The sequence below is a fragment of the Balearica regulorum genome, chromosome 9, assembly GCF_011004875.1.
Source record: "Balearica regulorum gibbericeps isolate bBalReg1 chromosome 9, bBalReg1.pri, whole genome shotgun sequence".
Lineage (NCBI taxonomy): Eukaryota > Metazoa > Chordata > Aves > Gruiformes > Gruidae > Balearica > Balearica regulorum.
In genome coordinates, this window is record NC_046192.1 from 26224886 (window position 1) to 26369064 (window position 144179).

Below are 144179 nucleotides of genomic sequence, written 5' to 3' on the forward strand. Positions count from 1 at the left end.
AATCATACAGATCAGCTGAGTTCTTTTTAATAATGAATTAAAGTTGAAAATGTTAGATCAAAGGTAATCCCTGGAAATCCATTTCAAGGTTTTCTTTTCTTCACACAGCACTTCAAATTTCCCTATTACATTGTCTTTGTATTGAGACAATCAATATCGAGGAATAGTTGGGAGGAAAGCTTAGCAGCATTTATGACAAAGACCAGATAATATTTTTCCCCTTAAGCATTTCCATATGGCTCAGAAGGACATGCTATTTAGACACAGTTGGACAAATCCTGATCTGTTACCCTGTGGAAACATTCACTGATGTGCTTGAACTCCATCCCACCTGCTCCCGGACGCTGCCACCTCCATCAAGTCAGTCCCCGGTGATGTGCTATTTCAAGTGCAAAGAGAGGAACATATTTTGCTTTTCCAGGACTTAGTTCTCTTCATCTGAAAATGGGGGGAGCTGGGTTTTGTCTTCAGCAAAGTTCCTTTGGGGTTTTTTCCAGTATATTTAGAGGCAATCTACAAACACTGTCATGTTCACAGGCTGATCCCGTGGTGCTGCCTGCCGTCTGCAATCACTATTCCCAGCTCAAACCAGCACCCCTGTTAGACTCAACAGGTCAGATCTACCCATAATACACTGTTGCTCTCCTAAGTAACGGTATTGCCAGCTTTATTGCTACTGTCCTGCAATACGGTGTTTTGATCAAACGTCTTCTGGAGGAGTCATGTCACAGTGGAAGAGTCTCAGTTCGTATTTAAACAAAGTCTTTAGACTTCAGATTTTGAGCCTTTAGGGTATGGATTTTCAGTCTTTTCCCCGTCACCCTGCAGATCCAAACCCAAAAAGCTGAAAACCTGAAGCTATTTTAAAGTCCAATAATTAAAAACTAATTCTCATGTTTTTTAAGTAACTCGATACAAGAAGGATTTTCCATGTGTGTGAACATTTAAAATCATAGAACAGCCCAGGTTGGACGGGACCTCAAGAGAGCATCTGGTCCAACCTTTCATGGGAAAAAGCCTAGGTAAGATTTTCTAGCACCGTGTGCAACCCCATCTGGAAAATCTCCAGTGACAGGGACTCTCCAGCGTTTAGGATTAGCAAAACAAAATGATTACCAAAGTGGAGAGGTATGCTTTTGATTAGGTCTTTGAGGATGGTATCACATTAAAGCAATGTAATACTGTAAGGTCTTGGCAAAAGTGGATCTCATACCAAAGTGAATTTGGTTCGACACCGAAAAAGAGAAAATGGGATTGAACTGAGAACTTAGCGGATATATGAATCATTGTTCTCTACCTAGGCTTATAGCATAGAGAGGAAAGTTTAGAATGGGATGCTAGTAGAAAACAGGAGATTAAAATAAGTCAAAATTATGCTGACTACACATTACATACATGTCTAACCATGGCACTAGGAGCACTTAGCCTATTCCACAGTGTGATCCATGCTGTTGGCTATGTAAGTACTCAGTTGCTGTATTTGTGCGTGTAAGTATCTAGTAGACCAAATACGTTAACTTCCATATAAAAGAAAGTCTCGTTCTTATCATTAGTGGCATTGGGTATGTATGAAAAGATACATTAATTATTTTTCCTTGCAGTAGGAATAAGGTGCAACCCTCACTCTAGTATAGAAAGAACTAATTTTACAATAAAGTACACACACCTTCTAATTGGTTTTTAACTGTTGAATATGGTATTGAATTTCTTGATAGGACACTTTACAAAGTAGAAAACTTGCTAACATTTAAGAGTAGAAACCTCTTTCTCTATTCATTTGCATTGTTTGGTTTAGACTGAGTTTAGATTTGAGTTTAAAAAAAAAATAATGATTTCAAATGGATAATTTGAAATCTAACCACTTTTTCACTGGAAGCATTGTATATCCTGCATTTCAGGATCATTAGGGGCTCAAGAAATGATGTATCAGAAGCTAAGACTTGGACTGTATTCAGTCACAGATCCATGAATAAGCATTGTTAGTTTTTGTAAAAAACTCAGTCGTCATTTCCTTTGAACAGATCTCGACAGTCTTTTCTCTACTTCATCCCATTCTCCAATGTAGCTTCTAATGGTTTATGTCAGTCAGTCCGTGCTAAGGTCTAGAAAGCGAGTTTCTGTAGCTAAAGCAAAAGAACGCAAAAACATTCACATGCTGAGCTGAATACAAGAAAAATACAGCCCAAGGAATTTTAATAAAGAACTGCACTCCAAAATCATTATTTTTATATTTAACTAGGGCTTCATAATATCATTAAAGATTTAGGTCAAGCACATGATGTCCAAAGATTCTCAAGCAATACAAAGACAAAATTATCTGCCAGTAATTTATGTCCACCAGTGGGTAGCAGCAGGTAGCAGTTAATTGAAAAGTGGCTTATCTCTAATTATTCTTCTATATCCTCCTTACCAGCCATATTAGAACAAATACACAAAACCCATGCTTAAATACTGTTGATTCCGACGTAAAAAGAATATTTGGAAATGGTGATACTCTTATTTTAAGCCATGTTTTGCACAAGAAGCTCTGCAAAATGCTTTTCTATGCTATACACATGATGTTTTCTGAGTTATACACAGGACTACATGTTTCATTATGTTCCTCCCTCAAATACAGAATTTAATTCAACTCTTTTTTTTTTTTTTGTTTCTACTATTCTACTTTCTGTGTTAGATTCTTTCTGCTTTTTCAAAAAAGAAAAAAAAGAAAAAAAAAGTGGGTTTATGGCTTGAGGTATTGCAGCTAGTTGTGAGTAACTCAGAGATGCTCCACAGCCTCTAAAACTACAAAACTATTCTTGGCCTTTCTGTGAATTTCTTTGGAGACGGAGGACATTTTGATCCATCAGCAGCAGATGGCCCTTAGCTACAGAAGTGATACCAACACGGAGTTTCACATTTCATTATTGCAAAGTTCAAGTCTAAGAAATTGCTTTTTTCCTTGTTAGGAAGAACTATAGCTTCTCCTTAACCACTCTAGCCCCAAGACCAACAGTACATCACTTCATTACAGCTGCTCCTTTGTTCACAAGGTTCGGTTTCCAAAACATACTGCCCGCAATGACAACAGCATTTTAATGTTGTCTTGGTGTCCCCACATTGGGGAAAGGTGGTGGCAGCCGCCCACGACCAGAGAGCAGCTCTTGGATGGCCTGTCTCTGCCAAAAGAACACTACAAGGTGATGTGAGACCTTCTCAATTAGCAAAATGACTTACGAGTGGCACATAGAGCCCTTCATCTAGCTAATACTTAGAAAGAAAATAGGGAAATTTTCAGTCTGTTGAAGTAAGCTGCACAGTTTTTTTCTTGAAAAGAGCAAAGAATCAGCAAAATCACCAGTAAAGCAAAAGGTCAGTGAAGAAAATCACCACCGAGGCAGCTCTGCTTTTCCCTGCACCAGTTATATGAACATTATGTCTCATCCTATGAGCTGGAGGGAGGAAACTGCCTTAATTATACCGAGCATATCTCCTCTTGTTTTCAGCATCTCTGGAACGTGTCCTCCAGCCAGGGTGACCCCAGGAAGCCCCTCTGAAGTCCTCCTGCAGCTCTGGTGTGGCTGCGGCTCAGCCCTGCTGCCCTCTTTGGTGTCAGCAACGAGACCCCCCGCCTGACGCGACGTTCACTGCCTAATGCTGGAGCAAAACGCTACTCTGCAAAGGCAGAGAGATTTCCCCTCCCGTGCTGAGGGAGATTTCCCAGGAGAAAAGACTCCCAATTAAATGTGGCTTTTCTTTAGTGGATCTCTTTGAATGTTACCTTCCAAGGCTAAGGACCGCTACCGGAGCCAAGTAAAACTGTTTATTCTCAGCCTGCAAAACAAGAGCAACGTTTTGCAATGGCAAACTTTGATGCTTGCTGAGCAAACACTAAGAGAGGGTCTGAAAACCTCTGTGAGTTTCGGACTAATCATTGCATCCAGAACTCCATTTTATGGTGGTCAAACGCTCTTGCATTTTTCCTGTACCTGTTGATGACATTTGGTAGCATAAACAAACAGATTTTTCCCATAGAAACATACGTATATATAAAAGTGTTAATCTCTGATCAGTATCTCTCTCAATTCATACCATGACAGGGATTCAAAACCGTGACCCACGTGGAAGTATAAAACAGCCCCGGCAGTTTAAAGCGCCATTATTCTGAGCTAGCAAGGGATTAACTGAGGGTCAGAATAGCAATCTTCTGCTGAGATACTGCCCACCTTTATTTATTGAATAAAAGTAGCTATGTACATACAATTAATATATATCCCAAAAGGAAACATTGATATGAGACAAAGGACTGTGCAGACGTACCAGACATAAAGCATCCTGGTTGAGGTTCAACAGCAACAGGCGACGCAGCCCAGGGACATCGCGCCCCTTACACCTGAGGGCTCACCACAGAAATAATTTTGTTGTAGTTCATAAATAGTGGGAGTGCAAGGGAGGGTGGACCTGTGAACAGAGGAAAAGTGGAATTAAAAACCACTTTAATGCCAGGATAATTTTTTCAGCTCTGCTCTAACAAAACTTTGTGGCAATGACGAAGAGGGAAAACTTTGAGACTGGAAAACAAGATCACATAATGATGCTGAGTTAGCAAGAGCATAAAGCAAAACAAGATAACTGATTTTCCAATTGCATTTCATTTGGAGAGTTTAAGGCTTAAATAAAGAGAAAATTGTGGAAACTTATTGGAGCCAGAAACCATTAGTAGACTCTAACACTATATTATTTTAAAGGGATTCTGTAAAGTGCAATTTTAGCATTTTAAATTTTTTTCCATGTAATTAATGTCCCTGCAACATTAGTTACACTGTCTTTAAAGCTGGAAAACAGTGTTTACTTACTTATCTTCACTGGCATTGAACTTTCCTTCACGTCTTCTACGGAGATATTACGCAGTGGTCTCATTAGAGTTATAGTTTGGTTTATTTGTTTATTTGGCACCAGGACCCCCAAGGACAGCTGAATACATCGAGCCTGTTGGCTCACTGTTCACAGAGCAGCTGTGTAAGAGACAGGACTGGCTTTAAAACCCCTTCCCTTCAGCAGCACCGTCACACAGTAGAGGACAGTCCAATCTCCTGGTCTTCCTTTCAGGACATTAAATTCAGGTAAGTTCATCCAACAGTAGGTAGAGCGATGCAGCTCAAGAGATGACTGGTGTCACTCAAAAAGTGTGTTGAAATCCTCCTGTCTTGTGCCATTGGTGTATATTTTTAGGTGTTAAATGATTAAGGCTTACCTCCTTCAATGTCTTGGACAGACAATAAAGATCTCTACGCATAGATTTGTGTCCGCATAGGCATATACACACACAGGCATATACACCTATGTATAAGCCAATCGCTTCATATTACTGAACTCTTAGAAAGGAGCATCATTGTCATAGTGGTCCCATGGCACGCGACCCACCGCTGCCCTGGGTTTGGGTGCTGGGGCAGACATGCGCCTGTCCCCATCAACTCTGGCTGCAGGAGCTAAGTTCTATCACTCATAACCTATAGGGCTGAAATAATACAATAATCAACATCAGTTTTACTTTATCCTATTGACTGATCCTAATTTTCCTTCTATTACGTTAACTTGAAGTTCAAGTTCATTACTTCAGTCCCTGGTGAGATATAGAGAATTAAGAAGCAGCTTAAGATGCCCGATTTCAACAAGTTTCCATGCAAAGTTGCTTCATCTGGGGAAATTCTGACTTATTTAATATGTGCCACACTGACAGGAAAGGTGCTAACTCTACAACTGATGGACTCAAATGCATCCGAGCAGCAGCCCATGGGAGGTGCCAGCCAGTTATCCAGAGTCAGGGACCAAGTCTTGTAGTTAAACATGGATATAAGTTTTGCAGTAATTAGCATTCCAAATGCACGTGGCATTTCTGCCTTTAACATTGTGTTATCACTCTTCTGGCTTTAATGTTGCTTTGGGGAAAAATAAAGACCTTGTTATAAAAGACTGCAATGTGGGAGACTAAGTTTAATTTCCTTATTTTTGCCATGGACTTGGAGTTCCCCTCAGTGTATGATTTAGCTGCCTTCATGAGATGAGTACTTGTAAAATTGTGTAAACAGAAGTTTTCCTTTCCTTACCGTATTCCCAATTAGGGATGTTTCATTTCTTGTTGTACGGTTCTCACATTGGGAGTCTCTGAAATCAGAGAAGATTTCTGCTACCATGACACATAATAATAACCTGTGTTTACATCACCAGATTTAATTATTCAGACAGCAAAACAATCTGAAAAATCCATGGCCACTGTTAGATGCAGAAGAAATGCCATTGGTGCTCTGTGGGCTTGTGCCTGTCGCACTTCAGAAATAGCTGGGCCCCACTAAAACCGATTATTCAAACATCAAGAATGATCCAGGAAAATTATAAGCCTAGCTGTACTTATGATGCTTTTACGGTACTTAAAGAATCAAAAAATGTTACGCCATAAGTTACTACAATTTATCTGCAATAGATTTTTATATCACTTATTTTATAACATCAATTCATAGAGACATCTCTCTCAAACAGAGTTGCTTTGAAAAATTTCAAACATCTTTATTCTTCTGGTAATCATTTATTATACGTACCATATTTTTAGAAAGCACTCTCAATTAGAGCTTATTTTATGCTCTATGTGCAATATGTTAAATGCTGTTTGTGCCAAAAAGATCTGAGAAGTATCTACGAGCAACATATTACTGTACCAGTCCCGACTGCAGCCAGTTTATCGTCTGTCTAAACCGCAATTCTTCCTGCGCAGAAACCATCGAAGTCAATTGGGCTCCATATGGGCTCTCTGCACTGACCTAAATCTATTCCCACTGATGATAATGGTAAAACTCCCAGGGCTAATCCTAAGTACTTTTGAAAGTCAGTTTGTAAACACTAACATTTTAAGGAGCATTTTCCACAGGGTCATACATGGCCTTAGCATTTGCTTTAAGCTAGAACTTGGCGTACAGGATTTCTTCACTAGAGAATATTTTCCTAGCAAAACTCAAACTTACTCCGTCCTCTGTTCTTCAAAATTGATGTTGTCAGTTTTGTGCTTTAAGTAAGAAGCAGAGTTTATTAGTTTAAGCAACTTCAAAAAGAGCCAATGAGCATCTTTAATCACGCACAAAAATTACAAGTCTTCATAGAAATGACAGGCTCAAATTTTCAGCCGCACAGAGGAAATTCTCAACCGTTTCTATCTCATCTGGTCTTATTCCTACCCGAGCCTGTGGGCTCAGAGACCTTTACCTAAATTCACATTCAACCAAAGATCAACACTTATCCTCAAATCTTGAGACCACAAATATACCCTCTGGAACAAACGAGAAGCTTGGAGACAATTTTAGCCTGTAGATAGTGAATATGCAAGTGGGGAAAAGATGTCGGCCCGTCTTTTCAAAGATTTCTTTTGTTCTACTTTAGAATTCAGGCATTACAAGAAATTTAAAGATAGCTCTACCTATACAGTTATTGTCATTGCAACATATCATAAACAGAGAGCTTTTTTTATCCCATCGGTAGCTTGCAAGTCCTTAGTGAGCTCACACGTCTTCCTAGAGATGGTGACATGCAGGCTGGGTTACGCTCTTTAACTACCACACCTTTATTACCTGGAAGCCACTAGGTGAGGTAACAGCATTCGCTATTTGCATGTGACTTGACTTTACCATATTTTGAAGACATTTTATCCAATGGCTTGCTAGTGGAAGACCTACTTCTGTAGAATTAAATGCCTACCTCCCACCGAAAGGTGACAGCAATAGGATGTTCAGCTCCCATTTAGATCTCTGAAAATTTCCCAATTTTCTTCTTTTTTGAGCGGGGACCTTTGCAAGACGCCACTTGCAGGTGTCACCACCACATTAACAGTGTTCGAAATACAACTACTATCACGCTGCTTGAACACACGGACGGTAACGTTACCCCAGCCCCGTTACCTGTTCTTGCTCCAGGAAAACCTGCCAACGCAGCAGGATCGCTCAACTCGCCAGACTCGCAGGCTTGTTGAAAAGCCTGACCGATGAAAACATTTTATTTATTAGTTTTGCAAACCCCAGGGGCACTCAACTCAACTTCAGAGTGGAAACCACCCTTCCTCTTTTTAATCTAGCCCCAAACGACGACAAAAAGAAAAAAAAAAAAATACTGACATGTTTATGTCTGCAATTGTAATCCATCGGCGCAAGCTCCCGAGTGCAGCACGCTGCCAAGACATGCTCCCGTGCAAGGGGATCGCGTCCTCGCTGGAGGCTGAAGGAAAGCAGACCAAGAGCTGACAAAAAGTTGGAGGAAAGCGACAGTGATACACACCCCTAAAATATAATTAGGACCCTTTGCAGGAGAGCCTTTCTAAAATATTATTTTGAGAGACGGGGGAAAGAGGAGGGAGGCTGAGAGGAGTTGGTCAGCTCCCGCCTGCAGCTGCACGTGCAAAGGGAAGGAAGGACAGCGCAAAGCACGTTGCACCTCCAGCCCTAAGACTAGTAAGGTTAGAAAGTTTGTTTAATCGGTGAAGTCCACCACAGAATGAAATAGTAACGTTATGGTATCCAAATATAGACATATGTTTTTTGCATAAATCCAGCATTTTCATAGAAAAGTTAAATGATTTCAGCATCTTTACAGGAGAATAAATTTTCAGGAAGATTCAAGTCAGAAGGGTAGCAATCCGGCAGGGACTGAGAGACACAGAAGAGGAAAAAAGCGTGAAGGAGTTTGTCTGTTCAGTAACCCCCGACGCTGCTGGACTCCAGCCTTGCTACTGCTGCTGGCAGCAGCTCTGCCTCACGCGGAGAGGAATGAGGTGGCCAGGAGGGAGAGAAAACGTTCCTGAATCACAGAGCTGGGCTAAAGTGTTTTTCAAATATCATTTCACAGAAAAAATGCCATTTGGGAGAGGATGAAGCTCTTGAAAGGCTTGGCTAGAATTGGAAATGGGATATGCTGAACTAAAGAAATGGAAAAATGCGGAACTATTTAAATTTTTTTTTCCAAATGTTTCTATTTTTCATTCCCAAATGACATTGTACAGTGCTTCCCAGCAGCCCATCTTCTCAAGCACCACCAAAGCAACCACGCTTTCTGCTTATAGCAGCAAACAGGGAGTTCGCAGGAGCTGTTTGACCGCTGCGGGACATGTTGGGGTCGTGAGCCGTATTGGACACCCCGAGCTGCTCCAGGCGGCTCAGTCAAGTAAAAGGATTAAACCAAAAGCAATTATAGATTGCCTAGGGGAATGGGAGAGGCACTTTTCTGCAGCACTTTCAAACAATTGCAATAGTCAAAACATTCATATTTGTCTCAACACAACCGCCAAGGGACATACTCATTAGTGAGTCCCAGGAGACTCGAGGAGGTGGGCACTGGCCGTAGCTAACAGCAAATCCTCCACAAGCTTCTTGGAACGGGAGAAGTCGGTCAGAGCAGGAAAGGTGCGGGGTGGCCATCCACAGGCTCTCTGGAAATCCTTCACTAGCACAAGGACTAGAAGAGATCCTAAATATTAAATTTGGGGTTTGTGCAGTGCCCAGTACAGATATGCGATCGTCTTTATTGTTTGCCTTTAATAATAACAATAATTTTATTTAGAAACAACTTATTCTGTATTTCCCAAACTTTAAGCCCTTGCATAGAGTTAGGATTGCGTCTCTCGATATGTCAAGCAATGGGCAGTCTGATCTCTGGCAGCGCTTAACGTTCGAGCTACAGCTTCCACTGCTCGCTATCCCCAGATGAGAGGTGACGATAGAGATGACCATGATGACCTTTAATTTCTAGCCCCAAAACAGCCTTTGCCTGTCAGCCTGCTGCAGCAAATGAAGAGATCAGCTCCGCCATCAGCAGGCACAAACATCAGAGCGGGGAACGCTCCCGACTGCACTAAGGCACGCAGTAGCAATTTTCTTTCAACAAAACCAGAAGAGAAGCGCTACAGGGCCTGGGTCAAAATACAACAAAGTCAGTGAAAGGCACTAAAAAGGCCAGAAAATTAAAAGGTTAAAGTTCAGCCTACCCCAAAAAGTCAATTCTCCTGAATCTGTTACTCAGATCATAGCTTAGATTAATAAAAAAAGCAGTGCAGGCACCTCACTTTTATGAGATGCTCAAGGCTTGGTAAGTACAATTCTGTTGTTAACAATGTTATTCAAATACAAACTCCAGGACATTGTGAGGTGCTTTATTTTTCATACTTTTGGGCTAATATCTTAATGGCAATAGGAGGTCTACATACGTGCTTGGTGTGAATATCCTATTGGATGAAAAAAATATTGTCATTCAACTGGTATTTAAAATCCACTATTTTCTCACCGGCTTATGAAAATAATTTTCATTAAGGGGAGTTATACCAGTAGAAGCATTTGGCTTCCAGAAAGAACTATAATTTAAAGCTGATTCTGCAAGCAATCTCATTGCAAGAGCACATCTGGAGCATTTTTAAATGTGCTGAGTGCTGACATAATTAAATAGCCTCTGAAGCCGTTGATTCAGTCTCTACAGCTGGGATGCTCGAGATGGGCATGTAGCTTGTTCTATCACTCATAAAACAGGATTTTTTGATCTCAAGTCAGCTAAGCAGACAAGGAAGAGAGGGAAGAAATGAAAGAACTCTGCTTTTCCCTTGATTTTTAAAACTAAAGGGACAACTTACATCTTTGATGCACCATGTATTTTGTTTTGTCAGATGGGTGCTGCTGTAAAATAGAAAATCTTTTTCTGAGAAAAGAGAGGAAAAAGGAAAAGAAAAAGAAAAAAAGAGACAAGAAAAATTAAATGCAAAGCATGTAAAATAAAATTTGAACCATCAGGAAAAAGAAATAAGAAGCTTCCTGCAAAGGATCACGTCCTGCTAAACCACCACCATCAATGTACAGCCATCATCTCTGCAGTGCCCCCAAATAAAATTTAAAATAATACACACCTGAGGAGAGCAAAGAATGGGGAAAATTCATTTGCTTATTTCATGCTTTCTCTGCAACAGTTCTCTGCATTTATTGTACAGTAATACACAGGTATAATTCCATAACTTCAAAACTATTTCTGAAGCAACTATTTCGATATTACACTGTGAATTATAGAAATGTCTGGAGGGGAACTGAGCGCGGGCTCCACTTCTCAAACAGGAGTGATTCCTGCCACACAGAGCTTTTCGATACAGTTTGTTACAAACCATCCTATAAACAAGCCCACTCTCATCAACTTACCTCATTAATCCTAGCTTGTTAATTAATTCTCCTGCTCCTCAGAGCATACTTACCCAACCTAACGTCTTTGGGAGATGGTTTTCCTTGCAGCACGAGCCCTCGCTCCTGGTTTGTGTCCCTCCTGGCTCCGGTGGTGCACGAGGGAGCAGGCAGCCCCCAGCCCCGTAGGACCAGCAGCCCCCCACCGCAGCCAGGGCTCCCTGGCCTCGTTTCCCCCCTCGCAAAAAAGAAAACTGTATTTATTAGTAAGGAAAAGCACCTAAACACCTCAACTCTGCCAACATGCACGTGCTTACCTCTGTGAGGAATCAACGCAGCATCAAGACTTACGCTTCTATTTAAATATACATAATTGCCTTTGTGGAATCAGAGTCTAAACTGAATAACAAATGCGTGCACAAACTTGAGATCCTCACATGAAATCCAAACCCACAGGAGAATCCTCTGAGTCAGGATTTTCATCGTATATTCAAAACTTAATGCAACCTCAGGCTTTAGCAAAATGATCAACTATACCGTTACTGTTTTAAAACCGTCGCTTTCTACTAGCGAAGCATTAGCGTGAACAAAAATCATTGATATGTTTTGGGTGCTGTAGTGAAAACTAAACCAAAGCCCAGTAAAAGGCATGGGAGGAACGACTAAAAAGTAAAGCAAAAATTAAATTTTCTATTTGTGCGTTTGGCAAAAGGCAGCAAAATACAACTATGGGGTATCTCTGAGCATCCCGTACAAAATAAAACACCCTAAGGAAAATGCTTCTGCGCTGTGGTTTCACTGGAAAAATCTTCAGCAAACTTTGCTAACGCCAGCTCAGCTGCCGGCTGCTGCCCTCCCGGCATGCCAATGCTGGCGAAGCAGGCAGGAGACTCCCACACCTTGGGGCGACCCAATCCCCCCAAAAAACCCTCACCCAGGAAAACAAACAGCCCAGGACAGGTGTTAATCACAGTCCCTACAGCACATTTCAGGTACTGTGGTGATTACCACGGTATAAACTGTAGAAACAGCCGACGCGGCAGCTGAGAGGCAAGCCTCGGAGGGGAGCCGAATTCAGCGTCAGCGGGAAGCCAGCAAATAGCGGTGCCCAGGAGTGATGAGGTAGGTTTAAAACTCAAGCAGCAAAGATAAAGCAGTGGTGAAAGTCCGCAGAGGATGAAAAATCAAGGTTTATATCACCTTTGGCAAATAGAAGACAGTGGGTCCCACCTACCTCTAAGAAGAAGGTCTGTTTCCAAGCATTTAAATTACTTTAATGATAATCCCAACGCATATTCACCTGCTGCTGAGCTGTTGTAGGGCAGGCATTGAAGAAACATTTGTTTGAAACTAATCTGCAATTTAGTTCTTAGAGTTACAGAAATTTACTAACTCATTGGTCTGGTATATCTTAAAATAAAAATTAAAAAGCAGATTGCAATTCATCGGTAAAGTTGCAGTAAAATTCAGATAGCGTATCAGACCAGAGGGGCTGTTAACAGACTCCCATCTGCAGGGCATATCGAGCCTGATTGGACATTAAAAGAAGTGACTGGGAAAGTTCGAAGAAGGTAAACAATTTTTACAAAAACCGCTGCTTTGTCATTTCTATCAGTCTTTGGTAAACACAGAAGAGCTGAATCACTAGGTGCCAAACGCCAGTGCTGAGCAGGCTGCGAGCGCGCAGCAGATTGCAAATACCCGACGATTTGCTTTTTCTGCACCATTGCCACCTAAGCTGATCATGAAAAAGAATTAATAATTAAGGGTAATTATCTGACTGAACACTTTTTAATACGCTGAACTCAGGCCCGTGTTGTTTATGAATAGCTTACGGCTCTTCCTCTCCGGAGCGTGCTGCTTCCCCGTGCGGGAAGGCGAGGGGAGGGGGACAGCAGGCGGTGGGGGGGAAGGAATGGCATATGCTAACCTTATCATTTTGACTTGTTTTGACTGGACACTTAATCTTACCTCTCATGAATGCCACATTCTTCTTCTCCGTATGCCACTTTCCCTTGGCTGCTCACCAGCCCTGAATGCCAGAGGTTGCAGGAACAGAAAAAACACTTACTTCCTAATTAAAGAGTCATTTGGCAATGTGTGCTGTAATTTTACTGCCTTGGTTCTTTCCTTCCTATATACAGCTAGACTGGCAATGCCTTTTGCTAAATAAAATCTTAACAAAGGAATGACAAACCTGTTAAAATAAAACTTTGATTTGTGACCTTTATACTAAAAAGATCCCCTCTCTTTCCAGCTTTTTTATTAAAAAAACATGTGCTGTGAAAGGTTAAGAGATTGGAAATAGACACCTTGAATAGACCTACTCAGAGAAATACCTTAGGACATACCAGCGAGGATCAAGCAGTATTGACCGGCGTCCAGGTGGAGAGTTTCTCACAAAGCCTCAGCATCCTGGTAAATAGGTTTGTCTAAAGAACAACTCTGACTGTTCCAGCCTGGGGCTCCAGGCATCGCTGCAGAAGTATGAGGAAGCCAAAAAAACTCAAGAAAACAAGTCTAAGCGAGGTTAGTTCAGTTGGCGTGCCAGCTGATGGATCCTGGTGTGGACGCGGAGAGACGCGCAGCACCTGACTGCACTCGTACCCTTGCTTGTAGAGCGACGATGCTTCCAGAAAGCGCGTTGGGAAGAGTCTGCCAGCTGAGTATCTGACTAAGGCTGCTGACTTTGTGCGGTATTGACCAAACGTTACCGCATTCACCAATGCGGTAACCACCAAAAAATAGCGATCCTATGCGTAAACTGATACAGAAGCCAGGTAGGGATGTAAGGGGTTTATGAGACCCAAGGATTACACAAGGTGAACTTGCACGGCCAGCCCTGCGGTACTCGCAGGCTAACGCGTCTCTGCAGCCCAGGAAACACACGCAGATCCCTAATTTCCAACATTACTTCTCAGACTAAGTGTCCGCAGAGGACTCCCGGGTATTTCAGCTACGAGCTGCTATAATTTTGTGTGCATCATTGTCAAAATTTCAAGCTTCCATTTTGCACGAGTTTTTACAGGGCTTTGGCAGCCTAAGTGACTTTTCCACTGCCTTTTCCGACGGCCTCCCTTTTCTCATCATAAACCACAAAAGCCACATGAAATACATGAGCACACGGTTTCTGTGAGCCAGCTCTAATACAAATTATTTGTCACAGAAACAACTAGCTGCAGCTGCACATTTGTAGGCAAATCTTTCCGTACGTTAAGTGAGATAACGGGCTGGGATGGATGTATGTTTTATATCTGAGTTCTTATAAAACATTTACCATTGATCTGTGTGCAGGCTAGATCTCTTCTGCTCTCTTCCCTTGCCTTTCTGCTAATTTTTCTATCCATCTCTGTATCCTGTAGGTAGGTGTAATCAAGTTCAATACTTATTTCTCTTGCCTAGCAGTCTGGATTTTGCTCTCCGTTATTGTGAAGCGTACAAGTCCTTTAAAGTCAATTATTATTTCAAATGTATCTTTTAACACGTAACATATAATAAAAGCTATTATATGGCTATGCCAAGTCACAAAACACTATAACCCAGCTTTACTTTCTCTTAACTTACACATATATCACGTATGCTCTCTATTAAATGAAAAATACTTTCAGGGGAAAAAAACCAAGAACTGAACGAAAAACAAGTAACTTCTGCTACTTATGCCATTGTACATTGCTTCTTTGTACAGAGAATTTCCAATATTGGAGCAATAACTTCAGACAAAATTGGACTGGTGGGGTCACCAATCCTCTTGAAGAGGCACCGTTTCCCAGGAGGGGGGCAGCAGGTTTTATTATGCTCTGTCTCTGGTTAAGTGTTGTGTAAATTATGTGATAAAAGCAGATGGTAGCACTCTTTCTAGATATGGCTGAAAAAATTGGACTTGCTTAGAATAGTCTCTGGGGCCTTTTCTTGGAGCATTCCTCTACAAGGAGAAACAATTATTTTACTTTTGGCTGCTATTGTCTCCTGCTGAGGGAATACATGTACAGTAATGATGAACTCTGTGAAGGGTGAAATGAATGTTGCTGCTGTTTCAGTATATTCAGCGCTGAAGAGTTTTGGCTCCCACGGACCTGGCAGGACTCTGCTAGCTGTAATCACACACCGGCTTGAGTTTGCTTAAAAATGATGCTTTATGCTGTCACCTGGCTGGAAGAAACCGGGGCAAAGAGCTGCTCGGAAATGAAACCCTTCGCAACAGGGCATGCCCAACATATTATCTTACACCGCCTCAGGGGACACTAACAATTTATTTTCTAACCTTTGTTAGTAAATTGTTCTTACGGGTGCTGAGCTCAGTTACGTGCCATCAGGCCCTACTAGCTCAGCTTAGCACCACTCTGCATTTGCACATATGGTTTCCAAGCTGAGCACATAGCAATCTTGCAGCTGTCCAGAAGATGCATTGGATGCTTTAATAACCCAAAAGCATCCTCTGCATGGCTTGACCCAGCCCCACTAAAACAAGTAGGATCCTTTCTAATGGCTCTGGTGGGAGGTAGGTCTGCCCCCAAATTAGTGTATCCGTCAAGGAGAGAGCTACAGAGAGGTGCTCCTTGGTTTTGTGTGAGATCACGGACTAAAGCCCCAGACTTTAACCAAATGAAGCCAAACAATAGCAAAAGAAGTTAATGATGGAAGAAACCCCCTACCCACAACATAGTGGAGCAACTGCCAGCAGCTGTACTTGCAGTAATAACCATGGCTCCGAGTCCAAAAGAAAGACAACTCACATTTAACTTAGACTCACCAAACCTTCAGTTTAATCAAGCAAGATTAAGAGGCTGGCTGTGGCCACCAATCTGTCAGCGGCTAAAGGCCAGGACTTTTCCATGGATTTGCTTTTGGAACCGGGCCATTGTGTCACTAACCTTACTATTTCAATGTTTTTCCTGATATCAGACATTTCTGAGTAACTGCAGTCCATGCCGTACTTCCCAGCAGTGAGCAGCTTGTCTATTCCTGTTACGTAAAACCCAGCCTTCTTCATATAATTGAAGATTCTTATAATGTTCTACTTCAGGCTTCAAGATTGTTAATATATTCTGTTTCAGACGACTTTTCCACCAGCCTCAAGTCACTTTAACTTTTAGTCATAGGTCATGTTTTCCAGGGCTTGATTATTCTTGTGCCTCTCTTCTGGACTCTCCAGTTCATTCAGTTCTTTATTAAAATGAGATGCTCAAACTTGATGTAAGGTGTCTAACACTGCTCCAGCTCTCACCTCCCCAGCAGCAAGCCAAGCAGAAGGACTGCTTAGCCGCGCCAGTAGCCGAGCTCCTCATTAATGCATCCAGGATGTCAGTCACTTCCTCAAGCCGCTGACGCTGCTGATTCCACAGTAAGCCCTACGCCTTTTTTTCTGTAAAACTGCTGTCTGGCAAGTTGCTCCTTTTTCCTGAATTTGAAGGTATTTGGAAGGCCAGCAGCCTACAGCTTGCAAACAAGGAGTGGTTTTGCAAGAGTGACTCGTCCTAATAAAGTAAGTCACTGATTTGAGGCAACGAGAATATTTAAGGGTTTTGGGTTGGGGTTTTGGTGGGTTTGGATTTTTTGTTTGTTTGGGTTGGGTTTTTTTTTTTTGTGGATTTGATGTTAAAACAGCACAGGAAGAAAACTGGCTGGAAACGCAAGAGAGCATCTCCCACACAGCAGCTATCCTCCACTGTCAGCAGCCTCCCACTGAGACAGTACATGAGATGTCTACCATGGAAGCAAGTAAGGGTCCAGGTCCTGTGCACCCAGAAATCACAAGTGATGGTGGTGGGTGGGAGACACCCAGTTAGCCAGCCCGGGCACCTCCAGAGATGTGAAGATCCAGAAGGGGGATCATGCTGGTGGGTCCCAAACCTACCCACCAAACCAACTACTCTGCTCAGTTATCAAGAACATTTCTGCCAAAGACACTCAAATGTGACTGACTTGAGGAGCTCCAGTGAAGAAGCCCAGACACAGGTGGTGTTACCTTAATCATATGAGAGCCTGGCCTCCTGTGGGAACACAAGTGTCTTAAAGGTGTAAATTAACCCTAGACTGCGTACCAGAGTCCCTACAGCTTTTCCAGAAGTAGATGGTGAAGACACAGTGGAAAACGGCACATGAAGAAGTTGCCTAAGTACGCAATAATCTCATCTGTGCTACCAGCCCCTCTTCTTCCACGAGCCCCATCACTCCAGATCATACGCCAGGAGTGAGCTAGTACCTATCTAGTGGGACAGATGGTGATATTTAGTAAATATACATTTGATGTCCCTGGAGATTCATAGTAAAAGTCATACTTTTGGTCCTGTAAAACGGCTCTCTGGGTGTTCTTTGGCAGGAGGGGGAGAAATCGCATGGTAGTTGGTTTTGTTGGATTTCTTTCTGTTCATGATATTCCCCAAAGAGAGCATGTCTAAAGTACCTTTTCCAAGTAAATTATAGCACCATAGTGAATGGTATGGAAAACACACATACTGCAAACATTAGCTCACTATGTTCATTAGGTACAGAGTTTATAGAACAATGCAAGACTCAGCTATATACTTTGTAGAATTTCCAGAAAGCTGCCATTTGGCCAGAAGCCCTCTTCAAACTTCATTTATACCGACACACAATGATCTGCTCATCTCAATCAAGCCTATCCTTAAATTTGTACTCAAATGACTCACGATAACCCAGAATTTCTATTTGCACATGGTTAAATCAAATCTCTTCTTTAGCTGTACAAACACTGACATTCTACCAGTTCTCATTATTTGCCTGGCTCTCTTGGTTTGCAATCGACACCCTTGTGCATTGATGCTGTTCACGTCCTTTTCTTTTACAGGCGCGCTGAATCCCATTAAAATTCTCCATGTAGTAGTTCATCCCTCTTTATCTGTTTTTCATGAAGCTGGGCTAGCATTCTTTCATGGAGAATAAGAAAGGAAAGAAAGAGAGCACTATATACCATTTACAACATTCTTTTAAAGACATTTCTAAAATAGATGTAAAATAAATATCGACAGTAACATTTTTCTACTCAGCTTATAGGTGATCATACTATTTGGTGATCTGCATGGATAGTCTTAACACTTCTTTCTTAATGTATGCACCTCATCAAAAGAGTTTCTTTCAATATGTTTGACTAATACAAGAGTATAGGCACAAGGCTGGCCACTTACCCAGTGTAAGCATACAGCTTCTTGACCCCAAATCACACAATAATTTCTGCTGAAGATCTGGAGATGATCTAGTCCTACCCCATGCTCAGAGTAGATCCACTACACTGAAACTAGGTTTCTCAAATCAGGTCGCTTGGTCTTAGTATGAACAAGGGCCTGCCTAAGCAGAGATTGACAGCGCCAAGGGCTTCTGTAGATGACTTGTACCTTGTTCCATAGGTGAAACTGCCTTCTTTATCTCATAAACTGGACACGCTGTTATCCTCAAATAGGTATAGCCAATACTGTATTTTTCATTTGCTGCAGCAGCACCAAGGACTGAGGTATGACCCTGGAGCGTTTATAGGATTTTTAGCTCTGTGTTCTGGAATGGTGTGTTATCAGCTTGTCATTTTTTACTGAATTATAAATAAATATGTATTCACTAGCTTAATAAAATTAACGTTGGAAAAAACAGTAAAACTTACCTGGAAACCTGTTGTTTATTTTTCTGTTATTGCTTATCATGCTTCACTCATAATAGAGAAGCTTCTGTAGAGCACATACATTTCCATTCAAATGCAATTAATTCTGATCAGGTATGCACCAATTTATGTGCTCCTGGGTGCTGATTAGATAGAAGAGTAATCTGTTTTGAATTAAATGTTCAGATTACATTACACTATTTCATGCCATTCATCACATTAGGAAATGAAAAAGGCTTTACATGAAACAGAATCATTGAATGAAATATGCACTGCTATGAAATGCTTCCAGTCTACCTGAGATACTGCTAGGACAATCTACCATCTAAATGATTATTCAGTTTATTTTCTTGCCTATATTCCTTTCACTGAGAGAGAAGTCATGGCAATTAATAAGGATAAAGTTAAACTAACTTGGAAAAGAGAGAGTCAGTTACCCAAAGCCATTGAAATTAAAGATATGATGCTGTTACACTTGAAAATATCTTTGATTTCTTCATTATTACCCTTGAAAACTGCTGCTAGCCTCAGGGCATTTCTTCATTATTACCCTTGAAAACTGCTGCTAGCCTTGTGCTACCTACATTAAGCAGAGGGGATGCTGCAGCTCTGCAGTTGGGTGCTGAGCTGACTCCCAGGCATCGGGGACAGGACAGCAGCAAACCTCAGCTAAAGTCTCATTCCAGTCCCACTACCCCAAACAAAACTGGAAATCGCTATTACATCGCACCACCAGGCACGGTAAGCGTTCACCTCCCAAAGAATAACTCCGCTCAGCTTTCTGGGAATGAAAAAGAATAAGGCTTGAATCTCTAATAACTCGCTTAAGCTTTTGTCATACTTGCCATGATCTAGACTCGCAGGAAAACAAATTCTTTCTGATCTCATAGCCCTCAGTTACGATCACAATGATTTAATTAGAAAGGAAAAGTTTCCTTCTACAGCCAGAAGGCAGCTGAAAGTCTTGGACAGTTAGCAAGAAGAGGAAAACAGCTCAAGGATATTGTTCACAACATCTGGGTACGAAAAAATGCAAATAACTTAACAAGTTGTGCTAGAAGGAGACCAGACAAAATACTGAATTTTAAACTAGGTCCAAACCAGAAGCTACTTTCCTTGAGTTTAACCTGTGTTATGGATGCTCTTTTTGCCATACAGTTTGAGCTACAGCTGGAAGCACCACCTCTAACTGCACTTTCAACATCCACGTCTGCAAAAGGTACGTTTCTTAGGAAAAAGAGCACATCCTTCTGGGATCCGAACCCAGGTTTTTGGGCTTGCACATCTAAAACTTCACATACTTATCAGGAGCAAACAGAACCACCTGAAGCTTGTTTGCCTCTGGCAAGGAGGTAAACAAAATTCAACCATTATATTCCAGAGCCTAGCTTCTGCTTTTGTCCTACTCGCTACATGAGGGGAAAAAATATTAAAAAAAAAATAAAAAATCAAGTTCGCAGCTCTTATGGAGAATGCCACAGCAAAAGAGAGGTGTCCTGAGCCAAATTCTGAAACACCTCTCTGAGCTGCTCGCACGTTTCTTTGTCGAGCAAGGACCTCTTCTCCTCTTCTACAAATGGAGGAGAAAATGAAGGGCATAACTCCAGCTTTGATTCAGCTGAAGGATAAATACCATGTTCTCTCTGGAGCTGAGTGAAGCTGGTTGTCTTTGTGTTAGTCTGAACTCGTAACACCAGTTATGACTGGAGTATACTCATTGCTCTTCCTGAATCCTGGAAACCAGAGAAGAAAATCTGGGTTTTGCCCTTTAGTACACAATTGATAGCAACAGCCTAATTTCACCAGTGATATCACCCAAAGCCTAAAGGACTGAGATGTTAATGGATTCAGGGGAGAGACCAGCCACTGGACTGATGCTCTTGCCCACTTTTTTTTCTTTTTTTTTTTTTTAATAAGCCTTTAAAACCCTTGTGTGTGCAGGCAGGTTACAGTAGTCCAAGTACAGCAATTAGTTACTCAGCTTCTTTAAAAATTAATAAATAAGAAGGTATATTATTTTTCCACGGGTAAAGGCTATATGCTTTGTCTTCTCATGTTTCTAAGGCTGAAGCAAGAGAAGGTTGCCTTTGCTTAACCCATACACAGAGATAATTAAGCAGAGACATTTAGTCATTCTTTGTCATTCAGGATAATTAACTAGGCTGGCACAGAAACAGTGTTTGCACACGGTGTCTTTTCTTGAGTTGCTCACTTGGAGTTTTATTTGTGAGTGTGTGTTTTTGTGGGTGTTGGCTTTTTGGTTTTGGTTTTTTTTAAAAAGAGATAATCAGTTTTATCCAGCTTTAAAAAATAAGAATCTCATCTGCTTACCAGAAACTATCAGAAATTATTGTTAGCAGCTCTGCCACACTCTGAATCAACTCCCTTCACATCTGAGGGTCATACTTTCCAGGCAGGGTGATTTATATGCTACTATCCCTTACTGCCTTTCACCTCTCCATTAATCATCTCAGTCTCAACCATCTTGATAACCTCTCTTCATTCTTATTAAAGACAGAAAATATATTAGCCGAGTACATCAGCCCCCTTGACTTACGTAATTACTCTCCTTTCCTATTTGTAGTGAAAACCTACTAACTCTCCAGGGTTTTCTTCCCAGCTGCTTTTTCTAGACCTCTTTAACTTTGCTTCCTCCTAAGACACTAGTGCATTGCATTCGGTTTCTACTCAAGTTTACTTGCATGCTTCACTTCAATATCTTCCTTTCAGTCTCCTCTGAGACATTGTAGTCAACCTTATGATAAACTCAGTTTCAAAAAATATTTTATGATATTTTCAGCATTCAGAGCCATCCAGTGGGACAAAAGCACACAAAATGCTGTGACATATACGGTCTGTGGGAGCCAAACACTGACAACTGGAAGAAATGTCTACAGCTGCTGTGCAGCCAGGACAAAATAGAGAATGAGACCATCTCCAGAAGCACTGGAGATAACCCAGTCCTAGGTGGAGTCTGGTTTTTCTCCTCATTCACAGCTATTGCTATTTGCCCCATATTCTGTGCAGCCGCTAGACACCTATACCACACTTACCTTCACAGGCCAACATACGATCCTTGTACAAGACATTCACCAAAATGTGTTTCTGCTGTAAATCACGACTTCGCGAGGATCAGCCTCCATGGAGATGCCTGAAACAGATTATTTTCTCCCAGTGACACTTCAAACTTGTTATCATGCATGAGCATTGCAGAACAGATGAGGACATGGCCACAACTGAATGAGGTTTCATAATTACCTTTGGAGGATTAATTCCTCTGGCAGGAATTCCTCATCCCTAAACACACACACACAGCTTCATCTCCCATCAGAGAAGGCTGACGAGCTAGATGTGTGGCTGACCAGTAACTCTGATGCTTGAAAATTGGTACATTCCTGAATTCACTCATTTCTTTTTAACCTCACATGCTATAAATGCTAGCAACATAAACCATCTTTAATTTGACTTGTGGGAAGTATCATCCAGAAAGCAGTGGAAGCCCTCTAGCTCCAGAGCATGTTCAATAAGGATAATGGAAATAAAAAATATTTCCTTCAAACAGAGCTTTTACAAGGACCTTTTTTTGGTAAATCACCATTCTCCCAAGCACCATTATACTGACACAGAGACTGTACTGCAGGTCTTGCTCACACTCAGTTTACACGTTTATAACTTACAACGTTTCTAGTGTATTCACTCCTCTTCCTGGATGCACCAAGAAGCCTCTTGTTTGCTGGTGTGAATCCTGCCTTCTATGTCCCAAGAAAAAATACCCAAAGTTAGATTATTTTTTTAATGTCATTTTTATTCTGTACTTGACAATGGTAACAAAAACAGAACACTGAAGAATTATACTTTTAAAGAGGAGTTTCTATCAGGCAGCTATTCTTGTCCTAGTGTAATATCTCATTTTCTCAGCAGTTGATTAAAATCCATTCTGTTCCACTGGGATACACCCAATGACACTCCCCTGATACAGAGATATACAGAAGAGATAAAAGAAAATAATATATCACTGGCAATGCTCAGAACATTGTTAAAAGCATATATTCAGTACCTACTTATCTTTTATGTATACAGATATCTGTGGTGACAAATAGCCTATTATTGTACGTGATTGACTGAAAATAGCAGAAACTGAAAAAGAATACTGAATAACCTGATGACCATTTATTGGTCATATTTTACACTATTACTCTAATTTTATGCACTTTCAGATTACCCATAGGAGAAAGAAGGCAAGGAAAGGAAACAACATAGTTTTAATATGACTCCAGCTAAGAACTGGAGCTAGTTATGGATTCCTCCAGTAATTAAGCGAATAGACGATTGGACTTGGGATTACCACTGTATGAGGTGGATGCCATCAGTATCTCTAGGTACTTTTCCAGCAGTACCAGGAGGCCTTGACACTTCAGGGCTCATCAGAAGAGCGAATGAGGACTGCACGGAAACAGAACCCACAGCCCCCTTGCTATTGACTTGGCTCACACCGATTATGACACCAGGCATGTCCTATCATATGAAATTTTGCTTGTCACAGGTTTACAAGGTTAAACTCAACTTCCTCCTTAACTGTATAGAAGTGTTGTGCCTTCTCCTAAAGAGTACAGGATGGACACTTAGCTAGGTGGGTTAGTCGGCGTACAACAAACCCATGCAGAGCAGCAGATGTGAGACTAGGAAGAAACAAATTCGTAAAAGAAGCTGATCTTAGCAGTCAAGTGCAGAACTAAAACAAAGCACAGAGAGAGAACAACTGTAATCTTGAAGCAAAACTTCATTTGACTCCAATACCTTTGCTTCTATGGCTAAAAAAAAATAAAAACAAAGAATTTCAAGATCCTAAGCAGTTGTATATCGCCATCCAAATAATCAGTGATGACCTTGCTTGTGCATCAACACTGACGAGCTGAAACAGGACGGCAGTTGTCAGGACACTGCACGGCCTGACGGCTGCGTTAATATGTCAGGGCTTATCTCTGCTCTTCTGAGCTCAAGGACACTTGTGCACAACACCTTCAATAAAATGCTCACAGCTGAGAGTGAAAAATCCTTGAGCTTCCTTCTTGGATTTCTATTCTCTTTTCACATGGGCAAATTCTCATTCATTTTAAGTGAAATGCAATCCTCAGTGAAATCACTGGGAGTTTTGACATGGGTTTCCAAGGATCCAAATGTCAGAATTTAGCAACAGCCTGCAAAGAAACTGAAAGTCTGGCATCTGAAATCCGTTCTGGTGCCAATCTCAAACAACGCTGGGCTAAGGTTGCAGTTCTTGGAATAATATGGTGTGTCTGCTGAACAGCAAATCTTCAGTAGTTGCTATCCCAAATATGTTATAGCTGTATACACAGAGTTGTAACACGGAAAACTGGAAAAAAACCTGTTAGACCTGTATTCCACACTCCTGGTGAATTAACTAAGGATTCAGTGGCCATACAGGTAATCAGGTCTTTTATAGTTTCATTTGACAGTGTAATACAAAAAAACCACACGGGCTTTAAGAACAGTACTTTCAGAGCACCTCAGTTCATTAACCCTTTAAGCTCTCAGTAAAAGTTAACCAGAGTTACTTTTGACCTAAGTACTTTTCACCTTCCCATCCATTTTCTTCATAGACTTAAGACAACCATACAAACTTTTCTCCTTAGACAGATGAATCTATAATTACCCAACTGAGATTTCTTTGCAATTTTTTTTGTGAGCGTCAGCTACCCCCACTGCCAAAGACGAGATACTGGTCACATACTGCTGATCTAATCCAAAATCACTGTTCCTGCTACCCAGCAGGTAATAATTCTTTTCATCCACTTCATTCATTTCACCTAATCAATCATCAATTCAAGAAAGCTCCTTGAATTTTTTGTACCTATCATTTACATAGACAAGCAATACATATTTGGCTCCCTTAAATATTTCTTCACACATCAAGTCATCAATCTCTCTAGTCCCTTAATCATTTTTCTTGCTCTTCTGTGAATACCTTCTGGCTTTCCCAAGTCCTTCCAGCATTTCAACAGCACTTTCACAAGATTCAATGGATAAAAACTTTTTTACTAGGCATCCAAAATCATAGTTATTTTATTTGTCAGTTAAAACAACTTTTTTATTCCAAATATTAAATCTGCAGTGGTAGTACATGAAGAAGTTTGAAATTCACTGAATTAGTTTTGCAAGATTTTTAGTGACTATTTTCTGTCATTTTTTTCTCAGTTCATTTCTAATTTTTTATTGGCGAGTTCTGGTTTGAAAATAACTGAAAACACCAAAACTCAGCACTGTTGAGTTTGCTCCATTTCACCTCAAAAAGATGACAAAAGTAATTTGATTTCCATGCAAGCACCATAAATCATCCTTTGCTTTCCAATTCTTCTTGCGTACTTTTGCTCAACCCATTGGGCATTGCTTTCTTGAACATAGACTGAGTTACTACTTCCCAATGATGTTGGAAGCTGGCATTCTGTTAACATATTACATATGTAGTTTGCGTATGGCATGCACTGTAAAACAATGCAATATTTCCTCTTCTGCTACCTTGGAAAACTTTATTAAACCTTTGATGGACCTGATTTAGATATGAAGTAAATTACTAACATCAATTAGGCAACAGACTACTGGGACTAACAAAAAACTCATGGCTACAGTCTTGTTTGATACTCTTCTGTATTGCAGGAGGTCTGCTCAGCACAAAGGGGAGCATCAGCTTCTCCAGAGTCAGCTGTGGGAGACTAGTTAAGCATCTTTCCCTGAGCTCAGTAAGAAGCATCATCTTAGGACATAAACCATCTTACACTTAGAATTTGATTTTCCTGGTGCTCATCTCCAAAGCCTTTGGCAGTGCCTTCTTCCCAGTCAACAGCAAAAACTTCTTTAGGTCCTTCCTTGTAGCTCTCATTTCACCAAAATGAATGGTGCAAGGATCCTCAACAGAAATGTTGCAGACTTCAGGCTAAGACTAGATCCACAGCCTGAACGAAGCAGTCTTCTCATGGCACACTGGACACAAGTTGCCAGGCTTATCTGAAGCTTTGAAGAATATGTTTAGAGAGAAATTCTATAGCTCCCCTCTCTCTTCTTTATGCTCCTGATCCTTTCTTATTTTCAATATGGAGTTTTACACAGAGACACAGAGTTTTGAGGGGAAAAGTCATCCCTAAATGGGTGGCAAGGGAGGTCACATGCTTGCCTGCGGGTTAGCTGCTTTTCAAGCTGAATAAATATCAGCAACCTATGTAAGCCCAACTTCAGCTAGCATAAAGTGAGGTTCGTGAACCAATACTTTGAACCCTATGTTCATTTAAAGCTTTTAAAAGTTACTTCATCCCTTCCGCTCAATAAGCTTTCTGATTTATTACGAAAAGGTGAAAGGTTCTCCTTCCCATTACCAATTACCTGAGTCATTCAGTCCTCTTTGATGTACCCTTGCATGAAAAAGTTTGTTTCCAGACTTCCTGGTCCTTACTTCTTTAACTTAAAATATTTGTCAAACAAGAGCAATTTTCTCCTTATGCAGAAGCCAGCTAATTAGTATGGTAGCCTGTCATTCTGTCACACCGCCTTGACAAACAATATAGGAGATTAAAAGAGTTGCTAATTGGCTGATACTGTTAGCAGCAATTTCATAGTGCTAATGTACCAAGAAAACATTAAAAAGTTGCTTTGATCAGACTATGGAAAAATTTAACAAAATGAGCTTTTGCAAGATTAAAAGTGTTGTCCCACAGAAGAAATCCCACATGCAGGCAGCACTTTCAATATGGGATTAAGGAACGCTACTATTATATGTATTGTAGAGATGATCTGCCAACAGAGGAAAGTTTCTCACAAGTCATTCTTGGATTTAGGCACCGTTAATGAGAAATAGTGGAAAAAAACACAGAAGAGATCATTAGAATACATAATTAAGGATATTGATACAAGACCTTCTTGTAGTAGTAGCAAGATACTCTAAACTAGTCCTTCATGAAAGCCTGTGACCAAAAAAATTGCCAATGGTTGCCCCAAATCAACTTGAAATATGACCACTCTGTCCTCGGCCACTGAAGATGAGTTAAGAAAAGACTACAGACAGGATATAGCATGCCTTTCAGTTACAATCAATTAAGCAGGAAAAGACAAGATAATAAGGATAATTAACAACATTTGGACTAAGCTGGAATTATAAAAATTAACAGCATTAATTTTGTTACTTTCAGTTAATGTAGCCTTGGACAGATTTTAAACGGATGGGTAGCAGTAAGGTCAGCGATCAGCGTTACATTCCCATACTTGTCAAACCAATGAGAAAGAAATAATGCATAAGTAGCAGGAAACACATTAGTGAATTGTTCTGAAAAATACTGCAATACTCACTTTTTCTCAGGAGAAAAATGAAACAGAAAGACACAAACATTTAGAAACATACCAACAATACTCACAGCATGGTAACTATTGGGATACAAAAGCCTAGATGAGCTTAAATTCTCTTTTTCATTGCCAAGGCCTTGCTAAATCTTCATTTTTTTAAAAAAGCCTGTAACAAGAGCTGGTAAATAACCACACTTGGGAAGATGTTGTCTCCTACCGTATCTTGATCAGTTCAGTGAATGAGTCAGAGCTGTTCTTTCACTTCAGCTGCTTTCACTTGGACTTTTCTGGTTCCTGCAAGGAAAGCAAGAAAATAAAACAATCTCCATGCACTCTTCTTGATAACCATAGCACAGATCCTGAGACAGTGTACATAGCCTCCCGGAAACTGAAAAATTGAGAACGAGATTTTTCAGCTATCCTAAAGTGCTCAGATATGGATCTTCCATCCTGTGCAAGAGTACTTCTACTTATGAAAACACGTCAAGGTTAAAAAAGGGCAAATGAGCATGGAATTTGGCAAGTCAATGTGGTTGTCAAATCTAACAGGAAATCCGCCCAGTATCAGTTATTGTGGGGGAAGACATGCGGGAGCCAATATTTGTCAACTAAAAGCATCGAAAGTCAAATAAAAGGCAAAGACAAAAGGGCAGAAGTTTCTTTTCTGGCTTTCTGCTGAAAGTTCTCCCCTTTAGGAGCCGACCACACCTCCCACGTCAAAAGAAAAGATGGCAGGTGGCTGGAAGCATGGTAGACCCAGAGCCCCACCTGCCTGGCACAATGGTAATCACTCTCCATTTTTGGATAGTCAGCAGCAGATAGGACTCTTTGGCAAGACAAAAGAAGAAATTAGTGAGGTGACTGCTATCAAGGCATTGCTCTTTAGCACCTTCAACTTGAGTCCAAGCCACCGCTTTTTTTTTTTCCTGAATCTTCTCCTGAGGGGCTCTACGAAGAAATTAATATTTATGTGTTTAGAGGGATCCAAACGTTACCATCTGCTGTTCTACAATTTTTTCTGTATTTTCCTGATTTAGTTTAACACATTAATCATTGCTACACTATTGTTACTCATTAGAGTAACTGATGTTGTCTAAAATTATGAGCAAGGAAAAGAATGGTATTAATATCAGCTACAAGGAAAGCTACTGACTTCTCTTCAGTTACTTCCCAATTTAAAACACTAATTGAAATCAGTCTACTCCTTGCACCAACAAATGAAGGATAATTATGTTGTTCTTTCAACCTTGTGTTCAGAGATTGCATTGATCTTCATTATATTAATAAGTCAAATTATTCCTTCATTTCTGCTAGCTTTATAAGTAGGGAATTATACAGGAGAGACTGAAACGGGTTGCTGTGCTTTGAATATATCCACTTTTTTCTCTTGCTTGTTTACCATTAACGGTTATACTTCATCTGTTGCTAAATGACATTAGTGCTTAAATGATCTGATATTGGTTCACAGAATTATTACAGACTTGGACGTAACTCTTCAAGACAAAAATACAGGAATGGCTGCAGAATTTTTTCCAAGTTCCCAGAGGATAAACAATTAATTCCTGTAGTCTGTGAGGTACAGGTTCGTCTAATTGAACCGTAGGCAGCTGCGCTTATCTAGGCCCATACAAAAGTCAATATAGAAGAAGCCTCAGTGTTCAATGAATTTGCAGTAAAGGGGTTAATTGAAAAGGGAGCAATTGACACAAAAGGGCTGGGAAGCAGGGTGGAAAAAAGAAATAACCCATAGAAATGCAATGAACATTCATAATTCTCCTGTTGAGTAAAGCATCTGAGAATTTCTCAAACACCACTATTTCTTTGCTACATCATCCTGTGTACTTGAGCTCACTACATAAACCATGTGTTTTTAAAATAACAGAATATTTCAGGAAGCATTTGCTGCATGTATTTAACTCAGCATGGTGGGCTGACCTTGGCTGGATGCCAGGTGCCCACCGTGACACTCCATCACTCCCCTCCTCAGCAGGACAATGCACTCAGTATCCTCTTGACCATTAATCAGGTCCTGGGATTCATTACTTTTTTTACACCCTCCTTCATGTCCCACTAATTGAATTAGACTGTTACAGTCACCCTCAGGGCAAGTTTGGCAGCTGCAGACCCAGATGGAGGAGTCCAGCAACAGCATGTTGGGGTTTGTATCATCTCCTGGCCAGCCTAGGTTGGCTCATCTGATGGATACGGATTTGTCTGTTGGGCTGGTAGGAGATCTCTTTACTGCTGAGCTTCTTTGTAGCTTCGTATATCAAACCCAAAAAGTAGAGTAAGTGATCTTTCTAAAATACCTGTGTGCAAATCTTCACAAACTGTGAGTTAAACTAATAAGATTATTTCCCTTTATACTTTATACTTCCTGGGCAGAAGTCCATGATGAAATTACAGCCATATAACATGTCTTAAATCTTGTCTCATGCGTTGTAACTTTTGACCATGAGTTAGAAATAAGATCCGTAACTTCAGCATCGGACATTGTTTTAAAAATATAATAATTAAAACATGAAATCACTTTCAGACACCACAGCTCAATGATCATTAAAGACGAAATCATCATAATAGCTATGAAGGATTTAACATTTCCATTAATGACACATATGACATTTGTTCACACTGAGAAGGCTTGCACAGATTTTTGGAGAATACACTCAGACTTCGAAGTGAATTGGAAAAAAACCCCATAACAAAAAAGTGGTTACCTGCAAACTTCTACATACTAGAAGGAAAAAAAGTCATCTGCTGAAATATAGCATAGGAGCGACTTGTTAGGGAAACTAGAAAAGAACCTGAGGAATGATTGGATCGCAAGCTGAATTTCAATCACAGATGTCTGTCTGCTGCAGGAAAGGTAAGAGGGATTACAGGACACAGTCAGCATGGAGACCTCTGTCCTTCCCAGTGGTGGTGAGACCTCATCCAGAGTGCTGTAGCTGATAACTTGGTGCGGCAGGTCAAGGTAGCTGTGGATCAGCGGGAGATACATCAGAGGAGAGCAACAAGAGAGACCAAAGTGCTCAAAAATATGGCCCATGCAGGGTGGGGCCTGGGGTCACTGGAGCAGTGCGAGTGGGGGAGAAGTGAAACCCCTCTTTACCTAAGCAGGCATCTCAGGAGCTTTCATAGTAGAGAGGGTCCTTCCAGAGTGTTCAAAAGGCACTTTCTGAACTGCCAACAAAGTTTTGTTGGCAAAAAGTTTTGGGCTTGATGCCCATGTTAAACCCAAGTCAATCCTTTAATCCGTGCAGAAGATCTACAGGAAGAAGCATTCAAACTTTGGTACATCCTCATGCAGTACATTTTGGATGCTGCATGTGAGGAAGATTCTTGAGGAAATTGGCTATTTTTTTTGTATTAAAATTCAATCACCAGGAAAATCAAAAAGTGTCTGATAAAATCCTTGTTCTTTAAAGCAAATGAAAAAGTTACCTGTAAACCTCCAATATTTTAGAATTATGAGCTCTAACAAAAGAGCAATCAGTCCCACAGTATACGACTCCTTTATGAAAAAAACCTTTTGCTTTATACATAATTTCATTTCCACTGTGTTCAATTCTAGTTCCTATGATAGCTAAATAACGAGAGAAAAGAGAGGGAAAAACACATATGGAGAACAAAACAGTTTTCTTAAGTAGGCTATCCATGTATAATAAAGTAATATGCAGACTGCGGTAAATTTAACCTCTTATTAATATGAAGGAAAAAAATTAGAACAGTCTAAGAGTGCCGTTAATGGGCATTCATTTAGCACAGATTGCAATTACAATCTACACAGCAGTTCCGAGCTGTTGTACTGAGCTATGAGCAGAGTTTATATCACAGTTCACAATTTGAAGAGTATAGAACAAGAATGAAAATTATGTTCCTCCTTGTTAAATGACTAACGATACAATTTCAAGACATATTTTACATTAAATAACTAATCTTGCAAAATGCTAAATTCTTCAAGTCCCATTTGAACTCTTAAGGGCTTAGCAAAGGGCACCATGGATGTCTCCGATCAGGCCAAGGGCTGACCAGCTGATGAGACCTCAACCAAGTTGAGGTCACACTTCTCTGCCATTAGTTGTTTATTAATGTCATTTTCCCCCCCAGTCAATTAACATATAATAATGAAGATTATTTTTTTCAGTCAGTCACACCAAATACTTCTCAAAAGTTTCACTAGGATGGAACCACACCTTTTACATTTCGCCTTTGTTTTCAGGAGGAGTAAATGATAACTCCTTATTTTACTAGGTGCCAACATTAGGCAGGGTCGGTCACATCACATTGAGCGATGCACGTAGCCAAACCCATTGCTGCTTAATCTGCTTCCCTATTTACTGTTTAGAGACACTCAAACTTTCGGTTAATCAAAGCTAACACAGACCTTTCTGTTTGGTTTCACACATAATTTGTAGAAATTGCTGAGAGTATGGGTTGAGCCACCAGCTCCGCGGTCACAGACCACTAGGATAATTTGCTTTATATTGAATAAGTCAGTCTCAGAGAAGGCTGCCTTTGCATCTCTACCTGAAAAAGCAGGAAGACAGACAGCAAACTCTGAGTCAAAAAAAGTTTACTCTCACTAATTCAAAGGAAAAAGGAGGGTGCTGCATCACAGCTTGGCTCCCACCAGCATAGTTGACCTTGTAGGCTACAAAATAAAAAATCTTGTAACTGTGTTGGTAAATAAACTGATTCAGGCTGACACAGTGGTGATGGAAGAAGTGATATACATAGAACATCAAGCTGTCATTTCTATAAAATGATTTTTTTTTTTAAACTAACAGCACTTTAGAAAGTGCCTTAAAACACAGCAATCTTTCAGACAATTTTCTTATGTTATAACATCAAAAACGAAAAGGGATGAAGGCTGTATTCAAGTACCAAAGGACAAAAAAAGGGCATTTTGAAAATCTTCAGTACTGTAATTACAAATGTGACAGTTGTTATTCATATAAGATTGGAAACAAAGAAATATGAAAATTATTATAAGCTTCATGAATGTTTACTAAATTTAAACATCTCCTATTTAACTTTCAGCACCTGCAGCTTCAGTTCAGTTGCATTCAAGCTGTATTCATTTTAAACAACCTTTAAACCAAAATCTGATATAAAAAGCTTGTTAAGTGCTGGTAATACTTGAGCCTTGCAAGCAAGTAAGCATTCTTCTTCAAATCTAAGCCTTTATTACTGCCGTGAGAAACTCTGAAAAGTACAGTTTTCTCGTGCAAATAACGTTGCAGTTGCTACCTACCCATCATTAATCTCAGTGGAGCACAAATAATTCTGAATACCTCAGGCAACCGCATACCGCATCGCCTAGGTAAGGGATCAGGTGCCTGTTTAGCTTTAAAAATCTGACATGTATTCCCCTAATCTGCATCTGTTTTATGGGATTAGAGTACCTAGCTCACAGGTAAATCTCAATACCTATTTGCAAATGTTTCATTAGAGCCCTATGAAAAGTTAGAAAGAAAAGTGAAGTATTGCTATTATTTCAACTCCAGTACAGAATTTATTTCTTTACTAGTGATTGAAAGTATCAATTATACTAATGCTCACAGTTAATTATTGTTAATATAACTGGGATTTATTGTCCATGAGTAGGACTTCAGCACCACTTTTAAAATTTATGCTTATGGCTGTCTGCTGTGCTTTGAAAATCATCATCATTTTATAATTAACATGCAGGGTATTAAACAAATTCAATCTTTTAAAGCTAATATTTTATGAAAGAGCAAGAGGAAAGACTTTCCCACAAAACAGCAGTCAGGATCATTTAAATCCAAAGCCCAAGCAATCACAGAGTTCATTTTAACTAAAATAAATCAGTAAGAAACAAGCGGAAGCTCTAGACTGAAGGGAGGGAAGACGAAGGAGAGCACTCAGGGCAGGTGGGTCGTTCAGAAGGAGCTGGGGTATCGATGGTGTGGCCATATAGTGCATATGTCACTCCTCGTGTCTGAAAGGGGACATACAGTCAGCCACAGCAATTGAGAGAAAGGTGTAGTGGCAGTAACTTTTCTTAAACTTTCTATGTGACGGAGGAGGGAGTAACGATGTTTTATTACAAAGTTCAAAGTTGCATTCACATGAGGTTAACGGAAATGAGTTGCTGGTGGGTGTTCCCTACATGAAAACAAAAATGTCATGGTGGCAAAAGGAACCCTCAGTGTTAGAAGAGAGAACAAAGCAGTTAAAGTATTGTTAAATCTAACCTTCAGACTAGAAGAAACTATTATTTTAATTGACTCAATGGCATTTATGAGGCATCACAGGCAAAAGCAAGAAAAACACAGACATACTTAATTTTTCTCTTCTCTCTCCCATTACTGACACCAGACCAAAGGCTGAGAAACTCTTGGAGCAACGTAAAGCAGCAGAGGAGCTTGTGTACAAGACAATTGGGAAACGGATTTGGAGCTGATTATCAGCAGGAGCAATTTTCTCCTGGAAGCTGTGACAACTCAGATCTAAACTTTTGGTTTTCAGCAAAGTACTAGCTCACAGAATATAAATCAGTAGTTACATAAACCATAAGAGCAATGAAAGCAGCTGCAGCATTACTGAGCAAAAACATAGCAATGGCATGTATTTTATGGAGGCGACTACCTTACCCCCCTCGTGTTACATGCCATTGAGATCTTCCTCCCAGAGCACACGCTGCTATAAAACTCTTACTGCATTGCCTTTCTTCTTTTGCAGCGTAATATCCACTACTATAAAGCGTGAGAGCTTTATCCAGAGGAAAATAAGATGGAGCTGGTCCAAACATTATATTGCCCTTTTGAAAGGCAGAATACAGCAGTAGACAAGTCACTGTCTGCTGCTTCTCTCACCCACCACTGAATAACAATGGTAGTGAAGGACCTTCAACAGGAGCCAGTCTCAAAGGAGCATTGAAAGACCCAAGGTGAACGGGTCCAGCTACAAAGGACAAGAAATGTCATAGAATCATAAAATATGACTTGATAAAGTAAAGCTTTTCATATATCTATCTTAGAGCCACTTGCAGACATCATGTGTAGCTGCTATGTAAACCATAAAATAGTTTCATCAAAAACAATTAACTCAACTTGAAAGAGGTTTTTCCAGCTTTGGTACGTAAGTGAGCCTTGGTAGACTGTAAGCACTCTAGGAGACAGTCTGTGCAACCTCTTCTGTTTTAAAACTGCAGTAGTTAAAGTATACATTCACGTTGCAAAGAAAAGAAAGCCATGTATTGATGTGAATCTCCTATTAAAATATCTTTTCTCACTAGTAATCAGACTGCAACCAGCAGTGAAAAGTTCATACTCATTAGGACTCCAGCAAACATTTATCATCATTTATTCTCAAATCAGTTCAGTCTGGAAATGATTCCACGAGAGTGCCCATGGTAAATAGTTATGCTGGGAAGAGTGAAAGAATATACTAGAATACATTAATTCACTCTGTACTGCAGTTGTTGTAAAGTAACCAACTCCTGTGTTAAATTCACTTTATTTTACCTTGTGGAGCAAGTACTGCTTTAAGCACTGCAAATTAAAAATTAATCTCTAGAACAACCCAAGTTCCTTTCACTGGATCCATAAAACAGCTGTCAGGGGAAATGCATTGAGCTCAGGAGAAAGAGACCCACCGTCCTTCACAGCAAGTATTAAAATCCCCAAAGAAATTAGGAGCAGTGTCCTCCGGTACATCCAGGGAAATATCCAGAAGGATAAAGGAGAAAACAACGAACGAGAATGACAAAATCTGAGCAATGGGTGCTCGGACTCAGATTTCTTAGTAGATAAAAGTTATTCCAGAATTTGTCAGGAATATATTCATCTTGCTTGGAGAAAAAGCCACACACTTATAAGAGTCCTGACTATAGAGTTAACAACTACCCCACTCACCAGGTTAACGTGGCTCCAGGAACCTCAAAACTGAATTTTCTCTTTCAGATATCAGAATCATTTAACCCAGTCACTCAGTAAAAAGAGAAAGTTTTCGTTTACAAAAATTGATCACCCCAATGATCCAGAAAACAGGCAAAGGGCAAGAAGTATGCTCCGCGACCCCCCTCTGCGAGGAGAGAAATACAAATGCTATGCTGATTTTATTCTTTAAGTAGATTTCTGCTTAGCTGAACGTTGCCTACCAAGATGGATTTATCAGATCTGCACAAAAGGCCGAAACTGCTGAGGAGGAGGACTTTCCTATCCGCTTAACATCACCAGACTGCACAAACACTGGCAGAGAGCATTGGGGAAATTGTGTCTGTTTGGGGAATAAAATTCTGGTCTTTGAAATTGTTGGCTGTGCTTTAGTAAAATCACTTCAAAGTATTCATAAAGCCACAAATTCTTTTTTGTGAAAGAATCAACATGGTCTTCTCTTTCTTGCTGTCTTCTGAAGAGACAGCAAATGCTAACGTGTCTTTGAAATGCTTTCAGGGCTGGAGCCAGAGGCAGAGGTCCGTATTTAGCAGAGTGTTTGGTTACAAACACATTGCACCAATACCAGATTTCACCTTACTTGCAGGTACATGCAGACCCAAACGTGTTGCTTTGTGGTCCGAGTCCTCCATGTCTTGAAGAGTTGACACCACAGGCACCAGAGAGATGCATCCCTCCCATATGGGACAATTGAGAAGAATGAGAACGTGTAGCTGTGGCTGCTCTTCAGGTTTGTAGGACAACGGACACCTGGAGACCGCAGCAGCACCAAAATGAGAAAGAAGTCACCACGAAGGTGTTTTCAGCAATGAGTAGCCCGTGTTCATGATTGAGTGGGGCTTGGAGAAAGCACCCAGCCTGCAGGAATGGCAGCCACCCACTGAAATGAAACCACGAGATCATTTTGCAACCAGCCAGTCTGCAGGTAGCTGGTTGGAGGGGCCTCCTTCCAAAGAAACTGGTTTCTTTGGACCAGTAATGAGGGTTTGTTCACATTCATCACTCCTGATGGAATATGTTAAGACTGAATTCATCTTGGAACGCATGAAATGTGACTGCTGAGTTGACTACCAACCTGACCACACACGATCCACTCTCAGACCCACCAGAGCCAAAAGATCACTATCAGCAGCTCTGAGCAACAAACTAGGGACCGCAAGCAACATTTTATATTCTCTACTAGGAACCGCTGATGATAGCTGAGCGTGCATCTGTACATTTTATATGTGCTAATAAGACCCTAATATTAATAGTATAATAATAATTCAAAAATTACAGAACTGCTCTAACACACAAGGTGAGGGAATTCAAGAACTCCAGCGTAAAGCAGGACTAAGCGTATCCAGTGCTCGGTTCCCAAGGACTGCCAGCATCATGGACATTAATTTAGCGCCCTTGTTCAGAAACCCACTGCCACACAAGTATCTACGAATTGCCACATTTTCAAACGTGCAATTTTAAAGCCAAATTACAAATAGTTTTGACCAGGAGGAAGAGAACAAAGGTACTTCTGATACAGATTCTTACAAAACATCTCTGGTTTCATTCCTTGTTCTGTTTTCCAAATGTTTTTATTAAACGGCGGTTCCTGTTGGTTGTATAATAACAAGCTGGCTGAAAAAAATTTATTCAAGTTTTATTAGAAAGCAATCAGCGAGCAAATATCCTGGAAAAATCATTTTAATAGAAGATGAACGCAATTAAAACCCATCCTTTAGCGTTAATATTTTATGCCAATTTACTTGTAGCTAGTACTAGTTACTCCAGTCACAGCTTCTAGTAATGTAGGAAGCACTAATATGAGCAAAGGTAGTATATATGTTCTCACTTTTTAAAAAAAAAAAGAAAAAGTTTTATCAACCCATTTTGCCTCTTCCCTGTTTCTCCTACCAATGATTTTTCTATTTCTTAATTTAAGATATTTTAAAATGCTATTAGTCCATAATGAAAAAAGAACAAAAAAACCCCAAACCCTAATGGTAAACCAAATAGATTTCAAGAGACATGAAAAAAGGCCGTAAAATGTCCAGGGGGGATGTCTGGTCAGTGTTTCTGTTCCTCTTTATCACAAGCTAGCAAGGAACAAAACCCTGTCACTGCAATTTTTCACACATTTTACGTGTGTGTGTACTTTGCAGCTGAAGTCTCATCCACTGGCCCAGAGCAATCCTGGGTGTTACTGATACAGAGCAAGTAATAATATACAGAATAGAAGACAAACTCATGGAAAACAGCAAACTACTCCCACAGACAGGCATCCCACAGGTTTTGCTTGCTCTACAAAACTCCCCAAAGATGTGCTGGAGCGGGGCGCTTCCTCCCGCCGTGGCTGTGAAAGATGCTCTGCTGCATCCGCAGCCGCTCCCTGCCAGCACTCACCTGGAGCGCCGCACCTCGCCCTTCTCCCTTTCCTGCCAGAACAAAGGCCAAAGCTGTTGTGAAAAATATGTAAATACTACCTGAAGCATTGACCAGTCTATTCCAAATAAACTCAGGTGAACTCCCCCACTTCGCTAGGCTGTGTAATTACACTAAATGCTCGAGCAGAAGCCACCGTGCATTTGAGGTATATATTCTGCTGCTAAATAAAAGAGGGAAAAAAGATGGAAAAGACAGACCTTATTACTTCTTAGCAGGCATAGAGCTTCACAGACAGGACAGGGAGGAGGGCAGGGAGCCAACAGGTAACATGTGCCCCCAGGAACCCAGCAAATGCTCCCTGCATAAAGGCAGCGCGCTGCATCTGGATTCTCCCTACTTGCGGTTTTCTGCTTCTCCAGATTAGAGCGAGTACAGACATAGTTCAAGCACATAAATGTGCTACTGACAAACAGAGCCACTGAGTACAGAAACTGACTCCATCGGGGCTTTTTCTTAATTTTGGAGGCAGGGAAGGATGGAGAGGTGGGGAGAGAGGCGAACACAGGCATTTGGTTCTTGCAGTTTAGCACGTGTTGGAAACCGGTGCCTCCTGTCAGAGAGGATAGCTGGGGCCTGGAAAATGTTTAGTAATCTCTAATGGTTAGTAAATGTTCGCCTCAGGAGTAAACTAGAATAACATCAATAAGGAATGACAAGGTAAAGCCTCAAGCTCAGCATAGGAACAAGGAGCCTTTGGTGAACTAGAAAGTGTATATTTTGCACTAGACTATATGCTGTGTGATGTCTAAATCAATTATTTTTAAACAGCACATAATCGAGTGTTCTTAAGTTAAAAGCAGCTAAATTATTAAGAAACTGATTCCTAGCTTGCACTGTTGACTCAACTCCTCTGAGCAGGACCCAGCTTTCAGGGAAGGCAGACTCCCGACTCATGTTCACCGCTGCTGAAAAACTCAACCTAATGAGTCATATTTTAATATCTTCAGGTTGCAGCATATTAAAAAAGAAATCAGAAACCATCTTTAAAACTGCTTGCCTGGACTTTCAAAGAACACTTTAGAACAATTTCCTAAATAAGAGTTTCAAAATTTGCCAAGGATTATTCTGCATTAATTCAGCAGCAGCAGTTGTGCTTCCCATCTCTTTCCCTAGCAGTACATTGCACCAATACCCCTGCTTAGAAACCATTTTCCTCTCTTCCAGAGGTAAGTCATTTACATAAATCCATAATGCATCCACCAAGCGCTTAGTTCTCAAGGGTATTATAATGCTAATAGAGAAATGACAAAGCAGTAGTTCTATCTTCCTAGACCCAACACCTCTATACTTGACATCTATAGCCCTGAACGATAGATACAGCTGCAGGCTTTCTATTGTAGTATTTTCATAATCCTTGCTTCTGGGCATTTATGGGCTAAAGCTGTCTGCTAAGGACTGTAAAAATATTTTACTAAAGCAAGTTAGTCTTAAAATGTTGAAGATGGCCCTATTTTATGAATGGATGTTTAAGCTGATACTTAGTAAGCCACAGACAGCACTCGCAGAGCAGCTCGTGGTTGCGTTCATAAACACTGCAGGGTCAAAACCGTTGGGTAGAGCACCCCAGATTTCATCCTATAAACCATAAATTGCAGGAATAACACACTGCATGTGCCAGTCCTGCAGGGTCTATCACCCTGCTCCATTAAGTCAGTGATAGATAAACAATTGTTAAGGCTCAAAAGACCTGGACCTATACATGCAATCTCTCTTTCTTGATAAAAAAAATATTTGGTTTTTTGTTTTGGTTTGGTTTTGTCCTCTCCACCAGAGTTCACAGGGGCAACGTATAAGCCTGACCCACTGGCAGGTCACTGTGCAGAGGAACAGCCCTCTGTGCTTTCTTGTGTCCTGACCCTCTTTGGCCAAAAAAACTATAGTTCTCCCAATACTCTTCTCCATATCATTTTTTCTAGGATAAAGGCTGGTTGAGGCCATTTCTTCTTCTTCGTAATTTGGGTCTCTTTAAAGTACAGAAAGTCAAAATAAAGCCAGTGGGCTTTCTCCTAGGAAGGAATGCGATAGGGGTCTGGATCTCTATCATTTCAAAACCTCCTCAAAAGGTTTCTTCCAGGCAGTAACAGGCAAAGAGGTAAATTCCTTACTCGTGCAGATCCAATAGCATAGCACAGTACAGAGATGTAGGAATAGCATCAAGAACTATAAAAATGCTGCCACACAGTCCTAGCAAAGAAGTCATAATTTTTCAAAATATTTTGAGTCTTCTCCCCATGCCATGACACTTCAGATACAAAGAAAAGCTGGGATTTTAATTTTGGAAATCCAGGGATCTATAGCGCAACTATCTTACCTTCAAAATGCTATATGAAGAAGTTAGGAATTGAAGGACAGGAAAGAGCATCCATGGGTTGATGTATGGTAACCAAAAGAAGCTTTAAAGATGGAATTAAAGAATGGGCTGACAACTGTAATATACTCTATATACCCATCTAAAACACATTGTGTTTTTCTATTTCCCCCCCTTAATTTTGTTTCTGTTCCAGAGCAGGAGGATATGAAGATTACCCAGGCAGTATAATTCAAGCTACTGAGCATCCAGAACTGCTACCTCCAGATATGTCCACCTCTCTCCATCAGCTGTAAAAGCAGCTTAGACTCCTCACTTCACTCCTTCAAATTGTGCTCCAAAGTTTTCTCCATTTTTTGACATTTGCAGGAAACTTTTTTTCCTTTTTTTAAGAGCTGTTATTGTAAATGACCTCACATGGCACGGTACGTCCTTTGAAACTTTTAGCAATAATTGATCAATTTCCCAGCATTTGGGGGGTGGAGGGTTAATGTTTTTTGTGTTGGTGGAGCTGGGCATGCAATACATCTGAAAGCAGTTAATCCAATTGTCTTTCACCCAAAGGTTCGATATTCCCGAAACAACATTTTAGAAAATGTAGTCTAAATGAGCGGTGACCTGCATACACAACAGCCCTACTCATCCGAGCATCTGTATAGATCACATTTCCCTTTACGGGAAACCACATAGGATGCAAAATTCTTGTTGTAGGACTCAGAAAAAGAACAGAATCTCAGGCTATTTGGGATAGCTACCCCAAATTCTGTTAAAGGAGCTGATCTCTCCAAACTAAGATATTTTAAACACCAAAGTCAAGCACAAGAGTTTCCTCAATTACTTGCACTATAGCCTACGGCCATTTCCACCATTGGGGAACTGCTCAGGAAACGTAAAAGCAGGACAACATTTTGCACACCAGGAACGTACCACCTTATGTGGCTGACACATCAAGTCTAATTTGCCACTGGCAACTCGTATAAACTAAGTAATCTCATATCAAGAAAATGTTGCTGCAGAACAAAATAAAACTATAGTCTGACCCATTTTCAGATTCCCTTGATGAATTTTAGAGGATAAAAACAAAAGTTGATTTTTACAAAGTAACTTCTTTGAAGCTAAAAGACAATGCATAGTATTAACACGAAACATTTAAATTAAAATGGAATTAAATGGAAGATTTGGAACTATGCAAAAAACCTCAGCTCTTGTTAGTATAATGTTGAAACATTGTCCCTCTAGGTGCTTTTAAATGAATAAAGCCAGTAACGCTGCCAGTGAATCACCTACTAAAACATCTCAGCTACAGACCCGGTACAGAGGGGATGTAAAAGCAGTCAAATTCCAAAATCTTAATCGTGTGCCGGCTTTATATTTATTAAAGTTAGTTATGGGAAACAGAGGTAACATTTCATCAAATAAAGCACTTTAAGACCTTTTGCTGCATCTCAGTCATCTCCCTGCATGGTCTATGCCGTGCCCACCGGAAGGCAGAGACCTGTCACCCAGGTATCGGAGCTGCCAAAAAGTGGGGGACGAGGGAGGGAGGAAGGGAAGGAAGGAAGGGGAGAGAAAGGAGGGAAACAACATTGTAGAAATCTCATTTAGGTGAATGTTGCTTTATTTATACAAGGCCCAACTCAAGTAGTACCCAGTTATTTAGGCACAGGTGAAAAAGGAAGGTGATTTTCACCTATAAGCATTGAGGAATGGGTAATATGAAATGCCTCTTCCTTCCTGCAGAGGCTCTGATCCTTTCCATATTTAAACACTACAGGAAAAAAATCCTTCTCTTCCCAGTGGGATCTCCCCTATTTCCATAACAGACAGCTTCAAAACTATGACGTGCCCTTCAGAGGTTTGCAAGCCCATCTCATTTCCAAAAAATATTCATAGAAAACGCAACTCGAGAAGTTTCCAACCAGAGCTGACCTGTGTAAAAAAACCTGAGCAGCTGAACACCAGGGCTCTCCTGAAAATCCCTGAAGTGTCCTGCTGGTTCAGAAAACCTCACCAGCTTACAACCACGTGCTACTAAATAAGGATGCACCTTCCAGCTCAGACCATATTATCCTGTAGACTAATAAGCCTAACTCTATTATTTTTTTCAATGCATACTGAAAAGTATCCAGGACATGGCAAAAACAGCATCTACATATTTCCTTCAAACCATACTTAGCCGTTCTATTCAAAGTTTTATAAAATGCGTATTCATATGCTCACGCACGTGCTTTTTGTGCATGGATATCATTGCAGTTACCAGCAGGTGTTCTGCTTTCCTCCACCTGTACCGAGAACGCTGCTGCTTGCATTTAGATGCAGATTTACAGATAAATGGGAATATCAGGCAAGGAGTTGCCAATGAAAAACTAGAATATGATAGCTATTTAAAGAGATTAACTTTCTTATTATTGTGTCACTGCACACTGTAATTCAAACAGCTGGTAGCCTCATTTCTGTAACCACGGAAAATTAAACTGGGAGAGAAAGCTCCTTTTTGTGCTGTTGTTTTCATGGCTACAGGACTTGGTTATGTGCCTTTTGTGCCTGTGGTCCTGTACAGGAGGCTCAGCATTTAAAGGGCAAGAACAGTTGTTTCTCCTATAAAATTTGCTTTTCTTTAATTTGCTAGAAAAGTAGTCCTGTAAAAGTCTTCAGATAATCTAAACTAACTTGCAACAGCAGTGTTAACACCTCACCTTTCCCTTACACAACAAAGGCAGGCAATAAATATAGTAAAAATAAGTTTTGTTTTAATAGGTTTTTCACTCTAGGCTGCTAATTTTTACAACAACAGATTTATATTTTATGAAAGCATATGTAAAACACTGCTGTATATGTCATGAAAAGCAAGAGTAACTCGTTTTGCCAACAGTGGCGACTCAATCTGTGCCACTCCTCACACTTCGCTGGAATTTTGTGCAGCATTAATTTCAGCTTCAGCAATGTTATTCCTGCATTAAAGTTGTTTTCATATGAACACTTGGAGAAAAACTGTCTTGGAGCATAAAGGAAACGAAAACTCTTTTTCCTCCATTATAAAATCATCTTTAAGCTCCTTTGAACTCTACTGTTAAAGCAGCTATCATGGTTTAAATTAGCCTGTCTTCACTGAGGGACAGGCAGCAACCTTTTTCAGAGAGAACTATTTCCATGTGGGTACCTCAGGGGTGTTTAAAAATCTGTGCAGAGTATCTTTTACTCATGTTCAAATTAACTATACGAATTGGAGAAACTCAGCATGTATCATTAGCTTTGGAATTAGTTACTTTCCTTTCAAAGCATGAGTAATTTGTGTGCCTTCCTATTCCATATGGGATCTATGAGTCTTTTATTGAAGTAACAGCTAGAGAAAGGTAATTACTGGGGAAAAAAAACCATAGGGGAACTTAAACAGATAATAGGTTGTGTAAAAATCTTAGACTTATCATTTCTAAGGAAGACTTTTTTCCCCAACCATCTCAGCAAAATGCTAAGGGGTTTGCCTTAACTGGTTAGCTAGATTGAAACTCTGACTCATAGGACAGGGACCAAGATGTGGCTCAAGCAAAGAGAAGTCACAAGAGAGAAAAAAATAATTGAAATCTAGAAAACATGACCAACAAAGGAAGACTGAGAAAACTAAAACTAGGGATGTCTGGTTTGCAGGTGCTTAAGGGGAGGATGATAGTATTCTGCCAGTATATTAAAGATCACTAAAACAATTGGGAATAAACTCTTCTCCATGATCCCTGGGGAGAAAACTAGAAGTGATGAGCTGAAATCACAGCTGGAGGAATTAGGTTAGACACCAAGAAAAATTTCCTAATGGTAAGGATAGTTAGGCACAGGAACAGATTGCCCATGGAGGCTATGGACTCTCCATCAGCAGAAAACCTTATGCTAGGTAACACAAACAGCTGTTGAGAACAGTTTTGACACAATGGTGTTGATGCAGCAGGATGAATGGAATGACTTTCCTCACCTATTTTCTACACGTAAATCACCAAACCGAGTTCTCATTTCCGGCAAGACCACTATAACCACTGTGCTCCCTTTTTGACAATTTGACAATGGCCTTGCATATGAACAAGCATCTCCACCAAGTACAAATGACCCTTCTCCCCTTGAGGAGAGCTGCAGGAAGGCGACCAGCCAGAGCACCCGGTGGCTTCCTCGTCTTACTGCAAAAGTGGGTTCCCACCTGGCAGTGAAATTCTAACCTGTAGTCCCAATGTTATTTGTGTCAGCTTCATCTTAGAGCATTTCTAAGCTATAAATAGAAGTTTTCCTCTTGTCAACAGTGTTGTGATTTGGATTGAAATCTGTCAGAGTAGAAAATACCTTAGACTGTAGAAAATACAAGCTAATCCATCTGTACCCATTTGACCTGGAGCTGTAGCTCTTTATTTGCACTGACACAAGAGGTTAACACAAATATTAAATCTACAAAATAATGACCCGATACCAAAACTAAGTCAACGAAAATACTTAGGGCTGGTCAATTCCCTTACAATGAATGACTGAAGACCATTTACTATCACAAAAGAGAGATCTGGAGATCTCAGTTTGTGTTCCTGGCTCAGCCCTGATCACTAGTGTAAGTTAAACAAGTTCTTGGTCTCTCTGTGCACGTCAGTTCTCATTTCTCTCATATTATCAATATTTGAATTTTTCTGGAGCAGGGACAATCTCTTAATGTGATCTGTCCAATACCCAGCCCAATGGATATTTCAGATACATAGTTCAAAATACTTAATATTAATGATTGTCTTCACTTGAGAGAAAACACTACTTTACACAGCTACCAAGCAGTCACATTTTGTTGGTCCAAAAAATGTATATTCTTTTCGGTTTTACTGAAATACATTCAGAAGAGAAAAGCTTACCACAGAAGGTGCATAAAATGCTGTTCAGTGCGGTAAGGTAAACAGAGCAGTTGGCTGCTTTACTGTTCTTTGGTGGTATATAGGTCTTTGGAGTTAGATATGTGAAAAGCTGAGCAAGCAGAACAAAAAAAAAGTTAGTGAAATGCAGAAGGAAATGTGGTCAGCAGCTCACTAAAGCACTATTATTCACCTGTACTTCGACTGTTTAGTTCAGTTAAATTCATGATCCATAAAATAGAGAGCAATAAAATCAATTTTTTTTTGTTGCTGTGTTGAATTAAAGTATTACTAATCATGCTTGAGAAAACATTGCTCTTACTTAGACACTGTTGTTGTTTTTTTTAATCAGGAAGCTGAGCAATTGCAGATATTATTTCCCCTTGACAAGTTTCAACCCAAATCTTTCTTAATGCCCTAGTACCTTAAAGACTCCCATGAGCACGAAATGCCAAGCTCTAGCATAAAGACACAGGACCCAAACCATTACACATTCCAAAACTATGCAATGCTTTGGTCTAAGTCCTTTGGGTTTCAGCCCAAAGGACAGCCACAGCTGATGAGCTCAAGCCCTTGAAGGGACCCTGCGCCATTCCCCTGCCCTTACGGCTTGGGGCACCAAGCACATCATATCTGGGGAAAGCCCTGAGCTGCTCGCCAGGCAGCACGACCATGCGGCGCATGGGCAGGACAGGCAGCGGGGTGGCCATCTGGGCCCTGATATCTCCTTGTGGTCTCCTGCTTTCATGGTCGCTGTTCCTCCACCCTACCACCTTGAAGTGAGGCTTTGCATTTTCTTGTTTTCCACAATATTCTGTACTGCTGACATTTCTATTGTTATCTCTCTTATTCTTTCCCCTTCTCCAGAGAAAAGTGAGAAATTTCCAATGGTAGACTTCACCCTTGGCCCTCGAGCATGATTCTGGAGCAGCACAGCTAGGGAGGTTGTGTTGTAGCCAACCTAGAAACCAGAGCTGAAAGGATGGGGAGGCAGCACAGCAGTACAGCACATGTGCCCGTGTTGCCTTACAGACACTGGTGCTTTTGTTGCACTGTTTGTAAGTGACTTTTCCTTCAAAAACAGCTCAGTCACAAGTGAAAGAAATCTACTCTCAACATGCATTAACAGCAAGAAAACCCAAACCCCTACAACCTTCATGGCTTCAGCGCTCATTTAGAAAGTGCCAATCACTGTAATCTGGGTGCTGCACCCTATTCAAATGCAAGTCTTTAATAAACGTGCAGTTTCTCCCAGTAAGCATCCTTTATAGGTATAATTTTAGGCTCCTGGCTTTAAATATAAAAAGCTAGATGTCCTGTTGTTACATTAATATATTGCCCTCATTTCTGTATTAACTCAAGTGATTCTTTTAGCTGACTTCACCCTTTCGGTGATAACACCCCCGTGGTGTCTAAATGGAAGGTAACTACTTATGCAGGAGTTAAGGGAGACTGATGAATTGCAAATGAGGATGGCTGATGCAGCAACAGCACAGAGACACAGTACAGGTAAGTGGTTTTTGAACTACAGGTGTCTGACAAGTGTTCTTTTGCATTTCCCCCTATAGCTTCAAAGTCAAAATTCATCCATTTTGTGCTTTAGTAAAATTTAAGTGACTGCCCCATACCTAGTAGTTTGATAAGTGAGACCATTCCCATTTTCAGGCTAGAAAGGGTTTCCAAAGTAAACATCTAGAAAAAAAAATACAAATCAGTCCTCACCCAGCCCTTCAAGCAGAAGAGAACTTTGCTACAACCCCAATTTTGCCATGTACAAGAGTCATTTGCTGCTGATGAGCTTTGCTCTCACTGCTCATCCCTGCTGGAGCTGTTTGCTCTTGATGTGTTTGTTATTGATGCAGCTTGCCATCAGCCTCCACTTCTATCTTGGGATTCACACCAGCCTCGTACACAATACTCCTTGCTCCTAGCACCATCAACTGTCAAACACGCTTTTCTTGTTAATAGGGTATCAAGCTGGCATTAAGTTTTTGAAAACTGAAGAAACCTTCTGTGTTAGAAGGACCTTTGTAACCCTTCTACTATCAGGTTGTGGCTGCAGCATTGCAACGTTGAGGACCAAAGCCATGCAAGGTGGCTTGTATACAAGCACAGATGGCGTTACCCTCGCCAAAAAACCCCAGCCCTGCATGATGTTGGTGATACTGCTGCTCTATCAGTTGTTTCTAATAAAACCCTGCAGTCTTTAGAAAATCCACCTCCAGCTGCGTTCCAGGTAGTCGTGTGCAATTCATGCAGCTCTGACACTCTAAGCAATAGATACGGCTGTAAATGGCTACTTCTCATCACAATTTTAATGTCATTTTTGTGGAAATAGTAATGTAATCTAAATTTTGAGGACACTTGTTCAAAAAGACAACTGTTTCAGAATACTTGTACTATCAAAATATATTATTAATATTGTCCCTTAAATTTCAGCTGCATTTGGAAAATTGACAGATTCTATCGATCCAAGAAACTTTGCATACACCAAATTATAAACTTTAGTGGAACAGATGGTTCCATAAATATTATACTAGTCAAATGCTAGAACGAGTCTATTAGTTTTAATACCTACATAGACCTTTACAGAAAACTACATTCGTAGAGTTGTACAGGCAAAAATATCATTAAAATGAACAACCTCTGAAAGAATACGAAATTACTCAGTAACTTCAGAATCCCAATGAGGACAAATGACATATAAGTGTCATCTACTGACTGATACAAGCGATTGAGTCAATGTCAAATAAGCAAAGCAACATATAATTTAGCTCTAGTGTTCCTAGTATATCATAGCAGTAAGTAAGACACAAACATAAGGCTATCATAGCTCAAGAGCAAAAGAAATTAAGTTAATGAATCCTTAAAAAACACACTTGGGACCATTTCTAAAAAGATTTCTGATCATTAAAATCACTGTGCCTAAATGCAAATGAAACAGCATAGCCATAAAAATGGATAAAATTCAAACAATTAATTCAGATAACCATTTCAAAATTAATCTAAAGCTTACCCCAATGTCTTGAACCAGTAAACCAAAAATTCACTCTGGTAATTCTCTCTGAATCAGGCTAATTCTGAGATTTCCACAATCATTAGGTTCCTCTGGTGGAAGGAGAGGCTATTTCGGTCATTTCAGCTAAGCTTCCAGTTCTTGCCTGACCAATAGCCCAAACTTATCAAATATTTATGGTAATTTTCAGAATCTGCCTCCTCTTACCAAAATATTTTTAGGGTGCTACTAGAGGTCAACAAGTTTAGCGTGCAAGCCATCACACTGTGGATACTATATCAGGAATATATTTTAAATAGCATTTTGACCAGAGTGATTCAGCCAAAGACTTCCTGAGGAGCATCTCCCCAGGTTCACACGGGCATATGGATCTGGGCTCGTATCACTGTCTGTTTGGCTGCTCATCACAACGGGAACCCACTTCAGGTGTTCAGCCCATCCAGTACATCCTTATTACACAGCTTCCTAAGTAGTAACAGAAGGTAAGTGGACACTTAAATGTTTTGCAAGATGACATTTTATTAGAGAAGAGCTGCAGAAGGATTTCCTTTTTGTTTTTTTCCTCCTTGAATACTGAGAGAAATGTTAAATAAACGAGGAACCCTGTGGTCAGTGGAGTAGCGGTCTGACTGCTATCTGGTCCTACCCCCTAACAGACAAGCCCATCAAGTGGGAAGCTATTTTAATGAAGCAAGAAGATATTTTTATGGTAATTTATGTATTTAAGAGGCAGTACCTCTGATTAAGTGTATTCCAGCAGGTTTTGAAAATCATGAAGTCAGAATGACTTTTTTTCTAGACAAACACTTCAAGAAGATGCATTTTATGTTTCACAGATTAGCTGCTGCCATTTCTCATCCAGTTTAGCTCCAGCATATGTTAAGGTATTCCCTATTGTGTTTTTACAGCCACAAACAGTAAACTACCCAAAGCTCTAAGGAACAGAGTGAACAGCATGTGTGTTGTGTTTCATCACAGCAATCACAGCGAACATAAATTAGTGAAGTCATCTGTGTCATTTATCCACCTAACTGGGCTTCCCAAAAGGAAGCATTTTCCCTTTACCCTTTTTAAGTTCACAGTACACCTTCTGATTTTGGATACAGACACATCATCACTTAAAGCATAATAAAAATCATAAATAGTACAGTGCAATAAAATGTCAGAAATGTAACTTTTGTGGAAACCTTATAGTTAACGGTCTATCCTTTCAAGCTTAGATGCCAACATTTATATTTCCATTTCCAAATTAATGTTTTGATATGCAAAATAAAATACATATTTGCAAGCCTCTTTGGATCCTTCTCCAGGTTCACTCTGGCACTGTAAATCCAGTCTAAGACATTTGTGGCATTATGCAGGCTGGCGCAGGTTCACAAAAAGCGAGTCAAGACTACTCTTGGAAACACTTTCCTGAGCATCTGTCAAAGGAAAGAAAAAGCATTTCACATGATCTGTCAAAGCTGTAAACTGGCCAGTTCAGCCTTTCTTAGACCTGCTCAAGCTTCTTCAGCAGCTAAGTGCCATCACTATGCATTTACCCTAGTCTCATATCAGAAACACTAAAGATAAATTGGAAGTCTAAATATTATTTTCAGTGATGTCCCCGATAGACTTATGCCGAGTTCGATAGGATTGAGATCAGACCCATTTCGCTCATCCCTGTTCAGTCTTCTTCCTCTTGGCAGCTAATCCAACGTAACAGCTCTCCTTCTGCTCCTCCTGTCCTGGCTCACACTAAGGGCCAGCACTCCTGGAAAACCCTGTTCCTCTCTGACGGCTCCATATATCCGTCCCCCAGTCTTAGGAATCACATTAGGAAATCTACCCATATGGACAGGGAAAGAGATCATTCTTTTATATAACTATACTTTTCAGGGCTAAGATTAAGGAATTTATGCTTAATTTAAAGGAAAACTGAGCAAGTTTCAGGAACGGACGACTTGAATACATACTCAGATTTATTTTTATTGAATTATTTTTCTTCAAGTTAACATTTCTGTAAGATACAAGTCTCAATCTTTAACACTCTGCTTCTAGCATGCAAGTTATGCAAGTGTCTTTTCAGAACCACAGCATCAGTTCTTCAGATAAATCAAGCCATTCAAAAATGCATCTATGAAGGCTGGAAGAGTAAAAGCCCTGTAATCAACTGTAAAAATGACCCATTCAAAGTTTTCAGATTTCACACTATACAAAATGTTTGAGCTCAGCCTCTAAGTTACTATAGAATAATTCTTCAGCAGTTACCAGCAATAATTCTAAGGAAATTCAGCAATAACTTATGATAAATTGCCAGATTGAAGGGCTTGGTCACATTTAAGGTGATGGCTCTCTTGGTTTTGACCAGGCAGAAACCCAGCAGATAACGCCTCAACCACACAGCACCAGAGTCCCCCTTACAGAAGAAGGCAAGAGGGAATGCACAAAGTTTCATCCATAAGGAAAGCTTGAGTGTACACCCCACCCTAGAAAATAACCCCTATAACTCATTTTGTATGGAAAATATCTAGTTTAAAAATCTGTGGAAAAGGTTTAGTAATGATGACAGTGTAGTAAAACGACAAGTAAGAGTCACCCCACGCAGGTCACTTGGGAGAAACACAGGAGAGCCTTGAAAGTCAGAAGAGAGACCTGAGATCTACTACAAATATCAGCAGAAGGAGTCGTAAGTCAGAGGCTGGTATTTGCCATTTAGGCTGACAGATAAACATCAGGAACCAGGACGTCAAATAAAGAATCGAATGAAGACGCCAAATGAGGAGACAAAAAACCAGCACAGCAGATGGAGATAAATAACATGACTGTTTGCTGGAGAGACAGTGCCTGAGAATTGCAGCTTATTCACTGAAAAATGGTAGCAGCCACCTACGTAGCCACCACAGGCCGCATCTGCCAGCTGAAGGGGAGCAGGGCCTGGTGCTGACACCCCCCCTCAAGGGTGAGGACCATCCCTGGTGACTGCTGACCACGCAGCTCTGGTGCACATCTATTCCTCTACCTTAAGGCAAAGCTTGAGGTTGGTGCTTCAGCTTGAGCCGATGCACAAACCAAGCCTGGAAACCCAAGGAACATTCAGCGGGGGTGCCAGGAAGCCGAGACCGGTGCCAAGCACAAACTAAGTTGTTTTGGAGCATGGTCATGCTGCATAAAGAAGTAAAATGATGAGGGCCTGATGGAGAAATGTAAAGTGCAGAGGAAACACCAGAGAAAAGTGTTTAACAGAGTCCTTGTGCTTTCCAAGTTTATCAGAGGGGAAATATTGTTTGCTGTTTTGCTAGAAAAGAAAAAAGTTTTCTATTTTTATTCAACTTATATGACAGAAAAGCTCTGCTGATTTTGACAGGACCAGGGAATCCTCACTGCACACTGCTAGCACCAAACTTTTAATGATTACGGGAAAGTCTTCAACTAAAGCAGCGAGAATAAAAGAAGCATCTGTCACTGGATAAATTGCTGTCTTCAATTTCCCACCACGAAAATTGATTGCATTTAACAGAGAAAAACTAAGCGACAGAGAAAGTGCTAAACCAAAGTCCTCTCCTGAAAACACTACATCAAAAACAGGACATGAGGAAGGGTGAGCACCAAAATACAATGCTCCCACTCCTTTCAGCTGCATCTGCACTCCGGTGCAGCAGAACTGATCCCAGCAGCAGGTTGGGAGGCAAAGCCTGCCCCGAGAGCAGCTCTGCCTGCAGACTCAGGAGATTTACTCCTCGGAACAGCAGAGATGACTGCGCCACAGATCACGTTCAGCTGATTAATTGGACCAGAGCAGTTTGAAGGGCAGGAGGAAGCTGGCTGATATTTATCTCAGAAATACCTGCTTCCCAGGTACCTCCGTGAGTGCTGAGGCACTTTGGCAGAAGATGAGAAGGCTGGGATGACAGGTGGTTCATAGGCACAAGCCACACTGTAAAAGCTCAACACGGTTCAGAAGAACAAAAAGCAAGTTTTCCACCAACAACTACCCATATCTACCCATAACTGACACTCAGCTATGATCGCCTGTTACTAATTAGCCAGCACAAGGCAGGAGGACTATATTTCTCCTATTGCATTTCCCTTACGCTACCTTTACCTCACTGACTCTTCTGGTACAACTCAGCTGAAAACATCTCTCCTCCCTTGTGATAGTATATTTATAAACACCCCCTCCAAATTCAACCAGTTAATTTTACCATTTACAACTGTGTGACTTAACTCAGTGAAATACTTTAGAACACGGTCTCAGCACAGTAGTTATACTGCACAGTAAATTGCGGTCACAGAGGGGTTGAGGTTGGAGGCACCTCTGGAGACCATGCAGTCCAACCCGTGATGGATCTGGGGCAGCTGGAGCAGGTTGCTCAAGGCCATATCTAATTGGGCTTTGACTATCTCAAAGGACGAGACAGCAAAACCTTACCGAGCAGCCTGTCCCCATGTTTGGCCACCCTCACCATAAAATAGCATTTTCCTCTGTTTAACTGGAGTTTCTTGTATTTCTATTTGTGTCTGTTGCCTCTTGTCTTTTCACGGGGCACCACTGAGAAGAGCTTGACTCCATCCTCTGTCCTCCCTCCCTCTCCATCAGGTATTTATGCACATGGATAAGATCTCCTGAGCCTCCTCCCAGCTAAACAGTCCCAGAAACAAAACCCAGAAGTAGAAATAAGGCATTTCAACTTGCATAGAAGCACTACTTGATTTTATGCCATATTACGGTTTTATTGGAGATAGTTCTGCTTTCTTTGAATAATATTTTATTTTAACAAGATCACTGTGCCATATGCATAACTAATCACATGAGGGCCTGTACACTTATTTAAGCACCACTGCTTTTGCAACGTGCCCTCAATAAAGCTTAATAGGCCACATACCCCATCTCTGACAAGCCAGACTTTCATTATTTAGAGTTGAGTGGTTTCTTTGTTCTCTCTTAGTAAGAGATGTCACAGCCATCACAGCCTGATTGGTACTTTTCATTGAACAGGAGAGAAATTTGCACTTGTTATGTAGCCATTTATAAGGATTTTTGAAGGATGGAGAATTGGAAATGAAATATAAAGAACAGTAAATTAAAAACATGAGATAACGCAGCAATGAAAACAGACACTGAAGAGGATTTCTTTACAGAAGTTCTTCAAAACATATTTCTACGCTAACTATGAAGTCATTTAGAGCTGGCCAGATGGAGGGAGCTGAAAATACAACTGCATAAATTCCTTTTTGTCAATAATTAAGTAACCATTAGCCTGTCCAGATGACATAGGATTCTATTCTTCCCTAATTCAACTCAATGTAAATCACGAGTAATGCCAAAGGGCACAGCACTTTCTCCGTTCACGCTAGCACGAAGAACAGAGACACATCCCTGGCCACCCCACGTTGCTGCCTCTGCAAGACCTGTTGCACAGCCGCAATCGTTGCACAACTTTCAGGGCTGGTTTTTGTAAATGCCTTTTAACTACACAGACTTTGGAGGGTCTTTCCCTTTCACTGGCTTCTATGTCAAAAGTGTCTGTTTCTTTACTGCTTTTGTTTGTGTGATTGTTGTTCCAAAGGAAAACAAATATTAAAATATACATTGAGGAAAAAGAGGAAAGTGTATTGAAACCTGCACAACAGCAGCAGTGCTTAGTGTCCAAAAGAACTGAATAACAACAGCAAATATTGAAGCGGTCCAGTGCTTTCAAATGTCTTTCAAAGGACTGATTAAAAACCATAGTAGTAGTGTCAGCAATTTCCTAAAATTATACAAATGGCAGCTACTTGTTGGACTCCTACAAGCAAGGGTCACATGAAAATACAAAGACCCCTACGGATGGACCAGAGCGGTGCCTCAGTGGGACAGCTCATGGCAGCTCCTCCCAAGGACCTGTGGAGGAGGTCCCCTCCTTGTTCAACTGTAGAGCTGTGACGGGTTCAGGCAACCAGCCTGATCCAGCTCAAAATTCACTTTCACGAAAAATTTCTGTTTCTTTATCCACAGATAAAGGTAGGCATAACAGAGAAAAAGTAGCTGCTACTCTTAGTACCCTTTTTAGACAGAAAATACATTTCCTGCCTAGCATTACCTTTTACTAGTTGTAAATACTCACTGTGAAACTCTTGTCGTGTTGATGGCTTGCAGGACTCTGCTGAAGTGACCCAAGTGAAGAAACACAGCAACATGTTCGTGGTTTGGTGTAATCCAAATGTAAGCGGGATGTGATCCTGCTCTCACGTCTCCGCATCATGCCTCAGCCCCCAGGACAGATCAGCCCCCAGATCCCGTCTGGATTTGGTTCGAGTACAATCCAGGTAGGTTCTCTGCTTGCTGTCAATACAGCTGAGGAAAAACTTCTCCTGAACTCAGCAAGGACACAGGACAGGGTAAAGTCCACCCAATTTCCATCCAGAAGCAGCAAATTGACCCAGGGAGATAACACTGGATAAGCCAGAGGAGGGAGAACAGCACTGAATATCTCATTCACCAGAAACCTAGCATTATGTGCTTTATTGCTTCAAAAATCTGAAACTCCAGGCATTTACAACCAACGCAAAATGAATTGCAAAAGCTTTGTTAAATGAAAACCTGTAGAATTTAAATCACTAAAAACTAGGTTTTAAAACTGTGATACAGTCTATCACCTACGGATAAAACTATGACCCTTGAAACAAATTGATAACAAAAATTAAAAATGGTCACGGAAATCAAAAATAGCCTCAGAAACTCAAGACACGATCTTGTCCCTGAAAACCGTTATTTGTCCCCTGAATATTCAGGTAGTCATCTCACAGATGTACCGCATGAGAACTGTATCAGATCCAGCCAAAGAGGATGTAATCATAACTATTTTTACATGGCATAAGTCTCCTCTTTGATATTTTTTTAAGAACGCTGATAAAGTACTTCAAAGAGATACATGCAGTCATGCTTATCCTCCCTTCTCAACACAGTGTGTATTCTGAGAGCTGGAGAAGGACAGAAAATTCAGTGTATTTTTAGCTGTCATTTATATTTCTATCTCTGCATGGGATTAAGGAAGTTTCTCCTTCTCCTGAGAAAAATGAAAGTACCAAGAATAAAACTGCAAAATCAACAACCAACATCTGCTCAACTAATATTACTGAAAGAATCCATTTCCCAGAGGGATTAACAATAGCTGCATAAGCATGGATCAATATTGATATAGTCAAATTATCCAGATGCATGCAGAGAATCATTTGCTGCTCCTGAAGATAAATTTTAAAACTTAATAAATGTAATTCCTCATCACCAAATGAAGTTATTTGGTATGGATGTGCATCCTTCTAACCTCAATGAAAAAAAGGAATGTGAATGCTACTACCCTGAGCCTTAGAATTTCATTTTCAATGATATTATGAAAGATTTATCAAATTATTTTGAAACTTGCTTTTGTGTTTCCAAATGTATCAGCAATTGTCATGGACTAAGAAACCAAAAAATCAGATTTACAAAAATCTAGCATCACTGATGAAAACCCAGATTCTCTCAATCCTGTAAGGAGTCCAAAACATGTAAATTGTGAATGGGTCATTTTATCTCACAATTAGGCCCACTCAACTAGAGGGAAGTCAATGATCCAGGAATCAAGATACGATTATGTAGCATTTCTGTCAAGTTGCCTTAGTTTAAGGATTATCCTACCAGTTTTTTTACTCACAAACTACTTAAGTAATGTCACGGTAGTTATAGACTGTTGATTGCACTTTTGCTTACCCAGGGATGCTGATACTTTACAATTTGAAAAGCAAATTAATTATTGAGGAACAAAAACAAGTTTGTACCTAAATTAACTAAATTTTGTTACCTAGAATTTTTTTGCTCCAATTTAATTATAGCTAAATTGTATCATCACTAAATTAAAGTTTAGCCAAATTAGTTCTCCAATTCTTGCTTCAAGAATAAATACTATTTGTCTTCCAGGAGCACTAAAGTATAGAAACTGCTTGAAATTATATCTTTTAAAAAGTGTTTGTTACCTACTTCTAATTAAAACCATTCATCACCAGAATATCATTCGGGGTTTTGTTGGTTTGTTTGGGTTTTGTTTTTTTTTTTACTGTTCTGATGAACATTCCAGACTAAGCATAATATACTTAATTTTTAGCAAGTAAATGCCTTGGCTCTCCTGGGATGAACCATGAATGTCTCCTAGACCGGGGCACTCAGCACCTTAACGCTCTGGAAGCAAAGCCTGTGGAAGATCCCTGGGGCACAGCACCCAAGCAGACCCGTTTAACCGCCCACCCAGCACTCGTCCCCACGGGACCTGCCTCTCTCTGCAGCTTTTACGCCTCTATTCTCTTGCCACTACCACAATAAAGACCTAACGACCGGCCTACTGACGTTCCTACCTACCAAGGCTATAAGCGTTGCAAAGAAAAGGTCAGGAGTGTACGTGTGGTCTGTGATCAGCTGCTCTGCACTTTTCCCAGGCAGATTCATGCCCAAATTTTCAGCAATACTGGGGCACTTCCATACAGAAATTGCAACGCCCAACATCAGAGCCAGCATCTTGATTTCCAAAGCTGGTTGTGCTCTTACCGGCAGTTAGGTGTTTTTAATTTAAATGGCTTTAAATATTTAATGTAATTTTGCATTTTAACTTTCACACAATTTAAATGGCAAAGCCTAGGTTGCACAAACTTCTTCAGCAGCCATTTTCCGAGACAGAAAACTGAGGTTTAAAACTGAGATTAAGGATGTTGAAACAGTTAGGCGCTGTGATACTTTGTGGAAAACACCTTACATATACCTTGAATAATATAGGTCATCGTCCTTCATCAAGGAAACAGAGGCATGTAGGAGAAAAACAATGAATTCAGAATAGATATTCTAAGCAGTTTTGGAACAGTATTTGAGAAAAAATGCCTTTCATTATGAAAGGAGATGAACCTTGATGTGGTTATACCACAGTGCACTTTTTAAAAGAAATTCAGTTGCTGCATGCTGGGCCTGATCTGGCAATTCCCTTTATGTCAGCAAAAGGTAGAAATGTTTTAAAATGCCGCAGAATCAGGCACTCAGAAAAGTGTCCCTATTAGCAGCCATGCTAACTTGTTCTAAAAGGCTCTTTCCACCTACAGCTGTAGAACTTGCTGCCTTAAAAACAACATGTACCTCTGCTAATGGTTGAGTTATGAAAAGGAATTTAAAAGCAGAAATGTCAAAGAAAGGAAGATTTCTAAAAACCTTATGAGCTTTCACCTTCCTCAAAGCCTGGAGCTGCACAAATTACTGACGAAGTTATATTCTAGAAAGGTTAGAAGATGTGAGAAGCATTTCTACTCTCACTTTTTCTATCGCTTAGTTATCTGTTATTTTTTTCTTGTTTTTGTCAGACTTGCCTGCTGCTTTCTTGGGAGTTCATTCCCCGGTGAACAGATAAGTGGAGAGCTGCCTTTTAAGCACAGGAAGGCGCAAGGATAGCATCTCAGGCATCTGGGATGGGTCAGCAAAGATGCAACCAGAATATCTAAACAAGAGCACTTGGGTTCCGACCCTGGCTCAGCCGCTGCCCCTCTCCTGCTCCGTGCTCCCTCCCGGGAGGCAGCCCCGTCCCACGGCCAGCCAAGCGATGGCAAATAGCGCTTGCAGTTGGGGAGTTATGCCAAAGAAAGCTTCCTTAGCTGAGCCTCTCCTGGGAGGACCCTCATCCCCATTCAAACTTGAAACAATGGATTTCATTTACTGATCCCAAAGCTCTGCTTTGCCTAATGACTGCAAATATTGGGATTTTATGGCAACTTGAGACTTCCATCTTTAAGCCTCCTGTTAAAGCCAAACTGAAACAGGCATTTGCATTGGCTCTGCTTTCTTGAGTCTCCAGAGGTTTTGAGCATATATTTTTTTTGAGGAGACTGGTTTTATTTAGATATGCACAGAAGAAAAACAGAGCTTCTGTTTTTAATCCATTGCTGAAGCGGCCACCATCATTCTTTCACTCTTAATGCCCAACAAGAAGCCACAATTGGTGTGTACAGCATCGCCATCAACACCTTCCAGTGCTGCTCTCACCTCAGTATTTATTGGAAAAGCTTTCATGGAAGTGCAGAAACCAGAAACATTTTTAAGTTCACTGTCAGAGATGCAAACTATAAAAAAAAAAAAAACATAAGAAAGAGCGTGTCGTTAATGTAGTGGCTGAAAAAAAAAAAATCAACAAGCTTATGTAAAGAGAAATACTTAGGATTGCTAATTTAGTAGGCTATTACCTCTTTATAATAGCCTAGACAGACCCAATCCATCACAGCTTATAATGATACATATATTTCATATCAGACCAGCCAGAGAGAAGAATAAGAACTGCCAAGGAAAGAAATCAAACTCCACCAGGTCAGACCTCCCCATCTCTACTCTCCTATTCTCCAAGGACGCAACATCTGCAACGTTTCCCTAAGGACATGGGCACGACCGGCTAGAAATATGGCTTCAGCTGCAGAACACAACAGTCAGAGTTTATATGCGTGTTAAAACAGTCCTGATGACCCAATCCAATGGGCTAAAGTTCCAGTAAAATAATTTAAAATTGTGTGAGCACCTTCCAATTAACGCCTTGTGCATGCACCGGCTGTGTACCGCTACTGCAACCACGTGCTGCCTGCAGTGCGAGCTGGCTCACTCCTTTCCTTCAAGGGCAGGAAAGCCCTCCACTGTACCTCTGAATTAAAAACAAACAATATTATTCAAGAAATTATAGTCAGTTTTGGAAGCCACAACCATTAATTACTTCTGCGGTTTTGTGGGTTTAGGTTTTTAAACACAGCAGCAGAGTGCTTAAAGATCCTCCTGATTAAATAATTCAAAATGTTTGCACTATATAACATGTTTGAAGGGGAGAGAAAACTATGCTAAACACTTTGAATTCACAAGCAAGCACCTCATTAACATGCCATGATATCAAATATTTATTACCTTCTCCACTGTAATGAGCTCATTTAAGACAAGTGTGAGAAAACCCTATCCTGTACTAAAGTTGGCAATCTTTTATTTATGTGCACTTTAATATTCACTTTAGGCCACAACAAAATATAAACATGCAATTAATATTTCATTAATGGGAAAGTAAAATCTATTTCTCTGGCTTGTTTAGGCTTATTTCATTTGGAAAAATACAAAACAGAGGTCATGTGCTGTGACACTGCAGCACACACTGTTCTGAGAGCGGAACAACCAACATGTAGTTATTAAAAATCACCTTTTCCTTCCCAGATTTGCTCAGAGAAGTGCAGCTTTGCTGTTTCCACAGGAGCGGCAATCTGCTGCTTTTTCCAGGAAAATGTAGCGGATTATAAGGGCCCAGTAACAGATCAAATACAACCTCAGGATGCTTCTCTGCTTGCTGTGTAGCATGAGGTTAGAAGAGGGATGGTCAGGACACGGGAAAGGAACTGGGGAGGTGATAGGTCATCCAAGTCAGTGATTTAACCACTGTAAGTAACCTACGTGTAAAGCACTGAGGGGCTCGTACCTGTGCTGCAGATGTTTGCTCTTGAAAGTGATTCAGGATCCGCGCTGGGCTTTGCAGCGATGCCACGAGAAGGTTCGGGTCGGCGAGCACAGCAAAGCACCAAGCTCTGCGCCATCGGTGACTACGTCCACGTAAGCACAGATTGCTCATCAGCCCTTGTCCCTTCCTGGGTCCCGGTGACAGAACTCATCTCTGCCCCCGCCACATCAGTTCGGCAGGACCCAGGCGTTACTTTCTCCCCCAGTTAAGTGGGGGAATACTTTGGGTACGTTGCTCTGAGACCACCACCTCATCCACAGCTCTTTTTCCAGATTAAATGTTGCATTCATTTTCTTTCCACATGGATAGATGCGTGCAGTTTTGTGGCAGAGATCCGAGCTGCAGTGTTTATCAGGTATTAGTATTTCCTAAGTTGGGCAGTAGATTAGCTGAAGTTTATTTGTGAAAGCGATACTGCTCACACATCCAGCATTTCTCCATTTTGCCTACATGTATTTTTCCTTTCAGCAATGATGATAGCTGTAACCTCTTACTGAGTACACCAGTAAGATAAACACCACTGCTGATTTACCCAGAATTGCTGAAAAGTACATTCATGAATAGGAAATCTCATGTAAATACAAACTCTTTGCACCTCTCCTCCCAGGGATGGATTACCAGAGACAATACCACTGCACTCAGCAGAGGCTGGGATCGGGTAGCTTCTTTCTCTTGATTTTGCCAGTCTTGGGACATATATATATATATCAGAGTTAATAAAATCCTCTTGGCTTCTGGGTTCTAATCCACCACCCTCCAGAGCAAGCCGTGATACTCAAATTTACTCCAAAAAGCTTCTGTTGAGCATTACGCCTCTGCTCTCCTCCTCGGTTTGCACATTAATTAAATGCCAAGTGGTCTCACCAGCAGCCTGGCTCAATGGGAATTACTTGACGAAGAGTAGCGCAAACCCTTGTGATCCCCCCTATAACCGGGGCTACCAGTACTCGTGGCACAGCAAAAGCATGTTTTAGGTGAAGCTCACCTTTCTCAGCTTTGCCTACTCAAATACTCTGTCTCTTTTGGCTAGGTCTTTCAGGTCCACCCTCAAAGGGCTGTCCCTCTCCATCATGCATGGTCACGCTCAAAGGGCTGTCACCTCTCCATCATGCATGGTCCCCCCAGGGCTGCCAAGTGCTGCTCTCCATAGACACGGCATGGGCTTGGGATGCTGCTGCCTTGTTCTAATGATTTTCCACAGCTCTGATACTACAAAACTTCTGGAATTATTTTTTCCTCTCCTTGTATGACTCTCAGCCTCAAAGTATTTTGGATCAAGTACGCTATTGAAGCATTAGACAAGGTATACGCTCCTTAGCTAAAACAAAACAAGTTTGAGAGGTGCCAAGATGCTCTCAGACTAGGTGACACGTTTCTGTGGTCAGACAACAGGTAGGACAAGGAACCTGTCCTATACACACACTGTGGGGTGAGGATGCATGAGGGCAGCTACCATAGACTGTTCCCCTGGTAAGTAAGTTATACACAATACACCATACTCATGAGTTTCATTTGATTTGATTTGCTAAACTACACCTAGAGGTCAGAAGACTGAGTATACCTTTACATGTGAGGAGGATGATCTTAAGGGTCTTTTCCAACCTAAATGATTCTAGGAATACTGCTATGGTAACACCATCGTAGAAGACCGAGAATTGCTTACCTTCCTGGCAGGATTTTTAAGGCTAGGCAATCTAGAGATCAAAGCAAAAAAATCATTATTTCATGTATATATAGACAAATGGAAACAGAATAAATTCCGACAGAGAAATGTTTTCAGAGCAGTTAGGTGCTAGGTGCCATGCTTTATCATTAACTCTTACTGCTAAAAGTTACGATTTCAAACATTATTAACAGACTACAAAATTGTCAGCTATTCTAGACGGTGCGAGATACCCTTGGGTGAGATTGACTTACAGGGCGGTACAGTACTCTAGGAACAAATCAACAGACAATTCACATACGTACAAGCTTACCCACCCTCTCCCTTCAAAACATATTGGTCAGGATTGATAATCTTAGCACGGTTTTGCTAAATGCAGAGCAGCTAGCATTCAGCAGAAGTACAACTGAAACCCTAAGAGAAAACAAAATATCACCCGATCCACTTCTGAAGTGGACCGAGCGATGAGGATGTGCGTATCTGACAGAAGATTGAACCTGAAATGCATGCCAGCACTCAAAATGAATCATTTGCTGCCAGACATGGTCATACACGTTTGCAAATGCAGCTGGCAATTTGCCCACCTCCTTTTGGGAGCCTCTTGTTATCGCTGAAGGGGGAAAAACAAAACAAAACCAAAACTCTTTAGGTTGAAGGAGCAGTGTCCATAGCTCTGAACCAAGGAGATTAGAAAATCTAATTCAGAAAATTTTAAGACAGACCCTTGTACAAGTCTCACTATGCAAAATAGACACACTTCACGGAAGCTGAAACTTCTCCAAGCAGATGAGTGATTACCACTGCTTCATGGAGATGAGGGAAAATATTAGTCATTCTCAGTCTACTTTATATTAAAAATGAAAAAGTAAATGCTTTGAATAAATAGTAAGTTTATAAGGATTTGACATTGCATAATGAATAATGCATCAGTGCTTGGCTTTAGGAAATCCTGACTCCTAGACACAAATTTGCAAAGATGTACATGGATAAAAAGCTTTTACTTCTGACTTGGCAGGTGACATCTTCAGAGCTCCTTGGTTGCTAAGCGGACACTTTTTAGTCAGTGAAGCTTCAGAAGCTGAGGTGACCAACATTTGTGACCTACTGAACTGATCGGCAAAGTTTCAAAATTGCATCACTATGCCACCCGATTATTTTGTTGCGTTCTTTTTGGCACGTCCATCCAGTTGGGAATGTTGGATTTCTTGTATCAGACACCGGATTTCCCCCTAGCAACTAGACATGCCAAGAGCATAAAGAGTACTTATTCTGCCACACTTATCTGACTGTAGACAATTTTCCAGAACGATTAACATATTTTGGATTTTTCTCATGTCTCTCACAGGAGAACTCTGTCTATGTAACTAACACAAGAATGGTGTCAGTTAACAAAGGGCTGATGACCTCTTCTGAGCTACGTAGAGAGGTTACAGACACATGATGTGTGACCCTACTGCTGCGGTTGTGTTGAACCTCATTAAATGTAGGCATGGATGCGTGGGACCATAACTCTTCATTTTCCTTCCTACATTAGCCAAGTTCTTGAAAACTATTACATCTTGACATTGATGGCAATTCAGACAATAACCACACTCTTACAAAAGTCTAAACAACACGAATTCATTGCATCTTCCATTCCTATAATGTAAATCTGTCCCCTTGAACAAACCAGAACACAACTTGTAAGTAATACATACCAAAGACCTGCAACAACTCCATTAACATCCGTCAGACAAAGAAAACATCAGAATCTAGGCCATTAGTCATTTGGTCTAGATGCAGGTAAAGGAGGAAAAAAAAAGAAAAAGGAAAAAAAAGAATATAGAAGGTTTTGACAGGATAAAAGCCTCCTGCTTTGGAAATAAATGTGTCTGCTTCACCTTGATGCTTATTTCTGATAAATGTCCCAGCTTTGCCTCAGTATGTATCTGGCAGCAGGACCATTATCCTGTGACAAGGTCCTATTTTATAGGCATTATCTTAGCAGAGACAATATGATCAATTTAAAAACACCAAGATGCACAATTTGCCTCAATGAACATGACAAACACATGAAATCACCATCACCGCCCGTCCAGGGAAGGGTGTACAACATAAGAATTTCAATGTAGAAGTTTTACAAAATGGAGTGTAATTAGCTACAGTATTTTCTTTATGGGGTTATTGCACACAAACAAGTATTGCCATAATTCTTTCGACAAGAATTTTTTCTCTCAGGTTCTTCAAATAAAACCAGTGGCTTTAAACCCATTATATTAGCATAATGGTTTTTAATCACAAATGTGCACAATCACAGAGTTTCTATTAGCTGAGAGAGCACTTAGCACCGGCTTGCATCGGTTTCTGGCAAGCAGAGGAAGGTGATGCCTTTAAGTGAAGCAAATTCCAGCTGCAGCTAAACATGCACTTTTATGCATGAATCATTCTAACAAGATGCATGCTTTGGTCACCAGGCATGGTTTTAAACTTAGGGGGAAAAAAAAATCATTTAGAAACGAATGAAAAATTCATAGTCCTTCAGGGGAAATTTGACTATGGAACAATCTTTCAGAGTAAAGTTGGCAACTCAAAACTTTAAGGTCCTAAGGAAATGCTGGCAAGCATCTCTCTGAGAAAGTTGTAAGCAAGGTATTTCCATTTTATTGATATCCCCCCTTTTATTTGTAACAGAGAGCCTTTGTCCCAAATGAGGAAAAAAAGCCCTTTTGACCTAAAAAAAAAAAAAAGGAAAAAGGAAAAAAAAGAAAAAAGAAAAAAAAAGAGGAGGGTGGGAGCTAGAGATTCCATGAAGTCCTCTAAACCCTCAGTTGTTGCCAGAGATTTTGTATAGAGAGTTCCTAAGTAGGAAGTAGTATAAAATCCTTAAACTAATTAGAGACAGTCTGCCCCACAGTTCATCTCCATCTCAACACCCATTACGCTGCCTCTTTCATTTTCTCATAATTCTCCTTACAAGCTCACAAGGTCTTTCTTCAAAAGCCAAAGGAAATCTGTTCACTACTTTGAGCTAAATTTTGTCCAAGAAGGTGTGAACTAAAATCAAAAGCTGCCAGGTAATCAGGTTGCATATTGCCATACCTACTGATGCTGCTTAAATAACCTAACTATATTCCTCAAATTAATTTCTCTAGTCTTCATTCAAATCCATTTGAAGTCACTCGAAACATTACCATTAGCTGCAACAAGTTTTGAGTCCAGCACACTTGTGGAATTCCTGTGCCTTTAATTGTGGAGTTTTTCTGAAGACAAAATCATCTTTTCTGGCAACAGCAAACAGCCCACTCTTAAGAAGGTTGAAGTGTCACAACTCAGTAAGTGTGTCAAATGAAGAACACCTACTCAACCTGCATCCACAACACCAAATGCATCTGCCCCTTGCCATAAAAGAAATAAGTTTACTTCAAGAGATTTCTCCCCTAGAAGTTCAGCTTAGAAAATAAATGGGGTGGTTTCACCTCACCCCTTAGCCTGTGGCAGGAGTCCCTTCTTATAACAGTTTATTCCATCGGTATTTTGACAAATTAAAAACCGGAGCAGTGGAAAGATACAATACTTTTCAATACTTCTGGCAGTATATTGTTGCTGGTACTCAGCTTGTTACCTCTTCTGTGTCAACGTGATTTCTGAGACTGACATTAGGGATCGGCTCTCACCTTGGGGCTAAAAGACAGTGGGCTGTGCTGGGGGTTACCGTCCAGAAAGACTTCAAGTTCAAAGTAGATCTTCAGACCAGGTGAAGAAGTGCCCTCACCTCTTTTGTGGCAGCCCTAGGAGATGCGATGCTCTCCAAGAGACAGCACGGGAGGTGCACCATCCCCAGCTTCTATTCCACAGGGCGCTGCAAACACAGCCACAAACTCAAAGGCGAAGACCAGGAAGAACAACCTATTTTATTCACTTTTAGCTGTATCACTCTCACCACCCTCTTCCCAAACTCAGTGTCCCCAAAGGCTGCTGCAGCGTGCCAGCAGGGTGCAGCTCTCAGCTCCGATGCCCCACAGGAACATCCGCAGCCAGCGACCCCACAAGCCCTTGCCACCGCTTCACGTCCCACCTTGAGGTGTCACCCGTGTGGTGACAGCTCTGCTCATCCTGCACGCCCAGAGCATCCAGGGCCCTTCTGCAGGCATAGACAGCTGAAAACCATCCCCACCCAAAAACCATCTTACTGATGAAAGGGCTAGGAGAAAAAAAAAACAAAAAAAGACAACAGGAGAAATAAAAAGTTAATGACAAAATTGTCCCACCTTTTCCCAAAATTGTCAAGCAGCTTAAGGGCAAAACTAAAAAGAGAACTGAGGTCTCCGAATTCAGTGGCCTAATTCTAGATTTCTCCATTCAAAGCACTTAAACCATATGACAAGTCCAGCTCGTTATTTAGAACCCTAAAACAGAGGTAGCAATGACAAGGCTTTACAAATTCACATTAGGGATGTCTTACCTGACTTGCAATATTCTCATTTTTTAGTAGGCTCATTTTTCAAATTTTTCTCTAATTCCAAGGCTTAAAACTAGTTATTAAAAAAAAAAAAAAAACCAAACCAAAACAAACCAACACCACACCATCAAGGGATTTGCCCCAATTCTTAGATAGTTTAGGTAGTCTTGGTTAGCTTGAGCTACTGGGGAGAGAAAACATCTGCTCCAAGATTAAAAATTAAGTCACAAAAATTGGCAAAAACTTCTGCCTATAAACAACTGCTCATTTCTGAATGGCCTTCTCATAGTATTATACTTTAATGGTGCTTTAAAATCCCATATTCCCTCCTTTCACATCCCACTGAAGTTAAACTGTGGTTCGTAAAAAGAACAAATAACATCTGGCATAACATTACATTAATTTAAGTGTCATTTTCTTTCCTTATTGATTTAGACCAGCGTAACTCCATCAGCTTGATCATAGTTATTATTCCTGTTAATCACAAATGCTAGTGGAAGCAGAATCAAGCCCTAGGGGTTCTTAATGAATATTTTTTTAAATGAGTTTTGCTAATATGACTCAGTTGAATGAATTTCAGTAAGCCACGCAGAGTCTCTAAGGCAGCTTCCAGACAAACTTTTCTTGTATTTCTTACATGAAACTTCCCTGGGATGGATGCAGCCAAACTGGTAGCTGCTGAGACTGGACAGATTCATAGTCCCAAGGGAAAATTTACAGCCACTGTACATTGGCCCTAGTTTTCTCCAGCAGTATTTGCTGTAGGCAATGCTACAGAGGTGAATACTTCAGAGATTTAGGAGATTGAGGGGAAGCTGCTAAACATTAAACCTGGGACAAAGGAATAGAGAGTCAAGGGGTAAAAGAATGATAAAGGACTGTTTTTTGCCTTGGAAAAGGTCACTTTGAAAGTTGAATTAAAATGAGTAGCCACAGTACAGAACAGCCCTGGGATACTTCAAGAACGGCGTATTCAATGCAGTGTCAAACTACACGTACACTTGCTGGGAAGCAAGGTCATACTTCCTATGAGACTTCTTTGGGAAAAACTGATTCACTGTTTTAATGTAAACACTGACATTAAGAGAGATCTAGAAAAATGCTTAGAGCTCATAACGCAGCCTTCGGGCACTGCGTCTGAAGTCGACCTCTTTCAAGCGAGAGCCTTACCTCCTCCACCAAAAAACTGCCGTAAGAACCACACAAGGGCAGACTCCAAGTTAAAAACCACCATCTGCGCTGATTTTCCTTAAGGCACATTAGTAAAGAGCAATAAATATGACAGCAGAGAGAACTCTAGATTGCTAATAGTTCAAACTCATAAAGCATTTTGCACAGAAGACCACCGCAGAGCTCTTACCCGGAGCATACAGGAGGCTCCCGTGTATAAAGCACTGTCAAAGGACACTGTCTGCAATTCAAATCGAACAGTAAAAAACCTTGAATGCCTGTTTTATTGGCTTGGAAACCCTACTGAGACCTAGCACAGCAACGTATTTCAGTCTTTTAACAAGGGACCAGAATCTGTGAGTCTTCTATCGAGAAGTATTTACTCATGTAAGAGGCACAGTCACATTCAAGTTTAATCCAAGTGAGAGCGAATCAAGCAACAAGCCAAATAGGAAACTCTGCAGCTTCTGGTGGAAATAGTACATAATGCCCACTTTTGACTGCAGTAGCAATATAGAGTTATTTCAAGTTAATTTCCTTTGCTCTTCTGAGACTGCAAACCAGAAATACTCTCATAAATTTTGTACTTTGTCATCATTTTGCTGTTCTTCAAAAATAACAGCAGCAATCCTTTCAATATAATTAGTTATTGTTCAGGAAAAAAAGCAACTAGATAAACATTTATTTGTAAATATATAAATCAAAAAACCAAAATTATATCAAAGATTTTAAAATAGTTGTTTTCTATGTCAAGCCTCTTTCAGAAATTATTTTGAAAACCCCTGTTTGCTCACATACATTCACTATAATATTTCTGTTTATCACGTGAGCGTAATGTCTCCAAATTAAACTAGTGATGTTGTCAAGCTTTTCATAAACAGAAGGTGGGTAACTGCACAGATATACGCGGAGAAAGGGAGACACCATGCACGTGCAAACACTAGTGTGAGCAGTGCTGCTGGTTCGGGAAGGTCTCCTGCCACAGAGCATCCCTAGGGTGAGGAACCTGGGAGCCGTCAGGCCAGCTCAACATTTTTCTTGTTAACTAAATGTGGGATTTAGCAGCAAACGACTGCAGAGGAGCACCCAACCAGCCTCTGTCTTCAAGGAGGAGTTTCATTCTCAAACCTAAATGGTTTTGGTACAAGTGAAATAAAACTAGCTTTTCCTTTTTTAAAGGCTTTCCGTGATCTAATGCCTTTATCAGGTTCCATTTTATCAACATCTCACCATATTGCTCAAACTTTTTCCTGGATTATTTGTTGCTAGAGGTGTGGATATCGGCCATCCTAGTACTAACTCCTGGATTCCGAGACCACGTCTGGATGGCATCTAATTACACGTGGGGTAAAGATGAGCCTTTTCCACACGCTTTCTATCCTGAAGGGACCTTCCCATTTTGCAGCACCTCAGAGGCAGCCCTGTGTGAAGAACGCTGCCAGATGTAGCTATTTCTGCTTTTGGGGAGCATCAGTTTTTCTCAGTGTTTTAAACCCAGCCTAGGCTCCTTCCCCTGCTGTTCAATTCTTGTAACTCTATATTTGCAGTGTAATCACTCTGAGAATTTAAATCCATCAGGTAGGAAACACTGAAACCTACCTTCAGTAGCTGCACTTCTGGGACAGGGGCATGTCCATGCTCAGGGGTTACAAACCAGCATCACCACATCACCCAGTATGCAGAGATCCTCTGACAAGAACAGTCAGCAACTCACATCCCAACCCTGCACAAAATTAAAAAAAAAAAAATAAAAAAAAACCCACAACCAACCCAACACCAAACCCACCAAACAAAAAAAAAAAAACAAAAACACACACCTCAACAAAAAAACTACAAAAGTATTTATAATTTTGTCATTCCAAGACCAGATTGAAAATATTCAAATCCTTGGACTGGTTTTTCTTTTTAACATTATGCATCAGAAGTACTGCGACATTCTTGCAGAGGCTGCAGACACATTTTGCAGACAGCAGACGGTTCTCACACCAGGGAGCCCAGGGACCAGGGCACCTCTGGGCTCCATCACCAGACACCCCACAGAGCTCCAGGAGTGACAAAGCATTGAACAAGTCCTATTTATTCCAAGTTTATTCCATTTTTCACCTACCACAGTTTCCACTATTTTTTTCTTTTTCTTTCCTTCTTTTTTTCTTTAAGTTTGTTAGCTAATTAGCACCTCATGCAGTCATATGGCTTAGAAATTTCAAAGCTGGATTTAATTAAGCTAAATTGTAAAGTGCTTTAAGTTGCATTTTTGCCTTTTTTTTTTTTTTTGAGAGGAATACTTCTCTATAAATAATCCCCTTGCATGTTTCTGCCTTTTTCTCACAGCATTTGTCATAAAACAGCAGCTGAACAAAACAGGGCAGAAATTTGTTCTCTTTTATATGGTATTTGGCAATGGGAAGCCCTGACAAATGAAAAAATAAAATAAAAAAAATTATGTAAACCCATCCCCTGGGTTTCCAAGTGTGTTGCCTTCTGATCTGCTGAGGTTACAGCCTGATGAAGACCCAGGTCTTCCACCAAGTTGTGGATTTTGAAAACTCAGATTTGCCTGGAAACCTCACCTGCTTACCAGGAGCTCTGCACAGAACAGGAGAGCCAGAGCTCTCTGGTTGGCCACAGGCACAAATCCATATGAGTTTAGGGTGAAAGTAAGGAAATTTGAGATGTAAGTCGTGGAAAGATTAATCAAATCACTGTTCCTTTTGGTTTTGACAAGTGAGCATTTTCTAAAAGACCATCCATCAAAAATTGTCAAACCCAATCTATGCCTGATGCTCCAAAATCTTCAGTCAATTAAGGCTCAATCAACTATCGGTCTTAAGTCACACTTTGCCAAAGCCCACAAAATCTAGCTTGCATTCTAAAATAAATAGAATTTTTTCATATTATTTATTTTGGTGCATAATAGCAGAACATAGGTTCAGAAGTTCACCATCTATTGACAGAAGAGTATATTTTACCTTTATGCATGCAGCTACACTATATCAACCATGATTTAAGTGCAGGCACTTGTACGGGAAATCAAATTGTCTCAGCCTCTGAGAAGTTGATTAATTGACATTTCTTCCATTGCCATTGCTTTGCACGGTGCCCCTGGATTCCTTTTGCACCGAGTCCCCTTTTTCTTTTCCTTGAAAACAGCTCCGACATTCCCATTTGGAGCAGATAGAGATGCACGTTGCTAACATGAACTCTCGCAAGCCGATAACCTCTTCTAGAGATGCATCCATTGGAATAGCAGTCCTCGTCTTCACTAGCAAGAAGATATTAGCTACAAAATTGTGCTTCAAAAGCACTTAAAACTTTGGCCATATGTTTATAACCTTGTTTTTGCAAGTTCTCTTTAAAGAAAAAAAAAAAGTACAAAACAAAGGGATCCGGAAGTCAACAGCTGTTTCAGCTAGAAAGGTATTTCACACATTAAGAACCTGCTTACACAAAGCTATTATTGTGTTTATATAGACAAAAATCTGGTTTCCTAATTAGCACTGGGAGGCCTGTAAAGCAGGCTAGATGCTGCCTGGCCAGTATTCAGAAGACTGCAAGTTTACAGTATTTGTTTGGATTTTTTTCCCTAAGGAAAGGCTCTTAAAGAAATGAATCCTCCTACATTAAAATAACGACTTGACACATGGTTCATCAAAATGCCTCCACAATTAAATGCTTCTTTTACTGTTCTGCTTAATTAAATCCAACTGTGAAATATATAATTCCACAAAACTTGCATTAAGTATTAATTAGCTAGTGGACAAAATGCAAAACCCTCCACTCAAAGCAATAAAGAATACTCACTAATCCGATGGGATTCAATAAAATAAGACCCGTTGAAACTTTCAAGTCAATTTTAACATCGAGTATATCCACAGAATATTTCTGTTGGCATAAACTCAGTTGCTAATAATTTTCTCATTAAAAATAAACAGATCATCATTTCCACGGAAGCATCTGGATGCTGGGGATATTTTAAGAAAGGGTAGAGATAAACTGCAAGTTGTGTCCTAGTAGGCTGGGTTCACGGATAACAGACACACAGGAATTACAACAGCTTAGAAACAATTGAGCATTTTTCTTGTTTCTCCACTCTGGGGGAATTTACTTTGCTATTCATTTTCTACTCCCCCTGCTAAAAACCCTTTTTTGCCACACTACAAACGAATTATCCACAGCTGCTTTCCTGGTTTGTTAAGACAAGCTCCATTCCCATTCAGCCAACCTGTCACAATTTTCCCTCGGGATCATTTCCCTGTCTTAGATGATGAGGTCTTTGAACTCTCCATTTCGGAAGGTCGTTCAGTGGATTCAGATACAAGTCCCTCTGAACTGCCCCATCCCAGCAGCTCGTAGATATTTTCCCAGCTTCAGGTGCAGGCACAGAAGGGCATCCTAAGGAAGATCTTAGCAGCACAACGTTCTTATACTCACATTTTGTAAACAGTACCTGTGCTGGTAGGGCTGGATTATAGTGAGACCCAAGTTTAAGGAAAAATGTGGAAAAAAAGATTACCCAAAGCTTCTGCAAATTTCCAGAATAGTCTGGTAAACTCTGGCACTATTCACAGCTTGAACTTTTTGTCCAGAGGATGTAGGCACTAATAAAAACCCATTTTTAAATAAATAAATAAATAAAGGGTTTTAAATCCTGTATTACAGCAGTGAAGGGTTAGGACTTGTCAGGTGTCTCCATTCCTTCCCGCAGCATGAGTTGTGCTACTCCTAGGATCCCATATATATCCAAAGGAGACTCTGTGAGGAAAAACAACTTCAACAAGGAGTCAAGAGATGAAAAATGAGTTCATAAACTCTGATGGATAGAGTTAAAGGAGTTTATCAACAGTACAGGGGTAAAAATGGACGCAAATTAAAAAAATTGTAGTGGGCACTACTTAATGCTGACATTCAGCGCAGCACTGACTGAGCTGAGATATCACTGTGCTCTGGATGAATTATTAGCTAAAAAGCCCAACACCGGCTGCCATAAACACAAGAAACTGAGACACATCCTTGCCCAGCTCACCCTGGAATGCATTTAAGTTTTGAAATTCATCGTGTAGGCGCAGCACCTTCGCCCTCAGACTCTAAAAGCTGAAATGACATGCGAAGCACAGGTATATGAATCAACTTACAAACACGGTATTTTCAAAGAATATAGGAAATTCACATATTTTAAAGTTAGCTTTTAAAAAAAAAATAGCAGCATATACATAACCCTTTCGTGCAAATGAGTTTCTCTCTCACTTCAGTAGCTCCTGCTGATTTACTCGGCACGTTCGCCATCCTTCCTAGGCTGATCCCCTTCACCTTCTCTGCAGACACTCAACTCTTCAGTTCTGCATTCAACAGCACTTCAGGGCACCAGAGTCACTCGCTGAAACACCCAGTGAGGCAACACCTTTGGTTTAGTCTGAAATTCTGGATCTATTTGACTCTAAGCCAAGTCATCATCAACGAGACCAAAAAGTCATCTTAGACCCTCCGTAGTGCTCACAGCGTTTTGCGGCTTTCTGCAAAGCCACAAGACAGTCGTTAATGTCATGCCAAATTTCCATAACAATGTTCTGTGTTCATCACTGCAGTGAGCTATCTACGCAGGAGAGAAACCAGATCAGAAGTGCTCAAGAAAATCAAAAGTACACAGAAAGAGAATTGCTCGTTGTCCATCCATGCACCAGATGCCAGGTATGCAGAATTTAGAAAATTAGGACATTTAAAACAGACCCTCATGCTCGCCAGCATCTTTCATGACCAGAGGCAGAATATAATGCAATTTGGATGGAGGAAACGTTTATTAGCTAAAAGTGATAGTGCAAGTGCACAGACTTTGTCTTCATGTTGAGAAGATTCAGTAAAGTTATATTACCAACTGGGAGAATACTGGATTCTCTTAGTGTCATTTCATAACCTAAAATACCTTCAGATTAGGATTTACACATTGTACTCACTGGAAAAAATGTCCAACCTTTGAGATGTTTCTTGCAGGTTTAAATGGATTATCATAAGTGACATTACAGTGTTAAACTGAATTGTAGGATACAAATGAAAATGTGGCAAAGCCTTGAGAAGTGAAATGGATTAACAACCTCATAGAACGAGGTGACGTAATTATAAAGTGAATTCTGAAATTTTGCTTTTTTACTCTAAAAAAAACCCACAAAACATTCAATGATCAAAATTGCCCGTGCCTGCAGTACACATGGAAGAGACTGAAACCAGGAAAAGATAAAAAGAGAGCAGAGGGGAAAACATAGCTGTGCTTGCTGTGCCCCACACAAGGGTGGGGACAAGGCTTGGCCAGCCAAGTGTTCCTCACTCGTTGCCACTGTTCACGCCCTGGGTAGAGCTACTCATGCGATAAGGTCTTGCAAGGCAGGTCCTCCACCTTCCAAATGCTAGACTGCAACGAGCACACAAGTGTCTTTTCTCCCTCAAGTTCAAAGTTTGACTTTGAAAGAGTAAAAGCAGCTTTATTTTGAATAATGACTCAATAAAAGCCCATTTCTGTTTAATCCCTGTCACCCAGCTGCACAGTGGGCTGAGCTTCCCGGTGTGCGGACGCAGGGGCTGCACAGGCAAAGCAGGAGCTCCATCGGTGCGTGGCACAGCAAGAGAGAGACTCAGGGCACCAACAGGCATGGTTGGGAGGGAAAGCAGAGATCTGCACCACAGCATCGCTGTCACAAGCACTGTCTCCTTACGTTTCATTATGTCCAATTTTCTTTCCTGTGGTTTATAACTTGACATTTTAAATTGCACCAAGCTCAGAGGTGGCGTGTGCCTTGTCAGGCTGCACGCCGTTTGTTTTCCCTCCCTTTATGAAAGACAACACTCTAATTAAGGCAGAGATTAATTTTTAAATACTGAACTATCGCTTTTCTTCAGGGAACTTTGTGTGTTGTTATTTTTATTTTCATATGTGGATTCTGACAAGAGAAGAATGTTTTTAACAGACAGTACCTGTCTTAAGACACTTCTGAATGACATAATCACATATATACGTTTGCATACTGCCACCACAAGTTACTCAGGCAGCACAAGGTCTCAGAGAACATGTCAATCATTTCTTGTCCACGGGCTCCAGAGGAGACCATAGAGCCTTTTGTCCAGCGTATAAATGTACAACAGCCATACTGGACATCAAGCTCCGGGCATCTGTCCCGTTGTGGGGTTTTATTCCACAAGAGGAAACTCATTCTTCTGTAGCAAATGACACTGTAATGACAATAAATGCAGGAGCCATCTGGAACTGGGAGATGCTTTTCTCAAGAGGATTTTTAAAGTACTTTGGAACAATACTTGTTACGGTCTTAAGTTTTGCATTACCTACCTTCTAAAATACAAACAGGAACCAATAAGTTTAAAGAATCTTGCTAAAAATCAAAGGAACTGTCATCAAAAAGGTCAAAACCTGTAAGTCCTGCAAGAAGAGAGGCCAATATCTAGCTTTGAGAACAAAAGGATTTAAAGCTTCAGGACAGAGTTGCTCCATGGCGTGAACACAGGTAGAAACACTTATTGCTTTGAATGCACATCTCATCTGGGGGACCTTAATGTCCTTTACAAGCAGCAATTAAATTTCAGGATGTTACTTTTAGCATACACGAGGACACCATGACATAAATGAATGCAGAGGCCATGCAATAAAGCAACAGAGAAGTTTTGTTAGCCTCTTCCGAGATCATTACAGACCCACCTCTCGAGCAGAGTACCAGAGACAGGCTGTTAGTGTAGCCAACATGAGTGTCTGTCCACAGCTCCTGAGGGATCCCTGGGGGCTGAGCAAAATCAGACAAGAATAATATTCCTGCATTAAGGAATTAAGGATGTTATGAGTAATCCAGCTTCCTTTTAACAGGAGTTGAACAGGGCCCTCGGTAAAGAAGAGAGAGTCTATGAATATGGAATAGCACGAAAGAGCCCAGCACAAGACAGGCTCCGATGGGTGCACCTTACCTTGGATTTTAGCACCTTGCATCTAAGGAGCTATAAAAAGTCTCTGTCCTCTCACAGACTGAATCCCTTCTACTCACTTTGTACTACAAGTTGTCCTATGGCTCTGTACCTAAATACCAAAATATCTATGTGTTTCTGCTCAAGACCTCCCATCTATCCCAGCTTCTAACATGTAAACTTTTTTAAAGCTATTTTACCAGTAGTTTTTCAACAACTCATCTATAGAATTAAATCTGTTGTAAAGATTAATTTTGCTGTCTTTCCATTAAGATTTTGAGTGAACTATTAATCATAAAACTGAGACTCTTAACCAATTGATGGTTTTATGGTTATAGCTGTTATTAATCAAGTATTGTTTTGCTGCACTCTTTATAACATACCATTTTATATTTTTACCAGTACTTCAACACCTAGGCTTGTCGCATTCCCAATTGCTTTTATATTTAACACAAACCAAAAAGAAAGAGATTCATAAGCAGAGTAATTAGCAATTTTTTGAGTACAAGTGCAGGTTTTAAAAAGGAAAGATGTTTAAAGGTATTAGATGGAGATTTAACAACAAAAGGGCAGAAATTCAAAACAGAGCATATTTTTTTCCCCTTGCTAATAGTTTCCATGGCATCTCTGTTTGTCCTGCATGGCACTGCAGCACAAGTGCGGCAGCACTGACAGATACTACGCACAACCACAAATGTCTTATGAACCTCGCCCCATTTCAAGGCACGGTATCTTTCCATGGTCCCTTGTGAACACCACCAGCAACGGGCCACGTTCCCCACACTGCGTGCAAGCCTTGAGGAAACGGAGCCCGGGAGCCAAGACCAACAGGCTGAGAAAGCAGCGCCTGGTCTGAACTCCAATCCAAAGTCCTCGGCTTGTATGCATTCCCCAGGATATTCTTAAAAGCACCTTCTGCTTTTCCTCATCCATGAAGTTACTCTTCCATAACCAGCACTAACTGCTCTGTCTGGTATCCATCTCTTATCAGATGCCCCCAGTGCATCCTTTGAATGCCAACAACCTTTATAGCTGCTGTGACAATAGACTCCCCTCCCAAAAAAAAAAAAATTGCATGCTGTGTTTGCAGAGGGAATATCTTTTCTGGGGATGTGAAAACACCTATGCATATTAAACACCTTATTAGTGGTTACTAAACTGCAGAGCAAAATAAACTTCTGTTTTCAACTAACTTTCTCTTCCCCCTCTCCCATTTGGCAGGTGAGATGTGCTCCTGACGAGTTATATGCCCTACACCTCAAGGAGACAGTGTTGGGTATGTCAGGAAGTTGCGAAGCTGTATTTACTGTGATCACTGATAAATGAATTAAGATTCTTTTAAAAGTGATGGAAATAGCCTATTTATAGTTGAGAGCATCTTTACAAGCCTCAGAGGGAAATTGCAATTACATTTTCACTTTAAAAATGTCATTGTCTCCCCTGACCTTTTGTTGCTTTCTCATGCCCTTCAAAGCAAAATGAATTCACGAGAAGTGCCAGATAGAAAACTTCAGCGGTTATGTTGTCAAATTTGCAGAGCAGAGGCTCTGGCAGCACAAGCCTTTCCACCCCGAGCTGCCGACGGAGAGACCGTCTCTGTGAACGGTGCTTTAACTTCTAACCGACATCACAACCGACTCAACGTTGAAGGACATGGTAAATACACCCAAGTATCATGCGAGGTTAGGTTGGGATTGGCAAGCTGGACAAGCCTGCCTGAGCCAGCTGTGAGGAAGATATGGTGCAGGGGCCATACAGCTGCATGGCCACCCTGCCCCACACCCCAGTGTGTGCACCCTTCGTCTGGATGCGCTGTGGGGTTAGTCAGTCATTTTTGGACTGGCATTCATCTGCCGTGAAAACCCATCCTTGCTTGCGTGGTAAGAGCCCACCCTGCAAGCAGTATACTACAACTGTAACCATGCTCACAGCTTTCCCGGTGACACTAATGTAAAAACCATGTGCTCCTCTATTTATTCCCCCTTCTTATTTCCATGGTCTAAGCAAAGGTCAGCAGGTTTCCAGTCAACCACCGCATGCACAGGAACGCCGGCGCTGCCTCCCGCAGCTCTCCCAAGACCACACAGAGGAAAGGCAGAGCAGAGGCAGGGACCAGCCACCCCTTCCAGCCCCTTGAGCAGGGGATCCTGGGGGACATGCTCAGACTGGTGAGGGGCTGAAGACCTCAAGAGCTTCCAGAGTGGCCCATGCTACCTCAACCAAAGAGTAGTTCCCCTTTTGGCTTGAAAGCTCAGTATGCCGGTCCCTTCTCCTCCTTTCCTAGCTTGTCCTGCTTTTCCCCTCCTGCTTGCTTATTTATTTTTTTTTTAAATTTGCAATGTTTTCAGTAAAACCGTGGTTCAGGAAGCACAGTTGGATGCACGCTTCCCCAGCTCTCTGAGAAGCCCCCAAAGCAGCTGTGTGCCTATGAGGCATAATCAAGCCTAGTTTGATTATGATATTTTCAATAAATCACTAGAGACTTCTTATAATATGTTTTTAGATGACTTACTGTTTGTTATTAGCTAATTCACTTCCTAAAAAAACCTAAGTATTGCACAGTTAAAAATCAGCAGCAGTTCAGAAGTCGCTGGCATGGGCAGAGCTTTGCTCCCTGTGGGCAGAAATCAAGGGACTGCTAATGCAAGCTAACATCTGGTTTAGCCTCTCTGTAATCCAGTTCAGCTCTGCCTTACGTCCTGGAACAAGTGTGCGTAGATTAGTTAGACAAGCACTTACCCACATTAGCTAACGCAGGTTAATGAGCAGTCAATTCACTTAAATTAAAACAAGGACCCAATCTCTCCAGCCTGGGGTCTGCTTCACCGCCATTCCATCCCTTGCCCTCTTATTTACACTTACAGTTTACAAGCATAAAGTGTCCTCGAACAAAATAAATGCAAAGCAACAGGCAATATTCTTAGGGGGACAAATTTACATCGAGGTAATCCCAGAGTAACCCATTCAAGTTCAGCTAAATTAAGCTGTACTTATCCCATAGCAAGCAAGAATTCAAATGACTTTGTTTCAAGTCCATCCCCCAAGCTCATTGCACTGAAATCACTGCAATGGTGCTCTCCAGAGCGCCTGGATGTTCACAGGCTTCAGTTAATTGTATGCAGATTTCTTTTAAACAGTGTCTTTCAAAGGTTTGTTTATGATGAAGCTCTCCATTAAAAGGCTTAAACCATGTTATTAGCATGAATGCCTGCTCACTCTCACTTCTAGTCCCCTGCCTGAGCCTGCAGCTGATCTGCGTGAGGCTGGCAGCAGAGCACAGGACCATTGCACTGTCATTCCCACACTTTGCAGGATCCGGCTGCACAGAAAACACTCCAAACATTCCCCCCACATACACCCACTCCGATAAAAACTATGAGAGTTAGGCCATATATGTTTTCCTGCTCCATTACAAAAAGTGGCTCAGCTTCCAGATCAGCACTTTTAATATAGCTCAAATTAGTTAAGCTATAGCTCAAAAAACACTTTGCTGTTTCAGGCTGTTAACCACAATGTCTTATAAAATGAAGCATGTTTACTGTCATTTTGGAAAAGTCATTCTTCCTTTATGAATTTGGCAATGAAGGATTCAAAAGATACCAGTGTGGGATTGTTATCATGCACAAGCCAAAGCTGTCAGGCTTCATTACTTCCAAGGCAAAAATTACAGAATAATGTATTAAATGCTTGAATAGAAACACGTAGTGCACCGCCGCTATCCCGTGGTAATGGGATGACACCAGCCGCCAGTGCCTTGTACTGCACAGCCTCCCCCGTGCTGCGGTACAGGAGCCCACAGCCGATAAACGCGCGCGGCAGCCCCCAGCCAGGGATGCTCAGCTCTTGCAGCAGCCCCCAGAAACGCTGCCAGTGCTGGGGGCTGCATCTTCCTGCAGGGTGGGAAACCAGCTGGTTCTGAGGCCAAAATAAGGCTTTCAGTCCTTTTAATAAAGAAATTTATTTTTTTTTTTCAAATATATACAGAAACAGCTTTTTGCTCTACAGAGGGGAGAAAATGCCACTTTCAAAGGTTTTATTGGGATGCTGCAGCCAAAATTTGACTTTCTAAAAAAATTATAGCAGCCAACAGTGATCCTCATTGCAGCTTTGTTCCTGCCTCATTCTTTGAGGTTTGGGGGTGTCTCTCCTATAACAGGCAAGTTGTTGGCTTTGACGAGCAGGTGGTACATCTGTGAAGCAGATCACTACCTAATTTCAGGATATGCCCCCTCCTGCTGCAGCCTTGACCTCACTGCACACCACACTGAAATTCATAGTCAAACATCCCTAAACACCCCTCCTAGACCCTCACCAACCTCTTGAACCCCCAATTTCCTCAGGCTAATCAGTGTCCCCTCAGGTGGCATCCACACCATAGCCCAGTACTGCTCCTTTCAACCGCTCCCAGCCTTGCTGTTCTTCATCCTCTCCATCCCCCACTGGATCTCCTCCCTCCCTTTTACCCTCCCACACTATGTCCTCAGATCTTTCACCATCTGAAGAGAAAACTGTTGGCAGTGACTCAGCCACCGGCCCAGCCCTCTTGGAGATAACATCCCTGTCAAGGGGCTAAAGGATGAATTTAGGTCCCAATTTGTACACCTGGGTAATAGATACCTGTTTATAGCCTGACTTAACATTGTGTTTCCCAGTTTCCTCTAAACAGCTTATTTTCCAAAAATAAGCAGCCAGGGTGAGGTTTACCCGCAGGCAGAACACTTGCATGAGACCCATTCACTTAAGCTCAACTTAAGCCTTACTTTGATGGTTTAACAGGAATTTACATGGTACACACGACTTGTTCAAGTTCCCTACACAGGGAAGATTTCACCCTCTTTGCACTTCAAAGTCTCAGCTTTCCCATCCAGCTTTTCAGAGAGTGCATCCCCATTGTGCTCTTAACACTTTTCATCCTTTTCAAATTACACCGTGGTATCTCGCTGAGCTATAATAGCGTCAGCCCATGACCAGCAGGGATCAACGAGCCGACTGGAAACACGGGGTAGCTCCAAGCACCAACATCAAGCAAACATCCTACACCGCTCTCAGCAGCATTGCACTGTACCGTGCAAACAGCCTCCAGACATGAGTTCCAGCCACAGAGCTGCACCTTCGATATACTAGTAGTTTTGAAGAAAGAGAGAGAAGAAAACTTCTTAAGATTGACTTCTTGCTCTTGCTGCTAGCAAAAGAAGCAGTTGCACGTATTGCTCAACTCATACAAACAAAAGCTTTTACCACATCCTCCGTCTTCCCACATTGAAAGGCAAGATAATTGAAAAAGGCCTTTTGGCACTGGCACCTAGAAGTGCTATTTCCAGGAGAAGGGCTTTAAGTCAGCTAAGCATAGGAGAGCGTGGCCCCAACGTAGCCCCAAAGAGGTGATTGGGCACCTCCTGAAGCGCAGAAGTGCACAGAACGCTAAAACACACAAATCTGAGCTCCTATAATTAAGGTATTTAAATCTACAACAGACCAACCATCAAGGAGTTTGTACTTTCTCTTTCATGTCTCTTAATTAAAAATTTGACAGAAACTTAGGGCTGGTTTTCAGAAGTGCCCAGCACTCCCTATCTCCTGTTGTGAATCTTAATGACCAGTTTTTCAAAAGGGTTTTGAACAACATGTTTTCTTTAAAGAAATAAAGGTTTATTTTGTGCCTACTTCCGTAAAACACACGGGTCTCACTACACCAGACTTTGCAACACCCATCTTAGACCACGAACTCCATGAGCAAACTTTGGTGCTTATAAAAGCCAACGTATGGAGTGGGGGCTCTGAAAAACGCCCATGGGAAAAGGCTGCAGAAGGATCCTATCCCTGCCTAGAACTGAGGAGTCATATTTTGGCATGGATGCTCCAGTTCTGCCTCCTGTTCCTAGGTTTCAAAAAGAAAGAACGGCCTGAAGATAGCCATGAATTAGTCCAGCAGCTACAGTGGTAGAGCTGGATTCAAGTCTCTCCTCTGCCTAAAGGGAATTTACTGATTATCACCCTTGGAAAGACTCCAAATACCCTGAATCTCATGCCTGGATCACAGGGATGCTTTTGAACCATCCTGTTGCAGTTGTTTCATTAATCTCAAATCTTCCTTGGATGAGAATTACACCTTAGTGGTCAGCTATGGATAAAAAGCCTTTTTATCTTTGTCCTCCCATAACTTTCCCTGGTTTATGTTAAGGGAATAGCATTTCACTTTGAGAGACAAATGAAACGTGGACTGGGATCTAGATGTTCCCAGAGACACCCAACAGTAGAGTCTTTCTCAAAACTTCAACCTCAGCAAAGAACATTTTATTCTTTCAGACAAAGTAGAAAAGTTTGTACAGAAGAGCCTACGGCCTAACCCGATGCTAGAACATGTAAATTAGGAAAAAGAGCTGAACCCAAATCTCCTGCTTCCACATATGCTAAGCCACTGAACTGTTTCAGGGGGTTGCATGGAGCTCACAGAGTAGCTTGTTTTTAGGAGCCCATGAGCAAGTCTCTATATTAACAGGAGCTTGACTTGGTTCAGAGGAGACTTCAGGTCAACATAACTCTCCAGCCAACATGAATCTCCTGGTCCTCTCCTAGCTGAATCAAAGCCCACATCTGTTCAAAACACAACCCAGGGATGAGGCAGATTGCCAGGGCAGGGCTGCTGCATTCCTGATCACCTCGGAGGAGGAAAAAAGGTCCTCATCCACTCCAAGCTTACTCAGCTCCTAGCAGGATGGTGGGAGGGCAGATGCATCAGTTCAGGACTTTCTCTGTGGACTCCACTGTGCCTACAGCTGAACTAGACTAAATTAAAATCTTCAAGCTCATTTCTAGCAGCCCACCACAACTTTTAGCTGCTAACAACCTCAGCTAGCAAGTTCCCATTTTATGAAAAATTAGACTAAAAAAAAATAGCTTCACAAAGTAAACTGCTAAAATGATGCTTTGTGCTAAATTTTTCAGACACCTTTAGGCATAGTACGACGAACGCTGGGGTAGCTTGATATCCATCTTTGTGTGGCCTCAGGTACTTACAATTTCTCTTCCCCATTAATAAAGAGACAGCGCTGCTCAGGGGTCATTCTGCTTAACATTTCTTAATTGAAGGCTTTCTTGCTATTTGCCATTTTGCACTGATTGCATCCACTAAATGCAGCTTTGTCATCCTAGCTCATTTGCAGTCCAGCCAGCAGCAGCCTTCTCCTGGTCTTGCCTGTCCTGAAAGCTGCTCTGGGCTCAGGCAGTATTAATCCAGGGAACGCAACTTCTAGTTACAGCCCTCAAAATATCAGGCTGTGGAAATAAGCAGCTGCTGCTACGCAGGTGTTTTAGGCAGAAACCATAGTAAGGGAGGAAGAATTAGGGAAGGCAGAAGGAAGGATTAGATGGAAAGAATCGCATATTTTTTTTAAAGAGAGGGAAAGGAACAATAATAAATGGGTGGAAAAAAGGTGAAGACAAATCAGGATCAAGAAAAAGAAAGAAGGCAATTACCTAAAAATAAGAAGCCAGAATGTCAGACATGCCCAGGTCCCCCCAACTCTGACTCAGACATTCCCGAAAACAAAATCTCCGTTTCTGTCTGAAACAAGAAAACAGATTTGGATCTTCTTACTGATCTCTCATGAGAAAATCACTAGCCACCGCTTATCACTCTTCCCTTTTGGCTTCCATGACAATGGTCATGGACCATTTCACATCATCCGGTCCCAGCCAGGACTACCGGCTCTAATTGTCCATCACAAACATCAAACTGCCTCTATGGCATATCACCATAAAATGATGTCCCACATTAGAGAAAGGAAGAGAAACACAGCATTAGTTGACTCTTTTAGAGTTTTGGCCTACTCTTTTGCTTGTAATAATTTATTTTTGCACACACTTACATGTGCAAACAAGTAGCTGTTGTGCCAACAGCAGAGATAGCTGCATCTTCCTGGGATCTTGCTCTGCCACTGAAATAATGAATGGCTGTCCCCAGACCCGAATGTTGGTGACATATAAGTACTTTGTCCTCTTTAAGCAATATTTGAGTAGCTTTCTCGCACGTCTGCTCTGCTGATGCAATTTTCAATAATTTGCTTAGATAGCATTACATACCTTTAATATATTTTCAAGTAAAGATTAAGAGACATAAAACATCATCTCTTCTGGGGCAGTAAAGAGTTGCCCGGTGTTTTGGAAGCCTTTTTTCAGCAATACAGGCCAAGTGACAGAGGGGATGCTCATTTGTTGGGGTTTTTTCTCCCTGCTAGAATGGTTACAGGCAACCAAAACCAAAAGAAGTCAAGTAGTTCATGGCATGAATCAATCTTAATTGCTTTCTACATCTTATAGAAGCAAAGGAAAAAGCCTTGACCCTACCGAGCAAAACTGGCAGGAAAATATAACTTCTCCTTAGAGCAATTTGACCTTCAAGCACTCCCTTTCTAGCAACTTTCTCTAATCCCAGACAGATACGCTTATCAATCATAGTGGGTGAAAGAAAATGAATCTGTCAAAACAGTGACATTGCTAAAATTATAGCCAGCAGTGTCATTTGTTAATTTGCCCAGTACTTCTCATTTTCAGTTTTCGAGGATTTATCAAATGCATATTTCATCCAAGACACAAAATACTTAACCCTTACCCAAAACCCTCTGTTTTTCTAATAAAGACTTAAACTGGAATTTACGCTGGCTCAGGAGCTTGGGACTAGTCTGTGAGAGGCTTTCAGGGGACTCTCGTCCCAAGATCTTCAGGGACTTCAATATACCTTTCATAAAGCAAGGCAAATACCTCATTCTAAGGAGGTTGAGTCCCTTCAGCTATCAAAATTGAAGGAAAACATCACACATACTGAAGGAATCCTTTTTCAGATATTTTTAAGTGCTCCCCCTTTACCTGTACTAATTAAGTCCATTTAAGTAACACTTTCATTGAATTTAAAATGAACAGTGAAGCACAGATTTTGTTACCAGTGCAGCACTTCCCTACATCTCACACAGCATTTTACCAGTCTGAACGATGACTCTGAACCAGTGAGATATCTGAGCTACAGCAAGCAGAAACCATACGATCCAGTTAGGACCATCTCCGCACCAGTCTGCTCTTAGGTACGTGCACCTTTTCTGCTGGCTAAATTGCACATGGACAGCTGAAGTTGCCATCTAACATTCAGCTGGAACAAAATGTTTCTGTTGAAAGTAACTAGAAGCATACTTACAAAAATTAGTCTCCAGACTTCCAGGGCTTGCAGAGAAATTAATGTATTATTCAGAGTGTGAAGCTTAGTCTTGGCTACATCAGTCAGAGCAGCAGCACAGGAGAAACTGGGATGCAGAAAAAAAAAAAAAAAACATTTAAGGTTTTATTACTTCATTTAGAAGTAAAAAAAAAAAATCTAAATAAAATATTATTCCACCAGGAAAAAACCAAACCAAAACATCCCACTCCTCCACTGGCAGTTTTTGAATCAGCTCTTTCAACTGTTTAATTTGCATTCACCTAGATAGGTTAGTCATTGGTCAGGTACCGATGCTCTTGACTATTTAGAAAAATATGAAATTTTAGTAGCAAAACAAAAAGTCACTCTAACATAAGGCTCTCACCTTTTTCTAAAATGGGACTATTTTCATTACAAAATCCTTCAAGCAAAGACAGATCTTTTTCTTTTCTAGCAAGAATAGGACTCATTTGCATGCAAGGCAGGGCTAATTCTTGAGCAAATGACTAAAAACTTGCCAAGCAAAAATGTTCATGTTTAAAAAAAAAATCTTTGTACTCATATTTTGCATGTCCTGCTTTTAGAACTAAATCCATGTTAACCTGAATATATCTCAAGTAAAAGACCAAAAAATGCTCATTACAACATTTTAGTGTGTTATACGGGCTAAGGTGAGCTGGTTGTGTCCATCCAGTTCCTTAACAGTCAGGTATCCACACCCCTACTTGAAAACAAACTTGAGGATGATGAAGAGCCAGAGGATTGCACAGAGGAGGAGGATGTGGAAGGACCAGAGAAGTCCTTCTGGTGGTACAAGTGGTCACCAGCACAGGAGCTCCATCCTACTGCCATCTACTCACTACCTGCTCTGCAGGTACAGAGATATAATTCCACCCAGGCCATCAATCCAGCACATTTGACAAAGGTTGAAGTTACCCAAAGAAAATAAAATTGACAGTGCAGAAGAAAACCAGTAGGAAAGCACTGGTGTTCACCATGTGGTTTATTGCCGAATGCTGTGCATTCCGTACAGACTGTTAATTTGATACAGCAGCCATGACCCTGACTTCGGGACCACCTTATGTTTATTTGAACAAGATAATGCAGTTTGCTTTGAAGAAAAGTGTGCCTAAGCAGCTGGGCAGAGATGACCATAACTTGTGTTTTATCTTCCAAACTTCATTTCTTTAAAAGCAAGCCCAGCATGACATTAACAAAGTGGATCGGGGATCCTTGCTCAGTGTTATACTACGTATTCAATGTCATTGCAAGTTTTCACTCTTGGAGAAGAGCTAAATTTATGGTACATAAAATTAGGAAGTAAAGAAATGGGGTCAGCTGTGTCTGATCTGGTTTTAAACAATTGCATTCCAAAGTGATTCAAAGCCTTTTGGCTTTATGGCATTTGGAATAATTGTACCATCAGTTCCAACCCCGCCCCGTAGCCACACGAATAGGAGAAGTTTTAAATCACATTGTCACGGCAGCATTGTTAGAGCGACTGAGCCACGTGAGTGGTTTTCATCACGCTTTTACAAGGCGGCAATAAATACAGCCATGTCAGAGCATCACCACCCGCCAGGAGGTGGGAAGGTCTATCACCCTGCCACACAGGAGGGCGGAATCGCCTGAGCACGCCAGTGGAGCAGGCTGGCACGGAGAGCTGATGTGCACAGGTAATGGGACAAGAACAGGCGGTATCGTCACCGTGCACCTTGCACGCTGGCAAACTCAATGTTCACTCCCTTTCCTATGGGAAGTAAATATATTTTCCTTCTCTAATTAAGTCAACACCTAATATCGAGCTCTAAATGTTGGACAGCACTTTTGTTGGAGCGATTCCCCTCATAATGATGGGTTGAACGTCCGGCCGACCAGAAAGACCAATGCAGCGAAGCCTTTTTTAATTGGAGTACAAATTTGAGTGAGGGTCTCCCACATCTCAGCTGAGTGCTCTAACACCAGGGCTCTTCTGGGGGCCACATCTTCTCTCCTTCCTCTGAGAAAACACATTCTGATTTTGAGAATAATTTCTGAAGCAAAGCCTAGACATTTAAAACACGACATGAGTGAAACGAGTCCACTCTGACCTTCAACAGAGGTACGCTCACTCCAGTGAGGACAACAGCACTCAATTATTACTTTTTGTTTCCAAAGTGGTTCAGCTTCTTAAAGTAAGAAAAAAAAAGTATCTGGGTTAAAACTGAAAAATAGCTAGTTAAGAACACCAGTAGTGACTTAGAAAGTGTTCAATAAATGAGACAATACATGCAAAATGTATTAGGCATTAAAGGGACGGTAATGATTATCTGCTATTGCAGTTTCATGTCATGAAGCACATCGGTAAAAAAGTGGAAAATAATTTAATGGGCAGATATTTTGGCATCTTCAGATTAAGTACTAAGTCATAGCTGCAGGGTTTGGTTTTTTGGGGTTTTTTTCATAAAATGCACAGTTAAGCAATAGCAATAGGGCTTTTTCCACAAAAGATTCAATAACAGTTCTCATAACCCCTTAGTATTATACAAGTATTTTTCTTTACATAGTGTTAGCAGCTTTTGCAAATTCTTGTTTGGTTTGTTTCGGGTTTGGGTTTTCTTTTTTTTTTTTGGGGGGGGGGGGGGGTGTTGTGGGGTTTGTGGGGTTTTTTTTATCCTGGTTTTTAATCTGTAGAAGTTTTAAGAATAATTCAACTCTAACCTGAGAATATTTCATGCTTATCTTTGACAGTAAAAAAAGAACTCAAAGGGCCAAAAAACAAAGGGCAAGAAGGATGGACTCCACATGAACTATTATTATCTCACCACTCTATCTTATGACTTTAGGGGTTATTCACAATTTTCAAACCTTTAGATTTGTAGGCATAAAGACAGATGATACAAGGTAACCAAGCTAATCTATCCTACTCTGTTCCAGCCTTACATTTTTGAAAAAACAAACCCAAACAAAACAAAAACCCAACAAAACACAAAACTCTTTTTGGCCTCTGATGCTCAATAAATGTAACAGTATGTTACAGACATTCAACTCACCGATTTGTAGATATCATCAGGCATTTCAAAGCAATAAAGCATGTCAGCAAAATTGTACCCAGTTATTTGCAACTATAAAACTGGGGCTCGCTTTTCAAAATTAGCCACCTTGAAAATAGTATCACATTTCGCATCTTCATATAAAGAATTGAAATGCAGGCTAACAAAAATTTCTTTTTTAAAGCAAGAAAGATAAATAGAGTCAAAACTTCTCATCAGAACCAAAGTGGTCTGCAATACATGAAATCACATAAATATACCACAGGACAAAGCCAACTAACAAAGACAAGTTTCATCATGCTTTCTTAAGATTCGAAAGAAAAAGTTCCAGTTGCCCTACCGCTAACACAACAATACTGCAACCTTTAAATGCCCTTAAAGAGGAAATAATGTAATCCCTACATAACTCCATTAAACTATGTTTCGTCCCCTAAATCATTGGGTTTGAGTCTTTAAGATCCAAACAACCCATGGAGTTGCGAGCTGCTACTCATAGTCCCTGCAGACATACGAGGTACGGTGGCTGGCCTGCTTTCTACATGACCGTATTGTCTTTGACTCCCTCGCTGTAAGTGGTTTTGAGCACAGACTCCCTAACACATTCCAGAAGAGTTTCTTCTTTTGCATAAAACATGAAATTGTCAAGCACAGAGGCCTGCACAGTTCACTGCAGCCAGCAGAAGCCGTTGATTCTTGCATTTATTTCCTCTACATTTCAAATCTATTCCTCATGCTGCTTGTCACGTAGGGTTGACATGTGTCACAGGATGCCATTATACACTGTGGCAACGCATAGCCATCAAATGCCAACTGAAAGAGAATAATATATTTAAAATACTCCTATGCACACTGGCTTGTTTTGTTTGCTGCATCCTCATAATTGCCAAAAGTCAACAGTCATCGAAACAATTCAGAGAATACAAAATAGCTCTTCTATTAAAGATAAGAAAAAACTAAGTTGAACATGCACCACCAGAATGATAAATCTTTGCAACTTGTTTTACACATCAGTTTTTTAAATGCATAATTTATTTGTATTTATCTGCATTTATAAAGAAGTAGTAGAACTTCCTCAACAATAGAGCACGATTTGGTGTTACATAGTGGTCAGATCACAGGACGGAAAGCCAGGATACCCTGCTTCTGGCCCAGGCTTAATCACCCTCTGTCTTGGGTCCCCCAAATGACTACACTGCCACTCTGCTTGTAGCAATGCTCTACAACTGGTCTCGCAGGCTCGGATACGCTCAAGTTGCAAGAAGTTACTCCTGGCTATGGACCATGCAGGGGACAGTACAATTATAAGAGCAGCTGTGAGTTCACTGCATATTCATTTAGGGGCTGCACAGTGACAAAAATAGGAGGTGTTGTACCACTAGCAAATTGAAATTCTTAATGCAGAACTGGGCCCAAGGATGCGTGAAATGTTACACAGAGAAGATGTGAGGTCTGAGAGAACTGATGGAGATTGGATACAGCCAACTGAAAGCACAGACACATCGCTACCACACAAGCTGCAGAGGTAAATTTCTTCTTACCAGCTGTCGAGCATTGTAAATTGTAAACTAACCCCACTCTTATGTGGGAAGAGAATTCAGACTTCATATATATTCAGGAATGATGCAGGATTATATAATGCAAAGTGATTTCCTGTAGTATCCAATACTGCTAAGTACTAGCAAAATGTGCCAAATTAAAGTGAAAAGGAAGACAAGGCCAGAAAGTCTCTTCTGAGAAGAATTACACAGCATGGAGCCCACAAATTTCAAACGTGTCAGGATATTATCCAGAAAAAATCCACAGAAATCAATGAGTTTTTCTTGTTCAGCAGATCCTGCATCCAGCAATCCTTCACCATGGCCACAGAAATGGATAACTCTCAAAAGGGTTGCCCTTTTAGAAGGTCTTTTTGGCTTTAACTGTACCTTTAGTAATATTTATGTTATAAAAGTGTAGTTGCTTAATTATTCTTAAGACTGGTACTAAAATCCTAAATTCTTGGCTCAGAAACATACAGTTGGAATAACTGTGCTACCATGGAGAAAGGTCTTTTCTGCAACATCCTCACTCCTTGTATTTTTGCAAGTGGGAAGCAAATATCGTTATTACAGAGAACAGAGGCATTTTACAAGTCCCACCTTTAGCAAATACCCAATCCACGTTTAAGCTGTCTGCACGGCTACGTACAGTTACACAAATTGACACGCACGTGCTCTGCACCAGAAGAGACACCAGTTGCCTGTGCAAGTGAATGCACCAGTTTCACAACCAGACCAGTAAGAAGATCTCACCGCTCACTTGTCTTCCCCTTGCCAAAAGAAGAATCAAATATACTTAAGATAATCCCAAAACATCATCGTCACTAGGGGTTTCTTTAAAAATCTTCAACAACAGAGCAGGGAGAAGACAGATGCATTTGCCAGGCACAAACTTTTCATTCTTCTCGGAGAAGCCCACAGGTCCTGCATCCTGCCCCTCTAGTACCAAGTGTCTTCAGCGCACACAGCCACGAATCCACAAGGTCCATCTTTGCTTGCTGTCACGGTTTAACCAAAGCCAGTAACTGCGCACCACGCTCGCTTGCTCCTCCCCCCTCAGTGGGATGGAGAGGAGAATAGAGAGCAAAAAAAAAAATATATATATATGTAAAACCAGTAATGTACAAATGCACCTGTGGAGAAAAGAAAAAAAAAATCACAAAACAAAAATTATGCCCAGTCTGTTTCTGAGCAGCAATCCCATCTCCCAGCTAGCCTCCCCCCCATACACGTGATGTCATATGGCCTGGAACATCCCTTTGGGCAGTGGGGTCAGCTGTCCCGGCTGTGTCCCCTCCCCACTCCCTGTGCACCCCCAACCTACTCACTGGCGGGGCGGTGTGAGGAGCAGAAAAGGCCTTGGCTCTGTGTAAGCACTGCTCAGCAGTAACAAAAACATCCCTGTGTTATCAGCACTGTTTTCAGCACAAACCCAAACCACAGCCCCGTACTAGCTACTGTGAAAAAAATTAACTCTATCCCAACCAGCACACTTACTCAGCAGCACAGGGCACCTCTTACCTTGGGAGAGTAAGGTCCATCCCCACCAGACCTTTATAAATTTTGCAAATTCTTTGTTTTGCTGTTTTCATATTGTACACGCCAACATGCAACACCTTGTTATAAAATGTAGGGGGAAAAAAATTGAATTTATGGTGGGGTTTTTTTGGGTTTTTTTTTTTTCCCAAAAATCTTAAACAAATTACAGTCTACTATAAAAGTTTATTTTGGGTTCTCCACCAGCTAAGAAGCACCAGAACTGACTCTGCCCAGACTACGCTGTGCTTAAACCTACTGAGGTCAGGAAACACCAGTGACCATCCCTGCAGGTCTGCATCCTTCATGGGGGGCTCCAAAGCTCTTGAGCTTGCTTCACTCAGTGATATTCTTTCTTGGTAGCTAGAATATCCCTCAACAGAAGGACGGACACTGAAATATTAGAAAATATATTGTTGTTATTTGAAGTCCTGTTAATGAGAAGTTTAGTTATGCCATTCTAAATGTAAAACCAGACTGCAATAAGGTGCAAACCCTCATATCCATGAAAGCAACGTTCCCTTCAAATAAGTGCAGTGGGAAAAAGTTCATTACCTGAGCACATTAATTAAAAAAACCTGCTTAACCTTGGAAACATCCATAGAGGTTTATTTAACATAATCTGATACGCTTAGAGGTGGAAATACTTTCTAAGTCCTTAGTAATATTAAGTATTTCAAGCAGCATTACACTCCATCAGCTCCTGTTGTAGGAAGTAAGAATACGACACTCACTGAACTGTGTTCAAGGGTTAAGGCTGCCTTCAGGCTTCTTTAACTTCCATAACCTGTATTTATACTGCCAATAAGCCATACGGACACTGACCTTGACGAGATTATGGGGGCAGTCTTTACATAGTGATGAGCTGGTCTTGCTCATCACTGACTTGTGGCTTAGTCATTTGGGGAGAAAGACAGCTCCAGCACACTAGAGCTGTAGAGTATAGCTACAGCTTTACTATCAGGCAAACGTGCTCTCTGCCAACTGTTGTCTATGCCTAACCCTATCCAAGTGACCAGGTTAGAACACCACACCCAAAATGATCGTTAATCAGCATCACACCTTTAAACATCATGGGTTGCTCTGTCACAAAGTTAGTTTGATAGCCCCGTCCTTCTCAGCTGAAAAACTTGGCAAAATCCTTGCTGACCTCAGTAATGTTCAAAGCCAAGAAATAACCCAAAGCACATAATGAAATTTCTTTTACCAGCTTTGCTCTTCTGAGCCTAGTGCTCTTTAATGTTTTTATACAGCTATCATCTTAAATGATTGCACTAAGTTTTGACCACAATTTCCTCCTTCCTTTTTCAGATACAATGAAGATAATAATACGACACTTGGTACCCAGGCTTTCTTAAATTCAGATTCTTCTTTCTTCCTTGATAGTATTTCATATCTACAACACTGTGTCCCCCCTCCATGCCAGGGGCATAAGACTAGAATTTGGTACTGGTGCAGGTTCACTGAAATGTGTTGGCTGGTCAGCAGCTTGCTGGTATTTTTCCAGAAGTTTCACACACTGTTTCTAACTCATGTTTTATTGAAAATTAATTTAATAAATCCATCATTTTTTACCAAGGGCTTCCATTAAAATGTTCCATTACTATCTAAAATTTCACACTAGTTTAGCAAATTGTCTTACATTTCTTAGTGTCAATCATAAAAGCTACCATATAGCTCAGAGTAATTACATAGGTTGAGTTTCATAAAAAGTCTCAAATGTAATGAGGAATCCTCTTCTGTTTATATGTAGTATACCCTGTTTACACAGTGTAAATGCCAGATTAGTAAATACTGTCATAAGTCATTACATCCATGTTAACAGTACTAGGAAAAGCGGATTTCGGTGGGTCACACCTTTCTGCAATACAGAAACGGCTCCAGAGAAATTCTTTGGCTTACAAAATCCAGACCTGTAGAGACTGCATTTCCCATGCATATCATTTATTTAGCACAACAGGGAGTTATCTTCTTAATGGATTTCATGACCATGTGCCCCTATAATAGTGTTCTGTAACCTCTCCCATTTCTATACGTGGATCCTATGAATCCCACAAGACTGCAACACGCTGCCTGAAAAGCCGCCCTTCTCCCAAAATGACTCAGCCACTACAGCAGCAAGTTATCAGAGCTTTTTCTCATCAACATGAAAACTCTGAATTCTTCAGGGTAGAGGCTCCTCGCAAAAGGCATCTCTGCTGGATGCGAAATGTTCTCCCGGCTTCCCATGACACTGCTGCATCCACTCAAGTAGACTTCCGCCACATGACCTCCATGCTAAGCACAGCTCCCGAGCACTGTTGCTATGCAAATGCTGAAACCCCATTCCCCACGATACAAGCCAAATATGCTTAACTGGCTGAGGTGTGCATCTTCTCACTCAGATTTAGAAAAACAGTCTTCCCCCAAGATGCTGATTTATTTACTTGCTGTAGCACGGCAGCAACATTCAACCAACTATCCACTGTGGGTGGTTCTAGAGAAGCGTATGGAAGTTTAACCATATAATTGCATCCAATACTTAACAGCTATAGATTTTTGTTTCAATAGTTGTAATGGGACCCCTAATGTTTCATAAGGGTATTCATAAAACAAGTAATCCTTTATTATCTTATTACCTCTCCATTATAGGACAGCTCTCACCGTTTTGTATCATCCATCTCAAAAACACAACACAATTTTCCAGAGACTATCAGCTCCATTCCTCTCACTGCATAAGGAGTTTTTACTCCATCATGGTTGAAAAAAAATTAAGTTGTCATTCTCAAAAACATTAATAATGTGATTGGATTAGTCTAAGAGTAGTTACTAAGGTCTCAGTACTGCCACTAAGTCAACAGGAATCATTTTATGAGATTCAATACGCACTGAATGTGGCTTTTGCCCTTAAATGATTACTAACCATCAGAATATTATAACTGCCAGAGATAAAGAATTGCTGCAGAAGTCACTGTATGAATGAAAGCAACATATTCTTATGGTTTTTTAATTCAGTTTCTGCCACCGAATGTCACAAATCCACACGGCATCCCTGACTCCTGGTCTTTGCATTTGAATAGCTAAAAAAAAAAATAATGTGTAAACTCATCTGGCTCAGACAGCAGACAGCTCTGTATTGAGTATTCATCAGAGGAAACTCGTGTGTGCTGTTTATTCCAGCATGTGTTTGGAATATATTTTGCTCCTGATAAACCAGTGACAGGACTACGTGGTTAACAAGTGCAAAGAAACTGAAACTTCCTTCTTTTAGTTAAACAATTTTCCTTTTCTTTGTCTTCAAACACAGACAGAGTTAACGCATGTCTGCAACCTTGAGAAGGACAGCAGTGTCCCAGCACAATTACAGTTATCAACAGAGGCCAGGAGTCCCTCTTTAATGTGACACATATTTGGATCCAAGATGAAAATGAAAAGTAAAAAGGCATTACATTATCATTCCTTTCCTGATATCCCAGTCAAACATTCCCGCTTATCGTATCTTCTGCATTTCTCTGATATTCCCAGAATACAGCCTAGATCACAAAATAGAAAAAAGACTGGAAAAAATGTGGAAAAATTGTATCAGCTTAATCTTCCAGGGCTTGTTAAAAAAAAAAAAAAAAAAGACTCCTTTAGAAAGACAGACTTATTTTAGGTAAAATTGGGAATAGATTTTTTTTCTTTCTTTCACATCCTCTCCTTACTTCTTAAGATTTAAGTGGGTCCAGCAGCTCAGCCCCAAGGATTGAGTAGCGCCAAGCAGTGCTGCTCAGCCACCCATGACTTGTCCTGCCCTTCGATTCCTTCTACAGGAGACACGGACACAAGCCACCCAGAGAAAAGGTGCGGTCCCATTCTCTCCCTTGGGCTACATTAATCACCACATTTGAATAGAGGAGCAAAACTCCACCTTCATCCCAGCTCCATCATTTTCCCAAGAGACCCAACCACAAGAACACAGAAGCCACATTCTTCTGCAAACCTGGTGCTGCAGTGAAAACATCCACAGAAACTCTTAATACTAGAAAACTAGATGTCCCTATATTCATATGGATATGTTATTGAGCCGCGAATAGGGGTCTGGATTCTGAATCAGAGCACCTGAACATCTCCCTGGACTCTAACAACATGTATCTCCATTTCTCCTCTTGCTCCTCACCTGTAGAAACTGGACAGTGGTAAAGCTGCTGATGTATTGAAACTATTGCCTATTAAGCTGATTAGTACTCCCTCCTCCTCCATCACCTTCCTCCTGTCTTACACCTATGGTGCAAGCTTTTTGGGCAAAAAACCATCATCTTTGTCTTGTTTTAAGCATAAGCAAGCCAACAGGTCATCTAGTCCATGGCACCGGAACTCCACAGCATCAGAATAATCTGGTTTTCTGGTGCATAGTCTACGTTATCAGCCTCTTGTCACAGAAAATCATACTGTTCCTCTATACCACCTATCTCAAGTGCAATGAGTGATGTCTGTTGGAGCCATCAGGCATCACCATTACACTAATTTAAAACAAAATTACTTGTGCTTTGCAAGATGTAAAAAGTCCAAGAATATCAGAAGAGAGAAATGTCTGCTTCATGCTCTACAGGATAAACCATGCGATCCCCTTATTTACTTTGCTTGAAGTTACTTTATATGACATAAAAAGCATTAGTGCTGGCATACATTGCACTGCATAGGAGTTGTTTAAGCCTGGCAGCAGCAAGGAGGATGAATATGACCCTTTTGCTTTTATAAATAAATGAAAAGTGGTTAGTCTGGAATTTTAAATATCCACTATCACCAAGAACACAGCAAAACAACGCACACTGGTCTCTGCAAAGTGATGTTACAGGCTCTCACTATTTCTTCTCTTTATGGATGCTTTGTTCACGTAGCTTGATGACAGATATGGCACATGCAGTAAAACTGCCTCTACTTTTATTGCTTTTCTTCCTTTGTCTTTCAGCAAAGACAACAGTGACCTTGCATAATCACCTAGCCACTGCTTTTCAGTTTATCTGACAATTAAAACAAGGTCTCCTGAAGAGAAGCCATGGAGGAAATACTAGAAGAAATCAATCATATTCAATAAAATTACTAAAACCGTAGCTCATTCTAACCTGCTGTGTCTATCCATTAACAATATTTTACATTCTGCCTATGACTCCAGTTAATGAAGGAACATTTCTTAGCTATTCTTTCTTACTAAGGATTACTGCTGCAGTAGTATCGAGGAGTATTTGCACACATGGGGTTTGCTGTTTACTTAACCCAGCCAGATTTCTGACATACACACAACAATTATGCTTTCAAAGACTTCTTGCAAAGGTAATCTCTAACAGCAGCAAATCAATCACTGGTTCAATAGACCTTCACTGTCCCCAGACAAAGGATGGGGTGGTTGGTTGTGACAAAGTCTGCTAGGAGAGATAGTTACCCCAAAGATAAGAGACTGCCTGGCAATCAGCTGAGAGGTCTTCCAGGTAAAGACTAGAAAAGACATTGGTGTGGTACAAAGAGTTTGCTTAGCTTTGAGAAACAGAAGTTAAATCGAAGAATGGACCAAACAGCAGGACAGAGCAACACAGACAAATAGACTGTTCCAGGGAATTAGGACCCAATCCCCAAAACACACACCCAAAGAGCTAGTTCCTACCACACAGGAGTAATTTACGGCTAAAGTCAAGGTCACAATGGTCCATAAAGCTGAATTCATTCATCTGAGAGTTTAGGGAGGGAAACTGGGTATATAGCATCACTGCAAAATAAACATAGCAGGGATGTCCCCTGGAAGCTGTTGCATTATGGCAAGTGTCAGGCTTTGACACTATTTTCATCAGCGATGAGCCAGAAAGAAGTTCCAATGGTTTGGTAAAATCATTCCCTCACCAATTTGTTTTCTTCTTCCCTTCCAAAGCAACACTCCTGCAGAACATCGTTCACAGCGTAAGCACTTGTGAGAAATGCGTGTGTAAGTGGCCTTCACAGTGATGTTTGTGCACACGCAGGCTACGTGCCCAGCTCCAGCGCAGAGTCCTGCACCTGAATTCAGGCAGGCTATCTAGTAACCACGCTGGGCAATTTCCTTCCTTTGCAGTATGACACCTAACAACGGGAGGACAAAAAGCAAACAGCAGTATCTTCTTACATATAACCATTTCTGCTGCCTGAAAAGACCCCATCCTCTACAAAAAAAAGGAACTGGAGCAGCCCCCATGCACACCTCTGCCTACACACCCAGACAAGGGCTCCAGGCTTTAACCGGGAACACACGTTTAACTACAGATCGTGTCGGTGTCAAACACAGGCAGTAGAAGAAATCACTTAAATGGTTACCAGGAGAGCTCAATGCACTTTTTATCATTCTTATACTCTGCAGAAATGCCAGCCGCCCCAAATGGATTATACACAGCATATGCAACACATACATGGGGGAAGGGAGCATCGTAAATTAAAACACATCTTCCATATCAGCATAAAAAGGGAGACCAGTTCTGTAACTACCACAGACTTTTAAACTGCTGAGCAAGAATGCCATCTACAGGCCTACATTATGATTCTTCTCAGCTACATATGTACCAGGAGTAGAAACAAACATAAAGTGAGTACTCAGCACAGTATATGTTAATATGACTTTCATATGCTAATGGAAAGTTCATTAAAAATAAACAAATACAAAAGTAAAATACTTGGAACTCCTTTAAAAAAAAAAATCAAAGACTACAGACCCTATAATACTAAATCTTTCATGGAATAACCTAGAGAGGATCATTATCATTACAGCACCATGTTCTGCATACATATTTTATGAAGAAACTTTTTGCACATACTTTAGAGGTTAGCAGTGCATTACATTTTGTCTGCTGCTTGATTTAACCAACTGCAATGCCCTGAGACATTTACTAAAATCAGAAAAGAGAGAAACGCTATTGCTGTGCACCTCAGATTGCAATACATGCAGCCTTTCCTAAAGACGAGCTGTCATGCTCTGCAGTCCTTTTTATAGGGCTCTGTTGAATTGGTTTGATACCAATACCAAAATAGTTAAGAATGAAATAGTTCTACCTCTATGTTGCTTCTGTGCACAACTTCCATATTGATAGCTCTAGACCTGGTGACGTTTTAAATCCTCATGCATCTACAGTCAGTAAAAACAGATTGAGAAAAATCTTGAGTTGTACCAGAAATTTTAAGAACAGCACAAAGCGGGGAGAAAAAAAAAAGTCATAAAGTTAAATACCAAAAGAGCTGAAAATGGTAAGAAATTGCCAAGTTTTCAAACAGAAAGATCCTAAAACAATTCCTCATCCAATAACCTCTGGCAGGTATGGCTGATGTTGGCCCACACAGACAGTGCCCCAGTCTTTAGGGGATTTCTGCTTAATGAAATCTAAGCAAATAAAAATACTCCTGGAAAACCGGAAGCAATAATCCATGTGGGGATTACTGTATACGTGTAGTTTCAGTCATCCAGAGAAGTGCTAAGACCTTCCTTACTAAGTCTGGATAAGAATAAAATTCCAGATCAGTTCTCTGACAGAGCTAATATATTGATTAGGAGGAAGACAGCATAAGAAATCAGCCACACAGAGTGTACTTTGCTCAAACCTCAGTCTACTGCAGCACCCTGGCTTTTAAGAGTGGAGGGTACTACTTCGCCTGACCTCATCAAGAGGTATAAGAAATAAACACAGCATATTGCGTAACAAAGTTTACCAACTTGCCCAATCTCCACTCATTCACCTCAAAACGAGGGAGGAACCAAAAATGTAATCAGTCACAGGTGTGCAGATCATACTTTATTGCTGTCTCTCTCACCTTCCAAAGAACATCAAAAATGTAAAACACAAAGCCCAGACCTCACACAGAAGGAAAAAAAAAATAAAATCTTTCATCAACAGCTCTTCTACCAGCTATGTAGGCTAAAAGATGATGGAAAGGATTAGCTGGGATCCAGTGCAAGTGCGGTGGGATTCGTACCTTGAAGCTTTCCATCAGGGCTGATCACTAAGTGAAGATCATCTGCCCTCTTCCTCAGTGGGGTTGATTTGGTTACCCTTGGTTGTAGACAAATAAGATTAGGTTGATTATTGTGTTTATACCCTGCCAAAACACATGTTACTAGAGTGAATTAAAAGCTAGACCGTTCTAAAAGCAAATTATGCACTATTATGCCTATTGGATCCATGTACAGTCATGTCTTTAGATGCAGTTCAGAAGTACGAGGGCAGAGTAAGAAGGGAAACTGGAGTCCTGTCAGTAGCCTGAACCAAAGCAGCTACATCAGCAGATGCCCCAGGATTTGCAGGGTTTACGTTTTTGTTACTAATTAGAGCTGTTCACAAACAGCATATTTTCTAAAGCTCAAAGTGTCTTGTAAAACTTGAATTTATTTGCCCAATTCTTCACTGACACTTATACACTTGTAACCTCATGCATTTTGTCCTGTAGACAATATATCAATTTAAGCTGTCATTTAAAATACTGTTTTTCTCCCTTCTTCCTTCCCCCGTTTTCCCGCTCTTCCTATCTTTAATTATTCCAAGCCAAATAGCTTCAAACTCATGTTTTTTCCATTATTCAGTTTGTATGGCTGTCAAACAAATGAATTCTCTTTGATTTGTTTGGGGTTTTTGAGTGTGTGGGTATATTAATTCTTTGAATTGCAGGCACTGTTGTTTGTTTAATTTTGTAAATAATGTTCTGTGATTACTCAGTGTTGTCATTTCACAAATAAAACTAAATAGCAAACTTATTATTGGAGAACAATTTACATATTTTTACCCACGGGAACTGGACTTAAAGACAGCAGAAATATTTCATTATTACAGGAGAAAAACTTCTCTATTACTTTTACATATACTATGTTTTTTGTAAAATGTGGCATGATGTATAACATGTTCTACACAAAGCAGCACATCCTAGATTCAGCTTGGCTTCATAAGAGCCAGCTAGGAAGAATATCAAGTAACAGATGCTTCTTTTCCGATTATCCTGGAAAGTTGGCCTTTTGCTGAACGTTTAGCACATACGATTTGGCTGTTTTGTCCTCTTGTATCTTGACTGCAATCTCTGCGAGCTGTCTACTATGAGAACGTCCAGCCAAGGACAAAAAGAGACTCCAGATTAGACAGTGCTGTGTGAAACAAAACAGCTGAGCCATCCTTCTGAAGTAGGCAGCCAATTATGAAGAGATTTCTCAACCAGCATGGAAACAACTCACTGGCTAACAGGCAGGGAGAAAGAAGAGGGTAGGTCTTCACACTGCCCTCAAGCCCCACCATCAGCCAACCCTTCCAACTCCTCTGCTGCCAACCCACAAGGTCTAGAGATCCACTACACATCACCCAGATCCAGACTATTTTTCTCCAGAAAAATTATTAGATTGTAAGGCTGTTGACAGAAGGCCACTGATGGTTGATCTGCACTTTCTCGGTAAAACAAAGGTTGATAATCCCTCTTCTTATTTCAGGAATTTAATGACACAAATTGAGTTACTGGACACAACACACTGAGCCCAAAGAAGTTCACTCCAGAACATGGAAATCTGTATTTTCCCCAGAAAGGGGCATCAAGAAGCACAGCTGGCAGTGGTGAACAAGATCCCGCAATGGGATGCCCTAGGTTGGCCCTAAAGCTGTTGGAAGCATCTGTGAGGATTCCCAGGCTGGTCTTGGCTTGCAAGCACCTACATCGTATCACCAGCTTTCACATTTATCAAGGCAGAAAAGATGCCAGTGCAATAGGTAGATCTCAAGGTACACAACATATAACTGATTTACTATTAGGTCACAAGTAAAGTGTTGCCCAGAAAGTGTTTTATTCCCACTCTTCTCTCCCCCACAACATATGTTGTCAGTTTTGGGGCTTCTTCTATCACACATATCTCAACTCAATAGAAAAATCTGTGTTAACTGAGGTGAGATAAGTACAGGAGCAGGAAGCTTGCTGCAGTTGTAACAGATATCTCTCAATAGGTCTGTGATGATTAGGAGCTGATGTGATCCCTTTGCTCATCACACATTTCCAGTCAACATGGGCTAATCATCAGTTCAAACTCTCTCACCCATAACCGCGAGGAGGACACTATTCCAGCAGAAGTGCCCAAGCGTTACCCATTTTACAGGCTTCACAGTGCTCCCTAAGGGCAACTGAATAATTTGTTTTGAATAATCTGCAGGAATAAATTTACCATTTTTTAATGTATAATTAAGCAAGGAACCATCCCCTACTCTTCTAAACCCATTCTACTGACAACTTTCTTCCGGGTGGTAAATGCAAGTTCTTTTAGTTGCCAGCACCACACATACTTAAAAAGTTAATCCATTCCCCTTTGAAGGTTAAGAAAATGCTAAGGAAAACAAGATATGAGGGCTTAGGTAAAGTGGGAGGTTCCAAATCACTGGAGCTCTGCTTATTACAGAGCTCTGCTGCTTCTGCAGCAGCAAAACGCTGCACATGAATTCACCTCGGAGAGACTGTCCTGACCTCCATCTACCTTCTCTAATGACGACAGTTCTTTTTTAAGTGGGAGGCATTCATCATGCTACTATTTCACATTAACCCTTTGTGAAAGCAATTTGTCCATCTGCTGTTAAAATAAGGTATTGTCACAGCACTAGGACAGGGGAAAGGACCTTGGGGTGAAGGAGGGCCAGGAACACTCGTGTGGGTGTAGGTGTCAATGCAGAGATCACCAATCTGTTTAATACAACATGAAGCAAAGGTCTAGGAGTGCTAGATCCATGATTTAAGACCCTCATCCTACCTATATCAACTGCTCCGCAGCCCTTGGCACTGTCCGGTGGTAAGCACGTGCACCCCTCCCTGCTTTCCTGAAGTCAGCCAGCAGATGCTGACAGCTGTAAGACTCCACTGCCAACGCAGTGCTCCAGGTGACTGGACAGTATCAGAAAGACATTCCGCTTCTCAATAACTTTGTCATTAAGGTACAAAGGCAAGCAAGACAGTAGTTCTCCTATCGGATCCAGTTTCTGCTAATGGGGGGGGGGGGGGGGGGGGGGGGGGAAGCTTCCATTTAAACTTCTAGATTTAAGTGTCATTTACCTTCAGCTACCCTTTTGGTTACTGAAGACTAGGTAGGTAATTTCCCATGTCCTGATGTGTCTAGATATAGAATAAGAATCTAAAGAAAGAAGTTTAAGATCTACTCAGGAAAAATAATTCATAAGAACTGCAGACTTCTAAAACAGAGGTCATGGTGGAAGGGGTGAAATAATGGGTCACCCCTGTGGGGAGTTACACTGAATTCTTACCAAACTAGTCTCCCCCTCTGCAGAACTCAGTTAAATCTATCATCCCTCTCTTGTGATAAGTCTTATTTTTTGGAACATCCCCTAAGTCAGAGCTTAAAAATAGCAAGACACTCTCAGCTGTGGACTGATGATAACTTTATCATTTCTTGCAAAATATACAATTTCTGAGCATGCCAAGAAGTACATAGAGATGAGGCTATACTTGTTTCCCTTGGATATAAACTATGTAGAAACTGGAGCTCTACTTCACACTGATATAAGCATCTGAAGACATATGCTTCTTTATGCATAATGGTGGTATCAGGTCAGACAGAAAGGTAAGGGCTGACTATGTCAGAGCTATTCAAGCTCTTAGTTCCCTAAGCAGGTCCCATAACCCACAAGAGGAAAACGTGTATTTCAAGGCAGAGAACAAAATGCTCATCACACACGTGTAAGAAGTCACACCAAGAAAATACTTTAGACGGAATTTCTCCTGGTTCTGTATATCCCAGTAGTGCCTCCTATAGGAGACACTACATCAAAATCCATATATTGCCCATATGCATTTCTAAACTAGTAACTCCCACCTTGCCACAAAATGCAAATAATATAATTGTCAAATTATTTTATTAGACTACAGTAAAACCATACATAAAGCATGACTTAAAGCATCAGGAGCCTTTTCCCCGATACAACTCCAGAGTTATTTACTAGCCACTTTTAAGAGTAACGTGTTACACATTCGGCCCTGACTTCAGCTTGCCAAAGCATTTTGGTATCAAGAGCTGCCCTGGAAACACAAAGAAATAATTACTGCTTCCTGGGGAGCACAATCCTGCAACTCATTCAACAGCAAAATGGCTGAACTGCATTCCATTTAGAAATTGATTTTCCAGTCTTTCTCCCAGTACGTGTTTGGGCAAAGCCAGAGACTATGTAGTGCTTGTAGGGCTAAACTATAAGTCTTTATGCACAAGGTATAAATGGATTAAATATGGATATGGAAGTACATATTCTCTCTTTCAAAGGCTAAATGAGAAGATAAACAACTGTAAACACATTTACTTCTGTTCAAACTTGTAATTTAAGTCTATAAAACTTTGTAATCCAGATTACAGCTCTTAAAAGTCAGCAGACCTGGGAGCAAGCTTGCCTTTGGTCTGCAGGCAGCTGTCAATGTTTATTACGGCCCTTGACCCCACATCAACACAGAAATAGAGTTACGTTCAGACACGGGTTTGAGCCTACCAGGAAGATGGATGGAGGCAGACACAGATCTCCAAAGGATGAATCAACTCACCGTTCCTGCTACTTGTAGTTGAAAGGGACTAGTAGAACTGTGTTAATTGTAGTTCTTCTCCCAGCTATTAGTTCCCTTTTAATTGCCATTCTTAAGATTTAGGGAAATCTGCCCTCACCTGCTAATCAAATTTTCTATGCAAAACTACACTGAGTTAATTATCCTGAACTGAAAGCTATGTGAAGGGACAATTCTATTATTTACTTTTATATTCTTTCTTTCATAAGTTATATCTTATTTCTTAGCATTCATCTATCAGCCGAGCTAGTGAAAAATGTTTTTGTTGCTTTTCATATCACTGAACTATACTGAAATTATGTGAACTAATAACAATTATTTTGTTTCCTTAGTATCAGAATTAGACATGCCTGAGACTAAAGAGCCAAACTCAGTCCCTTCGTATCCAACCAGAACAGTGGAACCGAGTCCCCAAGTTAATAACACCAAGGACTTGGCAGAGATGAATTACCTTTTCTTATGCAGCTGAGATGCTCGACTCTGCCAAAGTGCTCTGGGTGCCCAGATCCCATTCATTTCAGCACACAATGGTTTCCAAATCCTAGTTTGGACTGATCTGTAAGGCAGCTCTGAAAATCTCTTAAATTGTATTTGAAGAGTTATTTCTTCTGTTCCTGAGAAAAACACGGATGGCAAGGAAAGAAGTCCATTTGGCCAGTCACCTGCTGTGACAGAAGCATGGTGTATGGAGGGAGATCTTCGCCGATATCCAAGCTGTGTCTTTCTCTACACCCTTTTGCAATGTTATTTTTATCTAGGGGAAAAATACCTGCAATCACAAAGGTAAGTAATAACCCATATATAAACTATGAAATGGATAGAGAGCCTTCATGCTTGACAGAGTTAAGGGAAGAGCTGTATCCACCTCTAAAACACAGAAAACAATGAAGTGAAATGACTAACCTCGTTCTCAGACTAGATGTCCCCTTGAATATATGACTATGGAAAAAGTTTCACCTCAATGCAGCGTGAGCCATCCACCAGGAACCAGATCTGGATAGAGATTAACTTTGAATGGGATGGAACAGAAAGTTGATAGAGACTGGTACAGCCTTTCACCTATCTACAGCCTTCACCCACCTGCTCGTTCAGAAGTGTTCTTGTATAAAATTAATTGACATAACAATTAACCAGACCCGAGAGTACTTGTTCTTGTAGTGGGAATGTATATTTAGTGTTGGCTATTAATGAGCTCTTGGAAAATTTCCCATAAGATTTCTTTGGGCAGGGATACAAGATCTGTTATATCCATAAAACACAATAGCTTGCAGCTGTGTTAACATACTTAGAAGCACATTAGTGACACTATATTATTAAGCAAGTTCAAAGAAAGAGCAAACCATTACAAAACCCACCCCAGACCCAACTGGATTTTCAGTCTCCTAACAGAAGCCCAGCTATCTGCTGCCTGACAGCACCAGTCAGGACCTCCCTGAATCCCCCTGCCCTTCCCCAGAGCCCCCCAGCAACAAAGCAGCCTGATCAGGTTTCTCTCCCTCCATCTCCCCACTAATCCCTCCCTTAACAGAAACCCTCTGCAAGATGCCACAGAGAGCCAAAGCAGGCACTGAATAACACACCAGGCTGAAGGTGGAAGAAGCATTGAAGGGACCTCCAAGCTCTCGGCCACAGCTGGAAGCCCCCACCATACACAGTGGAGATGTTGGCAGCCGTGCCCCTTGGACAGGTGCATCTTCAACTTTGTTTTCCCTTCCTAAACTAGAGATTAGGTATGCTGCTAAGAGTCACCTAGATGTCACTGTTTAAATGCAATTGCTGCCTTCTTTATGCAAAAGTTATTCCTAGAATCTATATAATCTCATGGTGAACCGCAGTGACTATTCTCCCCCCACAGTTTACCTTAGTGATGTTAATGTAAAAGGAAAATACTTGTTTCCACAGTATGGACGGACTACAGACCATACAAGGCTTGAACTGTTGTTCAAAACTCAGCAGCAGCATTGCTTTTATTTTCCATTGGAAACTTTTTTTTTTTTTGAGGTAGCCCATCATGAAGGTACCCTAGTACTCCAGTTTCAGAGCTAAATCCCAGAGCATCTTAAATGTTGCTCAGTGTAGAATCCATGCCCTGAGGCATTACCCTGAAGTTAGTCATACAGGGGATGAAGTTGCTGGACAAAACAAGAGGTAGCCAAAAGGCAGAAGGAAGACCACCAGTGGCAATGCAATGAGCTGGACAGGAGTTAAGCTTGGGGAAAAACAGTGGGGTACAAGAGGCAATAAGCAGGGTCAAGGGACACAAAGAAGAGAAGGAAAGAAGAAAAGGAAGAGTGCTGGGCTGGCAAAAATAGGACTATCGGGGCCACAAAAGGAAACAATTGCTGAAGAAATTTAAAAAAAATTTATTCTCTACAGAGAAATGAATGAGTCCTATCTAGATGGGAAGCAGACAGTGGGATGATGAGCTCGGACAGCGTCCAGGAGCACCCAACACATTCAAAGTGCATCTGTCCCTGAGAAAGCACAAAGACATCAGCAGGACTAACAGCCCTTTCTGAGATCCCCCATTAGTCACTGTCAGCAGAAACTCTGGGGCACATCCCATAGGAGGGATCCCGTATCATAGGAGGGTTTCATTAAACAGGGACACTAAGCACAAAGAAGTTTTGACTGAAGCACACACAGCCTTATTTTTACTGGAATTATCCGAATGCGCGGGAAAGTCACGTCAAGTAATCAAGCAGGCTAATCCTCTGGAAACGACTAACCATAAAACTCTATGTGGGAAGTGGGACATTCCATCAGTTTCACCGGTGTTTGCAATAAAAAAAAGAATCCATTTTGCTTATAGTCAAAGAAGAAATTCATTGACAGATGGTCATCCTAAGTGCTATGGTTTGTCTCCATATATAATGAAAAATATATCAACCTTCTGTTGCGCAGTAGAGGAGAGAGGCTTGAACACCTGTTTCAAATTATTGCGATACTATAAACATTCTTGGAAATTGGAAAGCCCTGTGTTTTAAGAAAGTGAGAAGTGCCATTGCCAGCTAAACTAAATTCAGTAGGCTTGGGTCCAGTAAGCAGTGAAAGAGAGAATTATGTGTATAGCCGCTGGCATACAGCTGATAAGAAAACTGAGTGGGCATAAAGTTAAAACCTAACACTGCAGAAATCCTGTCATTTTATGAAGTATATACATAAATTAGCTGTGCAAATTGTATTTCTTAATGTACTTCCAATGTTTTCTTTTCAGGCTTGTCATCTCTGGAATCCCTTCACAGAAAAATGGATCATTTGAAATGTCCACATTAAGAGGAACATTAGGTAGGTTTGGCTAAAAATGTTCATCCAATATCTAGCAAAGACTGACTGAATTTTATTTTACTCTAAGGAATGCGAGTTGTAGCCATTTCACCACTTCTTCCAAACCCATCCCAAAGATGGATCCAAGTTCACGTCACCATCCAATAAAGTTGTCAGTGCCTTTTGCTGATTCCTTCCAGAAAACATCCACCTCCTCAAAGCTCTCATAATGAAATGCTGACACAATACTGTGGGACTACACGTCCAATGGTTAACCTAGAAAGATAGATGGAGGCTACGACAAGCAGGTATTGTCCGTGCCCCTACACACAGCCAGTCAAACACGGGGAAACTGGCACTTTTCAGTCTCATCACATATGTATACATCAGTCATTCAGCAAGACTCTCTGCTTCTACGCCATGAAATGAGAAGTACTGGCATACTTATCAAACAAATTAAAAGCAGAATGTCTTTTAAGTCAGTCTGTAATTTCAGAAGTTGGACAGATAGAAGTAGCTCTGCTGAAGCATCGTTCAGTTGATGCAGCCTTGTGCATACACAACAGCTACACAGATGGCTTAATTAGATGTGAAAGAATACAAAAGAAATAGGGAACATTTTATTAAGCAAATGTATTAAATTTATGATATGTCTTCCCAGATACTTCAGGTTTTTAGGCAGACAACAGTATGCCACCTGTCAACATGGGGAATTGCTTACACAAACATATCCAGACTATAAACCGAGTCTCCTCTATACTGCTTTTGCACGCTTCTTTACTGGTATTGCTACTCTGGTATAACACACACTATTAAATCGCTGTGACGGCAAACTAGAACAGCAAAATAAAAAAATTCTAAGTTTTCATGTACTCTTCTCGTTACCCAAAGGGGAACGCCAAAAGATTTTAAAGCAGAGCTCTGTCTGAAAGCCCAGTTCAAGCACTCAAAGTTGTGCAGGCTCCAACAGCACTGTGCATGCTAAAATCAAGGATGAGGAGACCCAAGCATCCCCTGGGCAAAGCATGGGCCAGGTGACATAGAGGGATGATCAGGTAAAGAGGAAAGATCCAGGCAGGAGGAGCTGCAGATGCTCCCAACTCACAGGAGAGGCTGTTCTATCCATCATCCACTGGAGAGATCATCCCACACGCAGCTTCTGAGCTTTTTAGATGGGTTTTTTTGGTAACCACCGCTCCCAGCCAGAGTATACTTCAAGTCTGGCTGGGAGTGGTGGTTATCAAAAAGTACGAATAACTGCTTAAAAACTGGAGTTGTTTTTGTCCAGACTAGCCATAATTTTCATCTCTAGAAGAGATTTTGCAGTACAACACATCCAATGTTGCATGTTTTATTGGATTTGTGTTTGGTTTAATACTTCTACTACCACTGTCACTGTCCTCATACAGCTCCAGGTACAACAATTCAATACCTCCTGCTTTTTCGTCATAGTTTAACCCAGGAGTATTGACAGTGAAGTGAAAGTAAAAAAGAGCAAAAAGGCATGGGGTTTTTTTTACTGTTTCCTGCCCCACATTACAAAAGGATTTGGGTATAGCCCTCTTACAATCTATAGAGAGGTGAGATCCTCAAGCACCTGCATCAATGTAGCTCCATCGACTTTATTCCACTTTAGCTTGAGCTAAGATAAGTAGTCATCAACTATTCAAAAGTGTTTTACAGTGTTTGCTTGGGTAAAATAATAAAGATTATTTGAAGATACCCAAATGCCATTCCGGCTGGTAAATCTTATTATTCTACTTGAACTAAAAATAAAAGATTTACTTATAATTGGCTTACGTTTCTCTGGCTTAACAAAATTCAACAAGTCTTATTCTAAATACAAGCAGAAGTGCTGCATGCTTTTCAGATTTGTCTTTCAAAGCCAGACACTGGGATTACAAAACTGACACCCACCTCTTTCCTGTTTAAGATTATGTGTGGCCTCACTGTTTTATTTTTTTTATTTGAGTACAATGAAAGAGTTATATAAGCATGCCTTTCAGTTGTACAGAGTCTTTCATCAGAGTTCTAAAACTATTTAAGCATAACTTTATCTGTTCTAGGCACAGAAATTCTTTTGGAGGACCATCCTGTTTATTCTTCCCAGAACATTAATGAAAATTATAGAGTATTTATATAAATTAAATTTACTTTCTATGCTTTTACTTTACATGTGATGACATCTGGTCGAACTTTTAGCTCACCACGCTCCTGAATAACCCCACATAAATGCATTTCACAAAGGCTGAATGTGGCTGTTGACAGCAGCTATGCAGGACAGACCATGAGAAAAGCAAGTACCTGTGGCTCAGACCTGCCTGGTACGTATCCTCTGTAAAGTCAAAAAAACCTTGGCAGGACACTTCCAAACCCAAAAGCAGTACTTAAGACTTACGCTTTTTTGCGATGAGACTCCATAACTTCATCTATTTGCCTGTAAGCCAAGGACAGTAAAAGACCAGTCCATTCACTAAAATGAATGGAACCAAAAAACTGGAGGATGAGGTGTCTGCTCTCCCGCACACGTACCTGCACAAACGCGTAGCGCTCAGCCTGCTTCACATCCAGCTTTTACTACGTAAAAGTGGCATTCTGGAGCGAGCAGCATTAGCCTGAGCTGAATTCAGACTTATAGAACTGAAACCTCCCAAATTCCTTTCCTCTACACTGATTGCTCCTTCTTTCTGTGGAAATAAAAGCCTGACGGATAAATTTGACATTGCTTAATGTATTGATTAGGACCATAGATCACAAACAGCAACATATGGCATTACATTGCCAATCCTCGCTCTGCTGCTCTTGTGAAAATGCTAAAGCCAACTGAGCATCTGATCTCATGCAATGCTTTCTAGATACTGGTAATTGGTGCATATAGTCTGCAGAATTAGTTTTATCTGCATAAGTTTATCTCCAAGAAGACAAAAACTTAAAAATCATTCTTACATTATCAGTTCAGCAGTTCCTAAAAGTAGAAACACACACAAAAAGAAATGCACAAATCAAATTAACTCTGCGGAAAAGAAAGGCTTTACAAGATATATATTCTTTTTAAATACTTAACAGATCTAAAGGTTGCATGAAGTTTAGCTGAGATTCCCATCGCAAACAGTGCTCGAGCACTGTCAGATATCGAGTCACAGTTTCAGACACTGTTACAAAGGCTCTAAGCCTACAGGGTAAAATAGATCCTGACTGAATATTATCTATATATTAACATATTCTGCAGAACCAGAGACAGCATTGGAGCTTGGTGTGATGTCCAGTGAAGAAAGTTTTGACTACTGGCTTTCAGTTTTCACCAGCCCTAGTTGAGGCCACCAGTGTAAGCAGGAGAAAAACATCTACAAACACAAAACTGCATCTACTCAGCTAAACTCACCAGCCTACTTTTCTAGTCATTTAAATATCCCTGGCTTTCTACTTTATTAAAAAAATTAATCTGAAAGACCTACTTTTGCAGCAGTAGCATCAATATTTTATATTCTCCCTTTTGCTGTAAAGATACCAGGCTGATTTATGTGTTGTTTAAAAAAAAAGTACTGAACCTATCACATTATGTAATATAAAATACCACCTTTGTCTCCAAGGGAACATCACATTTTAATCCAAAGCTACAAAGCTACAGAAATAGTCTGAGAATTAAATCTCCAACAAAACCCACAGTGGACAAAGCGTTAAGATAAAGGAAACTCTCACATTCCTTAAAAATGAAATTGCTTTGCCACAGAGCATTCCCAGATGGACTTTAGAAAATTATTATTTTATTTCTGTGACACATTTGGCACATCAGAGTGACAATGCATGTTTAGTAGCCTCCTAAATTGTCACAAATGATCTATTTTAAGTGGCTGAATAAAGAGCCATTAAAAACATGGTTGCATAGCAATGCTGATCATCAGCAACTCAGCCCAGCAATCCCTCTCTGCCAGCAGGAGTTTCTATTCTACCTTTTCATTCCTTTATTATCCATTTGTAGACTGACCCACTTACTGGTGATAATGTCAGGTTCCTAAATTATTTTTTTTTTTTTTTAGGAAGCAAAAGCCTAATAACAGTGTCATGAAAGCGGGTGTGCATGTAAAAACGTATCTTTGCGCATCTATGCTGCATTTTCACGATTCCACAGGCAAGTTAAAGAGTTTTGCACACACAACCAGTTAGACAAGAGCCAGTTGTGCACACTAGACACCTGTTGGTTTATGGCCAAAATTCCTGCACTTTTAAGGAAGCTGTGAAAGCGCATGCTTTATCACGCACTGAGAGGAGATGACTACCGTGGGTTATTCCTGAGGAATCCTCTGCTAACATCACTGGAAAGTTCTAAGAACTGGCTCAAAGTTTTCGCTGTGAGATGATGTACACCTCAGTCCCATCTAACTTTGCAATCTTGTCTGCTTCAATATATATTATAAAAGTTACTAACACAAAGTATAGCACTGTAACACAGAAATTCAAAAAAAAAAACCCACCATACAGAATGAATTACCCTTGTAACAGACTCTCTAAGAGGCCAGCATTTTTTGAGTGTTTGCTTTTCCTTTTCTCTTTTCCTGTTTATTTTTTTTAAGCCACTAGTCTAAACTAACAGTCATCCAACAAAATAATTACCCTACCACCATTTTAATTAATCTACACAACAAAAAGTAGGACAGTGACACACTTGCATATATATTTAGGCTCAAGAAGACATTTGAATCCCTTCAAGGTCAAACACACATTGAAGTTATTTCTTAAATAGGGCCAAACTTTCTGGCTTTAAGTGGAAAAGAGTAATAAGATGCTAGAGAGGTTAATCATGGCTTCCTAAATCACATCACATGGGGAGGAAAAAAAACTTCACACCAAACAAAAACCCACCTCAGGGACCTGCATTGTCTTCTGACATTTTGGGCTGAGAACCACTAAACGCACTCACCTTCAGCCAGGGTATCCATTTGATTTTCACTATTCAAGAACTTTTCCATCAGCAAAACAACTCACTGAGCCCACCTCCCACAAACTGCCTAACTTCATCCCATTCAGCAGTGCTAATGCTGCATATTAAATACCCTGGATGATATCACACATAGCCTCAGCTGAACTCAGGATTACTGGTGGTTTGGATACACAGCTGGTGGCATCACTAGTGGCAAAGTGTTTTGTTCCTCTGCTTTTCACACATGAACAATTTTGGCATTTCCTGCCTCCCACACACCCTCAAGTAGAGGCTGATAGCAGCCTTTACATGTGTGAAAGGTTCCTGCAATAAAGGATGCTTTTCTTCATATCCATTGAGAAGAGTACAAGAATAACGGGCTTAAACAGAAGCAGAGAAGATACAACTAGGATACTGTGATTTTTTTTTCCCCCCCACTTCTGAGGAGAGCTAATCCATGGGACAGGTTATTTAGGGATCTCCATCAGGAGAGGGTTTAAGAACTGGTTGGACAAACATCTATCAGGCAGGCAAACAGAGAAGAAAGTCTCTTATTTGTAAATGAGAGGCAAAAGTGACTTTCTTTGGGGGGGCAAAAGCTCACTTCTAGGTTTTCCACATGCTTAATTCAGTGCCTTGCATATTGTCAGTATTTTAGCCAAAAATTAGAGAGGCCAAGTAAAGAACAAAGACAATGGCAGAAATGGGATTATCAACACAGGAATTTGGAACTCCGGTCCTCCTAGTCCTTCACAGCAGACCCATTGTATATATTTCTATACATATGGAGAGAATATGTGCGCATGTATAGAATATACATACGGAGAGAATATGTGCGTATGTATGTATATATTTCTATACATACATGCGCACATATGTGTATGTACACAAAAGCATTCATAGCCATCTGGCCTGTGGGCAGAGAGGCACGCTGATATGTCTGCACGGCTCCTAGGCCACGGCTGGTTTGCATCCCATCCTCCTCTAAACACAGCAGAGCAGACGTTTCACTTCAAACTATGCACGTTTATCCCATGAGATGTTTCCCTGAGGTTAACCTATGTGCTCTCCCTCTCTCTCACCTTGGAACGTGGCAGCTGAAGGATGTACCGATGCCTCATGCTCTCCCTGGAGCGGGGACACATCCATTCAAATCCCCCTCAGCAGCATAAAGCATCTTCCACTTAATTCTGAAGGAACAGAGGAGTTTCCCTCCTAGCATTGCCAGTGCTTTCTCCTTCATCTACAAGTGAATGCTACATGATATTTTATATATTATATTTTTATACACATCTCTCCTTCTTTTTAAGTTTTATTTAATAGCAAACAGCTTGTCTCCTTACCAGCAAAGAGCAAAGTGACAGAAAACAAATTAGTTTCTAAATTTAAAACTGTGTTTTGTTGCCAAGGCAACTGAAGATCTACAATTACATAAAGCAAGTAATACCTAATTGTAAGAACAGAACCAAAACTAATTCTGGAAAGAGTTGGTCTTAGAATATAATTACACTAAAATAATAAACTAATAATTTTAAAAACACATTAGCAAAACAGGGCTATATAACTGGTTGCATTTGAGAAAGTCAAACACCCCCAGCTATTTTCAGGAAATGGCTTCCAAGAGACAAGCCACGAAATCTGTGCATGTCTCATTCCAAAAGGTTTATACGTAGTCCTGACACAGACACAGCAGTCAAAAATCTTTTTTTGATGCAAACAAATCATGTCTTGGAGCCCAAATGCTACAAATGAATTTTCAACACCTAGCACTGTAGAGGAACACATCAATGGTGAACCCTTCCAGGTATTCTTTATAAACTTTTCCTCTTCAGTTTAGCTCAAATGAAAAATTGTGAAGGCTATAGTTTTTCTCTGGAAGCAGTCAAATTTGTTCCTGCAAGTGCATTCATTAAAAAGCAAATCCTGAACAAACAGCCCCCAGTTGGTCAGGCGGGCAGCTCTGCAGCAGCAAGAGATCTGGACACAGGTCACACATCACCCCATCAACCCCACCAGGGAAACTGCTGTGGCAAGGGACACGAGGCCACCCCAGCTGACCCCGCAGCCCTGTTTTATTCCAAATGCTTTGTATAAAAAGCATGACCCCTGCCTTGAACAACAGCATGTTGGTACTCACAACACCCAGCTCCTCAACTCAAGTGCCCATGCCACCAGGTGATAGCATGAACCCATAGGATCCCTTTGCCCTACACCCTTTGTCTTTGAAACCACATTACGCGTCAAACTGGTGATCCACCACTTTTGGATGGGCACAAAAGGAGTAACGAGAGAGCTGGAAGTGCTTTGTGAAAGACACAGCAGCCATGGCTGGGATACAACAAAAACAGCAAGCAAAGTTCTCAAGATGTCCTGGTAGAAGCGTGAGCTCCAAAGCAGCAAAGAAATCAGGAGACAAGAAAAAAAAAAAAAAAAGATTTCTGCTTGTTTGCTTCAAAGAATTCCATTTGTCCCACATATATAGATCTGAGGAGACCGTGGAAATCAGGCAGCAGACAGAATAAAAGCATTAATGTTTGATGTTGCTGAGCAAAGTACCCACTGAAGGATGCTGTACAGCACCTGTGCGTGTAACTAGATGCTAATCACCCTACTGAGCCCTGCAGCTCCCTACCCTCAGTAACCCATATGGGACTGCCTTTGTAAAAAAAGTTATAGAAGAGTGGGAAATAAAAAAAGGATATCTATAATTAATGGCTAAATTTCAAAGTAATAGGCACTTCTGGTTGGCCTTCTACAAATGGAAAGAATACATTACTGAAGAAGATATTCAGAAAGTGCATTTTGTAAAAACAAAAATCAAGTCTAAAGCAGGAGGTGAAAATAAGCATTAGATATCATATATTTTGCATGTTCTTTAATTCACCTGGGAATTTTAGTGCTCTGTAAAGAACACGACCAATACAAATATGTTCTCCACTAAAATCTGTACAAGGAAAAGCAGTCCTGGAGGACTGTGGCTTTCTCCCCTATGTACTTCATGACACACAAATTACTGTCTAAGAGGCTTCAACACCATGCCTGTTTAAGAAAGCAAAATATCCTGCTGTATCCTTTCTGTTGTCCCCTTCGGTCAATACCTGGCTGATTCCTAGGTATTGGGCTCCAGCGGCCCCAGATGCTGAAGCAGAGATAGATTCTATGTAACCATAGACACACACAAAAAAAATCCCATTTCTCCAGTCTCAACATTCCTTTCATCAAGGGCATCTCAACATCTGCAAATCCTTAATTCCCTTTCCCTAAATCAGCATAGAGTCTGTTGTAAAGACCTGATAAATAAACTAAGCCTTCTAAAGGTCTAGCATGCGTGTGTTGTTGCAGCAGGGATATCTATCCTGCTGCAACATGTCCCACTCTATTTGTATTGTTTCCCAAAGGACAATTTAAAGGCCAAAGAGTTTCTGAAAGCTTTCAAGTCCTCTGTTTCTGTGCCTTGCTGTTGCTAAGACAGATGAGTACGGACAAGACTCAAAGAGAAAGAAGTTTTCAGCTGCAGAATGTATGGGACTGGCAAGCTGGTAACAGATTTCTAATTGGGTTTGTCTCTTGTTATTTTAGTTTGGGGTGCTTGGCTATCCAAGCATGTTAAAGTCTGAAAGCCCCTGGAGTATCAGGAGTACAGTCACTACAAACACATATAGGCACAGCAAGTTGCTTTTCACATTTACACCCATACATGAACAGCCACGCTTGTCAAGTGAAGACAGGGAAGTACTTATCTCCAGATGTGTCCAAGAAATGTTTGGTATTTCTTTGTAATGTGTCATAATCCCGCAGTGTGACTGACTAGCCCGATGGTGTTTCAGAAAACCATCTGCCAGTTGTCTTCTATTTTAGTGAGGAAGACTGTATATCTTGTGGCTATACCTGAAAAAGAAATGTTGCACTCAAGATGAATGTTACCTCTTCCAACTCCCTTCTCTATGTGCCCTATAAGATGAAAGTTTATAGCAAATCATCTGCTGAAAAAAAGTTATGGAAAAATATATCTGCACCACAGGTACCAACTAAGCATTAATTCAAAATTCAGCCCCTCCAAAGGTTGCTCCATGTGAACGTTCTCGGTCTCTGCAAGAGGCAGACACGGCTCTGAACACATAAGCGACAGGCTTAAAAGTTTAGCCGTGCTCCCTCTGTATACCAGTGTTAAGACCTTTACAGACACCCGCAAGCTATCCAAATACCGCAATGGTTGTCTAGGCATATCCGTAAATTACTTTGGAGGGGTACATGAAATGCGGCTGGGTAGCAGGAAGCTCTGAGCTCTCTACTATTAGGAAGAGAGGGCTGGAAGGGCTCCTGGGCCTTCGGCACCAGCCCTGTCCCTGCTGACAAGTGTAACCTTTATCATATATCAGCCCTCTCCCTCATAGAACTAGTTATGTTTCTTGCCCAGTATTCCCAGCTGTCCTGCAGCTACAAACCTTCCATTAATTTCCAGCCTAAATTTATTCAAACCTAGTTTATATCCTCTTGTCCAGCTGACAAAACCACCCTCTAAACAGCTTCCCCTCTTCTATTCTTTATCCCCCAAAGTACTTACAGAGAGCAATCATATCACCTCTCAGTCTTTGTTTTGCTCAGCTTAACAAGTAGAGCTGCTCCAGCCCCCAATGGGACCGGCTCTCCCGTCCCCAGTCAGCCGGGCAGCCTTGCCAGACATCTGTTCCAGCCCCAGTTCAGCCTTCCCCGAGCACGGGTAACCACAACCCCAGACAGATTTCAGCTGAGAACTCGACAGCAGCTTTCACAACATGCCACATCACATTAACAGGTCAAAAGCAACCTGTGATCAACTAAATGCCCCAAAGGTCTTTCTCTTCCTCTTGTTGCTGAATGATATTCATCTCATTAGTTCTCAGAATGCAACCCTGAACTTGCACTACTCAATTTTATCCTAATTCTATTATTCCAGTCTTTGAGGTCATCTAATTCTACCTAATTAATCCAATCCTCCTCAGCGTTGACACTGTCTCCCAGTTTTATGTCATCAGCAAATTTCATTAGCACATTTTGACTTTTCTGCCAAAGTCATTAATGAAAATATTAAATAATATTGGTCCAAAAAGAGTCACTGAGGAACTCCACTGACAGTTGCCCTCCAGCCCAAGACTCACTCTCTTTCAACACAACCTATTGCTCCCACATCTTTGGCCTGCTTCTTCAGCCCTTTACAGTTTTCCTATGAAATCCAATTATCCCTTGTTTAACTAATATTTGGCTTCCTGGAAACCCTGTTCCACGATTTAGTCTTTGGAGACTAAATTTAATTTGTCTGTTTATGCAGGCAGGAAGGATACACATTGCCCAGATTTGTGGTAAACGATCACCAGGGCACTAACACATGCATGGGGCAGCAGCCAAAGCTGCCCTGACATCTTTTGCACGAGCAAAGACCACGGTCAGAGCCCAGCATCCTGCTTTATGCCATCTGGAGGGATAAAATGGCATGGCTACCTACACCTAAACTGTCTGGGTGGCTTAGCACCAAGGGTAGTCTACCATCTCCCTGCTCTTTGATAAAGGGACACATTTCTCATCTGGTGTTGTACCAAAGAAAAAAAAAAACCACCAAAAGACACCACACAACACAAGCAACCAACCCACAACAACAACAAACCTTCATATAGCTAACAAAGTTTACGCTACTAAAGTATCATGAGTATGACACATTTTCTAGAAGACTCCCCTGGGTAAAATAGGTATTCCTGTAAGGATATTTTCACTGTTCTTTTTTCAGAAATGGCACCAACTTCAGTGAGGTTACACCAGGGATTAATTTGACCCACTCTGATACACTCAAAGCGAATCAATCTTTCATGGGTCTCAAGCTGTGAATACCTGCTCAAATAATTAAAACACTCAGCAGGGAACCTATTCAAAAGGTCATCTTTTAACAAAGATTAATTCAATTTTATCTCATACCCATAAAATTTGAGATAAAATAACAGAAAGCAATGGATTACCTAATGTATTTCTCATATTGGCATTAAAAACGCTATTTATTTATACGAGGAGTTAGAAGGAAATTGCACATGTACCTTAAACTCATATCTCATGTAAAATTAATGCAGGATATTGCACTGCTGGTCCCTCAGTGGAGGGTAAATAAAAAAGTTTTACTTATTTATTTGTAACTGAACCTATATGAACGAAAACTGTTTTTATGTTGCAGCATGCTTAAATTCTACATATCCCCTAGATGCAGATAGAGGATGATATGGTACTAATTTAAGCCTTTCTTTTGCAAAGCTTTTTTGGAGCCATCCAGCTTTCAAACCAAAAGGAAGTTCTTTTTCACACAGCAAATAGTTACACTGTGCAACATGGAAATTGTCCCTCTACTTCTCTTTCCCTAAACGTTTCCCAGGCAAGCAGAGTGTACGTGATATCTAATAGACTAATTCAAGAACAGGGAAAGTTTTCACAGAATTCAATTGCAACAAGAGCAAGCCCTCAATCCAAAGTCTCCAAAGATGGATGATGTTCTTTGGAGTTTCAATAGGAGTCCAAGGAAATAAAATTCAGTTTGGCAGTCTTATTTATATTATGTACCTCAATCACCAATTGCCATCCTTCCAAACGGACATCTTAAAAAATATCATAGTTTGTCCAGATAAAATGATTTGAACTAATCCAGTTAATTTACAATGGTCTAGATTTCATCATGTAACAAGCAGGAAACTGACGGTTGAAAAAAACAGTACCTAAAAAGGCAAAAAGTGCATATTTCTCGAAGTAGATTAATTCTAAGACCTTTAGTTCCAGGAATTCTATTTCTCCTTTCTCTGCATAGGCAAATCCATGCATCTGTTTGGAAAAGTTTGCAAGGCTTGACAACATTTGGACCTTCCTTCAAATATATTTAATTCTTAAGAACTTTAAAAAAAGAAAAAAAAGTCCTTCTTAAAGTGAAATCTCAAATTCAACATTCACAATTCTCTTATGATTACATTAAAAATCCAATTCCAAATACTAGTAAGTTGTATGTTGCTGTAGTTATCACAGATAGGAGTTTTACACCCCCATGTCTTTATCCTAAGTGCTTCTAATTGGCATCTCTCACTGGAATTTGGTTTCAAAGGGTTTGAATACATGAAACAAGAATCAATTTTTCCAGTATTCGACCTTTTTCATTCAATTCAAACAGTGGTGAAACGATGGACTCTCAAAGAGAGATGGGCTTTTATTTTTTACATGTGTGGGAGTGAGATCTCAGGAGATTTCCCACCTGGCTCTTAGAGAAAGAAGAAAAACATTCTGCATCTAAATTTAATTTGACTCTTCAGAAAGGCTACTGATTTCATGCAGGAAAGAAAAATGCCCTGAAAATGAAGCGAGATGGTAGCAGAAAGCAAAATAGATATTAATATGCTTGTCTCCAAGATCAAAACCACACTCTTACAAGAGCTAAAGAGTAGCTGAACCAAGACAAGATGCTATTTTTTTTAGCACTGCATTTCAGTAGCAACCACTAAGCCACTGGGAAATTCGCCTAAAATATTACAGAATACCACATCAACTTATGAAATATTACAGTGTAAAATGCAAGATGCAATAGGACCCTTGTTAAATTAATTACTGTCAGCATCTACAAAAAAAAAAAAACCACCACAAAAAAACCCAAAACCAAAAAACCAAAAGTAACAAAAAAGCAGCACAGCAGCTTTTGCCAAATGTTGAATGCTAATGTTTGCGAGCTCAGTTAAAAGAGGTTTTTTATTCGTTTCTCATCAAAGCAGTAAAGTGCAAGAACCCATCTCAATTTGTAAGAGCACTGAGTAGTAGGGACCACCACCACGGTCTTTTCCGCCTAGCAGACAATGCACATTTGTGGAAGTTGGCTGAGGAGAACAAACAGGAGCTAGAGTATATATTTCCATTGGTCTTAAGTTTGTGGCTTTTAACCAAGATCTGGCTTATAGTCCATGCATTACTCATCAAATAACTGCAGAGTTCAAGGCACAGTCTTGCACAAATGAAAAGAAATCACCATACATGTGATAGAACGTGTAAAACTCAAACCTGGGGGAAGCTCTTCCTTCACTAGACTGACTGGTAGAGCAGTGGCTTACAAGTAACAGTAAGGTGAAACTTCAAATGCACCATTAATTTTTATTAATCAAAAAATGAAGCAAGTCATGATACAGCAGGAAGTTTCAGGAGATATGGGTTTTGTTCCTACTGATTCCCTAAAGATAAATGAATTATTTCAGCAATATCTTTTCTTGTCTCTGGATTATTCTGAGGTATTCCCTACTATAATGGAAAATATCTTTGCATCAGCGGAACTCTTCGAGGAAAACTGCAAGTACTCCAAGATCTCCAACAGGTTTTAGCACCTCCGCCTTAAAAAGGTGAGAGACTCAGACTTGGGGTTATTTATTATTTACCTTTAGACTTAAGAAATCTAGTTCTTTTACCAGAAAGGATTAATATGGGGGTTTTGTTTGGACTGTTTCTCCTCCAGGAAATTAATACTCCCCAGTGGCTTTCACCTATCAGAGGAGGAAATCTGCTGTCAGACAGCTAATCCTTAGTACCCCAGACGCCCACCTTTTGCACTGACAGGGTACGAGCTGTTCCTTTAGAAGCAGCATGTCACTTCTATGGATTCCAGAGGGAGGAAAGACCTCAAAGACCACAGGTGTTTTTAAAGAATATATCAGTAAGATAATAGGGTTTAAAAAAAATAAAAAGTAATTAATCAGAATAATTCAAGAGACCAGTGCAAGTATAGCAAAGGCCAAACACCAAAATTCAATACTGACTGTTTTGGCAAACAAAATTTTAAAACGTGGAGCTACTTTTTGTGGGCTCTTGGGAGCTGTTAAGTCTCATTCCTTTCTGTAAAACAAACATATACAGCACATTTTCCACAGCAAATTATTTTTAGGTTTTTTTTTTTTTCTTTTAAGAGATTACTGTAAAAACAAAATACCTTTTTCTTCTAAAAGTTACTAATTCTTACATACGCTTCACAGGTCACGTGTGTGTCCCCTCTTTTCTGAAGATATTCGGCTCTAAGAGATAACACTTCAGTTACAACCCTTCTCTTGTTCAGCACGTAACAAGCTGTTGTCTGCAACTGTGCCCTCATAATTACCAAAAAAGTCTTTGTCTTTAACAGGAGAAAAGATATATGATGGGAGAAATGCTGCTAGGTCAAGATTAATGAGCAGAGGCAGAGAAAGAGTGCTGTCTGAGGTGTTTGCAAAAACCAAATGTTCCCTTCACTGAGCATATTTCATTGTTTGAAATCCAAACCTCCTCTTCCTCAGCCTTTAGCAAATTTCTGAGACTCACAGGGTCACAGCTCTTGCTGATCGTCTACCAGTCCTGCCTTGCTTACTGTAACAACAGGAACCTACCACTTGCGAGACTGACGATGGAGAGGAAAACTCAGCAGCTCATCTGAGAAGGGTAAATTTTACTCCTTTGATGATGGATGAGAATTATTGGTTTTTTCTCCCCCACTTCATTCATCTCTATTGCCATGCAAGAACTTCAGGTAGGAAACTAGCACTGGTATTTCCCAGAACCCTCCTCCTCCTCTCAAAGCACCCAGAGTCGCAGGCTTTGCAGTTACTGTGATGCACTTTTAGAGAAACATGAGTGCCATGGAAAATTTCTGGTCATTGAGTGAGTTTCAAAATTATTCCATACTGATCCTGAGCAATTAAATCAGAAAGATACAAAAGAAAGTAACAGTGAAATCAAAGACTAAATCAACATATAGTTGAAACATCAATACCAAAGGATGTTCCATGCTGCTTCATAACCCAGTTCAACGCACAAAAGCAGATGTGATCATTCACTATTGAAACTAAGGACAGCACATTACTTCTTGGAAACTAATATTGCAGCTAAACTGAAGACTGCATGGAGGACTAAGGAAACAAGTAAACTCTTTTCTTCAGAGCCTATTGACTTGTAACATTTCTAGTCAGATACGCTCATTTCAAGATATGTCAAAGCAGTGAATACAATACGGAATATAATGTCTCATTGTGATATTTGTGGACTGTACGTATTTTAAAAACTCAAGAGATGACAGTAGGCTAACACAGGAACATGGCAGTTGTCACACGGGAACCCCTTATTGTTTCAAAATTTTAAGCAATTTTGGATTTATTTTGCATGAAGTGAAAACTAAGTTCACTTTTGGAGGCAACTCCAGAAAAAACAAGAAAAACGGTGACAATTATTGTTGACTAGAAGAGAGAACCAATGATGAGAGGTTGTTCAAACTGAGGAGAAAAGCAGAAAATTCTGGAGGTAAAATGAAAGGGGAAAGATGCGATAACAGCTTCAAACAGGCAAAAGTCACTTCAACAGAAAATAATTTGTTCTACTATCTCTGTCCATGGAGGACAGGACAAAAGTAGTTGACTTTGCATTTAACTTGAGATTTCTGGCAATAATAATGACATATTGGAAAATTCTGGCTGGGAAGCATGTGGAAACCATCAGCAGAGTCTAGATGGACATCAGCATGGGATAACATTGGTATAACATCAGTATATCTGGATGGACAGGTGGATCTCTGGTCTGGGACACTACGATTTTGTCCCACCTTGCAGGCTATCAAGTTATGAGGGACATCATTTGTTCTGTGTTGGAAGCAGGGAAACAGATGTGCCATAGGAGGTACGGATGTGCAAAATCTATCTGAAGGACTTCCTGGTTTTAGTGTGAATTTTCTTTTCTGTAGAAACTTTCGACATTAGGAGTCTAAAATTAAACAGTGCAAACAGAACCTCAGACTTGATCAAAACTGAATTCCTACCAAAAAAAAAAAAAGAGTACTCATTCTGTTTACATTCACATGATGTTTTATATTACATCTTTAAAAGGATAAAAAGAGCTTTTAAGTATGTGAGTTGAAGGTTACAGACAAGGTGGCATAACTGCATTTATTCTACATAATAAATGAAATACGTGTATTATTCTGTGATTAGCCTTTAAGTGTTAGCTATACTTGATCCTTTTGGTTGTAATATTCTTGCTACTTGGGGATAAGCTATCAACCCTTCCACTCTGGGAAAGGTATCTAACATTTTTCTTAAATCACCTGTATATTTTTATTGCTTGCTGGCAATCTCAGCACTTGAGCCTAACATAATTAGGAAGTTCCTTCAAAAATGTAAACAAAGCCCATTTGTTTCTAACTAATTCAATATATTTGGCACATGTTCCTTTGAAAAAAATCATACTCTCCTTCGTAGCAGCTTAGCAGCCTAATTATAGATAGGCTAGTCATCAAAAATGATACCTTTCCTGTAATCCCAGGAACAAGATACACTCTCAGAGGCAATTTATTTCAGAAGATATAGTTTTCTGTGACCGCCATCCTTTCTTGCTCCTCCCTTGCACCTCTGAACATGCCAAGCAGTCTGTCTGCATCCATGCTCTTACCCTGGGTGCACTCTTCAGCCTGGCTTCCACCCGCTCCATACTACATAAACTAGCCACAGAGCCTGCCAGTACCTCTCCCAAACTTGACCTCAAAGCCTGTTTTTTCAGCCTTATCACCCTCTTTCTCTAATCTCTCTCCATTCCCTGCCCTACCCAGCACAGTAACAGCAATCTCTCCCCACTTCCACCATCCTTCCCTGGTTTTACCCTCAACCACATCTGTGTGCACTCAGAGGCTACCACAACGAACATCAGATATGCAGGTAGATGATCCGGTCCCCAAAGAAACTCTGCACTCCTCCCCATCTTCTGCAGTACAGCATCACGGCCCATATGGCTCACCTGATGGCTCACCTCTTGCCAGATCATCAGTTTCTCAGGCAAGGAGTGGGTCCCTCTATACAACTAGGTTGTTCATAAAACACCACTGAAAATGCTACAAGATAAATGCATTAAAAATAAACCCGTTCTCGAAAAAGCTCAAAACAATTCAGCAAAAAAAGGCTGGGTTGCTGCTCTGTATCTGATAGCTTCAGCAGGTCACGCTATCAAATGAAGCCTGTTCACCTTCAGTCTGATGTTTCCAGCCTACAAGTGATATCGTTGCAGTAAGTCATGAGACATTTCTGATTGTTTATAAGGGATGAAGCTTCTTCCAGAGATGCTAAAGGCACAGACAAAAGAAAACTTCTCACCCAAAACTGTTCCAAGTACAGTCACCAACCTGCAGTTTTGCAGATCACACTTAGGGATATTTTCCCTGGTCTTAGGCTTTTAATATCACATGGTTTGTGAAAAGCTGTCCTGCAACCAGTGGCTGATGTGAAACACATATGGAAAAATTAAAGAAAACAGAAGCATTTAAACAGAAAATTTAGTTCAGGCATAAGCCCTGCTACGCTCACGGACTCCAGTGGAATTGCAGCTATGCTTTCTTCCACTGTGGTAGGACACAGATTATGTAGATCACCCTACATAAAACATGCCTCAGAGCTTTGCTAAGTAGGGGGATAAGCAGAGGCTTAATTGGAGCCCAAGAGGATTGAGCACGTCCTAACCATTTGTTTGACCAGTCTTCATGGAGCACACCCACGCTGCTGAAACCTGATGTTCCTGTATCAGCCCAGACCAGTCTACGTAATTTTTTCATAACTGCTACAGAAGCCATTGAGACAATATCTGTGCTAGAACCAGCGTGATAAATCAAACTGTACAATTTTGGGTGGGTGGTGGGAAGTCACAGGAATACATTTCTCTTAATATAGTGTCTCTTATCTTTATTATCTATTAATTTCTTATTTATTATCTATATTTACTTGTTATATATTATCTATTAATTTACAGGGTTTTATATATGTAGGATTAGTAATAACTATAAAAATGTACTTATTAATCCACTAGAATTACAAAAATTATGTTTTGCATTACGAATATGTAAAGGATGGAGAAAAACTCTTCCAAAACGCATCGGTAAAGAAGCCATATGTGTAACTAAAGCCAGGATAAGCAGGATTATCATTTAGATCAAATTGTTGCTGCGCTTATTTTGAAACATTACATACAATTAAAAAACCCTCAATGTAGTAGAGACTGCATCACCACAGTTCTTTTGATGTGGCAAACAAACAAGTTACAGGGAGGATCAATCCAGGCACGTGCCCCGAGCAGGGATACTGTACGTAACCTGACTGCAGGAGGTGAATTTCTCAGATTTCACTAAACAAGGACAAACCATTTCTGGAGTTTGTGTTACAGAAGCGTGAATACAAGATAACACTGCTTTATGCAAGGCAACTTGCCTTCTGAGTGTGCCCCTGGGTTCAACCATCCCAACCTTTCTCAGACTACGTTTAAAGTCACATTAAACTCTTACTGTTAATTGCCCCTTTATACATTCAAATAACATGAAGAGGAACTATCCAAAAAGCAGATTTCTTGGCCCTATTGGCACACATCATTCCCAGAGAAGTTCTTTGCCCTTCCGGCATCCCTTTGAAGAAGATGATTTTATCTTCATCCTTCCCTTTTAAATCTTCCCACTAAGACGGAGCAGCAAATAAGATAGTAACACCTCTTCTTTCAGCATTAACTGAGGACAAGAACACTGTCCTCTTCATTTATGCTTTGTATTCTTATCCTTTATTTCCAATTTTTTAAAAAATCCGTTATCATTTACACTTCCTTTTCCTTTCAGGCTAACCATCTCCTGCTATCATATAGATCAGAGATCTTGGTAGACCTACCCTGGTATGTGCGCTTTCGTCAGTATAGGCTAGACAAATCTATACATCCTTAAACAAATCTAAAAGTTAAAACTGTTAATCTCTTTTTTCCCCAGCAACATCCATCAGTAAGATAACTTACTGAAATAATATGAAGAAACAGTAAAGAAGTAAACACACAAAAAAATTTTTCTACAGGCCTTCATCCTATAAGACCTCATTGGGAATTTCTCATTAAGTGAATCTGCAAGTTCAATCCTTTAACACCAAATAAGCCCAGTTCACAAGTCTGAACGTTTCAACACTGTTTTCTGTCTGCAGTGTGGACAGCCAGCAGGACACGGGTCTTTGCTAATCCCTAGGCAATAAATTCAGTAGCCCTTATCTGGCAAACAAAAAGACACTCATTTAACCAGTGATCTAACACCAATCTATCAAAAACTCTAAAAACCCTATTGCCAAGGATTTATTACCCCAGTCACAGATATAAAAGGCGTAAAATAATACCAGTGTGGTTTATTTGAGGACAGCTTTGATTTTATAGCAGTCATTTTTATTGAAAGCTATATACAAATTGTGCAGCAGTACCATGATACGTTCAGATAACGAGTCATGCTATGACAGTAAACTTCTTTAGCTTTTGTTTACGCTATGCGGGAGGTTTTTCTACAAACTACGCATGGAAAAGTTGCTATGAAGTCTCAAGAAAGTACAGGTGCTGTGGGTTATGCAAATTAACCATAAAACACTAGAGAAGTCAATGTTATGTCACTGTCTTGATAGATAGAAATGTGTTTAGGGCTGACAGGCAATCTGAAAATTACCATTACATCTCATTTCCTCTTCTGAGAGTTTTTGTTCTTACCGAATGAGGAGGATCTTGAATATCCTGATCAAACAGCAGAAATTGGCTGCCATCTTCTGACACTTCACGGATAATGTACTGTAATTTTGCTGAAGTAATTGTCCCGATTCTGTTGTAGAAAAGCCCTTCCTAAACTTTCACAGGAGAATGAAACATTAGTCAGGCTGTGGGATACGATTGGTAATGGCCTTAAGAAAATTACAGCACAAAATCCTTCAGTACCCACAAAATCACCTGAAGTTCTCAAAGTGAAGAGATTCACTGAAAACAAAGTAAAACATGCAAGAAAGACAGCGACATTGAAATCTCAAGAGTGCAAGGAGATTGGATTCATTTTGTGGCATTTTCTGGTTAGATTACAATTTTATACTGAAAAAAAAGCTGTTAGATTTTCTACCTCCAATACAGTCTGCAATAAACACTATACTATTTTGTTTCAACTCTTCTTATATAGTTTTGAAAATAATTCAAGTGCTCTGGCCGTAAATTTGCCCGTGTAGATAAGGTTAAAGGAGCCTTACCCTTATCTCAGCATACATCTCTTTCACACCTCGAGATAGAGGTGCACAGCACGATGGCCTGCCAACACGATACCACATTATAGCAAAACGGAAAGTAGGATAAACTTAAGCCTAGATTTTTGCTTTGCTTAACTCTGCATTAGGGAGAATTAAGCAGCACACATACTAATAGATTAAGTAATAGCATCCCTTAGGAAAGGATGAAAGTAAAGACTCACTTAAACATTAAGTAGAGAAAGATCTATATTATTATTGCAAAGACTAATCCTGTAGTTACAGGACAACAGGGAGCTTAGAGGGACATTTTCTTCTCTCGTTGACTTCTGTCAGCAATCAAGGCACACGATGCCTGGCAAAGCTCCAGACAGCCAGATTACCGGGTGCGCAGATACGCACGGGAGAGTGGTTTTTGTTGATCGCAGGAGAGCCCAAACAGCAGGATGGGCTGCGAGAAGTATTTGTTACGCATGGACAGATATTTGGTTAGAATTCTGTCTGTATTTTTATCCCATTGACTTACATTCTAAAGATTATTTTTTTAAATTGAGATTATATCACTGCAATCAAAAGGAGTGTAATTACAACCATGTACAGCCATATACATATGCTAAAAAGCCGGATTTTTCATTGCAAATATTGCTTCAGCCACAAGTCTGGTTAAGAATCCCATTCTGTATCAACAGCTTTTATTCACCACAGTAGCTCAGCTAGAATAGCAAGTATTGATAAATCCTTTAAATCTTTTTATATATCATCCCTTTCCCTGCTGACTACAATCGAGCAAACCCTTTCACTCGCTGTCCTCCTCTGCTCATCCACACAATTTGTGGGCATGGGCTGAGAAACAGATCATCTATGCCAGATATTAACCCAAGACAAACAGATGCACATTTTGAAAAGCAAATACAGGCTGAAATAGAAGATTTGTTATGGTACTGGAGGAGTATATTTTTGTTGCTGCAGTGGGATTTGCAAGGGCTTTTTAACCTTTTGAGGCGAGGGAGCTAAATCATAGGAAATAAAAATTTCAAAATTCAAAAGTTAAGCTCATATCGCGTCAAGCAATTTATGTTCGCTTATTCTGAATTTTACCTTATTTTGATGAAAAAAGAAAAGAGGCAAGGAGAACAAAAGGGTCCGTGCATGAGCCATATATAGCTCAGACAGGGATACTGTACTCTTGCACACATACAAATGAACGTCTGGGAGCAACAAAACAGAGTTTTTAAGGAAAAAAAAAGCTAAGGAGAAGAATAGAGAGAAAATGAGCATATAGTAGAAAAAATAAAATTAAGGACTGGAATGTGTCTTTATACATGTATATGCATACAGAGCCATATTTAAGTATTTTATATTTGAGAGAGGTGACTGCTGTACCTCAACCATCAGTTGTTACACTTTGTAAAGTTGACTTTGTCTCCACAGTTATTTCTTTAGATTTCTAGGAAAGCTCACAAACCAAGCATCTCACTTAGGTGTGGTACTACCAAATAGCATTGTCCTCAACAAAAGTTCATCCCCTGGCACCAAGTCTACTCTTCTCCTGAAAGCCCAGAAAAGCATACAGAGACTGCTGATGATGAAGCCCAGGAAGAGTGAGATGTTTTGAGTTTTCCAAAAGAGTAAGAAAAGGCAAGAAGGAAGAATTTTTCTTTCTTAATAGTAGGGTCCAGTTCAATTTGCTTTCTCCGACTGAACTCATGTGTATGCTTACAAAGGAAATGCATTAATTATCTTGTTTACCAAACTCAGGCTCTGTTGTTTTGCTTCCTGATTTTATAGCTAGAGCCTTGAAATGATGGCATGATGACGCGCCCTGTAAATTCTACCAAATGGCTCCAAACACCACAGCAATTTCCTGACACAAGGCTTTATTTCTTTTGGCTTTGCATAAAGAGTTCTTGGCCATAACCAGAGCAGGTAGCTTTAACAGTTTGAGGTCAAGAGGTTGCGCCACTACGCTAAACATACAATTCTAATATTTTGGTTTGTTTTTTACCTTTAGTGGTATCACTAAGTCTATACATTAAAATGTATTAATTAAAATCAATTTCATTTAAATACTGCTTGTTTTAATGCACAAAAGCCCTATCTTACTGCCTTAAAAATTCTTGGAATTAAGCATAATTTGGGACTCCCCCAGGAACATTTCAAACCTATCAGGACTGTGACCTGCCAACTCACTACAGCCAACCTCTAGCACTGCCCACCAGCAAATCAAGCAACATAGAAGTTAATCATGATATTCATTACCATCCTTCTCCAGAAGGAAACAGGAGACCTGGTTACCCAGGATATGAAGAAGGCTGAGGCACTCAACTTTTTCGCCTCAGTCTTCACCAGCAAGTGCTCTAGCCACACCACCCAAGTCACAGAAGGTAAAGGTAGGGACTGGGAGAATGAAGAACCACCCACTGTAGGAGATCAGGTGGCAAGACTGTCTAAGGAACCTGAAGGTGCAGAAGTCCACAGATCCTGAGAAAACTGGCAGATGAAGTTGCTAAGCCACTATCCATCATATTTGAGAAGTTATGGCAGTCTGGTGAAGATCTCACTGACCGAAGAAGGGAAAAAATAACCCCCATTTTTAAAAAGGGAAAGAAGGACGACCCAGAAAACTACAGGCCAGTCAGTCTCACCTCAGTGCCCAGCAAGATCATGGAGCAGATCCTCCCAGAAACTACACTAAAGGCACATGGAAAATAAGGAGGTGATTAGTGACAACCAGCATGGCTTCACTAAGGGTAAATCATGCCTGACAAGTTTTGATGTCTTCTACAACAGTTGTGTAGAAAGTGCAGTCAACACACTGGAGGGAAGGGATGCCATTCAAAGGACCTCAATAGGCTTAAGACATGGGCTCACGTGAACCTTACCAATTTCAACAAGGCCAAGTGCAAGGTCCTGAACATGGTTTGGGGCAATCCCAAGCACAACGACAGGTTGGGCAGAGAATGGATTGAGAGCAACCCTGAGGAGGACTTGAGGGTGTTGGTGGGCTCAACTTGACTAGGCAATGTGCACTTGCAGCCCAGAAAGCCAACTGTGTCCTAGGCTGCATCAAAAGAAGCATGACCAGCAGGTCAAGGGAGGGGATTTTTCCTCTTTACTACACCCTGGTGAGTCCCCACCTGGTGTACTGTGTCCAGCTCTGGGATCCCCAGTACAAGACAGACATGGAGCTGTTGGAACAAGTCCAGAGGAGACCATGAAGATGAGCAGAGGTGCTCCAGCCCTCTGATATGAGGACAGGCTGAGAGAGTTAGGATTGTTTAGCCTGGAGAAGAGAAGGATCCAGGGAGACCTTAGAGCCCCTTCCAGTAACTAGAGGGGCCTACAGGAAAGCTGGAGAGGGGCTGGTGACAAGGGCAGGGAGTGACAGGACAAGGGGAATGGCCTGAAGCTGAAGAAGGGGAGATGGAGATGGGATGGGATGTGAGGCAGAAATCCTTCCCGGTGAGGGTGCTGAGGCCCTGGCACAGGTTGCCCAGAGAAGCTGTGGCTGCCCCTGGCTCCCTGGCAGTGTTCAAGGCCAGGTTGGATGGGGCTTTGGGCAACCTGGGCTAGTGGAGGGTGTCCCTGCCCATGGCAGGGGGTGGCACTGGATGGGCTGTGAGGTCCCTTCCAACCCAAACCATTCTATGACTACAGAAATTATTTCATTCCTGCTCCTAATAAGCTCCAGTATGCACAGGAGAAAAAAAAAAAAAGATAGAGGCATACAACAGCTGAAAGTATTGAGACAATATATTCACTGTATGCCATATTTATTCTTCCACTTCAAGTCTGACATACAGAATTATTAGGCTATTTTATTGTCTCATGAAAAATATATTTAAAAATATATCTTGAATACAACTTTCACTGACACAAAGTAAAAAGATCCAACATTCTTTAAATAATTTAAACCCCAAGTCTTATGGAGCATTAACTTGTATCAGGAGGTACACACACACAGAAATAAAAAAATCAGACAGACACCTTTATGGGGTATTAACCAGCTCCAAGGAGGTGTGAAATGAAGAGGCTTACGTGACATGAAATGAAGATTTACATAATTAACCTATATGAAGTAGATGAAGTAGATACAAACAACCCTAAAAGTTAGAACCTAGACAAATTGAATATTTTGAGTGAATTAACCCACAATGACAAAGTCAAAGAGGAGAAGGATGTATAGGAGATGTTAATTCACACCAGAGAGTCATGAAATCTCTTTTTTAAAGTATTTTAGATCTTTTAGAAGCTATTACTATACTTTACAAAAAAAAAAAAACCAACACAAAAACACCAAAACACAACACCACCACCCACAACCAAACTACAGTTTACAAGAAAATTAACTAGCCTTGCAAAATTGTCTGGGTATGGAGCACATAATTACCACCTGAGTTTCAATAAAAGTTAACTGTAAAAGTTCATTCTTTTTCACATCAAGAATTTGCCTGCAAGAGAAAGCAGCGCAGGAAACCCTGGATGTAAATGTCCCCCGCAGCATCTGGTGGGAAGGGGACAGAGGATTTCCCTGCTCTGCCCTGGAGCAGCTGGAATACTGGCCCAACTCCAACAACGTTAGCTCAGGGCACACGGAGCAGGCAGCGAGGCCAAACATGCAGTAAATACCAGAATTAATAACCAAATATAAATAAATTCAGGCAAGTGAGAAAATGCAGCATTGGTCCTGCTTTTAAAAACAGGTGGGTGCTTTGGAGAAATAGGTCATGGATAGCATAGATCTTGGAAAACAGTCTTTGAAGTTTTGTTTCTTGTCCATACTTTATCATCTCTCCCCCCACTCCCCAACTCATCAACTTAAAAGGTACTTTTTAAACAGGCAGACATGTTCCCAGCTCTTTTACATACAGTGTCCTTTCTGTAGAAGGATTTAAATTAACTATGTAATTAACTGCTAAGTGCTACTATGCAAATAGTTGTTGAGATAATAAACTTGCCTGTGTACTTTGAGCATACTCTATTTGTGACTTTTGCCACTAGCACAGGCTATAGTTCTGTTTCTCACATTTATTTCCATGGGTCTTCTAGACATCTCTCTGGCTAGTTTCAAGCCTACTTAATCCTACCAGGAAGCCAAGCGACTTTGAAATGTTCTTCAGAAACTTTAGTATAACATTTTTCTGAATTAGCACTTAAAGAATACCAGACAGACATAGCTGGAAAATCTTTGCTATTTTTTCAAATTATTTCACAATGCAATTAGATACCTTTAAATACATCGATAGACAGTATTCTATCTATATATTTGACCATAGCTTGGTAACATTCTGCATTGTTAAAGAAAAGAAAGAAAAAAAAAGAAAAAACCTTCAAAAAAACCCTAAGCACTACCAAAAATCAAGACAAAGAACAAAACAGAGTATCTAGTCAGCAAACTCTCATATCAGAAAGACTAGAAACCAAGTACTCAAAAAGCTGCCCCCAACTACCTGTAAAACATGGAAGACTTCCCATAACATTGTTACGCATTGCAAAATTCAGCAGTCTTTAGGGCAGATTGTATGTATTAAAACTGACAAGTTTAACTTGCAGAACGTCAACGTAAGTATCTCAACCCTTTGAGTAATTGTTTCAAATAAAAACAAAGAAAATATCGAGAGCATACATTTCGGTGAAAATTTAGTTGGTGGTAAACTACCAAGAGGTTAATACTGCAAGTTGGGCCAGGGGGAAGGAGTGTTGATTTTTTTTTCTTTATACAAAAAATTATATAGAATTATATCAAATATTGAGGTCAAAAGCCTGCTCTGATCACCACTGGAGCTTACTCTACATGCAGAAAGCTCCACTGTGTCGACGGGAACTCCCTACAGGGGAGCGGGGCAGAATACAAAGCAGAGATCCACAGCGCAGAGACGAGTGCTGCAGTGAAGGCAGAGAAGGATTTTGCAGCAATGGAAGGCAGAATTATGAAAACTGGGAGGAATCGGGTGATTTTTGGCATGCTGTGGGGGAATATATGCTGCATGTGCTTTCAGTGTAAGCGTGTTCACAACCAGAAACTTAAAAACTTTGAGTTGAGGGGAAAAAAAGTCATTAGATAAGGGGCTCATATATATAATATGGTCATCACAAGCCAAAACCAACTGCCTTCTGAGCAAGTTGCAATACACTTTTATATTTTTGGAAAAAATTACTGAAAACATCAGGAACCTCTTTCATGTGTCCAGCTGAAGCAATATATGACTTTTAACTCACCAGGAATGCATCTCCAGCCTTTTGTTTGGGCTCTGGTTTTAATGCCTTTTATTTAACGTTAATTTTTAGGGTGGTTGACATATTGCTGATGGACTGACCCTTGAACTGAAATATCTCAAGATACCTGTGGACATCTCAAATTACTTGTGACATTTCCAAACCCAGAATCATTAGACACGTTACTGGATACTACTAGCTGCCTTTATAAAACAGAAATCATCAGTTACCAGCACAGTTGGTGTCATCCTGTTTGCTTTGAGGACTAAGAGCTCACCAAGACTAGCCTTTAGTTTCTTACACAGATATCCAGGTATTGGCTTATTTCACCCAGATTACTCAATGTGCTAATTACATTGACCTGATCATTTAGCTTTTGAGGGTTTGGGGGTTTTTTTGTTTGTTTTGGCTTAGTACATAAAAAGTTCAGGAAAGGAAATCTGGGTGGTTTCTACACTTATCCCCACAAACAGCATTCAGATCCCAAGGAGACACTGAATGAACAGGAGGCCCCTTTGTGACTAGCTTCCAGCAATCCGCATAAAATACCTCCTCATAATTTATACTAAAACCTTAACATTTGGGTTTTGAGTCAAAGGCAGCGTAGACTCCTTTGACTACGCAGCAAAGCCAATGCCCACTGGTCAACTCAAAGTCTAACTGAGGGACACAAGTCTTTCTTATGGTGTCAGCACTATAAAACTAAAGCACTAACAAGCTCTGAAGACAAGGGTTCAGTTGAGTTTCGTGCAAGATAATGTTCTCCAGAAGGTCAGAAAGCTGCAGGGAAGCCAGCCAGCAAACCTTGGGAGAAGTCTGCATTTGTAACAACCTAGTCATGTCAAATTGGTTGGGGTTTTTTTGTCAGATTTTGTATTTTGGGGGGAGTTTTAGACAAAAAAAAAAAAGTATTCATAGATGTAAGTAAGGAGCAAGTGAGATGCTCCTCTGGAGAGCATCCTACACTTCTCCAGCTTGTTGTCAGGTACCCTTCTCTGATGCTAGCAGGAGCTTTTGAAGACATGATAGGGCTGTGAGGTTTGACATTGCTGAAGAGCTACCAAGAAGGGTGAGGTTTCTTGCTCCCCTCAGATCTGTACAGTCCCAACAACAGGTCCCAACCATGGCCTAATATTACTAACACTTCTCAGAGGTATCACTATTTCATTATTTAAATCTTTAGTATGCTGCTGTACAGCTTTGCTTGCACAAAAATTATCACTATAAAGGAGCTGCTTTCAGACTCCAGATATGCATTCATTTTTGAAGGCTTTATATTAGGAGCTTCAGTGCAGAACCCTGCTCATGTTATTCACCCAAGTAGTCCCAAAGGGTTCCTAACACCAGACAAATGAGTGGGTGAGAAAGTTCCTGCTGGTTTTTTTTTTCTTCTCCTTTTGAGGACACAAAATTCAGGCTGATTTGGCAGGGCTAGGCTCCGAGTTAAGAGAAATCTGAAGACCAGGGTCTGAGTCTTTCTATTTTCTGCTCCAAAGCTTTCCTCAGCTGAGCAGACAGTATTCAAGGATGGAGACGCATTGATTTAGAATTCAAGAGAACTTAATTTTCAGGAGAAAGATGACTTTTGTGCGTCGTGCCCCCCTCCTCTTTTTTTTTTTTTTTTTTGCAAAATCAGCTTACTTTGAAGGCCAATGCAAATATCCTAAATGTATGCTCATGTATCTGTCCTACTTCTGCAACCTATTTTAAGCATTAAGCAATTCTAAACAGTTACTGTGATTCATCTCAGGTTATTAAGGAGAGAAAGCAGGAAATAAGAGAAGAATGGTCCCTAACATCTGATTTAATTTTAATAACTTTAATTCTTTGTTTTATATATGTAATAACAAGTAGCTGTTATGATTCTGTGATGCTTCTGAAAAGAATCATTCAGGTTTTAGTATTTATCAGCATTTATGCAAATTCACATAATTTAAATGCTATACGATGATTAACACAGGATTTTCAATTTATTTCCCCAAGTACGTGAATGTCCTTTCTCTTTATGCAAATTATGAGAACTACTCAGTACTGTTTTTAGATCATCGCTTTTCCCAAAATAAAACAACAGCATTCAAGTCTTACCTGCAGTTTTGCATCAGCCTAAACAAACAGTTGGCTTTACCTGTAAGTCTAACCACTGTTTTTTTCCCCCCCCCCAACAGCTTATTCTTCATATACATGAAAATGAAGAAAATAGAAATGAGAGTACCCATGAAACCAAGGTGGTCAATTTGTCTGATAAACGTAGTGCTTGCATCTAAAATAAGTGTCTCGCTGCTTTATGTCCTTGCATCAATTAACATTTAATTTGACTTTTTACAACCTCACTTATCACCAGTTTTCATTCCTTTGAAGCCAGCAAATGTTAGCTTTTCAAGTCTGCCAGTTTATGATTACTTATAACAAATGCAATTTCAGTTTGAATGTAAGAAGAGATTAACGTAACACAAGTCCAATGCTCCTATGGTATTTGAAAATGAAAAGAAGAAATTCAAAGTAAAAAAAAGACTATATGATCCTGCTGGCAGTTTTCTAACAAATAGATGCATTTGATGACAAACTAAACCAAAAGCAGCTGCAGAAGCACATTGTGTCTTTATCAGCTTAAACATTATCTGGGCCTTTGGGGGGAAAATGGACTATCTCACTTTCCTATTTACACTGCAACAGACCAAAGTAGCAGCTAATTAAACTGCAAAACAATTTTGAGGAATTGCAGTACATATTTACACTGCCCACTAGTCCGTAACTGTTCCGTGAAATTTTGACACCAGATCTGCAGAAATAAACCCGTGACACGGCTATGGTTTTATCAGGATTAGAAGAAGAGATTAGATGAAAGCTTCCAAAACTGAACAGAGACAACCCCTCTCCCATGAAGGTACGACCAAACTACTAAGTGATCGCAGCACGAAGTATGAACACAGATAGTGTTTTGTAACTGTCCACCTTGACATTTCTTCTCTCTCCTTCAGGTTTCCTGCACTGCTGCTCTCAGTAGATTCACAATCTACCTACAAAGAGACACCTTCTCACCTAGGGACAGACACATGTAGAACGGGCCAGAGTTTATATCAATTGCTTTATTCCAACTGAGTGTCTAAATAACTCAAAAATATCCCACATTCCTACTGCTTGGAACAAGAGTTTTCAGATGAGGAGAGCCAACGTGGTGCAGCTGTACATCTCCTACGTAAGCACAAAAGCTCAAACAGCGCTGGCTATAAATAGAGTCCCTGTTTTCTCAGCTCAGTACCTTAAAGTACCCATTTCTTGCAACAAATTAAGCTTCTTCATAGGAGACTGGATGCAAACATGCTCATTTACATCCATATCTCCAGTCTTCAGAACACCACCACTGGTGGCCAAAAATCAGGCTCACGAGTCAAATTGGGTTTAGGAGATTCCAAGCCACTGTACTTTCTTTCACCTTAATTTTGTGTTGCAGCCAGGGGAAGGGACCAGACGAGGCCCTACAATGAGGGAAGGGAAACCACGTATGGCACACAATACTATGGAAAGTAGGAGACACAACCATAGGCCATAGCCTGGGACAGATGTTTTCTAGGCACAGACACCCAAAACACGCTCATACCCACTGCCCAGCCAGGACACAGGGACAGAAGAGCCCAGAGGTGAACTGCCGGGGCAGCGCGTGCCAGGGAAAAAAACCCATTTCTGTGCAGTTCAGCTACTAAGACTTTTCTTCAGATAGCAAGAGTCCTGCTTATGAAGAACTAATGCTTCCTCATAACTGGTGGCTTTCTAGAAGGAATGAGCATCCTTATAATTCTTTGATTCCTTTGCTGCTATAAGAAAGGCCACCTGCATCCATCTTTCTTTTGCCTTCTGACATCTTAGCAGCCTCTACTGCCAAGTGAAATTGCTCCATAGTGGAGAAAGCTGTAAACAAAAGAGTAAGAGATTCCACTTCCATCCTCTTCCTAGGGATTTGCTTGATAAGATACATCAATTAAGAGAGAGAACATACAAATCTCTAGTTAGCGGTTCTGATGAAGCAAGTAAAATGCTTTCAGTTAAGCAGCTGGTTCTGAACTATGAATAATTTTTTGCTTCTCACCCCCCCCAAGTGGTGTGCCAGGCTTCCCCCTGGGGAACTCGCTGCAGGTTGGCTGCCAGCAGCACAGATGATGACTAAAAGATGCAAGAGATTGCTTAGGAGGTGACCAAGTCCCAAGGGACATCCTTGGCCGCAGAGCGATGTTCCCAGAGTTGATTGCCAATTAAAGATTCATTTCATCTTCAAAAACTATATCTGAATAAACAAGACCTCTCTCAACTCTCTCCTTTCTTCTGCTTTCTTTGGGGCACTTTGGCTGTCGGGAGGTGTCCCCTAAGATTTCCATGAAAATCAAATGTGACACAGAAATTTAAGCCCATTAACAACTGGAAATTCAGTGAGATACTCAGAGATGCCCAAATTAAATTACCACAGCACTACAGTGCTCTTGAATCATCTTTCTTTTCCAGCTGCAGTCTACATTAATTGAAATACCTGTTCTAAAGACAGCGACAGGAAGAAAGGTAGAGGAGAGTGCTTTGATCTATAAAAACATTGAAAGGAACATGTTATAGTGTCAGAAGGAAGAAAGAAAGAGAGGAAGGAGACCTAGGAGAACTAAGAATAAGTCAAGCATAATACAGCATTAAAAGAGAATTAAATGTCAGAGACAATTGGTGAAGGGAAGCCTCAAGAATAACTTTGTGTAACTCCTTTTAATCTTCGAAAGTTTCAACACCCATGAGGTAAAATCTGAAGCATCAAAACAGCCACTGAGAAAAAAATAAATAAATGCTTGAAAAAAGTGACAGGCTGATTGTGCCAGGCAGAGTTTCTCATACACAGAGGTTTTTTCATTGGAAAACGTGCATTTTCAGCAATTAAGTTATTCTAAACTTGGCCAACTCCAGCCAGAGCATTCAGCTCCTACTTTTAATAAAATACAAACCCTGTCTGTATTCACTCCAAACACCGACACTGTGCAAGTTAAATAGCTAAATAGGTAAATAAAAATGAGTATGACCCCCAGACGAGAAATATTTCCATTAACAGAATTTTCTTCCCATTATTTACAACTGCTTCTTCTCAACACAATGGCATCAGCTCCTATTTATAGTGATTTTTTTTTTTTTTTTTTTTGCTAGGCAGAATTAGGTCTTATTCATCCATGAAATCCCAAGTGTTTTCATGAAAACAAATTCATCTAAGCACACTTTAATACAAATCACTTACACAGCATCCAGCAAGATGTAAAGCTAGGAAGCTCTACTACCCTTTTAAGCTTCAAAAGCTCGGAAAACGATATTGCAGCAAAAGCCATAATATTATGAAAACTAACTTTAGGGAAATAAATACAGACTTCTAGCAGATGCTTGCAACAAACCATTGCAAAAGGATCATTTTTTTTGTTTTTCTTTCAGAAATAAAATCAATAGATTAGCCAAACCAACAATTAAAATTTGTTTGAGATTCTAACAAAAAAAAAATCCACAGAAGTCAATTCAAAGCTTTTCAAAGACAGAAGATCTGATCCTTTTTTGTCTGATGACCCAAATCCCACACAAAGCCAGTAAGACTGCTTTGCTGGCAAGAGACAACACAAAAGCAAAACACTCACTGGGATATAAAAGAGTTCTACAAACCAGGAATAAACATGTCAGTGTTTTCTCTTCATCTACCTTTGTACCGATTTCCTGATGTTGCTTGAACTTAGCCCAAGCACAAAGTCAGCCTCCATCTGTTCTCATGGGCAAGGGAGCAAACTGAAGATTGCTAAGTGACCCCAAGAGCTCCCGCAGATGCTGGGCTGGCTTGAGAGAAACAAAAAAATCTTCAACAACTCTTGAATACAAGTATGCTGCTTGTCCCCAGACTGTCACACACCAAAGGGTATCTAATTATTGGTGTTACTTAACTGGGTAGAATCCCTTGTGTCTCCTACGGAGGGAGAGCCTATGTTTTCTCATTTCTCTGCGTTGCCCGATGTGGTTGGGTGTACAGCACACGTATGCCAGCAGAGCATTGCACAGCTTGGTAGCAGCTCCTAGACCAGAAAATACACTAATGCACAAATAGCTAAATTAACTAAGAGTCACTGAAAAATTTCTTACCTTCTACTCTACAAAGAAAAACATCCCTTCAGTCTGCCTCTGCAACATAAAACATCACGATATGCCCTTACCTCAATTGTATCAAAGCCAAGGATAGGGATTTGTGTCAGCCCTGATTTGGGGGAGCTGTCGAGGAAGGGAACGTTTGTCTAAGTGCGGTAAGTGACAGAAGAACGGGACACAAGCCACCCGCTGGGCAACCTAGGGCCAGGGCAGGTGAGGCAAGATCAGCCCCAGGCAAGATTCTTGGCAGCAGGAAAACGTATTTGTCTTCTGTTTATTGTTTAATTGCAATAGTTCCTGTAAAGGTACCACCTTAACTGTATGCAAGAAAGGGACTGGTTTGCTTCACAAAAAATACTGGTCAGGAAAAACTGATTACTTGAAAAAAGTTTACACAACATTTTCATGATTAGCACACTTTATTTAATACATTCTATACCTTGAATCACTAAAAAAAAATATACTCCACATTTCCCAAACTATAAATTATATTTAGCTGAGATATTGGGCTCTGCTGTTCAAATTACTCAGCCAGCCATCAGGTTTGGTTTGTAGACAAATTCCCACACTGGGCAGATGTTACCAGCTCAGAGCTCTCAGAAATATGAAGCTCTTCAATGTAGCTATTCCCATTATTAAAATTCTCCTTAAGGAAATAAGAGACCGAACAAAAGGGCTTAGTTGAAGATGCTTAAAAAGTTCACGCATATGCTGTTGGAGCTATCAAAAGGTGCATTAAACAACTTCCAACAGGAACGCACCCATCTGTTTTATGCTGTCTTGCAGACAGTTAGTCTAATTAAGCCTCCTAGGCAAGATACAGTTCCCCAGTGGGGTCTGAACTCTATTTAAATTTAGAATAATCTCAAAATCTTTGAGCCTTTGATTGATGTCCCAGTTACTTTGTGACCATTCAAGGGATTCCTCTGTCTGCCTTTATTTTAGTTAGATGACTAATTACTGCATAGTCTGTACCAATTAAAACTCCGATGTTAGCAGTTAAGATTGTTAGTGCTAACTATTTCTAAAATACAATAGCACTTCAGGCGTGATCACCAAGAAGAGAGGAAAAAAAAAGTGATAATATTAGCATTTCCTATTCCTTAACAAAAAACAATTCTGAATTTCTGCAGACAAGTCAGATGTCAGTCTGGACTATTGGGCAACCATGACAGTTGGGCATACCACAGGGAACACCGTGGCATTAAGTACGTAAAGATCAGCAATAGGTTTTTTTCCAAGGATTACCTGCTCAGAAATTAAAGGCAAAAGGCTTGCATTTATGAAACTCCTGGTCTTTGTTTAAAGATTTCTGATCCAAACATCCTAAATAGACATAAAAATGTGTCCTGCATATACCCTTCAAAATTTAATATGTTTTCTTTAGTAAACTCAGTTAAATGAATATCCGCCCAAAATAGATATCCTCCACAATATAATTCCAGAAGAGTAAACGCTTCTTAGACCAGGTCCAGAATTGCCTCTGAAGTACAAACATCGCTGTGTTCAACATGCCAGAAGCCAGCTCACCACTGGTATGAATCTGCAGACCGCGGAGCTGAGTGCCCTCAAGTCAAACATTGAATTTGTCTCAATATCTACATGTAGTTCACAAGTTCAACAAGGTCCACACTACACTGACGGTTTTTTATGCTATTGAGCTCTATTTCATGTGTTTTAGTTAACTCTGCATCATTTATTTAAACAAACCTGCATGAAGAAAATTAAACTCAGTCTCAAAAATCAACAGGAGCACAAAAGTATTTTTCTTCCTGTCTCAGTGTTAAAACAGACAGTTGGTGAACTAATTCAGAGGAAGCAGGAGGAGAGAAGGGATAAAAGAGCAAATAGATTTTTAATTCTTTAGGGAGGAATCTGAAAAGGTTTCCAGCACTGCCTTCATCCTTCCCACCCAAGGTTTCCAATAGCCTTATGTTGGCTTAGAGGGCTCAGAGCTGCAATTCCCTATGGGCAGGCACCAGAGTAAGCATTGCACTTAGGTGTAAAGATCCCACATGAGTGTAACCTTGGCAATTTATATAAGGTGTTTATCAGAACTACAGGTATCTTAATCAGGTGTTCTGGTTTTAATTAAACCATTTAACAATAAAAAAGTCAGGTTTTTATTTACAACTATTCCACATCAGACAAATTCTCCAGTAGGATCCACTGAGAAACCATGGTTGAGATGCAAAGAAAGTTTATGTAAGCACTAAATTTTTTATACCTGAAGTAACAGGAACAAATCTCAACTTCAGAGCTTCACACAGAGTTAATATTTTCAGTACCAACATTAAAAGAGATAAAGCAAATATTTTCCCCATGAAGATTTTAAAATGACTGTGTTTAAATATCAAACAGCACAACAGTATTTTCATGGACTAGATGTTACCAAATATCAGCTTATCCTCAAATAAAGCGTACGCTTCCCACAACTGCAGAAATATTCTCAATGGAGCCAGAAAAGTTTTCTGCTCATCAGAATGTATTTTCATTCTGCTCTGTCCATCAAAATAATAGGTTTTAAAGAGAATACTATTTCCTTTTAATCTGCTGGGGAATAGACAGCAGCAACTGGGACCATGATCGGGCTCTCCAGCTCAAGGCATTCACTCCCTGCTACCAGACAGCCCACACACACCTAAGAAGACCATGTCTTAAAAGCAGTATTTATTTTACATTTTTAGTAATTCTTCTTATAAATGATCCATTGTCTGTCAAACAACATCTTTCTGCTTCATGTGCAGAACAGAATATTAGGAAATTTTACTAAAATTAAAGTCATGTCACTTAACCCAGATGGCTAGTAAAGCAATTGACCTCCAGAAGAAAAATCTCTCATTGAGAAATTCCCATCTCAGAAGAGAGCAACAGCTGAAACCACACTCCACAGAAAAGTGAAAAAAATCACTTTCATGAGATTAAACCATGTTATGAGAGAAAAAAATGTTTTCCATTATTAGTTGCCATATAAATAAGGAACGTACAATTATTTCTCACAGCTCTCTACATGTTCTGAAATATTATTTTTGTCACAAGTATAATTGAAATGACTCTCCCTGACACTTGGACTCCATTAAATATGAATTCACAGCTTTTACTAAAGTATATCTGAAAATATTAGACACTTTGCATGCTATCATTAGGCATCCAGGAACACGTTGCTAATACAGACAAGGATGGCGGTGAGCTAGAGAGACGTGAACAATGAAGGAATATGTCATCCTACCCAGCCAGGTAGTTACGGATAACAAGATTTCACATTAGTTGACTTCAATTAAAGATAAAGGATTAAAAAGCCATCACTCTGGATATTGGTATCCTCTAACTTTTCTCCCCTTGAAGCTGTTCTGAAATTATGACTTTGTAAGGTCAACATCATCACTTTTTCAAGCTAAATTGATTGGATTTGAGCCCATGTAAATAAAGAGGAGAACAGAGTCACAGGCAACCCCAAGCAAATACCAATTATTTCTTTGAAAGGCAAAACAGGACCATGGTTATTATACCCATTCAGAAACAGGCACCTGAGCCTCAACGTTTCACACATTATAAAACAAGATAGAAGACTAAAATGCATTGCTGCCAAATTTTGTGATACTCCCAATGTAAGTTATGGGATTAGTTTATATACCAGGAAGCATAGGCATACAGGCAGGCACACAGGCAGCATGCTCTGCCCCAGAGAAGAGGATGAGCAACCACGGGGTTGCACTTGGAGCCCACAGGTACCCATGGTGGGGCTGAGCTTGTGAAAAGGGAGATGAAGGAAGCAACAGCTTGGGTTGGCCTTACCTCGGGTTGGCCCACCTGGTGCTTGTGGCAGGCCAGAGGGGTAAGACCACGGCACAGACCACAGAAGCAAAGGGATCAGCCAAGCCACTGGTTGCAGCAACCCAATTAAAACAAAGCTTTCAGCAAGTCATGCTGAAAACTGATTACTCAGACCAAAGGGGTTGGGTCTCAGGGGTCCTGGACACCTTCCATTCCCAACAGGTTTCTTGGTTCCTCTTTTGCAAGAGGATACTCACAACAAAAAAGAGAGTTCACAATCTGGCTGCAGGGTTTCATTCCTTTTTTTTTTTACCTCCTACTTATGGAGGGACCAGCAGAAAATCTTGGATAGAAAGCTGAGAAAGGGTATGAGAGAAATATTGAGCTTTGCTGCTTTTGGACAGAGCGTTGCTTGACAAAGATGTGAACTGCTACAGCAAAGCAGCTTCTCCAGCCCGGCTCCATACCAGGAAGGAATTGGAGGGACACAGCAGGAGGTGAGGCTGTCAGAAACCCCTGAGTCCAACGGGGCGTCTCCACCCAGAAAAGCACATGGATCAAAGACAAAATGGTCCCAGGTGCCAGCAGACCCCAAGCTCTGTACAGACTGGTGGGCTCTGCATGCCTGTGCTGGACAGCCCTAAACCAGAGCATCTGTAAGGCAGGAGCTACTAGATATCCAGCGAGCAAAAATTTCAGAAGAACAGTAATAAACCGTTAGTAACCTCAACCTGGCAGTTTTGGTTTAGCTCTCTACTGGAAAAGTTAGAGAGAAACACAAACAAAAAACCCAACTTGCTGCTATACCATTCACCTGTGTGCGGAAGCGAGTGTGTGACATGAAACCCAGAGCCCAAAACCCAGTTGGCACAGGAGGCCTGACAGCAAGCAGGAGGTTTGATCACACATCAGGGATCTGGTCCACTGCCAAGCTCTGCATCCATCAGCACATACCCAGCAGCTCCAGGTGGGAGGAGGAGACCAGAAACACAGTAATTCCCATTCCTTGGTTCATTGTGGGCCACTTCAACAGAAGCAGCTCTGTTCCCTAACCTGCTAATTAGCTGAGGGATCAAAGGGGCCATCAAGCACCTTCTTAATTGCAGCAGAGCAATTTTTTTTTTTTAAACAAGCTGGATCTAATTTCAGCAAGAGGGTTTAGTTATACTGAGTAAAGGAAAATCAGAAGCTGCCCCATCACTAGGCTTTGATCAGACAAGTGGCCAAGGAGACGGAAATAACAGCAGCAGAGCTCAGATTAATTCCTCTTTGAACTGGAGATAACAATGATGTTTTGCTATCAAATGTCAAGGTGAAGGTACAGTCATGGCAAGAGAACACTGGTTCAGTTAATGGTTTCTTTAACATTTCAGTGAGAAAGATTTAGCCTTTTGTGATAGCAAAAGACAGCAACAGAGATAGGTTTGTGTTACAAAAATTGCAATCTGAATTGCATCTGGGATTTTAAATACCCTATGTTTACGAGCATTTGATTCGGTTGGTGCAAAACGTGCTCAGAGGGCTGTTCCACACTTTAGATGTGGTGTGAATTTGGAATGTCCTCACAAGTTTCACGATACAAGTTCCTCCTCTCAAGGTCATGATTTAATTGTACGAAACCAAATTGGAGACCTACACAAGGATAAAGTAATACAAGAATAGTTCACCTCTGTCCCAAAAATGAATTAATCTAGATTGCAAAAAATCAGAAAGTTAAAAATAGAAAGCGATAACCATAAGATCATACGGGCGCAAGATTTTAATTATTTATGTTTAAATAAATTGTACTGGCAGAAGTTTTCAAGGGAGTTTAAAGGAAACTGGCTTCAAAGTTGCTTTAAAATTCAGGATCTTTTGAAAGTCTACCCATCATTAATATCAGTAACTCCTGCTAGCCAGAAATAGTCTGGAAATAAATATGCAGTGTGTCAAGAAGAACCAAAGAGAAGTAATCAGATAAATACCTGCTTCCTACACTGTGCTTCTAGCCTCCTACTCAAGAAGGAGCTCAACTTCAGGGTTAATTACTAGCCAGAAGATAAGAGCACCTCCCCTATTTGATGCACAGTGCACGTACCGTCCTTGGCAGCTGCGAGCAGCCAGTGTAAGACAACGAGAGAGCAAGTGCAGGCTGTACCCACCTCCTCTGCCTTCGCTGCTCTTCTGGAACATTATCAGGTTTAAGACCTCCACGTTATTTTAACTCCTGTACCCTCCCCACATATGAGAATGTACATGGGTGAACCCTCAGGGGAAGCAAGAAGAAAAAAAAAAAAATAAAGTGGTTTCTGTTTGAGGCACTACCATTCACCCTAAGCGCAGTGATCCCTAAAGGTCAGCTACAGAGGGAACAGAACATCCCTGATCAAGAGACTTTGCCACATTTACCAGATTTCAATCTTTTTTCTTGTTCTTTCTCTATGAACTGTTGATTTGTTTTATCTTTAGACTGTAAAACAAAGGATATTCTTTAAGGGCGTTCCATGGGCGATGCTATGCAAAGGTTAAAAAAAAAAATCAGTAGCCTCATGAACTTGGAGGTCACTCGCCACAGGACCTGCTAGCTGTAATGAATTAGGTACAGCTGCACAGCTGAGACCTTTCTAAAT